Source organism: Rhinichthys klamathensis, unplaced genomic scaffold (genome assembly GCF_029890125.1).
Source record: "Rhinichthys klamathensis goyatoka isolate OS25496 unplaced genomic scaffold, OSU_Roscu_1.1 h1tg000095l_1, whole genome shotgun sequence".
NCBI lineage: Eukaryota > Metazoa > Chordata > Actinopteri > Cypriniformes > Leuciscidae > Rhinichthys > Rhinichthys klamathensis.
The window spans coordinates 1-121,467 of NW_026606634.1; the positions used below are offsets into that span (position 1 = coordinate 1).

Here is a 121,467-nt window from a genome sequence, read left to right on the forward strand (position 1 = left end):
TGGCTAGTGTCTGTTCTTGGAAGACCTGAACCTTGGCAATCCTCACTAGCTTGTTTCCTCACCTGCTTTTCCCAGCTGCCCCTCGTTTAATAAATGAGGTGGGCCAATATACCTGCTGCGGCCGGTCCTTTCACTTTCTCTCAGCGCATCTTCAGGCAAAGTTTAACACAGTCGAAAATCCCAGAGTCTGCCAAAATCGCGAAGGGACTCGAAAACCAAGCTGGAAACTCCCGATTCACCATAAGATGGTCTGCCAGCGCCCGTTCTTCCGGTCCTCAGGAGCTTCATATGGCGTCTGTGGTAGCAGATGTTAGCACGCTAGGCTATTATTCACCTGCAGAGCTGTGGAGTCTCCGTGCAAAAGTGGAAGCTTCGATGACGAAGTAGAAATAGACACATTGCAGAAAATGATTGCTTTGTATTATTGTGTGGAAACTGAATTCTTGTTCAATTTTAGGTTAGAAAAACGCCTGCCTGCGCCTAAAGGCTTTGGTTTTTATAGTTCTTGTGGTTTAGCACCCTGACTAAAGGCTAGTTTTGTGTTTGTCCATGACCTGGATCTCCATGCGCTCTGTTTCTCTGTGTTTTTCAAAAGAGTTTCGTGAGTAATGTATTATTCTGTAAAAATCAATGTGATCAATAATGGGATGCACACATGGGGAAGTGACCGGCTCACAAAGGGAAACACTGATGGGCAAAGGCCTCAATGACCATTTAGTGAATCATTTTTGAAACATTGCCTGGCTATTTAGACTCTGATGACCATAATCTTTTAGTTTTAGAATTTATATTAAACGTTTTCTGAAATCATAACTTTTTAAAACCGATTCATGCCATTTAATTATACTTTCTCTTTGTATTCATGGCCCAAAACACAATAAAATGTCACATTGACTATTGTTTTAAAAATAAATTGGCTATGTTTGGAATAGCATACCGTGAGACTAGGGGTGTGACGAGATCTCAGCATGACGGAGTTGAGTTTGTAGCAAAACCTTTTACAGTGCTTGAATTATATTGTTCTGTCTTTTACTGCATATGATAATTCATACTCCAAAAGTAGAACTGAATTGACACGATTCCTCGATTAAATTCAAGTGCTCGATTAAAAAAAAAAACACCGCAAATGCTGTGTAACACGAGTGTATTTATTAAATAGTATTCGTGCACCAAAAGTGATGTAGAGTGTGACACAAAAATAGGAAATCTTGGAGAATTTACTTCCAATATCATTTATTAATAAAACAAAATAATGGAACTGATTTGGCAACTCAACTGTAAGATTTGCCAGCATATGTCCCAACATTGCAAAGAACCAACAGGAAAATAAATGTGTGCCTGTACTATTAGCTTACGTGTAGTAAATGAATAATATAAAATAATAACTTCTAACCAACATCCTCATTTTATGTGCAATGAGCAATATAATCCTTCAGACAAAAAAAAAAAAAAAAACATTTTGCTGTATCAAGATCACAAACCGCTTTCATACAAAAATATAGAATTATGTACCAGCAGCTCTCACACAAAAATAATGCTTGTGGACGTACGCATATTCTGAATAATTAGTAACATACAAAGCTGCTCTTATACACAAATAAATAATAAAGAGTCTAAGACTTATGACTAGAAATTGTTGCTGTATACCACAATGAAAAACAGCTTATACAAAAAAAGTAACTGAATGACTGTGGAGGGCAGTGCAGTAAACCTACGTATAACGTACGTATAACAGATCTGCTTACAGCATATTGAGGTGAAAACTAAACCATACAGAAAGCAGCTCTCATACAAAAATACATAATAGGCCACATGGAAATTATGCCAATTCTTCCATACGTTAGCTTTTAACGAAGAGGGTGCCGTTCAGATTTGACGCTCAGCCATCATGCGTCTCTGTTATGCGCACGCCACAGACTGTCCAGCACTACACTTCCACGCTTCAGAGTCTGTCAAATATTACGTTATTAGAAAGAAAAAAAACCTTTAGAAAATCGATTTTGACATTTGTTAATCGATTCAGAATCTTCCATGTCCGCATCCGCGATGCATCTAAGAATAATATTTTCCCCTAACACAGGGGTCACAGGAGTTAGTCCAAAACGTGGGTTCGTGGAAAAAAGCCCATGTTAACAAGCTGCCAATTGGCGCGCTATGGGCGCGAGGGATCGTAGGTGTGAATTTGGATGACAATTGCCCACAGACCTTGGTAGAGAGTGGGCCTTTATTAATAACCCCCCTATTCACGGATCCTTACTTACTTGCCACGGAACCGTTGGTTTTCGGACAACTCTAGTGGGCGATAGAGAGCATATTGCCCCATGACCCCCCCCCCCCATCCCACTAACCCATTTTTGTCCAATAACCCACTGTATTGGGCAAATGCCCCCCCACCCCCCCCCCACCCACCCCCCCACCCCCCCCCCCCGTCCCACGGACCCATTTTTTGTCAATAACCCATTATATGGCGCAAACTTCCCGTTGACCCCCCCACCCACTCCACCCCCACTCCCCGGCCACGCCACCTCAACTCCCACGGCAGTCCCCGACCATTTTTTTGTCCAATAACCCACTGTATGGCGCAAACTTCCCGTTGACCCCCCCCCACCACCCACTCCCAGGCCACGCCCCGTCCCACGAACCCACTTTTTGTCCAATAACCCACTGTATGGCGCAAACTTCCGTTGACCCCCCCCACCCACTCCCAGGCCACGCCCCGTCCACGGACCCACTTTTTGTCCAATAACCCACTGTATTGGCGCAAACTTCCCGTTGACCCCCCCCACCCACTCCAGGCCACGCCCCCGTCCCACGGACCCACTTTTTGTCCAATAACCCACTAAATTTACCAAAAGTTCCAAACGGGGACGCAGGGTTCGTGGGACGTTGAGATTTGAGATTCTGGCCCTCCAGGGGCCCCTGACGCGGGGCCCGAAGCGCGGATCTCTAGGGCCTTTAGAAAAATTTGACATTGCTCTAGCGCCCCCTGCTTTTGGTATGTCGGTCAGGGAGGGCCAAGGGGTCAGCGTGCCGAATTTGGGGCCCGGGGACATTTCGAAAAAAATCCCACTCGCCCATTGAATGAATGTATTTTGCCACAGTGGTTTCTCGGACGACGCTTCGAAAGGGCCGACGGACTAGGGGGCGCCGTTTTCCGACTCGCCACGGCCCCCTGGTGCGGGCGGAGAAGTTTGGTGGCCCTGGGGCCTCGTTCAGTGGTCGAAAGGTCAAAAAAGTGTGAAAAACACGTTACAAGGGTCAAAAAGGTCAAACAACAACGGAACGCGCGACCGCACGGAGACGGAAGGTCGCGGGAGCCCGAAACTCGGCGAGTTCCGTCGTCTGGTGGCCCCGAGTCGGGCCCCCGAGTTTGAGGGCCCTAGCCGCTTGCCAAGCGTTTAAAGTCCGGACGAGTGTACGGCTGAAAACGGGCCTGTTTCTGAGTGTCTGCCATTGACCTCAATGGCAGACAGAGAGATGGATCAAAGCTGATAAAAAATACTTTCTCAGGCCCTAGGCCCGGGCCCTTTTGGTATGTCGCTCGGGGCGGGCCCAGGGTTCACCGTGCAGAGTTTGGGGCCCCTGGGACATTTCTATCAAAATCCCACTCGCCCATTGAATGAATGTATTCGCCACAACGGTTTCGCGGACGCCGCTTCGGAAGGGCCGACCGACTAGGGGGCGCCGTTTTCCGACTCGCCACGGCCCCCTGGTGCGGGCGGGAAAGCTTGGTGGCCCTAGGGCCTCGTTCAGGGGCCGAAAGGTCAGAAAAGGGACCGCGCATTAGGGTTAGCGTCAGAATTAGGGTTAGCTTCTGAAAATGTTTTGCCTTCGCTCAAGGGCCCGGTGCTTTTGGCACGTCGCTCGGGGCGGGCCCAGGGGTCAGCATGCCGAATTTGGGGCCCCGGGGACATTTAGAAAAATATCCCACTCGCCCATAAAATGAATGTATTTTCCACAATGGTTTCGCGGACGCCGCTTCGGAAGGGCCGACCGACTAGGGGGCGCCGTTTTCCGACTCGCCACGGCCCCCTGGTGCGGGCGGGAAAGCTTGGTGGCCCTGGGGCCTCGTTCAGGGGCCGAAAGGTCGAAAAAGGGGCGCTCGTCCGCGAACCCGTTGCGCCGTTAAATGGCCCGTGGGACGGCCCCCGCACGGAGACGCAGGGTCGTGGCGCATTGAGATTTGAGATTCTGACCCTCCAGGGGCCCCCGACTCACGGCCCCGAAGCTTGAAAATCTGGGACCTTCCTAAAAAAAGTTTGCCACTTATAACCAACTTTCGCTCAAAAGGCTCTGAGGGTGCATGAGTGAGAGACACACAAGGCCGAGATTAGTGTTAAAAGGGCGGGAAAGTGTTGCCTTCGGTCTAGAGCCTTGCGCCTTTGGCATGTCGCTCGGGGCGGGCCCAGGGGCCACCGTGCAGAGTTTGGGGCCCCTGGGACATTTCTATCAAAATCCCACTCCCCCATTGAATGAATGTATTTTGCACAGTGGTTTCGCGGACGCCGCTTCGGAAGGGCCGACCGACTAGGGGGCGCCGTTTTCCGACTCGCCACGTCCCCCCGGTGCGGGCGGGAAAGCTTGGTGGCCCTAGGGCCTCGTTCAGGGGCCGAAAGGTCGAAAAAGGGACGCTCGTCCGCGAACCCGTTGCGCCGTTTAAATGGCCCGTGGGACGGCCCCCGTACGGAGACGCAGGGTCGTGGTACCCCGATACTTCAGATTCCGACTCTCCAGGGGCCCCTGACGCGGGGCCCCGAAGCGTGGGGCCCTAGGGCCTTTAGAAAAAATCGCCCCTCCCCCGAAAAAAATTTAAAAACCTGAAAGGGCCTTTTCAGTCTGAGAGGGAAACAGCCCTGAGAGAGGATTTCTGCACAGAGGCTGAGAAAAATTTCACTCTGCTCTAGCGCCCCCTGCTTTGGGTACGTCGGTCGGGGAGGGCCAAGGGGTCAGCTTGCCGAATTTGGGGCCCCTGGGACGTTTCTGAAAAAATCCCACTCGCCCATTGAATGAATGTATTTTGCCACTGTGGTTTCGTGGACACCGCTTCGCAATGGCCGATCGACTAGGGGGCGACGTTTTCCGTCTTCCCACGGCCCCCTGGTGCGGGCGGAAAAGTTTGGTGGCCCTGGGCCCTCGTTCAGGGGTCGAAACGTCGAAAAAGTGTGAAAAAAGCACATTTTGAAAATGACAGGAGTCGAAAAGGTCAAACCAACGAAACGAGCTGCCACACGGACACGGAAGGTCGCAGGAGCCCGAAACTCGGCGAGCTCCGTCGTCTGGTGACCCCGAGCGGGCCCCCAGAGTTTGAGGGCCCTGGCCGCTTTCTAAGCGTTTCTTAGGCCCCGTTCGTTACGAGCCCATTCATTGTGGATGGTGACTGAAAAATGTGGATGGTGACTGGAGATTTTTTTAAATTTTTTTTGATTAAACCACCTCTACTGTACTAAGCACACTCCACTGAACACATCACACTAATTTTTAAGTTATTTCGGTGTTTGGTTTGCATGAAAACGAGTGTCTTCGAAACCATTTTTTGGCGGGAAAAATGGTTTCTTCGCGGACAAAGTGGTTTTTAAGCTAGGCTTTCGAAATATTTTAATGAAACGTGTTTGGCGAGACTCTGTGGGATGCCCCGGAAAAGTTTGGTGGCCCCGGGGCCTCGTTCAGGGGCCGAAATGCCGAAAAAGTGGCCAAAACCGACATGCCTGCAAATGGCCCGTGGGACGGCCCCTGTACGCAGACGGAGGGTCGTGGCACCCCGGGACTTTGGATTCCGACTCTCCAGGGGCCCCTGACGCGGGGCCCCGAATCCTGGAACTCGAGGGCCCCTGCAAAAAAACGCCCCTCCCCCGCCATCAAATCATTTAAAGGCCTGAAAGGCTCTTTCAGTGTGAGAGTGAAACAGCCTCGAGGGAGAGATTTTGCATAGAGGCTAAAATATATTTGCCTTTACTCTAGGGCCCGGTGCTTTCGGTACGTCGCTCGGGGCGGGCCCAGGGGTCACCGTGCCGAATTTGGGGCCCCTGGGACCTTTCCATTAAAATCCCACTTGCCCATTTAATGAATCACCACAACGGTTTCGCGGACGCCGCTTAGAAACGTCCGATCGACTAGGGGGCGCCATTTTCCTTCTCGCCACGGCCCCCTGGTGCGGCCCTAAAAGTTTGGTGGCCCTGGGGCCTCGTTCGGCGGTCGAAAGGGTGAAAAACACGTCACGGGGTCAAAAAGGTCAAACCGACGGAACGCGCTCCCGTGAGGAGACGGAAGGTCGCAGGGGCCCGAAACTCGGCGAGTTCCGTCGTCTCCCGTCCCTGAGTGGGGCCCCCGAGTTTGAGGGCCCTAGCCGCTTTCTAAGCGTTTCCCGATCCCCGTTTGTGATGAGGCCTTTGATTGTGCTTGGTGACTGATGTGAGCAGCGACGTTTTATTTTTTTGTGATGTCCCACTGGGTCCTACGGACACCAAAATTGTATCTCGTTTAGAGGGGGACGAGACCTTTACTTTGAGACCACCCACGGCCCCGTGGGCCCCCGGGGGCCAGAGATGGAGATGAAAATACACATTTATCTAAGCGAAAACGCAACGGATCCGGCCGTGGCTGGGCTCTTTGGAACCGTCTAGTTGAGCTGAAAAGATTGATAAAAACATTTTGAATTTTGGCCGTGTTTTCGCGGAGATATTAGCCGAAAACCGTCGGGCGCGATCTAAAATGGCGCCCGCTGATGACGTCACGATCTCGGGAACAAAATCGCTCATATCTCGGGAACGCGAAGACCCAGAGAGCTCAAATTCGGGTGAGGAGGTCCCACGGGGGCCCCGACCTGAACCAGGGCGGTGGCGAGCCGCGGGGACGCCCCCTAGTGGTTCGCCGTTCGCTGGGGCCCTCGACTTTGAACGGCTATAACTCGGGGACCCGGGCGAGTTGGACCTCGTGGGTGGGCTCATTCGAAAGGGCCCGTCCAGCACTACAATCTATTAGAGTTTGGGGAACATTGAGCAAGGGGTTCTCGAGATATAAGCCGACAAAGCTGCGACTTTGACCGGACGTAACTCCCAGGCCCCGAGGCCCTCGGGGACGGGGGTGGGCTCATTGGATAGGGCTCCTCGAGGCCTACAGACGACCCGAGTTTGAAATTTTTTCGCCGTGTGGTTTTTGAGATATTCGAGAAAAACAAACATTCCTATACGTTCAGTGGTTATCTGGCTGTCACCCATGTCTCCAACGGGACTTTCAGATGATTAAAAACTACTTTTTCAGGCCCAACCACCTCTACTGTACTAAGCACACTCCACTGAACACATCTCACTAATTTTCAAGTCATTTCAGTGTTTAGTTTGCATTAAAATGGGTGTCCTTGAAACCACGTTTTTGTACTGTGATAAATGCTACGTGGGACGGGACACATTTTCTGTGAAACACATATTAATGAAAGTTCCAAATCATGATAAAAACTATTTTACTGCACTCAGGGGCCTCCCCTGAGTCCGCAGCACCAAGTCCCATCCCATAATTCCACTGACCACGAACCCACAGTTTTTTATAATGTAATAAATGCTACGTGGTATGTCCATAGCTCTGGTCAGGAAGGGTCTAGAGCCTCCATTTTTGCACTCAGGTCTAAGTCTCATCACCCTCTAACAGAATCCAGAGTTTCAAGAAGATTGGAGAAACTCAAAATCTCGACCCGAAAAAACCGACAGGGGTACCACTGTCGCTTTTTTCGGGTCGAGATTTTGAGTTTCTCCAATCTTCTTGAAACTCTGGATTCTGTTAGAGGGTGATGGGACTTAGACCTGAGTGCAGAAATGGAGGCTCTAGACCCTTCCTGACCAGAGCTATGGACATCCCACGTAGCATTTTTTCAATAGTAAAAAACTGTGGGTTCGTGGTCAGTGGAATTATGGGATGGGACTTGGTGCTGCGGACTCAGGGGAGGCCCCTGAGTGCAGTAAAATAGTTTTTATCATGATTTGGAACTTTCATTAAAATGTGTTTTACAGAAAATGTTTGTCCTCGAAACCACGTTTGGGTACTGTGATAAATGCTACGTGGGATGGGAAACATTTTCTGTGAAACACATTTTAATGAAAGTTCCAAATCATGATAAAAACTATTTTACTGCACTCAGGGGCCTCCCCTGAGTCCGTAGCACCAAGTCCCATCCCATAATTCCACTGACCACGAACCCACAGTTTTTTATAATGTAATAAATGCTACGTAGGATGTCCATAGCTCTGGTCAGGAAGGGTCTAGAGCCTCCATTTTTGCACTCAGGTCTAAGTCCCATCACCCTCTAACAGAATCCAGAGTTTCGAGAAGATCGGAGAAACTCAAAATCTCGACCCGAAAAAACCGACAGGTACCACTGTCGGTTTTTTTGGGTCAAGATTTTGAGTTTCTCCAATCTTCCTGAAACTCTGGATTCTGTTAGAGGGTGATGGGACTTAGACCTGAGTGCAAAAATGGAGGCTCTAGACCCTTCCTGACCAGAGCTATGGACATCCCACGTAGCATTTTTTCAATAGTAATAAACTGTGGGTTCGTGGTCAGTGGAATTATGGGATGGGACTTGGTGCTATGGACTCAGGGGAGGCCCCTGAGTGCAGTAAAATAGTTTTTATCAAGAATGGAACTTTTCAAAAATTGCCTATCAGAGAAACTGTCAGATCCCACGTAGCATTTGTTCCATTGTAAAAACAGTGGTTTCGCGGTCAGTGGAATTATGGGATGGGACTTGGTGCTACGGACTCAGGGGAGGCCCCTGAGTGCAGTAAAATGGTTTTCATCATGACAGCAACTTTAATTCAAATGTCTATCAGAGAAACTCTCTGAATCCCCATTCAATCGATGGCACGTGGGATTCTGTCCGATTGCAGCTTGTTGAATGAAGGGCGGGGTTAGTATTTTACAAAAATAGTGGGTTATTGGACAAATAGTGGCTTCTTGGGATGATCCCACGTAGCATTTATTCCATTGTACCAAATATAGGCTTCGCGGACAGTTGCTCTACCCGGCTTAGTTCTTAGCACTTTTTGACCGGGCATAACTCAGGAACCAAGCCGACTTTGGGCTCCATACTCTGGGATCCTGGGGGGCCCATAGGTACCTTTACACACCCAGAGTTTGGAGCTCCAAGTCGGCTTGGTTCCCGAGATACACCCGGTCAAAACTGGAAAGGAAGTGGCCGTATCTCGGAACCAGAAGGACCTAGGAGCTGGGGACGGTGGGGTCTGAAGGGGACCCAAGGGCCCTCCCCACACCAAGAGTTTGGAGCCCAAACTCGGCTTGGTTCCCGAGATAAACCCGGTCAAAGCTGGAAAGGAAGTGGCCGTATCTCGGAACCAGAAGGACCTAGGAGCTGGGGACGGTGGGGTCTGAAGGGGACCCATGGGACCTCCCCACACCCGGAGTTTGGAGCTCAGACCCGGCTTGGTTCCCGAGATACACCCGGTCAAAGCTGGACAGGAAGTTGCCGTATCTCGGAACCAGAAGGACCTAGAAGCTGGGGACGGAGGGGTCTGAAGGGACCCAATGGGCCCTCCTCACACCCGGAGTTTTGAGCTCCACCTCGGCTCCACCCCCAAGATACACCCACTTATACATAAGGGTCTTTTGGACAAAACGGTCAATATCTCGGAAATAACGAGTCCCAGCGGATCGTCCTTTGGGGTGGTGAGGGGCCCCTAGGGGCCCTCTCAGACCCCAGAGTCCCGAGCCTCTGGGACCCTTCCTTCTGAAGTGCACCCTTTCCTGTTGGGCCCCGTATCTCGGACCGTGGGGGAGCTAGAAGCACGGGCTAGGGCGCGTTGGAAAGGGCCCCTGGGGACCTTACTCTGACCCGAGTTTGGTGCCTCTAGGTGGCTTGGTCGCCGAGTTATAGCCGTTCAAAGTTCGGGCCTATGGAGGGTGGGATTGTGTCCGATTGCAGCTTTTTGCATGAGGGCCGGGGTTAGTACTTTTCAAAAATAGTGGGTTATTGGACAAAAAGTGGCTTTGTGGACAGCGGGAAGTTTGCCCAATATAGTGGGTTATTGGACAAAAAGTGGGTCCGTGGGATTGGGGGTGGGGTGGGGGGTGGGTGGGGGGGTCAACGGGAAGTTTGCGCCATATAGTGGGTTATTGGACAAATAATGGGTTCGTGGGATGGGGGCGTGGCCCGGGAGTGGGGGGGGGGTGGTCCCGGGAGATTTGGTAAATATAGTTGGTTATTGGACAAATAATGGGTTCGTGGGATGGGGGCGTGGCCCGGGAGTGGGGTGGGGGTGGTCCCGGGAGATTTGGTAAATACAGTTGGTTATTGGACAAATAATGGGTTCGTGGGATGGGGGCGTGGCCCGGGAGTGGGGGGGGGGTGGTCCCGGGACGTTTGGTAAATACAATGGGTTATTGGACAAAAAATGGGTTCGTGGGATGGGGGCGTGGCCCGGGAGTGGGGGGGGGGTGGTCCCGGGACGTTTGGTAAATACAGTGGGTTATTGGACAAAAAATGGGTTCGTGGGATGGGGGCGTGGCCCGGGAGTGGGGGGGGGGGTGGTCCCGGGACGTTTGGTAAATACAGTGGGTTATTGGACAAAAAATGGGTTCGTGGGACGGGGGGGGGGGTGGGGGGGGTGGGGGGGGGTCTGGTCACTCTATTGGTCAATCGGACAAATAATGGGTTAGTGGGACGGGGCACGTATGGCGCCCCACCAAGGACGAAGGCAGAACTGCTTGGGGTGGCCTCGGGCTTCGGGGCACTTCCGTCGGGCCCCTGAGGGGGTCGGGTCACCCCGACACTGCCCGCGTGGGTCGGGCACCCGGGGAGGGTCGGCCTGCGGCGTCGGCCGACCCCCCAAAAATTTCGGGGGGTCAGCGCGCTCGTCCGCCAACCCCCGTCCTAATCGCCGCGCCCCGTTTACTGAATGGACGCTTTTTATTTTTCTGGACTATCTAGAGATATGAAACGCATGATGATACCTGGTGAAAAGTGTCTTAGCGGACCATTTATGATCAGATCACCGAAAACACATTTAAATACCAACTGGACACAGGGCTTCTCTCTTACACGCTTGATTTCCGGGATATTGTATATAATTTGCAGAACTTTTAGGGAATGTCTGGTGTGCTGTATCACAATGCAGTCAACTTGACTTATTTGTCAAATGTAATTAAATGAAACCAAAGCTGTATCAGGCATTACACTTAAAGGGGTCATATAATGGTACATGCACTTTTACAAGTTGATTGTACTGAAATGTGTGTTGGCAGTGCCTGTACACAACCATCATATAATGATAAAAATCCATCCAGTGTTTTTGTTTTAATCTCCTTATATGTTTTACCCTGCCTCAAATCGAGCCGTTCGACCGTGTGACGTCACAAGCTCGCACGCCCCTCCCACTATTTTTGAAACAGCAGCGTTTCAACACAGACCCGCCCTCGCTCGTGAGCCAGCTGTCAATCATAGTCTGCGCGGACCGGCGCGCTCATTGTTGATATGCTGGAGCACTGTCTATGAGCAGAATGGCGTCTAAGCGATTGTGGTGTTCTGTTCTTGGGTGTAAAAACGAACACAGTCATTTTAATGTTCCTAAATCCGAACCGCTGAAGACGCAGTGGCTGAGTTTGTTTTCGAAGGGAATATTCCCCACGAGCAACGTCAATGCTCTCATGTTTGCGCGAATCATTTCTCAGCAGACTGCTTTATAAACGAGGGTCAGTATAAAGCTGGATTTGCTAAGAAGCTGCTCATGAATAAAGGATCGGTACCAGATATTCGTGTTCCTGCTGAACCTCTAGAACAACTGAAGTGAGTGTAACGTTTTATTAACCTTTATATTAATATTTATATTAATCTTTGCAAATTGCCAGCTGCACGCTTCACAATGAATGCGTCTAAGGTTTACACTCAGGGTACATTACGGCATGTTTTCTATGTACGACATTCTCAATATAATTCATCATCCCACGTCTATAATGAACAACGCGTTATGGTTATTGTGTTCAAACGGTGTACACAGAACAGAGAGGCGGGGTGAGCAAAGCTCATTATCATTTAAAGGCATATGCACTTAAACGGCGTGCTGAAAACAGAGCTGTTTTTGACAATAAGTGTTTTCTTACAATACTAATGAGAATTTTTAATTAAAGTATATTACAAACTTTTAATTTAGACCCTAAAGAATCATATTAGCTTGTAGAAAAATTGCATTATATGACCCCTTTAACGACCGTTTTAACGGCAAAAAGTTAAATTGACACCAGCTCTAGCTCTCATGGACTCTCACAGTGAAACCTTTCAAAGTCATTGTTGTGGCTTTTTTCAGTTCATTATTTTCAGGATTCGAAGCTCTGAATATCTGGTTACTCGGACACTGAATGAACTGAACAACAGTTTCCCTCATTCTCTGACTTCAAAGACTATCAATGCAGTGTCACTTCAGTGCTGCTGTATCAGCTTCACACATGACCCTCGGCTTTCTGGGGCCACGTTTTACAATCCCATGCTTGCATTGTTCTCTGAGCAGGCACCAGTGTGGCAGTCAAAACACGGCCACCTTGGTGACTCTAAACACAGAAGACAGGAAGTGTGGTGACGGAATAGACGTCCGCTTTCTATTCATTACCTGTCGGAGATGAACGAGAGCTTTTTATGGCCCACTAGGAGAAAAATTAGAACGGTATTTACAAGCCGTTGCTCAGCGATACATCAATATATATGTCAGTGAAACAATAGAGCCTTGCCACAATTGAATCTCTTTGATCTTAAAAAGCTTCTAAATTTATAAATCTCAAAACAGAACCTCTAAAATACACAAGGAAAAAAATACATTTTATTTATCTCGGTTTTCCAGCTTTACGTTTATGAACTGTGTCTCTAGCTTGTTGTCGATTACCGCAGAAACTGATTTCATTTAGTTTGCGTAAAAGGGAGATGTATTTGCATTAAGTTTGCTTATAATGGAAACATGGCAGTGAAGCAGACAGCACTGCAAATTAGGGATGGGACGGTATGAAAATTTCATATCACGATTATAGTGACCAAAGTTATCACGATTATCAATATTATCACGGTTTTGTTAAAATGAGATGGAAATGTTCAAAAAGAACTGATGCTCACCCTGAAAACATTTGAAAATCAACAAACAAAAAATACAATTAGCAGGCTAGCAGCTATATGCACTTTTTTAAGCATAAACATTATATTAACATTAACATGGAGCCCTGAGAGTGAGAGGTATAAGTTTTCCTAGTGCAGGTTTTAATGAACCCGTCATTAAACCCTATCATTAATAATGATAATAACACTTATGGATGTGTGTATGACTGAATATTATTATTAATAAATAATAAATCACTTTCTCTCTCTCTCTCACACTCACACACACACACACACGCACACACACACACACACACACACTCACGCACGCACACACACTTTAAATGAACAAAATATGTTGGTTGGGTCAGGGTGACTAAACTACTGGAATACTTATAATGACTGTTGTAAATAGCAACGCACTACACAGCGCACATCCATGTCTCGGATCACCGTGGACGCAATCTCTGGTTTCATTCAAATGTGTAAGCCTATGTCTTGCGTCTCAGTTTTGATTGTATTGAAAATTAAATCAGAGTAATTTAGTATTAATACTACTACAATATTGTTGTAGTGATCACATTTACTTTACAATTTAATTTGAACACTGTAACTTGTATAATGGATTTATAAACCGGCAAGATTTAAAAACATTAAGTTAATCACAATTCAATATTTCATGTCCCTGAAATTATTTCTGTGGTAAAAAATAAAACTGTAATAAGTTTACTATGAATGAATACAATACATTATCCCTTAAATGTCACCCTTAATAGTTTGAATATGTTCGTTCGTCTTGGCTCAAATCCACTTGCTGTAAAACTTTTCTCTTCGCGGAAGCTTTGCAATAATTACAAGTGAGATAATGAAATAATTCATCTCCAATAATTTTTTTGTCTATTTATTTGCCCAAGTTAGTTGTGGTATTAAGGTAAAAATTAACTCAGTGGGTGGTTGTCACGTAACGTTAGATGACTTAGCAGATTTGACGTGTTTCCCCCTTTTGCAGCGACTTTCCTCTTGCAAGATTTGCAGACGGGGTGCCCATCCTCGATTAAATTGCCCTCGGGACTCTTGTAATAGCCAAAATACGACCATACCTCCGATTTTGTCCTCTTGGATGGCTGAAAAATCTCCCGTGCGCTGTCACTGCCTTCCTCCATGTCTTCTCGCGCAAAAAAACATTGCATCTGCGCGCCTGCTCGCGCCTGCGTCAGACTGATTCTGGCTGGACAGGACTTACCGCGAGTTTTCAAAATCACGATAATCAAACACGGTTTTTATGATAATAAAATTTTAAACGATAATACTAACCGGCAGGACATTTTATCGTGGTTTATCGTGAAACCGGTAATCGTCCCATCCCTACTGCAAATAAATATGCAACTATTGCACTGTTTTGTGTATATAGTATAGTATAGCATAGTATACAGTAAAACTTCAAATAATAGCCGAGTCCCAAATAGACGCCTGTCTCTTTTACACGCCTGGTGTGGCTGCAGGTTTGGGTAAATAAAGGCCGGTCTCAAATAGAGATTGTTTTTAGTTTCGGGTTGTATTTAATCTTCTAAAACCTGTGAGATCATCCGCTTTTTGGCGGCTGCCAAAGCAAATTTTTGTCCCGCCAAAGCCTTTTTTGATCGGTGAGTGATGTAGAATAGAATGACTTTATAAACAAAGCATTTAATTAATTAAGCTCCAAAAGCAACTTGTTTTGATATTGCTTGATCTGTGACGTTTCACGGGCAAATACATTTGCATATGACTGCCTCCAGAGCAAGACATCAGCGAATAGTTAAGCATCATCACGCCATAGGCCCCGCCCACTGGTGTTCAGTCGCTTACCGTTTGCCTACACTGGATGTGAGCGTCGGATCAAAAGCAAATAGAGCCCATTAGGGGCTTTCGCACCAGAGGAACCTTTTCATAGTTCCTAGAACTATTGACGGAAGTACCCAGATTTTGGTGTGTTCGCACCGCAGGAGCTGGGAATGATTTTAGGTGTGTTCGACATCGGCTGCGGCTGGATGTAAGCGATCGGCGAGAGTAGCCGCGTGCAGGCGGGGAGGAGCTGCAAACGGCGACGTGAAGTCGGACACTTTCTGGTTCCCGTAGTGACCGCTCACGTGGTGTTTGCATACTTTACCACAGCTGAAGTGAAACAAATGCAACATTTGCCAAATACACAGATATTTCAGACACATTTTCATTCAATACTTTACTGCTTCATACAGCATCTGTTTGAACAAGAATACAGTTCAAAATAAGCATATATCAATGAAGTGGAGTCAATGTTTTTTTAATCAGTTTTATTTGGATAAACATGACACAATATAACATCGTGACTACATGAAAAGACTGTTTACTGTTATAAAAAAACTGATTTATGAGCTTTAGTGGAACTAAAGGTGTGAGAATAAACACGAAGCGCACGTGATCGTTGTCATGCGGTGAACCCGGCGTATCGTGGAACACATGTGTCGTCATCAGAGCTTGTGCAGCCCGGTGCAGCCGCTCTTGAGAAGCTGAGTCCTCCGGCTACTCTCGAAACGCTCTCGCGGTACTTTGATGGCATACGTCACAGTCATGTGGCGTCGGCGCTGCATCAAGTCGGACAAAATTTCTAACCGGCATGCACTGCTTCAAGTCAGCCGCTGATCGGTCTGCGCAGAGCTGCATGAAGTCGAACACAACTTTTAGTTCTAGGAACGCCTTTAGGGGAACTAATTTAGCTCCTGCTTCAGAGTAGGGTCTAAACCAGCGCTATAGGAACTACCAGTGACGTAAGTACATAGGCGTCGATTTCGGTGGGGACTCAGTTTGTTTTTGAGCGTCAGTCGGCTTAGTTTTTTTCAGTGTGTTCCACCAACCTTTAGTCGGACGCCGTTTAGTCGATTGTGCCTTTCGAATCGCCCGTGGAGCTCATTGGTGAGAGACATCCCTGATTTGCCCCCCCCCCAACTGACGAAAACAAACAAACGACAGAGTACAGAAGGAAAACACTACAGACACTGGTCATTTCATTTTAAACCCTTTCAGTTTTTTTTTGTGTAGGGATGCAGGATATATCGGCCACCATATCGGTATCGGTCACTTCAGATGTGTACTGTTCGTCATGATGAATTGCTTGAAATAGGATTGAAATCACTTCGAAAAAGGAGAAAAATAGAATTTAGTGCCACATAGAGGCGACATAAAATTATAATGAGAACATAATTCGCCTTTGGCTAAGCCCCGCCCCCCTTAGCTACTGTTGCTACGTCCGACAAACAAACTTCATCTGGGCTCTGGTATCAACATGGCGTATACTGTGACAGCTCTTCCTGCTGAAATTTGATCAAACTTTTATAAAGCAGCAAATAAAGTGTCCGATAGAAGTAGGCAAAAGCGGCTGCAATATACGTTCGAAGGCTATATTCACGACATACAGGCGAAACGCAAGGAACAACAAGGCATCCAAATAGAGGCAAACGCATACCGGTCACAGTCAACAAATGACCCACCGCATATCCTACTAATGGAGACGGAGGCTGGGACTCACAATATCAAGGAGCAACACTGTTCATGCAAAGCTGGGTCTCTATTCACTTCTATAATCGTTATTACAAAGCAAACGGACTACGCGAGTATAACGGTGTATTTATTAGCAGCGTGTGCTAGACGACACTTGTCAGGATTTGACTTCGGGTTTGGGAAGGGAAAAAAACGCACACCCCCCTCCAACCTCTCTGGGAAACGCGTATCTGTGTTACAAATGCCCCAGGCACAACGTTTAACCATATTTTTGATAAAACTACGACAGTAATAGCCGGCCGAGACCAAAAATATGAGTTAAAGTCAATGGAGCGCTGTGAAAAAGTGTCGGACCTCTGTGGCAGCTCGTTTTTGGCTGCGCTGTGATTGGTCAATCTACATTCTAGGGTGTGGCTTAGCCAAAGGCGAATTGTGTGCTTTGGGACATGGCTTTTAATGGTGAGAGACTTTTGTTTTTGTAAATGTTCTGTTAAATGTATTAAAACATGTCAATTTAGAGATTTGTTAGTGGCTTCCAAATATAAAGAGTTATCGGTATCGGCCAAATTTTTCACATCCCTATTTTTTTGTTTACCTCTCTGGCCGCACTCACATGCTCTTCATCTTGATCATAAAAATGCGAGAATATGACCGTGACATGATTATGTAACACATTAACCGTTTTCCTGAGGTATATGGATCGAGTCTCTCTAACGTGGTTTAAGACACAGTATAGGGGAGGACGAGTGAACAGGAGCTGGGGCGAGTTTTCCGTTCGGTTCAATCCAGCAGTTTGATAACCTCTTCTCTAAAGGGCATGAAGGAGTGTGTGTGTGTGTGTGTGTTTGAGGTGAAGCTCCAGACATCCTCCTCTTCCTTGAGAGGTCCAAGAAAACCACAAACACACTTAGTCATTCTTTTTATCTCTTTCTCACATACACACACACACACACAGGCTGACGTGTTTTACTGTTTACATTTTCATGAATTCCTCTTCATTGCAATGGCAAGAACTACCATATTTCACTTCAAGCCAAATGAAACCCTGTAGATGTGTTTTGTGCAGATATAATCAAGGGACACGGGCTTTTGGCTGCAGCTGTTTACACTCTTTGCCAGGTGTGTGTCTTTTGCGTGTGTTTATGCGCATGTGCATGACAGGACAAGTTAATCCTAATCTCTAGAACACATTTGCGTCATCAGACTGTAGCTTGAGACTCGGGAGCAGGGCCTGAAGTTAACTTTTTTGGCCACCAGCCACTGTGGCAGGTGGATATCAAAATTCACCTGCCACAGAGACTTTTTACCAGCCTTTTTTTTTTTTTTTTTGCCTCATTTTCATAGGTGAAAAACGGGAATTTCACAATATTGTTCTTTAACTTGTACACATTTAAGTGCTGTCAAGTTATTAACGAAATCAATATAAGTAATAATAACTCTTAGAATATACATTTAAAAAAAATCTTTTTATTCATTGATTTTGACACACACACGCACAACAGATCTATAGACCTACCGCAGCTCGTATGTAACGTTAAACAAATCACCCGCGGCTGTGTTGATGGCTGATTTAGTCACGTAGACAGCTAGGTCCTGACAGCTTTTAGTTACAGCGTTCAGGAACCGTTAAGCAGAACTAAATTAATATTATTACTGGTAAAGTTACCGGGTACCGGACATTTTCTCACCGGTTCCCAACTCCCAACATGTACTACAGTTGCACATGCACACATCTGTGCAACTGTCATTGTTCTGGAGCCTACGTCAGCGTTACATTATCTCATCCCATCTCACCAACAGTTCAATACTGGCACATCCAAACGTAGTCAGAAAAGGGCCTCATCTTCTTTCTGATCGTATGAACGTTACGAAACAACAGTCGCTGTCATAAATCAGCCGCTCACGAACCTTGCCGTTGTCGCCAATTGACCACTTTGTATTAAAATGTCTTCTTTTACTTTTCTTTGACTCATCCTCATCTTTTTGTTGGTTGCTTGTTTCAGCTGGCCTTTTTACCCCAGTAATGTGCCGCCACATTATAGCTAAGGTCCAACGCAATGAAAATGAAAACGAAAACGTAAAAAAAACCCCTAATGAATCACTCAATTCTCATTGGCTACCCGCCAATGTGGCAGGTAGATTGACAGTGTTACCCGCCAATAGCAAAATTCACCCGCATTTGGCAGGTGGTCGGGTGTTAATTTCAGGCCCTGCTCGGGAGAGAGAGGAAATGAGAGATGAAGGAACTCATTTTGGAGGATTGAGTTTAGGAAAGAGGCAGAGATGGAGTTGAGGACAGTGACGTAGCTTAGAGGACATTAGAGATCGAGGAGCTGAAGAAATCAGTTTTAGGAGGGCAAGGTATATTTAAAAAGAGAGGAGATGGTTGGTGGAATCATTTTCGTGTGGGTGGAGGTGGGAAAAGTGGACCGTGGGAAGGAGATCTGACATCTGGAGAGACTCTATACCTTTAAAAAGGGGCCCACAGGGCGATGAGAACACACACACACACACACACACACACACACCCGTACCCATAAACACACATATGAAATGTGCTTCCTGTGACACTAGGGCTTGTAACTAGCTCTGAGATGATTTGTGGTTGAGGATGCACAAACCCATGTCTCTTTCAGGTCCTGGGGGTCAACAGGGGTCATACTCATCTGATGTTCTCCAGATGAGACTGAAACCTCATGTTAGTCAAGGCTGTAGGATAACGTAGGGTTGCACGATAATGGTCAAGCTGATAATCTCTTTTTTTTTCTTTTTTTTTTGCTCATCAGCCTTATTGCTCTTTCATGTACGCAAATCAAGAGAACGTCATCTCACCTGCAGGTTTTTTTTTTTAACCTCACCTAGTTTCCTGATTTATTATATTTTTTTAATCTGTATTATTTTTTCCCCAAAATCAGTTTTCTGTACATTTTTCTGCATTCTGTTTTTAATGGTTTACTTCAATTTGAATAATCAAAATCGAATTGAAATAAAAAAACAATTAAAATTGTAACATTAATAGGGCCCTATGATTAATTCTGTTTGAATTTTTTATAGATTCTGTGTTTTATGATTTAATACAATTTATTGTTAAAAAGGGTGGTGATCAAATGAACGCATAAAAATGTAATTAATCAAATGTAATTAATTACTTAACAATTTAATTAATCTTTTAAAATGTATTCAAATGAAATTTAAACAATTCCTTTTTTTTTTGGTAAACAGTGCTGCTCAGAGGTGCTCATGTTGGAGACGTAGGTTCGAATCCGGCCTGCGCTGTGTCTGTTTGAGCAGCGATAGTCTTCAGAATGAAGTACTGCTCTGTGAAGTCATTTTTGTGATGGAGCCAAGAATGAGTGTCCTTTAACTGTTGCGTTCGGGCGTCTGGCCTGTAGTCGCAGGATTGATCTGCTGCTAAATTGTGCTGACATGGTTCTGATGTTCCGTGTGTGTGTGTGTGTGTGTGTGTGAGACAGACAGGTTCAGGCAGATGGCTCACACACTGTAAGCGGATTCTGATTGTTGTCCTTGGCTTGGCAGCCAAGTTTGTGTGTATGTGTGAGTGTGTTTGTGGTCAGTTCATTAAACCTCACATAGCTGTGTGTGTGTGTGTGTGTGTGTGTGTGTGTGTGAGGTCGTACTACAGCTTGTATTCATCTGTTAATATGCTTAAAGGGGCATGTTATAATAAATCTAATTTTCCCTGATCTAATTTTCCTTGAAAGGAGCTTGATCTACTTCTGCTTTCAGCGCTCAAAACTTCCTCCTCAGTCCAAAAAAACTGCAAAAATGTCCTGTATCAGATAAACACATTAACACATGATCATCCACATTCAAATGCCACCTATGTTTACTATTACTAAAACTATTTAAATAAATAAATAATATATAAATAAAATATAAAAGTTGGATGAAACATGTCATCTTTAAAAACTTAACCGTATTTCAGAGAGTTTTGAAGTTGAAGTACTAAAAATAAAGCTAAATAGTTCACAAAACTAATAACTAAAAAAATGTAATTATGAAAGCACATCAAAAATATTAATAAACACTATAACTACTATATAAAGTATATAAATACTGAAGTAATGATGAATTTGGATGGATATCATTATTCCTAATGATAAGAGTAAAATGTGGCAGATATTTCTAAGTCACCTAACGCTGACTCAAAGTTAATTTAAAAAATACTAATAATTTAATAACACTGTAAAATGTAATCTTTAGCAAATCTCAAAATGAACATCTGTTTTTCAAACTCTATAGTGTGATGCTTCAATTACTTGTGGCATATAAAACAATTAATCTTTAGTTTTTGGTGTTTTATTTGACCAAATTTGTATAGAATTGTATTATCAGTTATTTATCTATTGTTGACAACAGATCAGTGCATACCTAGTTTGAGCTAAACATTTTAGTGCAGATGTTTTGTGAACCTGTCACAATAGCTGTTTCCATCCATCGATTTGTATGTGCATTTTGGGATATCGCGTAAAAAAAAAACATTGGATGGAAACACCAAGATAATCAAATTCTAAAAACCTGAAAAAACGTTAAAAAAAGTCATTTCTGATGTAGAAAACCCCCCAATTTTTTTTATTTTCATTACAGATATTTTGCGCCAATTTCCCAGGAAGTGTTTTTTTTTTTTTGTCTCTTCAACACATGGGATGGAAACACTGTTTTACTCACAATTTTTTTTATTCCAATTTTGCACATAAGTTACATTTTACAACTTTGGATGGATGGTATAAACAGAACGATGGCTTGCATTGGTGTGGACGCTAATATAGTTATCTTTATCTTTATTGTTATCTGTTCTTAGTGCTTTAAATCCACGACGGATATTATTTAAATGAACGAGCTGAAAGAAAACTGCATGGGAAATGAGCTTTCTATACATGTCTGTGCTTCTGAGGGTTGTATGCAAATTGTCCCAGTCCTCAGGCAAATAGGCCGATGGTTCAGAGAGATACTGCGTGAGAAAGTGAGGAGAGACAGCTCTGCCCCGGATGGGAGTTCGGCGAAAGCCTTTCCTGAGTCGATCTTTTCCTGTTCTTTCTGTAATCATTACATATAGACATATTCCAAATGTGGGAAACCAGTAGCATATATGAATATGATCCTGATCTGGGGTGTTTTGGATATTATGAACACTTTGTTTGTCCAGTTTGACCGGCATCAGATCTGGCCCTGGCGGCCGCTGAGGGAAATCCTGGATATGTCGCTTGGGCTTTTCACACCTACATGTTGAAGATTGTGAGGTGTGTGTGTGTGTGTGTGTGCAGTCTCCTATTCCCCTCACACAGGTGCTGAAAAGGAAATAAACCTATTATTGGTTTGATTGGTCCACTGGTGTTTTTTTGACACGGTTCGTCTGGACACAACTGGAGCTCAGTCAACGCCACAATCAAAACACTAAAGCATTTGTTATTAGGAGACTTGGAACTGCTGAATGATGAATTTGACTGAGTAAAAGGCTCCATACTACAAGCTTTGTACTGGTGTCATCACCCTTTGTGTCATGCTTTGGTTACCGTGTGTTTAGTGTGTGTGTGTGTGATGCACGTCTGCAGATGGTATATAGGGCTGGGATCTTTGTATAAGGTAAATATATCTTAATATATCCTAAAGCAAAGATATATCATACATATTAGTTGTTTGTTATATAATTAAATTATGTATCTATGCATTTTTATTTATATTAAACTTAAATTGTATGGGTGTCATTAATTACTCGCCCTTAAAGGAACACTCCGACTTTTTGGGACTTTAGCCTATTCACCTTATCCCCCAGAGTTAGATAAGTCCATACATACCTTTATCATCTCGGTGCGTGCTATAAGTCTGTTTGACGCACCCACCGCTAGCCTAGCTTAGCACAAAGACTGGATGTAAATGGTTGCAGCTAGCATACTAACCGCAGCACCTGAGACGCGCCGTGGTGAGGAGCAGAGAGCGCGTCTCAGGTGCTGCGGTTATCACTCCGCCCAAGTAGCAGTGCTTCGCCTTCAGAGAATATAGTTCCCAGTATTTATACGGTTAAAATATGTCTGTGTCTCATGTGACTTTGTTTTTTGTACACTCTGTGACTATACAAATCACAACATGTAAATAGGAAAATGTTTGCGTTATTTTGTCACTTAGTTGGATTAGTATGCTAGCTGCAACCATTTACATCCAGTCTTTGTGCTAAGCTAGGCTAGCGGTGGGTGCGTCAAACAGACTTATAGCACGCACGGAGATGAAAAAGGTATGTATGGACTTATCTAACTCTGGGGGATAAGGTGAATAAGCTAAAGTCCCAAAAAGTCGGAGTGTTCCTTTAACCTCAAACCCGTAAGACTTTCGTTCATCTTCAGAACACAAATAAAGATGTTTTTGATTTAATCTGAGAGTTTTTTGATCCTCCATTGACAGCTACGCAACTACCGATTTGACTCTTCAAAAATTTCATAAAGAGATCGTAAAACTAATCCATATGAATCGAGCGATTCAGTCCAAATTTTCTGAAGAGACACGATCGCTTTATGATCTGCTGCGTAACACGAGACTGAACATGCTTGAGCTTCTGTTTGCCACGACTGATGTGTGTTGATGAATGTTTATATGTGAATAAAAGCCTAAATTCAATCTGTTCATCATATAAAGCAATCGTGTCTCTTCAGAAAATTTGGACTAAATCGCTCAATTCATATGGATTAGTTTTGCGATCTCTTTATGAACTTTTTTATTCACATATAAACATTCATCAACACACATCAGTTGTGGGGCTAACAGAAGCTCAAGCATGTTCGCTTGACGTGTGAGAACCAATGAGGTTCAGTCTCGTGTTACGCAGCAGATCATTTTCTTCAGAAGTTTTGGACTAAACCACTCAATTCATATAGATTACTTTTACGATCTCTTTATGAACTTTACACTTTAAAGCGTCAAATTGAGATTTGCGTAGCAGTCAATGGAGTCACAGAAATCTCACACAGCTACAGTATATCACACACTGCATGAAAGGTAATAGCATGATGTGGCACTTTAATTAAAACAAATAAATAAAAGTACTGTGTCTGTGTGTAATTTTACGTTTTTTTTGTGTGTTGTCATGGCTTTTGCAATAAGTAAATGCTGAATGCTTTGTAAGCACCAAGAGTACTAGCCTTGGCACACTCATACGTGTCTTTTGTCGTCTTGAGAGACTGCTTTTAAAGAAGTGCTCCTGTGTGCGTCCAACCGGTGAGTGAGACGAATACAAAACGTCTCTGTCCGAGAGACTCAAAGCGATGGAGTGAACGAGCGCTTATTCAAATCTTTCACATTATGGTTTGCACGGGGGAGAACCTTGCATCAGCTGGCGTGAACGGGTTCAGCGAATCACGCGCGAGATCTGGCTGTTAAAGGGTCTGTCATGAGAGGAAATGGAGGTCCGTTTCCTGCACTGCCGCCCCTCCCTTATGACCCACTGATCTGTTTTTCCAGGCGCTGGATGGAGAGAGCGAGAGAGCGAGAGAGCGAGGAAGAGTTGACTTTGGATTTGGAGGGGGAGGGGGAGGTGATGATGTCAAAACAAACGCAGATCCTTGTGCTTTTCTACACACAAACTTCCGCTTTACTTGCTTCATAACTGTTATGAACTTAAGGCCTTTTTGTGCCGCATAAACTTGAAAGACCAAGAGTTTATTGCCAGTGGAATGGCTCTTGGCTCGCAGTAGAGCGGGGCCCAGATGAGATTCTCCATCCATAAATGCTGGCTCTAATTGGCGATACTCAACTGCCCATTTGTGTGGGTGGCTTTGAGTTACAGTAGGAGATATCGGACATAAAGTTGACTAATCAAGTCATGATTAAACGATGTTTGTCGTCAAGGAGATGATCTTTGACTGGGTAATATCTGACAGGAGAAGTGGCACCCTTTGTCCTCTCAATGAAGCGTCATGTGATTGGACGGCCAACCATGCATTTTTCTGTCTTTCAGATCCTGTTTTCATCACGCATGTGGCTGGTTGATCTACCCTTGCCCACTTCAATTTCCTGAAAACAAAGCCCAGGAATGTTGGTGGGCATCCAGATATGCACACAAAAAATGCTTTTGGCTCTGCAATGAAATGATCTGCCATAACGTGATATGGAAGCTTTCACCCTAAAATTTAAACTCTTGTCATCATTTACTCGTTTCAAACCTGAATGGCTAAAAAAAGGCAGTTCTTCCCTGACAACAAACTAATAAGAGAAAATCACTTTTGTAGCTTTAACACCGATTAATTGTATTTAATATATAGAGTGAAGAATCTGCAGTGTTATTTTACATTAAGATTATTCAATTTCTGTACGTGAATACAGTTAGACTTCCCTGAAAAACAAAGCACTGTTTATTTCATTTGTATCTTTGTTTTGTTGTATTTATCTATCTATGCTTGTAATTATTTTATTAACTGTCCTCAGTTGTAAGTCGCTTTGGATAAAAGCGTCTGCTAAATATGGAAGCTTGTTTCCGCCACTGAAGATTTTTTTTTTTTTTTAAATTGCGACTTTTTATCTCACAATTGCGAGATATGAAGTCAGAATTGTGAGAAATAAAGTCAGAATTGTGAGAAATAAAGTCAGAATTGTGAGAAATAAAGTCAGAATTGTGAGAAATAAAGTCAGAATTGTGAGAAATAAAGTCAGAATTGTGAGAAATAAAGTCAGAATTGTGAGAAATAAAGTCGCAATTGCGAGATATAAAGTCGCAATTCTGAGAAATAGTAAAGTCGCAATTGCGAGAAAAAAAGACAGAATTGCGAAGTCACAATTCTGACTTTATAACACATAATTGCGAGTTTATATCTCGAAATTCTGACATCTTTTCTCAGAATTGTGAGATATAAACTCGCAATTGCGAGTTATCAGGCCAATTCTAAGCGGGAAAAAAGACTAACTTTTTACCCCTCAGAATAGTTTATATCTCACAATTCTGATTTTACAAAATCACAATTTCGACTTTATATCAATAAATTCTGACTTTATATCACGCAATTCTGACTTTATATCTCGCAATTCTGACTTTATTTCTCCGATCTAAACTAGGGCTGGGCGGTATATCGAGTTTGTACAATATATCGATATTTTTTATCCCCACGATATGGAATGAGGCAATACCGTTTATATCGATACAGTAGTTTGATACGAGCACATCTGAAAAATAGCGGAGGACGCAGTGTGAGCTCCTGCAGTGAAAGTGTATGGTACAGTGGCGTAGGCAGAAATTGTATTTTGGGTGGGTCAGTGAAAATGTGAGTGGGCCTATAGTTTTTCATAGAAAAAAATGACTTCAGTAATAATTAACCTTAGAGAGTAGAAAAATGAATAGACAAACTGCAAAAACAGTTACACCTTTATATTCGGCAAATCATCATGTTCAACCAACAGAGCTTAATAAAGGCTGGACAAACCAGTGTAGACAATAACCTGTCTATTTTATTCAGGCTAGTCAGCAGTGCAAAGACAGTTCACCCGAAAATAAAGTAAGCTAAAATAATAATATCGCAGTTAGATCGGCGGGTAAACCCACGTCAGGCTGATCGGGAGAGAGGGAGCAAGAAGCAGCCGCCACCAGCACCTGACTAGCCTTCTCCTGGGGTAATGAGTCGGAAGAACTGGGCTGGGTGGACTCGGAAGATGAAGGCAGTGGCGTGTCTTCTTCCTCAACTCTTGCTTTTTTCAAATAGCACATTAAAGAAAGTTGTTTAGCCATTATTGTGGCGCCGACGCCGCTGAGAGTTTTCCTGTCGGAACCCCCAGCAACCATAGCAACCAATAACGTTCCGGAGAGAGGCTTTCTACAACTTGATTCGACAGTTCCATTTTATTCGGAAAACGAATTAAACACACACAGCAGTCAACAATAAATCAGGTATATATTAATATATTTTCTTAAATACGGTACATTTGAATAAAAATAAACTAAAAATGTATTTTTATCAAACTTGCCTGGGCGGGCCAGTGAGTAATGTGGGCGGGCCAGTGCCGCCCTGGCCCAATACTGGCTACGCCCCTGGTATGGTAGCCTACAATTTGTCCTAAACATGACACAAGCTTATATTAAGCGCTTTAAAATAACTGGTAAGATATAGTTAACAAGTTTAAAGTAGCTTGCCCTGTCAGATGCTCTGACAGAAACTGTTGCTGACTGACAGATAAATACTTGCGCTGTTTAATGCGTTTGAGACGTGGTGCTTTCCTCAGTGCTTAACTTACATTTCACAGGTATATTCTCCATCTGTAAATGTTAGAAAATCAAACAAATATGTCCATTTCACTGTCAGGAGAGGACGAGCTTCTGCAAGTGAATCTCCGCTAATATTCAAGCTTCCGTGAATGAGCGCCGCCGCGAGCACGCGCGCCAAACAGACGAGCACAATAGAAGAGTAGCCCAATAATTCTGACTAAAATATACATAGGCTATTGCTAAAATATTTGTTGTTGGAGACAATAAATGTGCCATATGTGGAATTTTAAACCTACAAGTATATTTTTATGAAAGTGAGCATTATAATGGGGTAATCAAATGCAGGCTAATATAATTAGTTTGTGCTTTTGTTTTTATTTTCATTTTTAGTTTAGCCTTAAGTCATTTTAAAAACAAAAGAATTATATTTGTTTTTAGTTTGTAATGTTACAATGTAATGTGATTTTAACCACCTTTTTGCACATAATATATTGGATACTGCATAGCCTACATTACATTCACTATATTTGTTTCCATATCCTTCAATATCACCATTGTTTGGAAATCATTGAGCAGGATGTGAAATATATATTTTTTTTAAATAAATACAGATTTTCTTTATCCAAATAGAAAAACGTAGAAAGTACCGAGATATATATCGTATATCGCCATTTAACCAAAAAATACCGAGATATGATTTTTTGGCCATATCGCCCAGCCCTAATCTAAACTCGAAATTGTGAGAAAAAAAGTCTGAATTGTGAGATAAAAAGTCGCAATTACCTTTTTTATTTTTCATTCTGTGGCGGAAACAAGCTTCCATAGCTAAATGACTAAATGTAAATGTATTATTTTATATGCATATTTACTCCATTACAAAATCACCCCAATCATTCTAGAATGACTCATTCTTTACAAATAGCGCTATTCAGTCATCTGGTGAAACCGTTTTCATATCGCGCAAGTTGAGTTTTTTCCAATATCGTGCAGCCCTACTGAACTGAGGGAAGATGCTGAAAATTCACAGGAATAAATTACATATTAAAATTGTAATGCTCAAATCCACGGAAGACGAAGATGATGAGTATATAGCACAGGGTTTATTTGAATAGCTCAAAATAGACAGCTAACATGCGAGACAGCGTGTAAACATGTAACACGAACAATACCGGACAACTGAAGAGGCACAGGGAGGGACTAAACACACATGGTGATTAACTAAAGAGAACCGCTGTGATGATTGGTGTTCGTTTCCATGGTGACTGACTGATGAGTGGCGGGACACTAGAACAAGGAACGCATCTAATGAATTTAAACAAAAGTCAAAGTCCAAGAACCTAAAACAAACTGAACGTGACTGTGACAAAAATATATTTTTTGCAATATTATTGTTCTCATCAAATTATCAAATTTATAAGTGTGTTTTTTGGTACATATGCACCCCTTCCTGATGTTATTTCAGGGTTTTCTGGCTTTGCATACCTATGACAGGAGTTGAACTTTGCATAGTTGCTGGTAGGCAATTTTATTGCACTAGACGTGTATACAGTTTTAAGTCTTGTAGCAATACTTTTTTAAATGGTGTTTTTAAAAAAAAATAATAATAAAATATTCGATATTTATTCCGGTTAGCTGTCTTACCACATTAACTACCATTGTATTTCCATTAATGTTCATGGACAGCATGTGACCGGTGCTGCTGTAATCTAGTATGCTACAGTGTAGTAGCTAAAGTATACTATATTAGCTCACAGCATTCCTTGAAGAAGCCACATTTTGCGAGAAAGCTACGTTTAACATGTTTTATTTTCTTTTTGAAAGTGTTTAAGCGTGACAATGATTCTGTGGTTATGGTGGCTTCACCACGGTCTTAGACAGCAATAACTGAAGGATGTGGCAAGAAGTTCCCTTTTCAGGCCAGGAAGTGCAGTCGGAGGAGACTGGTGACACACTTCCTTTTGTTTTGTACACATACACATACACAAACAAACAAACACACACACACACACACACACACACACACAGAGGCAGCAGGCGGGCAGATGTCTCCCGCTGTCATGTGTGAGGAGCATGCGTGGGTGACGTGACTGTCGGACAGGAATGATGGATCACTGCGGATATTAAAATGTGAGGCCCAACATATGATTTCTTGTTTATGTGTCTAATTTAGAGCCACTGAGATACTCGAACCATATTCTGAATTACACCTTGACACGTTGGGAAACAACGAAATAGAGGTTGTGTTTGAGTATATCGTGTTTTTATTTTTTTAGGATTTCATCTCTGACTCATCTAAAGATGCTGCTTATGATTTGAGTTAATCCTTTTGCATAATTAAAAATTGATAATGACACCAGTAGCACTAGCTAGTCCCAACCCTATTTAAATTCCAGCCCCATGGGAATTAAAGGACTTTGTTATGCGAAATATCAACATAATTATTTAGCAAAGTGTTAATAATCTCCCTGAGACGTTCAGCATTTTATCTCAGAGGAAATTATAAATCGCATGGCTCTTTAAGATAAACGGATCAAGCCGATAAGGATGTGCCTTCGACACACACTGATCTGAGGACTGTATTCGAGTGCTTCAGTGTTTGATGGCAGGTAAAGATACGGCGCGTTCGCTCACAGCTTTAAAGCGGATGTGTAATCCTCCAGCGTGGGGGTTATTTTTAGTGTGTGATCCTCTCAGGGGAGCGCCTCATGTGTTGTGTTTGTCCTCCTGATCAATGCGCTATAGATTATGCTTCTCTTCTGACTGAGGAAGGGGATAAAAGAGAGGCTGAGGCCCAGCTGAGGCCAGAGAGAGGAGGATGGGTAGATTTGGATAGATGTGTGTGTGTGTGAAGCAGAAAGGATTGAGTCTGCGTTCTGCGGAGTGTGTGTGACTGTGCATGTGTGCTCTTGTTAATTGATTATTCATGGTTCTCTCTCATTTCCTGCCACATTCGGTGGGTTTGAGCATCCCTCACAGCTGTAGATGCTAATGATCAATGTAGCTCACAGAATTAGGCTTCAAATGTGACTAACATACGCTGTCCGTGTCTGAACTGCTACTGACAGCGTGTTTGTGGTCTATTTTATGTTTTGCTGATCTTGTAGGGCCGCCTTTGCAAATTGTGGTGTATTTGTACTTTGCTATTAAAATGGTCCCCAGAAGTTTGCTATATATGACAATGTAGGGGTGGGCGGTATGACAAAAATTGCATTTCACTGTGTGACTAATTTTATTTCACGGTAACGATATATTTCACGATATAGTTATTTATATATGTAGTTATTCTCGAAAAATATACAAAAAGGTCTTTGTATAATAAATAAACCCAAATACTTTAGAAATGAAAAGTACTTCACCTTGTTTGATTTTTCTTTTATTTGGTAAATTATTTATTTGGTAAACTATTTTGATAGCTAAAATATATAATTTAGATGAACTACCCCCAAATGATTCATATTAAATACAACTCCTATCGGTTAAATAAAGTGTTGCTGAATAATTTTTCAATCTCATGTTATTGTTTTACTTCATCAATCAGTTTATAATATCTGAATATTTTATATTGAACTATTCTAATCATAATAAATTAGTTACTTCCTTTTAATTTTGTAGGATATTAGTAATACTAGTTACGTTTAAATGTGTTCCCCGCTACATTTTTGCCATGTCTGCTCAGGCTACACTGCGTTTAAGGGGCTTGTTTTGCTCTTTTTGTGATATCTGGCAACCTGGAGCTTTAATCGAGAGAAGTTCAAGTTCAGAAGTGACTAGAAGGAGCAATATGAACCGAGCAGCAGCTACTGTTTGTGTTGACTAAGTAGTTTAAGTTATACACACCTTGTAACTGCGTCATTATTTGACCATAGCCCAGTGAACAACTGACACACGCGCTCTCTCTCAAGCCCCGTTCACACTACACGCAACTTTGTCGCTGCAAGTCGCCAGGCGCTGGCGATGAGGTCGCTAGTGGGCGTTCCCACTACTGGTTGACTAGTATGACATCCAAAAGACAGCGAATCAGCTTTCTTGCCATCCATCACTGCAGGCCCAGGGGCTGAGAAGAAGGATCACGTGCGCTCCACTCCTATTGGTTGTCGCTCGCGAAAATCGCTCTTCATTTGCATAAAGTTAAAAATTTCTCAACTTTGTCGCGTCGCTAGACACGCCCCATCTAGTCGCCAACGGTCGCTGTCGCGCGTGTTGCCGGAAGTCGCTCGCTCACCATTGAAATGAATGGTATCGCGTCGCGTGTAGTGTGAACGGGGCTTCAGTGCTTGTGCACACGCGCGTCTTTTGCATCAGTAAAATGCGATCGGCTAATTTGAGTGTCAAGTTGTAATCACGGATCGAATCAAAGGAAGATTTTATCAGCTGGTTCAGTGGCCAATTGTTTGGAGTTAGAAATATATAACTCGCGCTAGATATTTAGTAATTTTTGCCTCAGATACAGGATTATACGTTCGCTTTAACAAGCAGGATGTTCATTACCACGGCAACCACTTGCGTGTCATGCTGAATGTGATTTACGTGTTTAAAAAGTAACTGAGACGGAAAAATGCAGATAACCATACATTATTTAAGGTTATTTCTATTCGTTACGATATTGATATATGACCTGCTATTGTCAAGCTTCCCGTTGCGAGCGTGCACTCCTGGGTCCTGCACTGCTCTAGTGACTGCTGCGCCTTTCCCCCCGAAAATATCACGTTAACAACAACCCTTTAGAAAGCGTAATTCCTTTGTGGAACCTCTTGATCTGCTTTCTCCATGTTTCTTTGACAATTCTCAGTGTTTCAGTCTCACGCACGCTGCACGCGAGTTAACCACGCCCACTTATTTGCATGTCGCGGTACACGGAATAAAAAAATCTGTTACGGTTGACATTTTCTACCGCGGTAACAATATACTGACCTGAACCACCGCACTGCTGCACAATCATTGAGGCCAAATGAAAAGATTCGGACCGAATGCAGTGATTTTATGGTCCTACACCTTCCACAGGCGGGATATATACATATAAATACATTTAGACCACCTAACTTAGTGATTGCTATCAGGATGTGAAGATACTTAGTTTCAACCAGTTTAACAAATAATGTTTCTGGAACAAATCACCTACCCTGCCTTTAATTGACAGCCAGTGACAGTTAAAGATAGTTTGGCATCTACCTCAGTTTTCTTCTCATATTTTTAATATTGAAAATAAGTTTTCTATTTATAATGCTGTATTATCAACCTGAGAGATATAGAGTTGGCTAGCCATCCAGACAGCTTTTTGGCTTTATAAACATTGAACCATTTCCGTTCTGTGTCGGAGTTGATTCTCAGTTTTGTCTAATATTTCTCGCATGACTTGATTTTTTTTCACTTAAAATTGTCTTTTCTTTTCATCAGGATCCGGCCGCAGATGGCAAAGGAAAAGATTGAGGGATGTCACATCTGCACCTTGGTTACTCCGGGCGAGCCCCAGGTGCTCTTGGGTAAAGACAAGGCCTTTACGTACGACTTTGTGTTTGACTTGGACGCTCAGCAGCACCAGATCTACAGCGCCTGCGTTCACAAGCTCATTGAAGGCTGCTTCGAGGGATACAACGCAACTGTCTTCGCTTATGGACAAGTAAGGTCTTACACACTTGATAAAACGATCTGTGTGACAGATGAGTTGTTTGCGATGCCAAAAATGGTTCAAAGATGAGCAAAAACATGCTCACACACTTTATCTGAATCGTATTAAACCTTGTTTGCACACCCATATCGTCAGCTCGTTCATTTCTCTGAATAGTAAGTATTAACACAGCCGTGACCCCGTGACCTTTCCTTCAGCGCTTTGGTGATGCGTCTTTGTGAGTTTCACTCGTCACACGCTCCTTCAGGTCTACAGCACCTATTGTGTGGCGATCGGGGTTAATCGCTCAAACTCTAACTAACTCTGTGTGTTAGAAGATGTACGATAGTAGATGCTAGTCTACTAAAACACAAGTGAACGCTTGATCACCTGACAGGAATAGTTCTGCTAATGGACACCCTGCAGCCGGAGACACACGCGTTAAAAGAACACAGTAGCTTTATTTACTGTTTAAACAGAGGAATACTATAGTGATAATGCCCTGCTTTTTTTTAATGATCTATTGTTATTTCAATTATCTGAAATTATTAAAGTCCCCTTGTGGTGGAAATCAAGCTTTTAATGTTGTTTATATGTCTATGTGGTGTTTTTAATATGCTTTAAGTCAACCCATGTGTAAATTCATAAGTCGACAGCATTGCTGAGTATTTTCTGCTTAAAAGACCCACTCCGATGAAAATAATGTTTTTCTAGGTGTTAACATGTTCTTGTGGCATTTTTCTGATGTTAGAGGACATATCTTGAGAAAAATAAGCTCAAAGTTGTATTTCTGAGTATTTCTACATTCAAATGGCTGTGAATCAGTAGCAGACGCTAAAATGCCGGCTAAAATAGACTGGAGTTGTGACGTAGTAACTCCACTGGGCGTCTCCACACGCGACGTCTTGGAGTGAAATAATGATCGGTGATAACTTTGATTAACTTCGGATAATAATAATTAACGTGTATATAATACTGTTGCCCCACAGGTATTGGGGTGTAAGCTAGCGGGAGAGACAGAGCTCTCAGCAACGGGCAGGGGGAGGGGCGTCTCTGTGCCAACGGCTCCGCCCACAACACAGAGGCGAATTGCTAATGAGCTACTGCCGCTCTGCTGAAGCGAAGTCCCAGAAAACGGCACAGGTTTTGTGATTTTGGCTAAAAATGGCATAATCATAATTTAAAGACCACTGGGAATGTTTAAAAATAGCTCAAAATATGATCGGAGTGGGACTTTAAAACTGCAGTGAACCAAAGACAGTCTCAAAAACACGGTTTCAAAATTTCTGACGTCACAAACTACCTTGTAACCAATCAGATCGTCAACCAGTGGATCTCTGAGCTGAGTGAGTGAGTGGAGGCGGGGCTCATTTGCATATTCATAGAACCGCGTATACTAAATGAGTTACATTCAAACTATTTTAAGGCATGAAGAATTTTCTTTAAAGGAAAAAACTTTTAAATATGTAGTTTTAGTGATCAAAGATGAGTTTTAAGGGATAAATTATTGACTACAGGGGGACATTATAATTTGATGAATATTAAACATGGTTGTTGTTGCTTCACGCTGTGCCTAATAACACCTCTTATAATGGTTTTCCTCAAAGTTTCAGCGGTTTGAAATTTGGGGCTGAAAATTCCTTAAAACTACATTTTTAGGTTCTCAGCCAAAATAGACATTTGGCTGAAAATCATGTCTGAAAATATGAACAGGAAAATTTAACGTACTTCATGTCAAAGTTCTTGATATAAAATCCAAGCGACGTGCATATGAAATTAAATATTTTTGTTGTTGTTATTAAATTACATTTAATCACAATTATCATTTAATTTGATTTAAATATGATTCATTTAAATAGATCATGTATGTACATCAAGACACAACTACAATTTTTTGTAAGTTTATTTAAAACTGTTTTATAAAATTGTGGAAGCATATTTGTTATTGTAAAGTTATGCCAATTTGAAGGAAGTAAGTGTGATCACTTCAGTTTTATAAATGGTAAATATTATGACATTTAATAAATGTATTTTTTTTATTAGTTAAAACTAGTATTTTTGCATTCAGGGTCAAAGAATTTAAGAATTTTTATTTTGCGCATGGCTTCTTGCTGTTATACATTATATAATACAATTTAATAACCGCAAATGAGACTCAAAATTGTTAAATGAAGTCCCAATATAGAAAGTGACAAAGGTTTGATGCTGAGAATCTTAAAATGTCTGAATATTGCCAAGTTACTTAATCACTAGTTGTGCATGTGTGTTTTGTGTACACGTGAATGTCTTGCTCTGTGATGCAGACTGGTTCAGGAAAGACCTACACCATGGGCACTGGCTTTGACGTGAACGTGACGGAGGAGGAGAAGGGCATCATCCCTCGGGCAGTGCAACAGCTCTTCCAGGGCATCCAAAAACGCAGACTAGAGGCACAGCGCGCTGACGTTCCCCCGCCAGATTTCAAAGTCAGCGCCCAGTTCCTGGAGGTGAGACTACAACCAGACTGGCAAAATTAATAGAACTGTGGGTTTTTAATACTGAAGTTTTGCTGCCATTTAGGTCTCCTTATGATGGTAATTATTATGATTGTGGTTGAATTGCACTGAAACCAAAATACTGTAGGATTTCTTACAATTTTCACCAGGGTCCGAAATTAACACCCGCCAAGCGCCAAATGCGGGTAGATTTTCCGTTTGGCGAGTAAATCTCAAAAGGCTATCACCGTGTGGGTGAATGTTCATACCAAAATAGTAATGTAATAAAATGTTTATTACAATTGCATTTTGTAACGTTATAAAATATCTGGCATGATGGCTACGGACATGACGGAGTTGTTGTGTTTGCGGGATGGGAATTGAAAGTGACAAGGCGCAACTGAAGAACGAGCAGAGAGAGAGAGAGAGCCCCGGTCGCGCGCACGCTCTTTCTCTTCGGAGGCAAGCGAAAGTATAAACAAGGCTTCACCGTCTCCTAAGCGCTGTCTTGCTCTCTCTCCCTGGCACATATTAATCAAAATAAATCGACACGATGGTAAAAGGTCGGAAGACCATAGTTTCATGTGGAGCATTCGGATATTTTTTTTTCCTGAATTACCGCTGAGTGTGAATTGTGCTAAAATACCTTATCTTCTCTGAAAAGCGTTCCGCACATTCAGCTGACATAAACCACACTTTAAATAAACGAAAAACCTATCCAGTGATGAAATGTTTTCTGTGTTGACACAAATCTTGAGGGATGTCTTAGCTGCCGGGATAATCACACAACGCGAACACATCCGATAATGACACGTTCAATTCGCGAACTGATGACTCCTTTGAACCGATTCATTTTAATGAATGGTTAAAACAACTGATATTTCCAGTCCTTCAGTTACTGATCGGATCAGTCAGAGTAAATGGAGTTAAAAAATAGGCAGAGTAAAACTAAATATTTTTTGAAATAATTATAATATGTTATCATTGCATACATTTTATTAAATATACAATTAATACATTTCATTTGTACAGAACTATTTTCATAGGCACCACCACAAAAATATTATTTTAATGTGTGTAAATTGTGTAATATGTGTGTAAATACCAGAAATATAATGACAAATGTTTAAATACAGCCTATATATAAATTAATGTATATGTGACACAAAAAGGCTGTTTATTATTTTGGCCGGTAAAAAATATGCTTGGCTGGTGGATTTTTAGATACCAGCCCCCGTGGCAGGTGAGCCAAAAAGTTAATTTCGGACCCTGATCTTCACTCAAAAACAATTCCACGTTTAATTCAATGTGTTCCTTGTTTAAAGGTGAAGTGTGTAGTTTCTGCAACCGAGTGGCACCTAGAGGAATTACAAAAATACAGCATATTTTCAAACAAACTGGCAGATGCCTCTTTTGTGCGGCGTCACATGCCTCCCCAACTCAAACCTCACAAACACATCTCTTACGTGTGCTTGTGAAGGCATGAAGACAGGTTAATATAGGCTACTTTCAATAAAAGGTCCAACATATTAGCAATACTTTTAGCTGTGTTGCTATGTGTAATGAGTAAGCAATCGAATAGGCTAATAACACTGTCTAGAGGGAACGCAAGCGTCTCACTTATCATAAACCCATCCAACATCATTGCATTTTTTGATATAATGCGCAACAGCTATTTGAGTCTAACTGGACACAAATAAACATTATAAACTGGTACATTTGACGTGTTCACATTTGACGTAATCTTTGAAGGTCTAAAAATGCAGTGAATTTTGGCTTGCACTTCTGTAACCGAAGCCTGTGCTCAGGGGCTCCAGTGTGTCATCAAGTAGGGGCGAGTTCAGGGGTTCCAGTGCGTCATCAAGTAGGGGCGTGTCCAGGAGCTCAGGCGCTCCAGTGCGTCATCAAGTAGAGCCGTGTCCAGGAGCTCAGGGGCTCCAGTGTGTCATCATAGGGGCGTGTCCAGGAGCTCAGGGACTCCAGTGTGTCATCAAGTAGGCGCGTGTCCAGGAGCTCAGGCGCTCCAGTGTGTCATCAAGTAGGGGCGTGTCCAGGAGTTCAGGGGTTCCAGTGTGTCATCAAGTAGGGGCGTGTCCAGGAGCTCAGGCGCTCCAGTGCGTCATCAAGTAGGGGCGTGTCCAGGAGCTCAGGGGCTCCAGTGTGTCATCATAGGGGCGTGTCCAGGAGCTCAGGGACTCCAGTGTGTCATCAAGTAGGGGCGTGTCCAGGAGCTCAGGCGCTCCAGTGTGTCATCAAGTAGGGGCGTGTCCAGGAGCTCAGGGGCTCCAGTGTGTCATCAAGTAGGGGCGTGTCTAGGAGCTCAGGCGCTCCAGTGTGTCATCAAGTAGGGGCGTGTCCAGGAGCTCAGGGGCTCCAGTGTGTCATCAAGTAGGGGCGTGTCCAGGAGCTCAGGGGCTCCAGTGCGTCATCAAGTAGGGGCGTGTCCAGGAGCTCAGGGGCTCCAGTGTGTCATCAAGTAAGGGTGTGTCCAGGAGCTCAGGGGCTCCAGTGCGTCATCAAGTAGGGGCGTGTCCAGGAGCTCAGGGGCTCCAGTGCGTTATCAAGTAGGGGCGTGTCCAGGAGCTCAGGCGCTCCAGTGTGTCATCAAGTAGGGGCGTGTCCAGGAGCTCAGGGGCTCCAGTGTGTCATCAAGTAGGGGCGTGTCCAGGAGCTCAGCCGCTCCAGTGTGTCATCAAGTAGGGGCGTGTCCATGAGCTCAGGGGCTCCAGTGTGTCATCAAGTAGGGGCGTGTCCAGGAGTTCAGGGGCTCCAGTGCATCATCAAGTAGGGGCGTGTCCAGGAGCTCAGGGGCTCCAGTGCGTCATCAAGTAGAGGCGTGTCCAGAAGCTCAGGCGCTCCAGTGCGTCATGAAGTAGAGGCATGTCCAGGAGCTCAGGGGTTCCAGTGCGTCATCAAGTAGGGGCGTGTCCAGGAGCTCAGGGGCTCCAGTGCGTCATCAAGTAGAGGCATGTCCAGGAGCTCAGGCGCTCCAGTGTGTCATCAAGTAGGGGCGTGTCCAGGAGCTCAGGGGCTCCAGTGCGTCATCAAGTAGGGGCGTGTCCAGGAGCTCAGTGGCTCCAGTGTGTCATCAAGTAGGGGCGTGTTCAGGAGCTCAGGCGCTCCAGTGCGTCATCAAGTAGGGGCGTGTCCAGGAGCTCAGGGGCTCCAGTGTGTCATCATAGGGGCGTGTCCAGGAGCTCAGGGACTCCAGTGTGTCATCAAGTAGGGGCTAGTCCAGGAGCTCAGGCGCTCCAGTGTGTCATCAAGTAGGGGCGTGTCCAGGAGCTCAGGGGCTCCAGTGTGTCATCAAGTAGGGGCGTGTCTAGGAGCTCAGGCGCTCCAGTGTGTCATCAAGTAGGGGCGTGTCCAGGAGCTCAGGCGCTCCAGTGTGTCATCAAGTAGGGGCGTGTCCAGGAGCTCAGGGGCTCCAGTGCGTCATCAAGTAGGGGCGTGTCCAGGAGCTCAGTGGCTCCAGTGTGTCATCAAGTAGGGGCGTGTTCAGGAGCTCAGGCGCTCCAGTGCGTCATCAAGTAGGGGCGTGTCCAGGAGCTCAGGGGCTCCAGTGCGTCGTCAAGTAGGGGCGTGTCCAGGAGCTCAGGCGCTCCAGTGTGTCATCAAGTAGGGGCGTGTCCAGTAGCTCAGGGGCTCCAGTGTGTCATCAAGTAGGGGCGTGTTCAGGAGCTCAGGGGCTCCAGTGTGTCATCAAGTAGGGGCGTGTCCAGGAGCTCAGGGGCTCCAGTGTGTCATCAAGTAGGGGCGTGTCCAGGAGCTCAGGGGCTCCAGTGCGTCATCAAGTAGGGGCGTGTCCAGGAGCTCAGGGGCTCCAGTGTGTCATCAAGTAGGGGCGTGTCCAGGAGCTCAGGCGCTCCAGTGCGTCATCAAGTAGGGGCGTGTCCAGGAGCTCAGGCGCTCCAGTGTGTCATCAAGTAGGGGCGTGTCCAGGAGCTCAGGGGCTCCAGTGTGTCATCAAGTAGGGGCGTGTCCAGGAGCTCAGGCGCTCCAGTGTGTCATCAAGTAGGGGCGTGTCCAGGAGCTCAGGCGCTCCAGTGTGTCATCAAGTAGGGGCGTGTCCAGGAGCTCAGGGGCTCCAGTGTGTCATCAAGTAGGGGCGTGTCCAGGAGCTCAGGGGCTCCAGTGTGTCATCAAGTAGGGGCGTGTCCAGGAGCTCAGGCGCTCCAGTGTGTCATCAAGTAGGGGCGTGTCCAGGAGCTCAGGCGCTCCAGTGTGTCATCAAGTAGGGGCGTGTCCAGGAGCTCAGGCGCTCCAGTGTGTCATCGAGCCCCGTTTTAGCCCCGCCCAAAAAACCCGGAACACAGAGATTGAAAAACTGTCTAACTCCACAATTCAGTACTTCACAGTTCACAGTCTTTGTAATACGTTTTAGCAATACATTTCTAACCTTTATAATGTGTTTAGAATTTTTTTTTAGAATTGCCTTTACAGGGACTTTAAAGTAGAATGACTGAAATAGTATTTTCTTGTCAATCATACTGCTGTAATCTTTTATCTATCGTCATTAATCATTTTGTACAGTGTGTGTTGGGTATGTTGGAAGATGGCTGGACTCAATTTATCTGGGCCTCATCATCTCGTAACGAATGTGATTGACATCTTGATGACATGGAGAAAACCCCCTCGCATGTCCATATTTATTTGATCTGGGTCATTAGCGTGACATCAGGCGAGAAGGAGGCGCACAGGCAGCAGTGTAGCTGTAAACCGATTACCCCTTCCTCGTGTAAAGTCTGGCTTAGGTAATGAGTTTAAACCTGTAACAGGGCGTTTTAACGACCCGGGCCGCTTGCTGTCTGGCACAGGCTGCTGTGTGTTCAGCACAAACGCGGCTCACCGATTCGTCTCGCGGCCCGCGGCTGTGAACGGACGCCGTCCCCTGGGGCGGCTTTAATAGGGCATTAAGATGCCCTTATTACATTAGTCTCGTCCTTTCCAGAACTCCTTTTTGCACTTTGTACGTTGTTTTTCTATGTTAGCAGTTTGATTTATTGTTTTGAACCCTCAATTGAATTTATCAAGTCCCTGTGTGTCACTTCTCCGAGTAAAGGATGCTATGGAAGGCCTTGTTCGCTTCTTTCTCTTCTTTCATTCTGTCTCCAGTCGCAGTCGTGCTGTTGTGTTATGTGAATTACGTTATCATTATTTATCATTTCCTTGTCCATCAGCTTGTGTGGTCTCTGGGCTTCCCGAGGTCAAACATGCAGGGGCTCTGGCCTTTTGACCTTTGCCCTCTGAAGGTCACAGTGTGTGTGTGTGTTTGTCCTGCAGCTTTATAACGAGGAAATCCTGGACCTGTTTGACAGCGCACGAGATCCCGAGGCTCGAAACAGAAAGTCCAACATTAAGATCCATGAGGATGGGAGCGGAATGATCTACACCTCAGGAGTGACCTCACGGCTGGTCAGCTCAGAGGAGGAGGTCAGATATCCGGGTTATCCACAGGAGTCGTTTGAAATCAGCATAAATGATTTTTTTTTTTAAAGAAATTAACTTTTTCGTTTTTTTTTTATGCCCTTGGTATTATTGTGTATGGTTCATCAGTGCACGGCATTCAAAAATGCTGTGTATAAATTAATAATTTACATTTTTTGCCTCTGTGTAAAACAGAGAAAAATAATTGTATCCGAATAATATATAATATTAAAACGACAGCTAGGTTTGCTACAAGCTAGTAGTAAGCAAGCTAGTTGTCCATCTTCCTTAACTGTAGTCAAGCTAACTACGATTAGAGTAGAAAGCACCATTTTTATATAATTCTGTTGAAAACACATTGATGAACTGAAGCATTTAATAAATATGTATTATTGTAATTAATATTTCTTTGTATATCACTGCAAAAAGCGATATACAAATATGCCCCCCCCCCCCAAAGAATCTTATTTAAACAATTGTTATTGTTAATAATACAACAAATAATATAATATTAAATATTATTATCATTTTTATTATTATTCTTATTATTAGTAGTATATATTTAATATATATAAAAAATAAACAACAAAAACATTTAATAAATGATGCCAATAGTAATATGATGTTAAATATTATTATTATCATCAATAGTAGTAGTAGTAGTATGCATTAAATGTTGTTAACAATTAATATAGAAGACGAGTACTACTACTGTAATAATAATAATATAGCAAATTTATATCATTAAATATTATTAGCATTATTAATAGTAATAATTATAGTTGTAGTGCATATATTAAATGTTGTTGTTAATAATAAATAACAATAACAATATTTAATATACAATATAATAATGCTAATACTAAAACTAATAGTAATAAAATGTTAAATATTATTATTATTATTATTATTATTAATAGTAGTTGTTGAAATATATTGAATATTTGATTTTTTTTTTATATATATAGATGACAACTAGAATTTCTGAAATAATACAAATAATCATATTTAAACATCAATGTTTGTTTTTGTGTAGTACAGTGTTTAAAACAAATTGGAAGTAGTGGTTTGTTGCTGGAAACGCTGCATTATTATGATAACTGCCGTGAAAGCTTCACGCTAAGATTTTTCCCTTTGAATATTTGCTTTCACTCAGAAACATGATGCTAGATCACAGAAGTTAAATGCTATGCAAATGTAGTTTTCCTGTTTGCATCGTGTGTATTTGTTTTAAACGCCTCTTATTGAGATGACCTGAGCGAGAGCATAAAAAGCTTCCGTGACTGGAATAACCGGTGCACCGCAGATGTGTGTGTCAGTGCCGGTCTGCTGTGTGTTCTCCTCAGCTCCTGCAGTGTCTGAAGCTGGGCGCTCTGTCCCGCACCACCGCCAGCACACAGATGAACGCCCAGAGCTCCCGCTCTCACGCCATCTTCACCATCCACCTCTGCCAGATGAGAGTGTGTCCTCAGCCACAGCAGGTACTGACACTGCAACACACGAGAGCCTGAAGCTTAAACCACTGGGTTACAAAGCCGTCAGCAAGTTTAAGCAGGTCGCGAGTTTTAAAGTATTACAAATCAGACTGCTGCGGTGCAAAGCAAAGTGATTATATAAAACCACTGGCATTAGGAACGTCGACACTGAACATGTCTGTGCAAACGGAAAATGCAGAAACCTTGAAGATCGCACATGTCATTTAAGAAGATGCTTGTGTTAGTTGCTTAAAGCTGTCATTGTTTCTGTCCTCTTCCCTCTCTCACTCCAGGTGAACGGAGAGATGAACGGTGTATCCGACAGCTCTATCTCTCAGCCCGAGTACGAGACGCTCACTGCCAAGTTTCACTTTGTGGACCTGGCGGGATCAGAGCGTCTCAAACGCACAGGAGCCACGGGAGAGCGAGCGAGAGAGGGCATCTCCATCAACTGTGGCCTGGTACGAACGAAAATCATCCAAAAATGAGATCCTGTCATCCGAGGGTGACCTTGTTGCTAAAAACAGGGATGTTGTTTTTTGTGAAATTCGAGTAGAGTTGTCTGCTGTTTTTCAGTCTTTCAAGGGCGGAATGCAAGATTTTTAGTAAGTGCTTAATTAAAATTCAGTCTGTTCTTGACAAAAAGCTATCATTTGGCTTCAGAAGACACTGTCTAAAGCTGCAGTAGGGAGTTTTGAGAAAACGTTGACTTAGCCTGAAAATTTGAACAAGCACAACTTACAGGTCCCAGCCCCTTGCTCTCTGCTGCGCTACAGCCCTCCCTCCACAGCTCGTCCTCCACAGCGGAGCCTGTCGTGAACGCGCAGGCTAGTAAACAGGGCCACCGATAACAGCGGATAAAAAGTTATATGGCACATTCACTAATAGGGACTAAACGTCAATAATATGCTTTACATTGACTATGGCCTGCCCATACTTTGACTACAAACTTGGTCCTCAAATCATTATGTATTTTGCAATAGCCTACATGTAACTTTATAACGTTGCACTCTTTCTATAAGTAAAAAATAGCTAGTAAGATGACGTTAATATAACGGTAACTAACGTTACAGTATGTAAGTAATTATTCTAGCGATATATAATGCTAGATAAGGTGTGCTAGTACATTATTTCAGCAACATGACAAGCCAGTGAATTAGCAGGTTTCAATTGTTGCTTAGCAGAGTGCGTGACATTTTATCTACATGTTATGCGGCTAGAGTTTTGACACCGAGTCAATGGGCTCTGTGTAATTCTTTCTTTTTCGCTTGTTTATCGTCATCAGTCTTTTTCCTTTTACCTCTTTGTTTTATGAGCAGGTGTCACTCGAGAATTGGCCGTTTAGGTTGTTTCTCCGTCATAAGCACAGCTGCAGCTCGCCGGCAATCTTGAGTTTGAACGACGGCTCGCGCTGTGCAAGAGAGGGGTGTGATCAGCGCGTACACGAGCGTGATTGACACTGCTAAGACATTCCTCCTGGCTCTGATTGGTTGTTTCTGACCAGGAGCGTGTATTTCTGGAAATGGCAAAAGGACCACTGGGAGGAGCCAGAGGAGCTCTTTTTTCACAGATTATCTGTCTCATATTCTACTGTCAGGACATAATGACAGTTTTAACAAATATGTAAAAAAATTTTTTTTACAAAAGTTACCTATAGCAGCTTTAAGCCTATTCACACTACATGATTTTAAAACGTTGGGCTGAACTGTGCGGTTCACACTACATGACTTGCTCTCTGTGAAATCAGGAGTGTTCAAGTTGTTGAGCTGTTCACACCACACGACACAACATGATTGATCTGCAACAGGAGGTAACGCACTACACGAGTTGACACACGGTACATCTCATGTCCAACATCATAAAGGCATTCATGCTCCTGCCACAGTTCGATTAAATTTTGCTCCAAATCCGGAGTCCATTGCTTTCTTGACGACATGTTGCTCATCTTTCTGTAATCTCGTCTTCTTCCGTGTTTCTTTGAAAATCGCGTATTTACCCGCGTATACCGGTGACCTCAACCCATGCCTTGCTCTGATTGGCTGTAGCTCATGACATCACGTGAGGTTGAGTCGTGCGACAGCTCTGGATATCTAGCATGCTAGATATTTTTCTGGGCTCGGCGAGGCGTCTGCGAGCGTCTTTGATGCGTTCTTGGCTCTTTCATACTAACAGATTGGCGAGCGTTCATCGCCCGCTAATCCCCCGCGATTTGCACGCGATAACACCCTGACCTGTCGGCGAGCTCAACGATTTGCAAATCGGCTTAAAATCATGTAGTGTGAACTAGGCTTTACCAGCGCAAACCCTCTTTTGACGTTAAAAACTACTGTGAGGATTTACTAAAGTCACGCAGTGAAAAATCAGCGCTGAAAGGCGTGGACAGGGTTATTGTTGCGGCTGATCTCATTGCATATGCATTTGTAGGAGTTTCCCTTTCAGACGCAATATTTATGGGAGGAGAATATTTAAATGAATCATGCAGTGTGGTTTACTCGTCAATTTTCTGGTATTTGTGCCATTATTTAACGCCCCCAAAAAGGATGTTTAAACCAGACACTAATTTGCGCTGCTCTGGGTAGATTGTGTCATTATGGAAATGATTCGGCTGTGATCTTTAATTTGTGCGTCGTCAGTCACAGATCACAGGCAGAACTTTACACTGCCGTCTGTGCTTTTGCGCTCTCACACTAATTTGCCCTGTTTAGTAAATCTGGCCCATGATCTTAAACTTTTCAAAATCCTTAAAATGACTTTTGTAGACAAACATATTTATATCTTTAGTAAACAATTAAATAAATAACAAATAAATGTATAAAATTATCAATTTCTTTGCAATTTCTAAAATGTCAATAATAATAATAATAATAATACATTTAAAATGTTAATAAAACGAATCTATTAAAAAATTAACTAATTAATTCACATTTTTTTTATATAATTAATCACTATTAATCGCACCTAATCTATTACATGTAATTATTTTTCTCAATTTTAGCTATTAATTATAGCCATTCAGCATTACTGTATAATTGATATTAATTTAATTTAAGGGATTATTAATTTAAGGGAACTTCACCTACAATCTTCACATAAACCCATTGTGATAAGTTACATTTAGCTGTGCCTTTAATATATCAGGGCTCAATGCTACACACTAAAAACTCCTGGGTCAAAAATAACCCATAATGGGTTATTTTTGACCCAACTCCTGGGTTAAAAAGGGACCAACTAATTTATGGGTTATTTCAACCCAGAAAATTGGGTTATTCTTTTTGACCCAACTTCTGGGTTAAATACCTGACCCAAAATTTTGGGTTAAAAAAACCCAACACTGTAGTTAATATAACCCAACTTCTGGGTCAAAAGAACAACCCCAATATCTGGGTTTAAATAACCCAGAAATTAGTTGGTCCCTTTTTAACCCAGGAGTTGGGTCAGAAATAACCTAACTTGGGTTACTATGCCAGTATGCCTTATTTCAGAAAATAAAACTTTGTTTTAAATTATATTACACACTTCAAGCACTTTTACATTTTTATTGCATTAAATTAAACTATATATATATATATATATAAAAAAACACACACACACTTGGACATCTTTATTTTCCTATTTATTTTAGGTCAGACTGTAATAACAATATTAGAAAGAAAAAATAGAAAAATAAACAACTCTCAAAACATTTGACAACATTCAATAACTTGATTGAACCTAAGGCTTAAAGGACAAGTTCAGTATTTTACACTTAAAGCCCTGTTGTCAGAGTTTCTGATGAAATAAAACGGTTAAGATTGAAAGTTGGACACATGCTGCTGGCCCGAGAATTTCCGGTTTCTGTGGTAGCACCCCCCCCCCCCACCTCCACAATGGCTGCATAGGTGCACTGGAACAATCCTTCCTAAAACACATTAAACTTTCGTTTACAAAGACGTTAAACTCACCGAGTGGTCCGGGGTGTTCACTGATATGCTCACACAAAAATCGCTGCAAAAGATGCTTTCCAACAGGTTTTATCGTAGTTAATCGTAGGACTGTTCCAGTGCACCTATGCAGCCATTGTGGAGGGGGGGGGGGGTGCTACCACAGAAACCAAAAATTCTCGGGCCAGCAGCATGTGTCCAAATTTCAATCTTAACCGTTCTATTTCATCAGAAAAGATCTGAAAACAGGGCTTTAAGTGTAAAATACCGAACTTGTCCTTTAAAGGACAATTCCGGCGAAAAAATTAACCTAGGGGTTAATAACACATGGTTACCGAGTCGACCGTTCTCTGGGATTTGTTTTCATGATAATCGAATGTAAAGAGTTTTATCTCTAAAAACTGATTAGCTTATAACGCTAGTATATGGGGCATCGAATACAAGTTAAAAGAAATCGTTAGTTAATACCACTAACAAGGCTCAAAATAGCCTCACACTAACATGGTAGCATAATGAGGGTCCCTACATGCAAACCGAAGCATTGAGAACTGTGTAAGTGTACAGACAGTTTAAAAAGAAGATACTTTATAAAGACAGTACATTACGCGTACAGGCAGGAGCCATCTTTGGAAAACAGTCTCGACCAGTCGAGCCACGAACGCCGTGCTACGTGAGCTGGTCTATAGGTTTAAGTCACAGTTCAGCTGTCTTAGCACGGCGTTCGTGGCTCGACTGGTCGAGACTGTTTTCCAAAGATGGCTCCTGCCTGTACGCGTAATGTACTGTCTTTATAAAGTATCTTCTTTTTAAACTGTCTGTACACTTACACAGTTCTCAATGCTTCGGTTTGCATGTAGGGACCCTCATTATGCTACCATGTTAGTGTGAGGCTATTTTGAGCCTTGTTAGTGGTATTAACTAACGATTTCTTTTAACTTGTATTCGATGCCCCATATACTAGCGTTATAAGCTAATCAGTTTTTAGAGATAATACTCTTTACATTCGATTATCATGAAAACAAATCCCAAAGAATGGTCGACTCGGTAACCATGGGTTAATTACCTCTAGGTTAATTTTTCTCCGTAATTCTCCTTTAAAGTCTTCAAACATTGGTTGTGTCTCTGGAGAGCTTCAGGGATTTAAGCCTGGGACAAACTTTGGGGACAAGATTTTTGATAGTGTCCTTATCTAAGAGAAGAAATGCCTCCTCATCTATGGAGATGTCTTCATCTGAAAGACAGAAAACAAGACAACATGAGTATTATTATTAATAAGTCGAGACAATTGTGAACCACTCACCAGACACTCTTTGATTATAAAGCTAAAAAAATAATCACTTTTAAGGGAATGTTGTGTTGTTGTTTTTTAACGTGGCCCAATTTCCTAGTTAACTAATGTGGTAATTTTGCAGCATTACCCATTCAGTGTGAATGACAGTCTATACTACTGTCCATCTTTTCTTTCATTAACAAGAGTAATGACATTAATGGTGAATATCTGGCCTATTCTTATGCATAACAGCTTAAAGACAAGGCACAAGTATTTTTTTTAAACTATAAGGGTTATATAGATATGCATACTCCACTGTCAAAGAAGTTGTGACTTTCACAGAATCTTGCACCGACACATTTAAGCCCAATTAAAGACATTTTTTTAGGTATAGAGAGATGATATAAGGGCAGTAAGAGTAAAATGCTCACCTCTAAAATTCTCTATCAGCTCAGACAGCCGCCCCTCAGTTAGCATATCAGCGACAAAGCTGTCCATTTAAAATGACCTGGAGAAAACATAGTAATATAGAGGTTAGCAACAATTCGAAGACTTGACCCGCTTCTTTAATCTGTTAGGCTGCAAACCCCACTTTTGAAAAATCCCCAGAAATGGCATACCCAAACTGAAACAGATACAGTTCATGAACCCTTTGTACTAAAAGCATAAAATATGCTTTTCTTTTGTCTGCATTATAATTACTAACGACTGGCTGTTTTAAATAACCTTCTGTGATCTGATTTGGCTTCAGATAAAAAAATCAGACAAACAATATATTATTTTATAGTATTCTGCACGATGATAAAGTCTATATCCATTAGCATTACATTATAAATATAATCTATTATTATGAAAATACCTGGCATGGCTCGAAGAACACAGGTCAATCAAATATCATTGCAATCATGTTTATTGTCTTCGCAACATCTTTATATGCATGTTACAGCGATCTCTGTTAGCTTTGTTTATGTCAGGGACGTCCTGGAATGTCACATGATTATGACTTCTTAGTGTGTAACATATATGGACTACATGTGCATAGGGCGCCCTCAGGCTGCTCTTATGGATTGAAAACACAGCATCAGAGTATCCAGTGCTCATAATTATTACATCGACACATTTGGGTATAAATTCAATAAATATTATTCCTGTCTATAGAACTCTGATGTAAACCTATGAGAATCTATCAATATTTCTCCAAATCTGCAAATTGTTTAGCTAAAAGCCCTGAGGCACGTTGTTTTGTCAAGCGCTGTCATGACGACAGCACAGGATTTTTTTTTTTTTCAATGAGAGCGGCTGACGATCATAATTCATATTAAAGTTATCGACTATATTTTTCATAACTTCTGACACAAATTAAGACATAACTGTCAATATAAGTTTATCAGAATACAATAGTGGTCAAATACTGAAACTTGAGTCATATGACGTATAGTTTGTCACGGTAATAACATTAAATCTTATAGTAACTTTGAACTATTTAACCAAAAAACGCTTCAGTGCGCGGCACACTTGCAAAGTTTAACAGGTTTTAACTCTCACTACTTCAGCCAGTAGAGCACTGTATAATATGATAAGCACGGCGCAGCTGGTAAAAATAACTCAACGATTGTGTTGTCGCTCTAGCCGCGACGTTGCCACTAAGTTAGCTGCACTGTAGCTACGTTACCGTATTATTGCCGTTATTATAACAATGAGATAAGTACAGCACATGTTATGAAAAATAGAATTTAAAGACCTTTTAAAGTGAATTCAGTAATTTTCTTCTAAACACATTAAATAGGTCATAATGTATTTCTCAACAATGTGTAAAAAGCATTTCACCCATTTTGTTCATTTCACCCTAATTTCATGAACCTAGCGTTATTTTTAATCATTTCAAACTGTCTGGGTGGTTAATAACACTTTCTTCTTTAGTCTGACAAACTCAAAACACATATTTATTTTGACTTTACAAGTTAGATGTTTTCGCGATAGTGTAGCTAACGTACATGACAACCACAATTACCACAGCTAACACTAGTCTCAACGTAGCAACTATAAGCCATGGTAACTTTTTCAGCAAATGGTGCTAAACTAGCAACGGGGACATGGACACAGAAAATATTACATTATACCAACACTGAAAATACTCGCTTACCTTGAATACACGACGAAGTTGCACCGAGGAAGCACAGGCCAAAACGGATCGAGCGCGAAGTGTCGGTTATTTCAAATGACTGTTGTGAGAAAATTCCAGAACAACTGCAGGGGGGAGGGGCCGAGGGGGGACCCAGAACATGGGTTACTCTTTGAAAAATAACCCAGAAACTCAAACAACCCAGGAATTGGGTCAAAATATTAGCCCTATAACCCAGAAAATGGGTACTCTCTGAAAAAATAACCCATAATTTTAACCCAACACAAATAACCCAGAAAATGGGTTGAAGAAATAACCCAGGAGTTTTTAGAGTGTGTAAGGGTTTTTCTACTGGTCAAGTCAGACCGGTTCAGATTTTTACTTGTCCTGCTAAAATGCACAAAAAAGTTATTGTTTTTATTGTTTTTGACCCATGTGACCTTGTAAACAGTGCTTTAAGATTTTCAGTTTGCCAAAGGATGACAGAAAAAAACAGATGCAGCTTTAATTGTTAAATATTTTTACCGTGTTAAACTGAAGAAAAAAATAATCGCAAAATTAATGTTCATTTTGACAGCCATAAAAATAATAATAACTAATAAACACATCAAACTATATTTCTAGTATATTTATATATAAAAAATACTAAAATAATCATGGAATTAAACAATGAATTATTATGAAATTAGTAAACAAGTAGATGTGTCCACAACTTTTTCTAGCAGTATATCTTTAGCTACATGAGAGCGAGTAGATTATGACTGAATTATTTTTAAGTGACTAATCTCTTTAACCTTTGACTAGAAAAATACTCGAGAAAGTTCTCCGATGAGCTCTAAGCAAACACCTCGACACCACAAAAACTGGCTTTGTCAGGGATTTTCAAAATACCAACACTTCATTATCATAATTGTGAAGGTCCTTTTAGCTGAGTCGTGTTTTTCCATGTTAAGTATGGTGTGATGTCCGTGTCGCATTAGCTGTGCCGCCGCCTCGATTCATCACTGCTGGGTTTGAGTAGTTGTCAGAGTAGATGAAGGGAACTAAAGGTAATTACACTGTGAGAGAGTTCTGAGGAAGAGCTAAAGCCTGGAGGAAAGCCAAGAAGTGCCATTGTTCTGAGGCGAATAGAGCTCTATTGTTTTTAGAGCCTAGATACTCATTTGTAAGAGAGCCCATTTAAAAGCTTTTAATCTTAGATAGCAGCATACGATGGAGCGTGACCGGGTCTCTCTCTCTCTCTGTGTGTGTGTGTGTGTGTGTGTTTGGCAGCTGGCCCTGGGTAATGTGATCAGTGCGTTGGGAGATCAGAGTAAGAAGTCAGGTCATGTGCCTTACAGAGACTCCAAACTCACACGCCTGCTGCAGGACTCGCTGGGAGGAAACAGGTAACGTCTGATACACATCTACACACACAGCCCAAAGTATACTTCATTTTACGTGCACAGCAGGGATGGAAATTAACTTTTTTGTCCACCGGCCACTGTGGCTGGTGGACTTCAAAATCTACCAGCCACTCAATGTTTTTACCAGCCACTTTCTTGTTTTTAACCGACAATGTGTAACTGCATGTGAAAATTAATACTACAAGAATACTTAAGCAGTTTATTTAATCTCAAGTCTCAATAAAATACTGACATTTTCTCTTTCTCTCACCCTCGGCCTCATCCACCTAATCTGTCATTTATTTTTGTTTTGATGATAAATTGAGCCAGCCTCCAAAAGTAAATAACCTGTTCTGTGATTTTTTTTCTCTCTCACACAACACTCTCCAGACACGGATTTATGAGCTATAGTATGTTGGTTGCCTTTACATTAGAATAATATTTAATATAATCTAGATATGAAATGGAATAAATAGCATTCAATACAAAATGAATATGTCTCATATATTGAAATCAAGTTTTATGTGATAAAATATTTGCTTTGTTGTGCATTAGAACCACACCAGGCATTTAGTACAAAATAATTTATTGAAGCATCCAGATACTTCACCACGTGACAGCAGCTAGGCTCCTGATTGGTTAACGCGGCGTGAATTGACGCCAAAGTTCAGATTTTTCAACTCGGGCGGCAGACGCGAATTCGCGTCAAACGCGTGAATGCACAAAAGCACTCAATAAAATCATGCGCGCGGAACGCGTCAGACGCTCGAACTTGCCGCGCGAATGAGGCGTATTCGCATCTACCACGGCGCGCTCTACACCTCATTCGCGCCGCAGGAATTTTTTATGCGCGTAACGCGTCTTTGCATTGACTTAACAATGAAATCACTCGCGCCAGACGCTCTATTCTCGTCTGGTGTGAACGCACCATGATGTTTTCTCTGCAGACCTCTACGCCTGCGATGTAACGCCACGGGTGCTTCTCAATATCCCTCCTCGTCTCCTCGCTCCTCCGTCCTCCATCCTATGACCCGGAAACCAATCGAGCTCAGCCATCTTGAAGGACATCTCAATTCTCTAATCGCACCGCGAGGAGGCGAGGATCGAGGAGTGAGGAGGCTTCCAGAGGAGCTATGAGCGAGGATACACAGGTGTACCCTTTGCGGAAGAGTTTTATCGACTAAACGTGACGCACGTATCAATTCTCCTCCCCCTTCACATCTGTCACAAACATTTGAATTTATAATTTACTTTTGTAGTTTACATAAACCACACAACTCACATATTTCAACAAGGTATCTTGCTTTATTATTATTTATTATGAATTTCTTAAATAAACAAACTTTAACAACATAAGGGCAGATCCTTTGAGCACTGCTGATGACGCAGTGAAGTGACGCTCGAGTGATCAAGTATTCCAATGTATAAAAAAAAGCTTTCATTCGATTCCTCCGTCCTCATTTTTTTTCCTTGCAGCCTTCCCTCGCGTCCTGCAGGGGGTGGAGCTGAGACGCGAGGAAAGGAAACGAGGATGCACAAATAAGAATTGAGAAGCACCCCACATTTTTGTTTGAAGGTGTGCCTCCTCTAAAAGTGTCCGCCGTCCGGGTGAAACAGTATGCTATTTTTATTTACCCGCCACGGTGGCCGGTAGGTGAAGCGAGTTTACCCGCCACAACACAAAATCACCCGCATTTGGCTGGTGGCGGGTGCTAATTTCCATCCCTGGTGCACAGTTGTACATATAACGTACACAGGTGGTCAATGCATGCGCATTACAATAACTTCCAGTCCCTGTGCAATCTCTCGCCAGCTCTAACCCATATACACAACCTTAACCTAAACGATTATAAAGATAAGTTCAACTTTTAAAAGCCAGTTTCATTGCGCTCACTGTTTTTGAATATCAGAACAGGCTCTAGAACTGAGCTCTGTGGAGACACGTACACGCTTGTGTTTTTGTATCATACTAGGTAACCATTGCTCTTAAATTAAGCTAATTATAATCACTGTAGATTAACCCTACCCATAATTCTTGACATTGTTTTAGATACAAAGACATAATTGAGTCTTTTTATGAAGTTATTCAGGTATTCAGCTTTGTTAGTTTTGTTGTCATGGGGACCTCCTATGATAATTATGATTATTACCACACCTTCTCACATGACAGTTTTTGTTATTGTTGTATGTGAAATAAGACGGTGTTCAGTCTCTTAATGTTTTAGTCCCCACTAACATGGCAACAGACTATTTTTATTATGTTAGGTTTATCCCTTTTATTTACATGAAATCATTTATTATTTTTAGGAAAATGACTTACTACAGAATTTATCTTGTTAGTGGGCATGATTAATTTCATTCATAGGAACGTTTTGTAAATATTTTCTATATTTAGTTTAGTTTAGTGATGTGTATATATATATACACTACCGTTCAAAAGTTTGGGGTCAGTGAGAATTTTATTTTTTGGAGGAAAGAAATCAATACTTTTATTTATCAAGGACAGTAAAGACATTTATAATGTTACAAAAGATTCTATTTCAAACAAATGCTGTTCTTTTGAACTTCCTATTCATCAAAGAATCCTAAAAAAAAAACAAAAAAACTGTACAACTGACAGACCAACAACTGTTTCAACATTGATAATAATAATAAATGTTTCTTGAGCATCAAATCCTCATATTATACTGATTTGTGAAGGATCATTTGACACTGAAGACACTGACACTGGTGATGCTGAAAATTCAGCTTTGATCACAGGAATAAATTACACTTTACTATATATTCACACAGAAAACAGCTGATTTACACTGGAATAATATTTAATACTATAACTGATTTTTGTTGTATTTTTAATCAAATAAGCGCAGCCATGGTTAGCAGAAGAGAATTCTTTTAAAAGTATTTAAAATCGTACCGACCCCAAACTTTTGAACGGTAGTGTATATATATATATATATATATATATATATATATATATATATATATATATATATATATATATAACATTATTTGTCAGCCCCAATTACTTCAGAATTTACATATAATTTAGAGGGCATGATTAATTTGGATCATTATATTTGATATACCGGTATTTGTTATATATAAAAAATTACTATGTATTTTAAATAATTAATCTCAGTAAATTAACATGAAATTGACAACTGTAATTACTACAGAATGTACATAAGTGTGGGGGCATGACTGATCATTTGTAAATTATTTTATTTTATAATAAAAAAAATATTGTGAAATGTATATTTAAGTAATTTAACATTTAAAATAACAGCCCTAATTATTCCCATTCACTATATTAGACTTTATCTTGAAAGCTTCAAGTTGTAGAAACAGTTGGTCTTACACTCTTTGTTTACGAGCTTCAGATGGTTTGTGCACTTGTAAACGTTGCTGTGCACAGTCCAGTCATTGTGTCTTGAAGGTTAATGCATGCTCACAGTGCACTGCATCAGTGTGTGTGTGTGTGAAGCGCAGTGTTGGGTCACTCAGCCCACACTGGATGCCACTGGCTGCCCATATATTCTTATGATGTGGGTTCAGAGGGGGAGTTGATTGAATTAAACATGAGAGACTGCAGACAGTGGCGCTCAGTCCCAGCCGCATCCATGAGAGCGTTTGTGTTTATCTGTCATCTGTTTGTGTGTGTTAATCTTTCTGTCTTGTGTGTGTGTGTGTGTGTTTGTCTGTGTAAGATCTCATGGACCCTTATGAATTCCTGTCTTCTTGCTTTCTCACTCTGCTGTGTATCTATCTATTTAGTCAGACTGTGATGATCGCCTGCGTGAGCCCCTCTGACCGGGACTTCATGGAGACGCTAAACACACTGAAGTACGCCAACCGGGCTCGCAACATCAAGAACAAAGTGATCGTGAACCAGGATAAAACCAGTCAGCAGATCAGCGCCTTACGAGCAGAGATCGCACGCCTTCAGATGGAGCTAGTGGAGTACAAAGCGGTGAGGAGGATTCTGGGAAGAGTTGGTCTCTAGCTGGCATCTTTTCACACACACACACACACACACACACACACACACACACACCCCCTCAAATGGATAATTCACCCCATAATGAAAATTCTGTCATTTACTCGCCCCCATAACATAAAATGTTCTTCTGTGGGAAAAATATGTTTTGTAGCGTGTTCTGTTAATTTCAAAACAACGAGAGTGAATTGGCACTGGTTCTGTAAAGCTCCTAAAATGACTAAATAAAGTACATAGAAGTAGTCCATACTACGTGTGCACTATATTCCAAATGTCCTGAAGCCATTTGAATGAGGAACAGACAGAAAAAAATACACAATTAGTTGAAAATCTGGCCTTATCTAGTCTCGTGATAATTTGTAAGTATTTTAGAGTTTATACTCACACCTCTTGAGGGTAAAGCCCCGTTCACACCGCCAGCGACTTAGTCGCTGTATGTCGCTAGTCTCTGTACTGTGGAGTCGTTTGTGGGCGTTCGTAGTCCTGTCGCTCTAATGTTATTGGTAGACTGCACGTCTGGCCATATCTATACAAAATAGTGATATATAGTGATATATAGCCTACAACGATATAATTTTAATTTGACTAGGAATTAGGCTCAAAAGAAACCGTATGCTGTTGGGAGAGTTTTTTTTATATTACCACAGCAGTGTTCAGTGGATTAAATAATTGACTAGATTAACGATTGATCAATCAACAAATTAAACTCACTCATACTGTCATAAATTACTAAAACGTCATTCAAATTTGACATACTACATTTTCTTGTCCCTAATATCAACATAATGCAGGGGAAACTGAAATGAACTGCAGCAGTGCTAAACTTGCATCATAAAATTTCAACACTCGAACTATAAATGTATGAATTAAACCCACTGAGACTGTCGACAGTTTCTTTTCCATGCATCATTTTAGTATATCCATGTATGTGGTTACAGGCAAATTATATAAAACAGTGAAATTGTCCCCGAACTCTTCTGTCTCGCCTGCACTCGAGACGGAGACGCGAGCTCCACTGAAAGTCTTATTTCCTATTGGTTGTCGCTCGTGAAAATCGCTTCTCATTTGCATAAAGTTGAAATTTGTCGCTTGACACGTCCACATTCTCTCGCCAACGGTCACTGTCGCTCGTGTCGCCAGAAGTCGCCAGCGCTCCATTGAAATGAATGGGATCATGTGGCTTTGCCGCTGCGTGTCGCTGGCGGTGTGAACGGGGCTTTAGGTTAAGGGTAACCTAAAAAAAATATGTCTATGAATTTGTATGCTTTGTAGGTAAAATGTCATCTTCAATTGGTTGTGAATTTGCATGAAGTCAAAAAATCCCTTTCATACATTTTTGTAAGACCTACTCACACGAAGGTTTGGTTTAGGGCTGGACCTTCATGGCGAGGGTTTACCTACAAATCGTACCAATTCATACGATTTTACTTGAAGATGTTTGTAGGTAAAATGCCACTATGTAGCTTTTTGTATGATCTACTCGCACCCCTAGGGGTGAGCGGTTTACCAACAAAACATACCAATACAATTCATACAAAATTGCACAACTCTCATTCTTGCTTCTGAGAGGATATCACATGGGCTTAGAATGATGACAGATTTGTCACTTTTGGGCAAATCTGAAAGACAGAAGTGCCAACTCGCTTGAGTTATTAGGATAGCAGACATATAACACATGCCAGGATGTTGTAGGCAAGAGGAACCAGTTTAGAGTGGCAGAATTCACTTTAAATGTCAAGATATCTTATTACTTGTTTATTTTACTAGAGAGGAAACATTTCGAGCTGACATTAAACTCTCATCAAGCAGTTAAACAGTTACTTCCTCTGATGCTAAATCAAATGGAGAACTTAGAGTAGATTGTGAGTCGGCTGATACTCTTTCATGTCTAGACTTGTTGTTACTTCTCTTTCTCTCACTGCTACCCAGTTGGAGCTGTTTATGTAATAAGTCCAGGAGATGAGGAAGCCTGAGCGCTGGGCTTGTGGGCCACGATAGCATGGTTCAGCTCTTGGGATCTCGCTGGAGTTAATGGGGCGTAGCAGTAGCTTAGCGCCTCGGCCTGACCTGGATGATAAACGGCCGCTGGAAGAAGTTAGCGATTAGCAGTGATGAGAGCGTTGAGAGCGTTCTGACAGAGAGGCCGAGTATGAAAGGATTGGGGGTCTGATGAAGTCAATGCCTAGCTTTCTGTTGGTCAGTCTTTTGCTCTTTCTGTTTGTTTTAGGGAAAGCGAGTGGCCTGTGACGATGGATCCGAGGGCTTTAGCGATCTGTTTCAGGAGAACTCGATGCTCCAGAAAGAGAACGATACTCTACGTATGCGGGTCAAAGCCATGCAGGAAACCATCGACCACCTCAACACTCGAGTCACTCAGCTGCTCACCAACGGGGTCAACCTGCTGCTCACCAAGACCGGTGAGAGACCCCTAGTGGCTGGAGAGGGCACCACCGTTGACATTTCTGTAGTTAGTGTAGTTATTTACTATGCAGTGTTTCCCCTACCATTGTTTTGGGGCTGACGAAATCCAGTCCTAAAAAAGGAATTTACTGCATAACGCGGAATTTCACGGAATTTGTAAAAAAAAAAAAAATATTGTAAATGTTTTAATAAATAGAAAGCAGTTCAGTACACTTGAAATCAAATCGCGATGTAGACTAGTGTGTGTGAATATTAAACCACAAAGACTATTTAAATACGAATCCTGCATGTTCTGTGTGAACGAATGGTGCAGCCGAGGCGCAGTTTCATTTAGGCCTACCACACACACACACACACACACACACACACACACACTGAAGCACATGTGACGCTTGCGCTGTTTTTTTTGCCTATATGAGGACACGAATGCATGAACTTCCTCTCCAGGCTCTAGATCCACTCTGTGATCATTTCACCGCTTCATTTGAGAAAAACTATCATCATGACATGAACACACTGAAACTCAAAAGGTCTTCACGGCAACCCGTCAAAATAAAAGTTCGGTTTAACTTGACAGAAATATATTACTGTTGTACAGTAGAATTTAGATATGTCCCAATGTAATAATACACTAACACTAATCCAAATAAATGAATTTAAGTAATAATCCATGTTTTAATTTTAACAGTAAAGCTCATTGTGCAGCACGTTATTTGACAAAGTTTATGATGATAAAATTTGTGTTTTATGTCCAGAAAAAACACAACACAGAATTAGTGTGATTTTTTTTTTCATATATATTTTTTTTAAATGTTGTATAAGTTTAATGATTGATAATACATGGTTTCAATTAAATAGACATGCTTTTTTTAATGCTAAAAAATGACATGCCCGCTACGCAACACTAGCAGGTTCATTTTCCCAAATCTAGTAGTAAGAAAAGGCAAAATAGCAGAGTGTATTAGTTACTCTGTATGTAACTGGTTTAGTTGGCCACTGAAGGCCTCTATTCAACATTTCATCATTTCTTGCAAATTTTATTATTTGCACTTCTCTGAGAAAATAGTTTTCTGTTGATACCTTTGAAAAGGTTTTTAACCAAGTTAATTCTAATTTAGTTTTAGAAACATGCATCTTTGGTATCACCTATTTTAAGGTGACGTAGTTACACTTTACTACATATACTACTACAGTAATAACAGTAAATTGTTCATAATTACAAGTAACTAACCTAACCATAACTCTATAGTAAATGCATGTAGTAAATTAATATTACTCAGTGCTTAGTTGAGCAAGTACATGTAACTACTACGTCACCTTAAAGGGATAGTTCGGCCAAAAATGATATTTAACCCATGCATTACTCACCCTCAAGCCGTTCGAGATGCATATGTCCATCTTGTTTCAGACGAACACATTTTCAGTTATTTTAGAAAATGTCTCAGACCCTTCAGTGGATATAATGTGAAGCAATGGGGTCCACCTCCTTCAAGTCTCAAAATGTGCATGCATCCTTCACAAAAGTAATCCATCCGGCTCCAGGGGGATAAACGAAGGCCTTCTGAGGGTAATCCGTTCGGTTTTGTCGTAAAAATATACATATTTAAAACTTTATAAATGAAAATATCTGACTTCCGGCAACGATCGACGTGCGTTCACGGGTGATGGAAGTCGGCGTACGAGGTAAATATTTTTAATAGGTAAAGTTTTAAATATGTATATTTTTACGACAAAACCGCACGGATTACCCTCAGAAGGCCTTCGTTTATCCCCCTGGAGCCGGATGGATTACTTTTGTGAAGGATGCATGCACATTTTGAGACTTGAAGGAGGTGGACCCCATTGCTTCACATTATATCCACTGAAGGGTCTAAGACATTTTCTAAAATAACTGAAAATGTGTTCGTCTGAAACAAGATTGACATGTGCATCTCGAACGGCTTGAGGGTGAGTAATGCATGGGTTAAATATCATTTTTGGCCGAACTATCCCTTTAACATAATTGTATATTATTTATATTTTAGTCACTCGTAGTTTTTTCCATGAAAACAGCCAAAGAAGCTGGCGTGGTGTAAAAAAACAAACATCATTATTTCTTGTCATTTCTTCTTTGCTAAATAAATCTATCACTCTTTGTGCAGGTGAAACAAATGAGGAGATTGGCAATCTAATCCAGAACTACATTCGAGAAATTGAAGAGCTGAGGTAACAATAGAAGTGACACTTTTGTATTTGGATGTCTTATCGTAGCAATAAAAAACAATGACTCTCTCTCTCTCTCTCTCTCTCTCTCTCTCTCTCTCTCTCTCTCTCTCTCTCTCTCTCTCTCTCTCTCTCTCTCTCTCTCTCTCTCTCTCTCTCTCTCTCTCTCTCTCAGGTCTAAGCTGCTGGAGAGTGAGGCCATGAACGAGTCTCTGAGGCGCAGTTTGTCTCGCCTCTCCGCGCGCTCCTCGTACCCGGCCTCTCCAGCACACCCTCTAGGCTCCTCCCCCTCGGTTTCCATGGATGCAGAGATGACAGATGTGATTCGTCAGGCCAAATTAGATGTGGAGAGGCTGAAGAAGAAAGAGAGAAATCAGAGGAGGAAGAGGTGAGGTCCAAGTGTCTGTATGTGTGTGTATGTTCTGCGTTTATTTAATTATTTATATAAGCGGTCGACCAATAGTGGATTTTACCGATAACTATAACTAGGTTGGCCCACACTGGTCGAATCAACCAATAGTTTTAAAAATGAATACTGAATGAAAACAAGCATAACACATAAAATATAGTGCTGAAAAAAACCGTACTGAACCATGAAAATGTACTTTACTTTTTAAATATACAAAATATTAATTATACCTTGATCATTTCTGTTAGCACTGTATACATACCGTTTCATCGGTCTGTTTTAAATCCATATCTGAATTGTCCCGCTCAGTGAAGCGCTTACGCGTCAAAACAAACTCCACGAAGCGTCAGTGATATAGTTTTAATGATTTATTATTTATTTGATTTCCTTATTTTATTCTATTATTTCTTTTTTTTTTGCATTAGCTGAGGTCTTATTACCTTGATTGTGTATTTGGAAGACTTTAATATGCTTGACCTCTTCCTGTTTTATGTTACTGAGCCAGTAAGAGGCTGTAAAATGTGCCAGAATTAGATTTATCTCTGTGTTTGAGTGTGTGTGCCAGTGTGTCCTGACCGACTCAAACTGAGGACAGCAAGCTGGCATAGATTCAAGCATCTCTCAGTAGATTGTCTGTTATAATGAATATGACTACAGGATCGTCCCGCTCTTCAGATGCGCTCTAATGTGGCCGTAACGGGAGAGAGGCCATGGGTAATTTGTGGACCCAACATTACAGAATTACTTCTAGAAGTCTCCAGGATAAATCTCTCCTGATAAATGGGTCCCTGTGGTGCGATTACATGACTATTAAATGACGTTTGCATCAGACTGACAGAATTATGGCCTTATTTTTGGTTTGAGATTGTGTGAATGAATGCTGTATTGATTTGATCTGTCAATTTGTCTATTGAAGCTTTAATGGTAGTTCACTTTTGTCTTTTTTTTTTTTAGTCCTGAGAAAGAAAAGGGTTTGAAGAAGAGAGCCAAACTTCATCCTCAAGAAAATGGAGAAAAGAGTGAGAATGGGCTGAGCAGAGAAAATGAAGAGAGACGAGAAAATGGAGATGGAGACTCTGATAATGAACCTGAAGAGGTGAGAGGAAGGAGATTTGTTCATCGTCTGCTGGTTATCAAGAAAGCTGTAATATTGTGAGGATGAAGTTGCATGGCAGTGTCTTATGAGAATGAATGTGTAATGTTATGAGAGAGGCGTTATCTTTGACAGAAGTGTTTTATCAGAATAAAGACAAAATTGAATGAAATTGTAATGGTAAAGCAGTCAAATGTCAAGACTAAAATTGATATTTCAGGGAAAATAAATTCATACAGCAGTATTTAATGAGAATTTAAATTAATGCTGTAATTTTGCAAGAATAAAGCCTTGCTATTTTGAGAATAATGATAATTTTAAAGAGTTTTCACTTACATAAGAAACATTAGTCTTGGAATAAAGTTGTAAAATGAGAAGAAAAAAACAATATTGCAGTAAATATTGTTTTATGAAAATAAAGTTTTGAGATATAAATATATATAAAAAATATTTTGAGAAAAAAGTGTTTTAATGGAATAAAGTTGTAAAATGTAAAAAAAAAAAATATATATATATATATTGCAGGGAAAATGTCATACACCTGAGAATAAAACAGTAATATTGTTGAATAATATAAAGTTGAAATAATTCAAGAAAAAGTAGTTATATTTTCTGAGAATAAATAATATTGCAGGAATAAAATCATAATAGTTTAAGGGAATATATATATATATATATATAATATATATATATTTTTTTAAAATAAAGGTAATAAAACAGTGTTTTATAAGAAAAAAATCATAAAATTACAAGAATAAAGTCGTAATATATCAAACACTGCTGTGTGACTTTTTCTCTTTAAATATTTAGTCTTAATATTACTAGACTGTAACATTGAGAGATGGACATGAAGTAATTACTGTATATGAAAGAAAAGTTTGTTTATATATGTAACGTGTGTGTGTGTGTGTGTGTGTATATATATATATAAAAACTTTACAAACAGAACTTTGCTCTGCTTTATTTCCACTGTGTGCAGGATGGCATGTATACACTTGTGGAGGATGATCGCGAGGAGAGCGGCTGTGATGAGGATGAGGAGGAAGAGGAGACCAGGGAGGAGGAAGAGTTTGACAGCGACGAAAGCCTGGTGGACTCTGACTCTGACTCGGAGGAGAAAGGTGCATTCTGGGATGCATTTGTTACAGACGTCCTATGAGCCCCTTTCATTCCCACTGACCCTCTAACCCGCGGCTGCTCCTCTCTCAGTGAACTTGCAGGCCGATCTCGCAGACCTGACGTGTGAGATCGAGATCAAGCAGAGGCTCATCGATGAGCTGGAGAACAGCCAGCGGCGGCTCCTCACGCTGAAGAGCCAGTACGAGGAGAAGCTGATTCTGCTGCAGAACAAGATCCGAGACACACAGCTGGAGCGAGACCGCGTGCTGCACAACCTCAGTGAGCGGCTGCCACATTCACATCCGCTTTCGGCATTTATTTGTAATGGATTTGTGTGATTTGGCAGTGTTTTATGAGAGTAAAGTCAAAATTAAATAAAAAAAGTTCCAAAATTACAATAAACTTGGTATTTCCGGACAAACAGCAATATTTAAAGCCCCTATTATGCTATTTTAAAGGTTCCTACTTTATTTTTTGGAGTCTCCTTCAATAGGTTTACATGCATCCAAAGTCATTTTCTCTAATATCCACTGCAGCTTCAGCTCTTTTCTCACTGTGGGTGCTTCTCAATTCTTATTTGTGCTTCCTCGCGTCTCAGCTCCACCCCCTGCAGGACGCGAGGTAAGGAAGCGAGGAAAGAAAATGAGGACGGAGGAATCGAATGAAAGTTTTTTTTATACTTTGGAATACTTGATCACTCGAGCTTCACTTCACATCAGCTGCGCTCAAAGGATCTGCCCTTATGTTGTTGAAGTTTGGTTATTTAAGAAATTAGTAATAAATAATAATAAAGCAAGATACCCTGTTGAAATATGTGAGATGTGTGGTTTATATAAACTGCAAAGGTCAAGTATAAATTAAAATGATTGTGACCGACGTGAAGGGGGAGGAGAATTGATACGTGCGTCACGTTTAGTCGATAAAACTCTTCCGCAAAGGGTACACCTGTGTATCCTCGCTCATAGCTCCTCTGGAAGCCTCCTCACTCCTCGATCCTCGCCTCCTCGCGGTGCGATTAGAGAATAGCTTGTTTTCATATGACGTCACGCCACTGCGTTGCCATGGCGCGAAATGCAAATGGAGGGCAGGAAGTGATTTGCTGTATTTAGAAAGCACTATAACAAACTCAAAATGCCTATGTTTTGCGTTGTTTATGGTTACTTAAATCGATCAAACCACGAGGAGTTTTTATCGTGTACCAAAAGTTGTTGTTCATAAAGGGGGGAAATGCAAGAAATTGACCGAAAAACTCCGGAAAAACGGCTTGCAAACCTACGTCTGCGGTCGGGAGGAGCCGAATGGGAAAATGCCCGTTTGTGCAGTGATCACTTCGTCAATGGTGAGTTAATACAACTTAAGTGGCTATGTTTGTGTAACGTGTAACATTTACGAACTTTGTAAAGTCAAAGTATGTCTGTAAGACGAGGTAGTTGCTGATATCTACCACCTCGATGGCAGGAAAATCTTTCAATTCAGTTGAAAATCGCTTCTCTTCATAACGTAAGGATCACGTCCAACATATGTTTGATTTTTTGTTTATATCTTTCTCTTGTAATAGCGTGTAAAGTAGTACAGTACGGACTTTCCTCCATCTCGTCCATTGCGCTCTTCACTCCCCTGCCCTCCATCTGAATTTCGCGCGTCATCATAATCACGTGACTGAAACCCAGCTATTGAGATGTCCTTCAAGATGGCTGAGCTCGATTGGTTTCCGGGTCATAGGATGGAGGACGGAGGAGCGAGGAGACGAGGAGGGATATTGAGAAGCACCCTGTGACTGAAATGGTTCATCAAGGTCTCTAAACCCCTCCTGCCCAGTCTGTTGTGATTGGTCTACTCTGCTCTGATTGGTCAGATGGCCCAGTCTGTTGTGATTGGCCTACTCTGCTCTGATTGGTCAGATGGCCAAGTCTGTTGTGATTGGCCTACTCTGCTCTGATTGGTCAGAAGGCCAAGTCTGTTGTGATTGGCCTACTCTGCTCTGATTGGTCAGATGGCCCAGTCTGTTGTGATTGGCCTACTCTGCTCTGATTGGTCAGATGACCCAGTCTGTTGTGATTGGTTTACTCTGCTCTGATTGGTCGGATGGCCCAGTCTGCTGTGATTGGCCTACTCTGCTCTGATTGGTCAGAAGGCCAAGTCTGTTGTGATTGGCCTACTCTGCTCTGATTGGTCAGATGGCCCAGTCTGTTGTGATTGGCCTACTCTGCTCTGATTGGTCAGATGACCCAGTCTGCTGTGATTGGCCTACTCTGCTCTGATTGGTCAGAAGGCCCAGTCTGTTGTGATTGGCCTACTCTGCTCTGATTGGTCAGATGGCCCAGTCTGTTGTGATTGGCCTACTCTGCTCTGATTGGTCAGATGGCCCAGTCTGTTGTGATTGGTCTACTCTGCTCTGATTGGTCAGATGGCCCAGTCTGTTGTGATTGGCCTACTCTGCTCTGATTGGTCATATGACCCAGTCTGTTGTGATTGGCCTACTCTGCTCTGATTGGTCAGAAGGCCAAGTCTGTTGTAATTGGCCTACTCTGCTCTGATTGGTCAGATGGCCCAGTCTGTTGTGATTGGCCTACTCTGCTCTGATTGGTCAGATGACCCAGTCTGTTGTGATTGGTCTACTCTGCTCTTAATTGGTCAGATGACCCAGTCTGTTGTGATTGGCCTACTCTGCTCTGATTGGTCATATGACCCAGTCTGTTGTGATTGGTCTACTCTGCTCTGATTGGTCAGAAGGCCAAGTCTGTTGTGATTGGCCTACTCTGCTCTGATTGGTCAGATGGCCCAGTCTGTTGTGATTGGCCTACTCTGCTCTGATTGGTCAGATGACCCAGTCTGTTGTGATTGGTCTACTCTGCTCTTAATTGGTCAGATGACCCAGTCTGTTGTGATTGGTCTACTCTGCTCTGATTGGTCAGATGACCCAGTCTGTTGTGATTGGTCTACTCTGCTCTGATTGGTCAGATGACCCAGTCTGTTGTGATTGGTCTACTCTGCTCTGATTGGTCAGATGGCCCAGTCTGTTGTGATTGGCCTACTCTGCTCTGATTGGTCAGATGGCCCAGTCTGTTGTGATTGGCCTACTCTGCTCTGATTGGTCAGATGGCCCAGTCTGTTGTGATTGGTCTACTCTGCTCTGATTGGTCAGATGGCCCAGTCTGTTGTGATTGGTCTACTCTGCTCTGATTGGTCAGATGAACCAGTCTGTTGTGATTGGTCTACTCTGATCTGATTGGTCAGATGACCCAGTCTGTTGTGATTGGTCTACTCTGCTCTGATTGGTCAGATGGCCCAGTCTGTTGTGATTGGTCTACTCTGATCTGATTGGTCAGATGACCCAGTCTGTTGTGATTGGTCTACTCTGCTCTGATTGGTCAGATGGCCCAGTCTGTTGTGATTGGTCTACTCTGCTCTGATTGGTCAGATGAACCAGTCTGTTGTGATTGGTCTACTCTGTCTGATTGGTCAGATGACCCAGTCTGTTGTGATTGGTCTACTCTGCTCTGATTGGTCAGATGACCCAGTCTGTTGTGATTGGTCTACTCTGCTCTGATTGGTCAGATGAACCAGTCTGTTGTGATTGGTCTACTCTGATCTGATTGGTCAGATGACCCAGTCTGTTGTGATTGGTCTACTCTGCTCTGATTGGTCAGATGGCCCAGTCTGTTGTGATTGGTCTACTCTGATCTGATTGGTCAGATGACCCAGTCTGTTGTGATTGGTCTACTCTGCTCTGATTGGTCAGATGGCCCAGTCTGTTGTGATTGGTCTACTCTGCTCTGATTGGTCAGATGAACCAGTCTGTTGTGATTGGTCTACTCTGCTCTGATTGGTCAGATGACCCAGTCTGTTGTGATTGGTCTACTCTGCTCTGATTGGTCAGATGGCCCAGTCTGTCAGAAATCAAATGCCATTATCATATTTGAATTTCAGCTCTGGATCTTCCTCAGCTCTTGATACTCAGTGATACGAACAGTGACGATAGTGTCGGTTTTACCGTTTCAATCTCATCAAAGTGGATTTGCTTTGTCAACAGAAAACAGCGTCTTCTCCACATGAACAACACGACCCAAACTCTTCCAGTCTCAGATACAACTACAGTGTTTGAGGGTCAAAGTAGACGTTGTTCACGGCAGCCGCTGAAGAACATAGACTGGCATTATGCAAATCTGTTACAAACCTACGCAGATTCAGCAGGAAGTGAGACTGGAACAACGACTTGTTTCAAGAAGTTTAGTGCCTCATTTCAAAGTCATAAGGAAATTACAACAGTTTACGCTTCACAAGGATTAACAGTAACATTTTATAATTGATACTTTTCTTTTCTGAAATGAGACATCCCTTGATGCAGACAAATGCAACCTCAATATTCCACGAATAATTTTCATAGAACACTGCTGTAAAATGTTAAGTTGTAATATTTGTTATACAAATAGGTGTTTTAAGGCACTTTAATAATCCCAGTAAACATTTCTTCCACAATTTTGATTGTAATTTTAGTGTCCATGGAGAACTACACTGAAGAGAAAGCCTGTAAGATCAAATCTGACTACGAGAAGCGTCTGAAGGAGATGAACCGAGATCTGCTGAAACTGCAGGCCGCTCACAAAGAACACGCTCGTTTGCTGAAGAACCAGAGCCGCTACGAGAGAGAGCTCAAGAAACTGCAGTCTGAAGTGACCGAGATGAAGAAAGCAAAGGTGAGAGCTGGAGAGCTTTATTTTTAGGAGCACACCGCCCCCTAGAGGCCATCGGGAGATTAACAATGACTTCATCAACTGTACAACTGTAATTGAAGACAGTGCCAGCTTTTTATTTTAAGACTGTAATTAAAAAAGCACCACTTTTCCCACGAGTGACGAATTTTTAATGAAAGTCGATCCCTTAAACACAGACCGTGTCCCAGTTTGCATACTTATGCTGTGTACTAAAAGTATTGGAAAGGTGGCTACACCTAGATACACGACCGCTCAAAAGTTTGGGGTCACTAGGAATTTTATTTCTGAAAGTGATAAGTATTTATATACTGTAGATGCATTAAATGAATGACAGTAAAGACATTTATAATGTTACAGAATATTTTTATTTCAAATAAATGTTGTTCTTTTGAACCTTCTATAAATCAGAATTCAGATTTTTTTTTATCATGGTTTGCACAAAAATATTAAGCAGGAAAAACTATTTTCAACATTGATAATAATAATGAGTGTTTCATATTAGAATGATTTCTGAAGGATCATGTGACACTGAAGACTGGAGTAATGATGCTGAAAATTAACAGGAATAAGTTACATTTTAAAATATATTCAAATAGAAAACAGTTATTTAATTATAATATTTCACATTATTATTTTTACTGTGTTTTTAATCAAGTAATGCAGCCTTGGTGAGCAGAAGAGACTTCTTTCATAAAACATTTAAAAAAAAATCTTAATGACAAACTTTTGAAGGATTTACATTTTTCTTTACTTTTTTTTTTTTAAATGTGCATTATACAAAAAAAGAAAACCGTATGAACCAGAAATAAGTGCAGCCAAAATTTGAGCACCTCTGTTCTCACATATATGACAGTTCTGTCAAAAGTTAAGAAATTTGTACATAATTGATTTAAAAATCCCTTCATATTGTTCATAAGCAATATTGTATAATGGAAATGTGATACGATTTGAAACCGCAAACTACTTTTTTTAAACTATACGACTGCTGTAGTGTTTCTCACAGTGCTTGTTTGTCATTCCACCTATAGGTGGCGCTAATGAAGCAGATGAAGGAGGAACAGCAAAGGAGGAGGGCGATCGATGCCAAGAGGAACCGAGAAATCGCACAACTGAAGAAAGAGCAGCGACGGCAAGAGGTTTGACTGGTTAAAGATTGAACACGTGTTCTAGCGGTTGTTTATCATGGTGATTCAAGCATCTCTGCTCTGCTCTGCGTGCTCCCTCAGTATCAGATCCGCTCTTTAGAGTCCCAGAAGCGTCAGCAGGAGATGGTGTTGCGGAGGAAGACTCAGGAGGTGACGGCTCTGAGACGGCTGGCTAAGCCCATGTCCGAGCGTGTGGCCGGTCGAGTGTCCCGCAGAATCACCAGTGTGGACTCAGGAGCAGAGCTGAACACCAGCACCACTCCGACATCCTCCGAACCCGATTCCACACGCTCCGTTTCCAGCATCATACGCCACTGGAACACCAAAGTGAACGGATATCTGGGAGAGAGCGAGAGAAACGGGACTGGAGGAACCCTGGCCAGGTCAGTGAGTCACACTGCTCAGCAAGACTGCATTTATTTGATTAAAAATACAGTAAAAACAATAATGTTGTGAAACATTATTACAATTTAAAATAGCTGTTTTCTATGTGATTTATTCCAGTGATGCAAAGTACTTTTTACTCCAGTCTTCAGTGTCACATGATCCTTCAGAAATCAGTCTAATATGCGGATTTGCTGCTCAAGAAACATTTATGATTATTATCAATGTTGAATACAGTCATACTGCTTCAAATAAGCAACATTTATTTGAAATCGAAATCTTTTGTAACAATATTAATGTCTTTACTGTCAAATTTGATACTTTACATATTTATTTATAAATAAATACAACATTTGAAATACTTTTTTATAATAATAATAATATGATATTATAATAATAATATGTCAACCAATTATGTCAATTCAAACCATAGTGATTTTATGGATCAAATCCTGTCTTACATTTATTAAAATATTTATTACAAAATGTCCAATGTTTTTCAGTCAGAAATGCAACACATTATGGAAGTTAAATGCATTTTAATTTTTTAATTTAAGAGAATAATATAATAAATCATTTATTAAATGGTTAATCTTAGATCTATAAGGTATGGAAGCTTGTTTCCCCCACGGAATAAAACAATTTAAAAGATAATTGCGACTATTTATATCACAATTCTGACTTCATTTCTCAGAATTGTGAGATAAAAAGTCGCAGTTACCTTTTTTATTTTTTATTCAGTGATGGAAAGAAGCGTCCATAATTAGGTGTACATGTGTTTTCATTCCCATTTAAACTGTAGTCTATTTGATTTCAGTAGCAGAAAAAAGTTCCAGCGAAAGGGTACAAGCGCAAGTTTCTCAAAGACAGCCCGTCAGAAGTGGCAGTCTCTGGAGAGGAGGATCATGGATATCGTGATGCAGAGAATGACCATCACTAATGTGGAAGCTGATATGGATCGCCTCATCAAGGTGATTGTTACATTTATTTTTCTTCTCAACGTGTATTAGTGATCTTCCTTTTTACTGTGTGGGGTTGTTGTGTAGATTTGAATTGATCAAGCGGTGTGTAATGTGTCCTCAGAAACGCGAGGAGCTGTCCATGCAGCAGGAGGCGCTGTTACGCAAGAGAGAGAAGTTACTGAGCGAGGGCTTCAGAGAGGACGAGGAGGAGAGAGCGCTTCAGGAGATGAACGAGGAGATCGAGGTTCTCAATGCCAACATCGACTACATCAGCGACAGTCTGTCAGACTGCCAGGCCACCATCGTTCAGATCGAGGAGAGCAAGGTAACCGGCGACTCACATGTGACTGCTTGCTTAGGGTGCGATTTGTGAAAAAAACAGAGGGGGGATGTTTTGAAACATTTTTATTCATAAAAATAAACCATGAGAACACTAACTTCATCACTGCATTTGCAGGAATTGTTTTCTTATTAACTCATGAAGTAGCCTAGCCGGGTTAAAACCAGAGCATTCTCAGTTGTAACTGAGTTATGGTCTGGCAAAGCGTCATAGACAAATCATTTCCAGAGGGGCGTCACCAACGGGGCGTCACCAACGTGGATAGACCTAAACCCAATCAGAGCGATGAAGGAGATGACGTATGCAGAGCGGCGGAGACACATCTCCGAGTGTTGTTCTTTGCTCGGTTTTTAACTAAAAGGAAACGTTCAAATGGCTTAAAACAGACGCGATAGCTGATTGGAACGAGTGATGTTCGACGGCGGCATCCATCTCTGTAATGTAGGCTACAAAATCTGCTTCAAAATCCCAGCGCTGTCGTCATCGTGTAAAGCCCGCCCCAACGCTTCTGATTGGTGCCGCGATTTCGGCGGATTGGAAATGGGCTTGAATGAGCTCTTTGCCAGACTAACTTTCAGAGCAAATCTAAATTTGCCGGAAGTTGTCTGGGTTTTCCCAGGCTGGAAGTAGCCTAACGCAATATTTTTACTCTAATAGCTTATCTTTCCCCACACATATGAACTGTGATCATGCATGACGAAAAAACATGCTATTAATAAATGAAGGAAATATATCAGCCTCTGCTGAACACGGGTTGATTGCAAAGTTAAACCATCACAGTAGAATTATCTGTGGTAGTCAATTCGCCTCATTCGCGCGTCTACCGCGCTAAACGCCTCAATCGCGCGCCGCAGAAATCTAGACGCTCGTAAACGCGTCTTTACATTGACTTAAAGGTGACCTATAATTCAAAATTGAATTTACCTTGGTATAGTCAAATAACAAGAGTTCAGTGCATGGACATGACATAGAGTGAATCTCAAACTGGACTGTTTTCGCGTTCTCATTTAATTCACGTTTATGAAAAACACCCCTGAAAAACGGTCGGTTCTCCACACAATACCGACTGTGACGCAATAGTCGGGATCATTAATATGTACGCCTCCAAATATTTGCATAATGCCAGCCCTCAATGCCAGGCGGAACAGCGCAGCCGAAACATGGCAGTTGCTCAGTGTGGATGTACACATGAACACAAAAGTATTTTTTAGTTCCCTTTATCTGAGCCTTTGAAGAAACAATGGGTTAATTTTATTTTCTCTGGAAATTTCCAAACATTTCACCGAGTGTTTCCTCAACTTGGGCCAATACAGAGCTGGCCTCGGATCGAGCTACCAAGCAACACTTTCTGATGTGTAATTGTTCAAGTTCAGACAGGTCATCTTTCTCTCAAAATCGTTCAATACTGTTTATGCATCAGTAAGTCAAGCCAGTGACTAAAATATCAGCTTCACATCGTTTCTTTTAGTAGGATGAAAATAATCGTATTTAAATTGTGAACAAATTATATACAGAAAGCGATCAAAGAACAATCTTTCCACACAGCGCGAGTTTATCTGGACACTTGCCAAACTCGTTATGAAATCAATGACGCACGTTACTGCACAACGAAGCTCTTACTGTATTTACATCATCGTGTTTGCATTGGGGAAAGCAGAGAGAGTGCAGAAACTGCTTTGCAATGATAAGATCTTCATTCTCGCGATCAACACACTGTCATCTGCTCAATGCTCATCACGGCAACATTGTATGTGATGGGAATAGATCTAAATACTTTAAAAACATCTCACGATTCGTTAATCTCGATAGCTGTTATAGTAAAAACGTATAATAGCAGTAGTAAAAGTATTCGGGAGAGAGTTTCACATGTAATGCGTTGCTATTTCATATGCAACCATGTCAGCCAATCACAGCAGTGGCCGCGGTTACACTGAATCCCACAGCAGCCAATCACAGCAGTGGCCGCGGTTACACTGAATCCCACAGCAGCCAATCACAGCAGTGGCCGGGGTTACACTGAATCCCACAGCAGCCAATCACAGCAGTGGCCGCGGTTACACTGAATCCCACAGCAGCCAATCACAGCAGTGGCCGCGGTTACACTGAATCCCACAGCAGCCAATCACAGCAGTGGCCGCGGTTACACTGAATCCCACAGCAGCCAATCACAGCAGTGGCCGCGGTTACACTGAATCCCACAGCAGCCAATCACAGCAGTGGCCGCGGTTACACTGAATCCCACAGCAGCCAATCACAGCAGTGGCCGCGGTTACACTGAATCCCACAGAGACACGCCCCTTCAAACAGAGTGTTCAAATCAGAGGCTAAAAGCAGGCTAGGAAAAATGCCATTTATTTCTAAATTATGAATATTTTTTATCTAAAAAACATACTAACATTATAAGGGTAACCCAGGAAACATTATAAAATAATAAAAAAAAACATTCTAGGGCACCTTTAACATTGAAATCACTCGCGCCAGACATTCAAGAGCGAATAATCAAAAAACCTTTGCTTTAGCCTCAGTTGAGTGTAACACCGTATGTGTAACTTCGGCCATTCTCAGTGGTGTGACTGGGACACTAACTCTCTTGTCATCATAGAAACAGATAATCAGATTGCGACGTTTATTCCCGCTTCAGTAATATGCCCGTCCTTTCGACACACAGCTCCACTGCCCAGCGGACCTGCAACCGTCTCGCAAGTGTTGATAGGCTATTACTCGTGAGGTGTAACCAATCAGATAGCGCCGTGGACGGGACATTGAGTTGAATGGTGATTACCAGCCAAAGTAGCACATTTTAAAATAAAATTGACTTTAATCAAACCACGGACCCGTGATGGGTTTTATGATCCGTCTCGCCACGAGTGTAGTAGCACTGATCACTTTGAGGGGGGGATAAAAATAATTAAGCAGAGGCAGGGATACGTTGACCAGAAAGGGGGAAATCCCACGCATCCTGGTCGTAACATCCATATGGTGGCGTGTATGTCATTGAATCTGCACATTTTGCACTTATTTACATGAGGGTGTTTTGTAATGGGTAAACTCCTTGCTTTAGGATGAGCTGGACTCAGTGGACACGTCGGTGGTCATCAGTTCCTGCTCGCTGGCTGAAGCTCGCTCTCTCCTGGACTACTTCCTCAAAGCCTCCATTGACAAGGTAAAGCCAAGCAGACAAATCCTCTTTGTTGTTATAATTCATGGTCATCCTGACTAAGTAATACAAGATTAAGGTAATGCACCGATTCGAATAATTCAATGTTTCATAAGAAGAAATACATAATAAAATTGTATTTGATATAATAATTGAAATCATAAAGAGAGTGGATAGATGCACTACTGTTCAGAAGTATTTTTTTCTTTTGAACTCTCAAATCATTAAAGAATCTTGAATTTTTTTTTTTATCATGGTTACCATAAAAATACAACTGTTTTAAACATGCTTCTCAAGAAACATTTCTGATTATTATCAAATCAGCATATTAAAAGGATTTCTGAAGGATCATGTGACACTGAAGACTGGAGTAAATGATGCTGAAAATTCAGCTTTGATCACAGGAATAAATTACATTTAATAATATATTGCGATAGAAAAGGGTTATTTCAAATTTATTATAATATTTCACAATATTGCTGTAAATGCAGCTTTGGTGAGACTTTGTTCAAAAACATGACACATTTTTACAGACCCCTGGCTTTTGAACGGTAGTGTATGATTGTGTGTTTGTGTGTATAGGGTTTGCAAGTTGCTCAGAAAGAGGCTCAAATTCGTCTGCTGGAGGGTCAGCTGCGGCAGACTGATGTGATTGGCTCTTCCCAAAACCACATGATCCTGGATGCTCTAAGGGAAAAGGCGGAGTGTATCCCTGAGCTACATGCTCTGATCCACAATGTCCAGCAAGGTGAATCATTTTTTTGCTGTTCTTTTTTTTGGTAAAATGTGTAAAATATTTTTAATTTTAATTTTTCTACCATGAAATAAACAAGAAATATTCCTTTTTGTATGTGCAGCTGATAAACTGACATGCTTTACTAATGTAGAAAGAAACGGATAATAAAAATAAAAAACGATTATAGTTTCAAATACATTCCACATGTTTGTAATTATGGTGTTAATTAGTGATTTTGGTTTGATATATTCCTCAGAGAATGGCTATGCAAGCACAGATGAAGAGGTGTCTGAGTTTAGTCAGGCGTCAGAGAGCGGGTATGACTACATTCCACATCATCATACACTTTCTCATGAAATAATCTATCAGGGTTTCAATTTGAACATCACTGCTCGTCTTTCTGCTACAGTTTCTCCCAAATGAAGTTGTCTGCAAGTCAAGATGACTTTAAGATGAAGGTACAACTCAAACTTAGTGTCTTAGCACTGATCAAATACTATTGTGATTAGATTAATCACATCTAACATAAAAGTTTTGTTAACATAATATATGTGTGTGTATATATATATATATATATATATATATATATATAAACGTATTTGTGTATGTATATATACACAGACACGCGCACATACTCACTCACATATAATAGATATAATAATATATATACACACATTTATTATGTAAACAAAAACTTTTATTTTAGATGTGATTAATCGATTTGACCGCACTAAAACATATCACTGTATTAAATGGCTCAGCAGCACTTAGTGTCTGTTCTGTGTGTAATAACCAGCGGGTGGCAGTGTAGTATTCTGTTGAAATATTCACTGCGTATCCTCTTACAGGTTGAGCCTCGGCTCTCTGTGCAAATGAAGGCGGTGTCAGCTGAGTATCTCGGCCCTCTTCTGGACCTCAGCTCCAAGAGCATCACCAAGTCCCTGGCCTCTCTATCAGAGATCCATGAGAACGGCCTGGTCCTCAGAGAGGCCTACTCCAGAGAGCTGGTGTCTCGAACCATCAGCCTGCCCGTCAGAGGACACACTTTGTGAGTGGAACTCAAATAAATTAGAAGGTGTAATCATCAGCCTTTTGTAATCTGTCTCCTCACTATTATTCAGTTTTTTAGAACATAACACAGTTTGTATGTTTGTGTTTCAGCCCAAGGCAGTCCAGAGGGTCCGACACGTCTCCCTTAACAAGGAGGCAGTCGTATGACCGAGGCCAGCCATATAGGTGCGCTCATGTTCATCTGCGGGAATCTGACAAATAATGCCTTCAGAATGCAATGGGGTTTCAAAAGATTTCATTTTACTTTCTAAAGACTGGATAGAAATCACAAAATTAATACACAATTTATTCTATAGACAGCCATCAATATTATTGCTAAAGTGAAAAAAGGATCATGGAGGATCATGGAAAACAATGGATGTGCATTTTGAAATGTTCTAACTAATCTAGGGCTGTCATTATTGTTAATTGAGCAATCAGTCAGGTCTATTTTTATTAATCACAAAAAAATAACCAAGTGAATAATAGCCTTTAAAATGACTTAAAATACATGTATAATAACAGTGAGGCAATAATTGTTTCAAATAAACTATAAAAAGCAATTTATCATATAGTTGTATTGATCATCACGTTTTAATATCGCCATGAGATCTCTTCACACCCCTAGTTTGTGTTTTTGTTGTATCTTTGTGTGAGGCTTTTCTGTTGGTTTAGAAAAAAAAAACGGGGAAAAAAAAGAATACAGTAACACTTTTTAAAATTAAAATAAAGTAATAAAAACATACATTGAAAAATGTTTACTTTCTGGTTCATAAATCGAAGAGTAAGGATATTCTTTCAGATAGTGTTTTAATCATTTTCTTTGACTGTTAGTATGATGGCAGTATTAAAGACAATTATTTAATTTTGCAAACCATTTTATGATGTGTATTAACTATATATTTAAGTATAAATTGGCTTTTATAATTGACATTGTAGGAAAATGCCCTTGGCAGACAGGCAGACAGACAGACAGACGGATAGATAGACTGATAGACAGACGGATAGATAGACAGACGGATAGATAGACAGACGGATAGATAGACAGATAGATAGATAGATAGATAGATAGACAGACAGACAGACAGACGTACGGACGGACGGACGGACGGATAGACAGACGGATAGATAGACAGAGGGATAGATAGACAGACGGATAGATAGAGATATATGGATAGATAGACGGACAGTCAGACAGACAGACAGATAGATAGACAGACAGACGGACGGACGGACGGACGGATAGACAGACGGATAGATAGACAGAGGGATAGATAGACAGACGGATAGATAGAGATATATGGATAGATAGACGGACAGACAGACAGACAGATATATAGACAGATAGATAGACAGACAGACGGACGGACGGATAGATAGACAGACGGATAGATAGACAGACGGATAGATAGACAGACGGATAGATAGACAGACGGATAGATAGACAGACGGATAGATAGACAGATAGATAGATAGATAGATAGACAGACAGACAGACAGACAGACGGACGGACGGACGGATAGACAGACGGATAGATAGACAGAGGGATAGATAGACAGACGGATAGATAGAGATATATGGATAGATAGACGGACAGACAGACAGACAGACAGATAGATAGATAGACAGACAGACGGACGGACGGACAGACAGACGGATAGATAGACAGACGGATAGATAGACAGACGGATAGATAGACAGACGGATAGATAGACAGACGGATAGATAGACAGACGGATAGATAGAGATATATGGATAGATGGACGGACAGACAGACAGACAGACAGATAGATAGACAGACAGATTGATAGATAGATGGACGGAGAGACAGATAGACAGATGGATAGATAGATAGATATATGGATAGATAGACAGATAGATAGACAGACAGACAGACAGACAGACAGACAGACAGACAGACAGACAGATGAATAGATAGATAGATAGATAGATAGATAGATAGATAGATAGATAGATAGATAGACAGACAGACAGACAGACAGATGAATAGATAGATAGATAGATAGATAGATAGATAGATAGATAGACAGACAGACAGACAGACAGACAGACAGATGAATAGATAGATAGATAGATAGATAGATAGATAGATAGATAGATAGATAGATAGATAGATAGATAGACAGACAGATATATGGATAGATAGATAAATAGACAGACAGACACTATACATTTTAATGGTACTATACAAATAAATGTGTCATCGACATATACTGCAGGAATAGTATGTTATGTTTTGGTAGTATACTATTCTGAACATAACCTGAAGATTAACCAAATGACCATACTTAAAGGTGAAGTGTGTGCCGGGGTAGCAATTGATATGTTCAGAAATATTAACTTTCAGTGTTCTGTATGCTATACTCTTTCCTCTTATCAGACGTGTGTGTGTGTGTGTTTTTTATGCCAGAAGTCCAGATGTAGGCTACACCCCTCCGTCTTCCCCTCCGCTTCGAACACGTAACGACCGCAATGTGTTTTCCCGTCTGACGAGCAACCAGAGTCAGGGTTCAGCGCTCGACAAGTGAGTTTCACACAAACACACACAGATCTTATTACATAAGAAAATTCATCAGAGGATGATTTCCCTTTATAGAGTCCAGTTACCTGAGCATGGGATCTTGCATCCGCCCACATGTTCTCTAGTGTTATTTAACTCTTTCCCTTCTCCACCCAACTAGTTTTTACTTCTTCAGCTACAACTATATGACTTTGCTTTCTGCCAGGTTACCTCCAGTGCTTTATTACGGTATTTTACTCCACTAGTTTGGTAGCTCAGCGTTAACCCTGCGCGTGCCGCCGGCAGTATCGATCTCTAATTGCAGTTGAATGGTTAGTATAACTCAAAGCCGACAGCAGAAGTAGCGTCAGTTCTTCGGCTCCTGTGAATTCTCATTATAACACCACAAGTGGGCACATTAGGGTAGGATAACCAATTATTCCACCCTCTGAAGATGGGTTTTGTTTGCACTTTCCCTCCATAATTGAATCAGCAGTGTCTGATATTGCCATAGAGATCTAAATTGGTCATTTGATGTGCCTGTCAGGGATTTATCTCATTATTTTTCCAACCCCTTGAATATTGCGCTCTAGTATGTGTGTGTGGAGTAGGACAGACTGTAGATTTCTCTTAATGTAATTTCTACCAGGCCGTATCGTTCCGCAGTGTGTTTACAACGCTTGGGTTGCCTTCCTGTTGGTAGTTATTCAAGCACCTTTAGCACAGTAATTTTGTGTTCCGTGTGAAATCACCATAATTAGAGCCGTATGCTTAAGCTAGCATCACTATTACTGTAGCTCATACTTAGAATTAGGGATTTGAGCAAACCCCTGATGGTATTAAACTTAAGTGTAACCTGTCGTCCCGCACCGTTTGTGTGTGAGCGTGATGCCTCAGATCCTGCAGGCTTATTGAGGAGAAGCACAATATTACTTGTATTAGCTTTAGGCTTGAAATGGGCGAAAAATCCTAGAATGCGTGATGACCCAAAAAAAATACAGAAGAAAAAGGCATCCTGTTGTTGTTATTATGCAGCAATGTTTTAATGTTTCAGTAATGTGAACTACTAGTCAAATGTTTAGACATACCTACTTGGTTCTCAATGTGTTTGACTCGAGAGCCATGCACTGTCCAACACAAACAATAAATAAATAAATAACAGCAACTGTAAATATCTTTACACACAGAACAGAAGTTTTAAGACTTTCAAGGGGCCCACAGGGTGACTTAAAACGATTTATTATTACTAAAAGTTTTTTTAACATTAATATTAATTTGGTGATTTACATGCATTGTAAATAAAAACAATAGTTGAGGGTAAAAAGAAATAAGAATTCAATCTTGATATGTTGTCATTTAACTTGTTTGTTTTTTTAGCATTTTAATTAAGTGTTACTAATTATATTAATATTAATACTGATATTAATATCATTATTAATAGAGTGGTTCTCAACCAGGGGGCCTCAGCAAACTTCCAATGGGGTCACGGAATGACTTAAAATGATTATTTATTTGTATTATTTAAGTCATTCTGTGACCCCCGTGGAAGTTTGCTGAGGCCCCCTGGTTGAAAACCATTTTTTAGATCATGAAAAAATATTAATTCAGGTGTGTTTAAACTTTTGACTGTTTTTGACTGATGAAATCCCTTTTTAATACTGATATGAAAGTAACAACGATAAAAAAAATTCTGTAGTAAGTACTTTGACCGTTTTGAATTGTCTCCAAAAAAAATAAAAAAATGAAATTGAGCAAAATTGAGTAATATTGAGAAATCCGTGAAGTGTTGAAGTATTAAATATTATTATTGACAAATCTATTTTTGACAGAAAAATACCATGGATGGTGAATCCAAAAATGCATAGAGGTCATATTGAACCCTTTTATGAAGACTTGGGGTTGTGATACAAAAAAAATATATAAGTGATTTTTTTCTGAACTTATGGCCAACAAATATGTAACTGGCATTGCTGAGACTCTCAAGATTTGGGAGGAATAAGTGGAATATTAACTCTTTCCCTGCCATTGACGGAAATTTCCAGCTTTCCATGTTTTCACTGTTATACGGTAGGGGGCGCTACTACACATCTTCTGAAAGAGTAAATAATCTCCTGATCAAAACGCATGCAAAGAAAATGCAGAAACATGCGATATCATATGTAATCATATGCATATGCAAAACAACGCGATCATCAATATTAAACAGCATATAAATCGAAACTACCTACGGTAATGTATGAGCTACAGTGAAGCTTCGAGGGTGTTGATGGACTAGATCTGTGTTTTGATCATCGTTCTGAATCTGATCCTGATGTAGTCTTTGATAGAAACACGATTCTCTCAGCTTTTTGCTCAAAATGTTGCTTTTGTTTGCCTGTTCTTTCTTTTGATATATTGCATGTTCAGATATTCACACAACAAAAAAACATGGGGGCCATGAAAAATTGTGAAAATGCTCAAAAATGTTGAAAGAGTTAAATGGTTTTATTAAAAGATATAAACATTATTACATCTTGGATTAATTTCACCCCCTTCTAGGGTTAAAGTTGTATTGATGTAATTATACAGTATTTAGGGGCCAGAATACCAGAGACTTTGGTGTGGGCTTTTTTTTCCAACTTGGACCAATAAGTAACCCACCCATAACTACTAACAACCACTCTAGCACTCAGTGCAGTTGTAGTTGTGTTTTTGAAGATGTGACAGTTCTGTCTACGCTGGTCATCATGTGGAAATTAATTTTGACGATTTTCATGTGGCGCTAATGAACTTCTATGCCCACACCTTTTTATTTAGAACTTTAAATTAGATCCTATTCTCATGTCTGTTGACATGGTTTTACATTAATAACCTCACCTGTTAATGTGCACGTCAGTCTCGGTATATAAGCTAGTGTGATCTTTATTCTTCTTCTCCACCTGATCACTGATTGGTCCCCAGTGGGCGGGTCTGACTTGATTAGATTGGAATCCTGACAGCCTCTCAGTCTTTGCTTGGGTTAGCACAGAATAACAAAACCGGACAGCAGATGCAAGACATTCATGCAGGCCCAATATTAATAAAGCTTCATCAACATTCAAATCAGTGTTGGTGTCAGTGAATCAAAGCGTCCTGCCAGTTGGTCACACACTCATTTATATGTTTCTCAATTAAAGTGTGTGTGCATGTGTTAAGTTTCTGGACTTCTAGTTTGACTGAATCTTTATTTTAAAGTAGCAAATTAATTCTTGACACTTCAGCCAATCAGATGCTTATCCGAGCGACTGCCAGTGGTTCATATGTTTAATCTTTTACTCTTAAAGGAGAACTCCGGCGCAAAATGAACCTTTGGTCTAATTACACATTGTTACCTAGTCAACCGTTATCTGAGATTTGTTTTCATGATTATCGAATGTAAATAGTTTTATCTCTAAAAACAGTTTAGCCTATAAAGCTAGTATAACGCTAGTATATTGGGCATTGATCAATGACAAATAAAAATCAGTTGTTAACACCACTAACAAGGCTCAAAATAGCCCCACACGAACACGGTAGCATAATGAGGGTCCCTACCTTCAAACCGAAGCATTGAGAACTTTGTCAGTGTCCAGACAGTTTAATAAGAAGATATTTTATACATAGTCAACTTCGCGTATACAGGCAGGAGCCATCTTTGAAAAACAGTCTCTACCAGTCGATCTACGAACGCCGACCCAAGTGCGCTGGTGAGATGTGAATGAGCTATAAGTTGTGATAAGGTGAGCGCGAACAGCAGGCTTGGATCGGCGTTCGTAGATCGACTGGTTGAGACTGTATTTCAAAGATGGCTTCTGCCTGTATACGCGAAGTTGACTGTATGTATAAAATATCTTCTTATTAAACTTTCTGGACACTGACAAAGTTCTCAATGCTTCGGTTTGAAGGTAGGGACCCTCATTATGCTACCGTGTTAGTGTGGGGCTATTTTGAGCCTTGTTAGTGGTATTAACAAGCGATTTTTATTTGTCATTGATCTATGCCCAATATACTAGCGTTATACTAGCGTTATAGGCTAAACTGTTTTTAGAGATAAAACTATTTACATTCGATAATCATGAAAACAAATCTCAGATAATGGTTGACTAGGTAACAATGTGTAATTAGACCAAAGGTTCATTTTGCGCCGGAGTTCTCCTTTAAGACTCAGCACTGACTTCATTAAACATCGTCGCACGTTTATATGCAGTTGGAAGATGATTAGCGGGGCTGACCCTGATCACCGGGGCCATGATCTCGTCACATGAATTAGTTCCTGTTCAGAATGAGAAAGCTCCTAAACCCTTGCGGCCATTCTTTTTTTTCCCTGCAGTTGTACCTGATCTTGCTCTGATAAAGTCGAGTCGAGAAAACCCTGTAAGATTTAGTAACATAAAGTTTGATATAGAATTAATGAAATGTTCTGCACTGACATGATTAATGAGTTAGTTACTTGTTAGTCTCATTGTAAATCATCTAATATTTAAGTCTTATGCCCATACTGTTATGTATTTTAACAGTTATCCCAGTGCAGTGTCTTGCCCCAAAGGCTTCCATAATAAATGCATTGCTGTAAAAGCTAAATGTCCGTAGTAATAAACACAGATACTGTCAATAGAGCTTAATACTGTGTCCTAACCTGGTTTTAGACTTTCACCATTTCCAAAACACCAATTTAACCCCTCATTATATCCATTTTAATCACTAAATAATTTAAAAACTCTTCCTGTTGATGAAAGAAAACTATTTGTTTACATATCATTCATATTTTATTATCCTAACATCCGCAATCATCCACGTTCACATAATAGCACTTAGAATAATGTGTGAGTGATGATTGCAGCATGCGGCTTTTGAATCTCATGTACTTGTATATTGTCTCTGTGAATAGTGGGAGTCATTTAGCCTAGAGCACTATAGTGCAATTTCAATAGGAGATGCTGCATGAATGAAACGTGTATTGATAATACGTCTCACTAAAACGCTGGCTTCTTTTATTAGAGTCATGTTATATTTCTTTGGTAGTCGCAATAAAAACAGTTCAGAGCAAACAGCCGAGTGAACTGAGAGATGAAGTATCCCATTACGACAACACGAGCTGTGGGAATACATCACTGTGAGACTTGTAAACGTGGATCAGAGCTAAGGATTGGAGTGGGCTCTTGCTGTCAACATTGAGTCTTATTCCAGAAACCCCACCCAATGAACTCTGCATAACCCTCCTGCTAATCCCTCCCCCTTTGCTCTAGCCCCACCCCCTTCTCCTGCCTGCTCCTCCCCCCTCCCTCTCTGTCTTCTACTGACTCTTCCCACCTTCCCCTAACCCAACTGCTGTTCTGCCCTATAGGTCGGATGACAGCGACTCCTCTCTCTCGGAGGTGTTCAGGTAGAGATCTCTGTCTGTCATTCTGTTCCCTGTTGTCTGGTTGTCCCACCCCCACCAGGTGTGGTCACGGCATGAGCATGCATGTACCCTTTCCATTTGCGTCCTGTGCTGTGAACCTTGTAAGAATTGAATGAACCTTATGGATGGACTTGATTGAATAGCTTTAACGATCTTGAAGGTTCAAAGGAAGGAAAAAACGATTTTAAAATCGTGTACTAAATGCACTTGCTTAAATGTCAGCTTATGACTCAAAATCATTGGATTGATTGTTTCCTGGCGAAGGCCCTGTTACAAACCCTACTTGAATCTCGCAACAGCTCTGGACTGGGATCAAAAGGTGGCATCCCACTAGCCAACTCAACTGCTTTTATTTTTCTCTGATTTCCCTGAAAAATGGTCGAAATAACCAGATCTGACAAGGCCTTGAGAGTCTGCCTCACCAACCCGTCAATTCTTTCATGCAGTCCAGAAGTTGTTTGAGTCGGCAGGGCCATTAACTCCGGGTTAACACCCACTGGCTGAGAGATGCCCTGTTTCGTGATTCTTCAACAACTATGTAAATAAAGCTTACTAATAAAAAAGAAATTGTCTGGAAAATTGGCTAGAGAGATGCCGGCCAAACTGGTTAACATGTCCAGCAAGTTTTACATCTTTTGGTCCTTTGAACCACCACTGATCTAATTTCTTTTTTTGGCAAGAACTTTGTTTGTTCTGGTCTCTGTTGTAAAGGCTGCAAAAAAAAAATTGGTTCGCACAAACCCCACAGGTTCAATTTAGCATGTTACTCAATATTCTTTTCTTATCCAATCTAGCGACACTGTGATTTCTCTGCACCCCATTATCCTGACAGCACAATCGCATTTTTCTTGTTTCCTTCGAGTTGTTCTCGTTATCCCATTAGAAGTTAATGACACCATGATGGAACATGGAGTGCTTGGAACAACTCGGCCCCAAATTTCCTCTGAGAGACAAATCTGTTTAAGGAGAGAATCACAGACAGCTGGCTTAACTTGTTCACCAAGTGAGTCTGTGGTGATAAACTATTCCAAAATGAAACAAAACAGCATGATGATGATAAATTTCACGCTATGATGTCTTATTATTTCAGCTAAATTGTCATATCTAGGGCCAGTGTGTAACTGGGCACTTTGGATTAGTGTTTTTAGTCTGTGTGTGTGTTTTTTAAGATCAACACCCTCTTTGATCGGCATGAAGCTGAATGAGTCAGTAGGGAAGGCTTTTATTCTTTGAACTGCAGCAGTCTGGGAATGTTCAGATAAGGTTCATTCATACCACCCCCTCGTTTATCCATGAAAAGCACAGAACCTCCATATCCTGACCTCCTCATGCTCGTCTTCTCTACTGAGGAGACTTGGAGAAGAGGCAACAGGATCCCCCCAACCTTCCCCCTTTCCCCTTCACACCATGTTTTTCTCAGAGCATCTGATTTCTTTGCTTTCAACCCAGCGGAAGGGTCCAAAACCATGAGCTCACTCCTCATTGGCTATGTGCTGCATGATGGTTTAGTTTTTAGAACATAATTTCTTAAAATGTGCTGTTGTCATTTGTTGTAATGTTTTGGTTTTTGCAAGGAGTGTTTCCTTTTTCATGCGTTTTTAGTATTGCAGGGCTTGCATGTTGAGTTTCTTGCTGTGTGTGCATAGACTGATTTTTGGTTTTGGCTGTAATTGTTAAAGCACAGCATGGCACTACACCTGTATTGAGTTTGTTTGATTGACACTCAGTAAGAAATAAAATGTCCTTATTCACTCTAATTCAACTCTAATCCCTCACTTATCGACTCAAATGAGCAAAAAATTAAGCTGCATGGTGTGGATAAATTGTTTGGTGCTCATTACTCGAGCTTGCTAAGACAATCAGCACCGTTACCAACTCTCAACTGTGAACTGTTTTGCCTGGTGGGCAATAAAAGACAACAAAAAATCTCTGAAGGAAGGAGCCTGAGCCTTACCAAGAGACGATGAGGTGTCTTAATTTGACATTTGACCTGGTTAGCAAACACATAGCAACACCCTGGAAACCACCTTGAACACCCTTAAATCAAGGCGATGATGATTTTGCATGGGCAAACACCACTTATATTTTCTTCAGATGGAAAAAAATCTAGTTCCACATACAATTGAAAAATGTTAATGCTATGTAAATACGGCTTCAGGTAAATGCTGTATCACACAGACATAAGTTACTAATGTTTTAAACCCCTCACACAACATTAGTCTGGAACCCGATCACCGTCAGTTCCTGTTTGCCGGACATCCCTGGAGTTTTTTCCACTTTAGAGAGCACAAATGTGCCAACAGCAGCCTCTCGCGTTTCATCTGTCCTCGGAGAGCCGGGATGTCCCAGTTTCCTCTTTAATCAGCCATCCTCTTGTCACCTCTGTGCGACTGCGCCTGCACAGAGGCTTTGGCGGCTCCACCATCATTAGGACTTCACAGGCGCTGAGCCGGACCGAGGCTGATCTCAGCCCACAGGAGACCAATTTCCCTTCATCCCAAACTCCAGCTTCATTTCCGTCTCGCTCGGTCGGCAGGAAAGAGCGTTCTGAGTCTGGGCTGGTTGGGAACGCTGTCAGCCTGAAGGGGAAGAGCCTCATTATTTTTTTAGGGAAGGGGAGGCTTGTTTAGCCATGCCAGGTTGTATGTGGGCTAATTGGCAGCCACAACTGGAGTTGCAATATTTTCTCGGCAGCAAAAACTGACACCAAAAAGAAAGGTGATTTTTTTGAAAAGTAATTCCTACTTTTTGATTTTGTTTTTCTTCTGACAGATTACTTCCACCTGTTTACTCTGAGAAATGACTTGTCAACTTTCCAGGTGGGGTCAGTACTGAGCTGAAAACACCCCCACTGTTATGACTGACATAATGCATCCTCCGCTCTGTACAAGGGGGAACATGGGAAAATAAGACCGAAATAAGACAAGAGATGAGAGATCAACCCCGAAGTCCTTTTTTCTTGTCTTGGTCCCTCAAGTATAAGTCCTTGAGACTTTACGTTTTATTTTTGTTTCCTGAAGTTCTGGAGCAGTTTAATAGATGAATCCTCTCCTCCGACAAAACAACATGTGTGTTTAGCACATATCTCTTGCAATAGAAACCCTCATTTAGCCAGTGGCAGTGGTCCATCATAAATCTCACCAGAAATTCGGCTTGCCAGCTGTCAGTAAACGTTACATCCATTTGCAGTTGGCTCTGTGGTGCTGTTACGATGGATGTGGAGATTGCGGTTTTCAATTGCACACCAGCTTGCCTGCGCTATTGTTGGGGGAAAACAGAAAAAGCTAGTGGATTCAGTCCAAGGCGAAACATTGTCCACTCCTCGATGTGATGTGAACGACTATGACAGGTGTTGTGTGATGGTTCTGCCAAGTCCGTCAGCCATTAGACAGACCACAAAATGGTGACATCATAACACGAGTCCCAACATGGTTGAGAGCAACTCTTCCTGCCTCTCCTTTATCTGGCTGCAGTCTCAATGATTGACAGGTTGTATGAACTGATGGGCAGTTTGACGGTGTTCTGCTGGTGAGAAAGAGATCTGAAGTGTCTTTTGGGAGCTGCTGGGAAACTCTGGGGTTCATAATTGGGACCATCTCACTCGCATACAGGCTGTCAAGAGGAAGAAGTGCTGCCTGTCTCCAGCAAAGAGTCTTTTAAACAATTTATGTGGATATAAATAAGTTTAAAAAGCCCTGTGTTGCTCTGCATCCTCAGACATGGTGGGATCCTTTTCATCCCTGCCTGAGTGCAAGAGTTTCAGGAGATCATTTGCAAATTCTGTGCTGCATCAGCACACGTGTTCAAGCACCACACACAAGTTATATTTACTTCCTGTTCTTGTGGATATCGACTGGATAATGGACTTGGCCAATAGGGGAAGCACCAAAAGCCTCAGGATATGCAATTAAGGAAATGAACACCAGGGAAATGACCCATTGGCCAGCAAAGACCGTGGTACATAGTCCATGCTTGAAATGAGGGCCCGCTAAAATGCAGGATACAGATTTGCAATTTGGGACTGCAGTGGTGGGGGCAGTGGGCTCCAAAGACTTGTGCCCAGGTGCCTTTTGGGACCCTGACATTGATGAATTGATGAAACACACGTCAAACAATGTGTTCCGACTCTCCAAAATGTCAGAGATATCCGAGTTATAGTTAATAATATGCTACTTTTGGAATGCTACTACTATGGAAAAGTTGGATGAGCTACTACTACCTACCTGCTTAACATCGGCGTCAGTCCCAAACTTTGGGGTCTAGAGATAAACATTATACCTTCCCTTGCAACACAACAGAGCCGATCATGTTTCTGCAAAGCATATGGACATTGAAGATGTCTTAGAATAGATCCACTTTCTGTGCCACCCTGCAAAGTCAGCAGTGACCAAACGAGACGCTTTGAAATGCGGATTTAGGCTTCTGAACCAAAGTCCACAACTCACCGAGGACTTGGCTGCAGTTTGCATCAGTCAAGCAGGCTTCCCTTTCAAGTGTGCATTCGGCTTTGCAGTCGGTGTGACATCGACATCACGTGTTGTCGGCTCCCCTGCTGCTTGGCAGTGGTACACTATTATAGGACATAATTAACACCTGCTCGATATATATGGAGTCTGTTCTGTTGTTTTCACTGATGTCCGTCATATCCTGGGTGACCCGTGGAGCCCGAATAGGAAGACTGAGTGGCGGACTGGACGAGAGTGCTGTAAAACACAGCTGGAGTCTGATAAATCAAATGAAATATCAGCACGTTGACAATGAACTCCACGGAGAGCAACCGAAGGTTGAAGGTCTGAAGTGTGCAGGGTTCATCCACCGGATCTCACAAAACAATCAAGTCTGCCTAGGACCCCAAAGCAGGCTGAAAGAACATTTAATGAGTACTTTATTCACCGCCTGATAAAAAATTCTACAAAATCGCTTTGATGCATGTTGTTTAATACTTTCATATTTTTTAAGATTTTGTTACATATAGTGGTAAATCTTTGCATTTTTCAGCTTAACAGCTTAATGTACTTGTTTAGCATACTGTTAACATAGCATACTAGCTTAGCCCATACCCTAAGTCTCTTACCGTAAATATAAACATAGCAATCTTTACAGCTTTAAATCATCCATTACCATTTGGGGTCCTAGGCGGACCCAGGTAGTGATACTATAGTGGCTCCACAAACCTCACAGTAATTAGGTTAATGGATCGGGATTTATCATATCAGGAGACCTTCCTATTTCTATCTTTTCTTTCTCTTTCTGTTCTCCCTATCTCACTCTTCTTTCTCACATCCACACACAAAAAAGGCTTTTGTTCATCCATGTGGAACAGATGGCACACGTTGTATTTGAACACAAACAAGCTTTGTTGCATCCTCCTTTCCACCCACTCGCTTTGAGACTAACCTCACAGTCTTCCTCACTTCACTACAGTGAAATGCTGCGTGTCTTTGTGCAGGGGTGTGATCACTCCCACAGGTGGGCTGAAGGGGGGCCGGACGGCTCCTCTACAGTGCGTGGCAATGGCCGAGGGACACACCAAACCTGTGCTCTGCCTGGATGCCACTGACGAGCTGCTTTTCACCGGCTCCAAAGGTACAGTGTGCACCATTAAGGTTCATTCTCAGTTATTTCTCTCTGAACCCTAGACATGAAAACATAAACACCCATTAGCATAAACACTTGAGCCAATTCGAAATACATTTTCTCTTTGCTTCGAGGTCAAAGTTTCAGCATGCTTTGAGCTATTCAACATCCCATTGCTTTAAAGAAGGCTAACCGTGGGTAGCTTGATCTTTTGAATCTATAGATATTACTCACAATGCTGCAATTATTCATTTATAAGCTGCCAGTGTTGCATCTTGAAACTGTAATCATAATTGCAATATTTTGCACACCGAGGACTATTTTCACCTTTCAAGATTTTTGCTACATTTGTACAATAAAATTACAATTAATTTAAATTAATTTAAATTTTATACAATTTTAAGCATGTAATATTCCTCTAATGGGGGTTATTTTCTGTAAAACAGGTCACGTTGCGTCCGGTTCAGGTCTTTTGTATGAGCCTTTAAAGGAGTGAGCAAAGTTGAGCAAACATATTCACGTTGCTAAGATCAGAACCTAGCTAGGTTAGCTGATTACCTCAAAAGTCCATAAGTATCGTCGTCAGTTTGTATTAAAAGTTAACACTTTTTCTCTGACAAGTGGATGCAATGAGACCTGATTTCCAGTGTTCATGTGACGTTCAGCATAAAGCCTATGTTTAACCCTCTGCTAGTGGTGCCTAGTGCCTAAAGCACAAAATATACTTCAGTTTTTATGCATATGCTAGATAAATTTTGTCAATGTAAATGTCGTCCTCAGCATAGAAAGCATGTACTGTACAAACGCAGCCCGATTTTTCTAACCTGGCATATTCTGTATGCTCACCTTGCGCATGTGACTTGACTAGTTTGCACCAAGTAATTGGTCCACATGCAAATCTGCCCCGGGCCATTGTTTCGCAGTCGAAAAATAAAATGAGTTGGCACAACAACAAACTACTTAAGGACGCAGCAAGAGACTCCCACATTGATGAGCGCTTGCGTGAGGGGGTTAAGGGACACCCGCAACTACAAACTACAAAGACATGTTTATCACTCACACGGGATCTTCTGGAGAGAAATAGCACTTTCTAGTGTGCATGTGCCAACCGGCTGTGCTTACGCATGACATTAAATGTATTATACAGAGTGTTCGCATCAATTTGGAAGTACACTTTGGACTTCTGGTTGCAGACGCCTGCCATAGAGCATCGTAAACGAGATGAATGGTAAAAAAAAAAAAAAAAAAACTTTTTAAAAACATTTTTACCTTGTGTTTAGATCGAACCTGCAAAATGTGGAACCTGGTGACCGGACAGGAAATCGTGACCCTCAGAGGACATCCGAACAACGTAGTGTCTGTCAAATACTGCAGCAACTCCAGCCTGGTCTTCACCGTTTCCACATCGTATATCAAAGTATGGGACATTCGTGATTCTGTCAAGTGTGTCCGAACATTCACGTGAGTATCTTTTCAGTGTCTGAAATTGGCAATTAGCTGTAGCATCTGAATGCACCTAGCTTAAAGTTTTGAACGAAAGCGTAAACTTTGTCCGTCCATCATCAGGTCATCGGGTCAGGTGGTCTCAGGTGATGCCTGTGCTGGTACAACCACCCGCACCATCACTACAGCCCAGGGCGAGTATCAGATCAACCAGATCGCCCTCAATCCCACCGGATCGGTGCTCTATGCCTCTGCGGGCAACACTGTCCGCACATGGGACCTCAACAGGTGCGTAGTTTATTCCTAAGCCAAGTACAGGCAGAAGTAGTGTTAGCATTAATTGATGAATTCAAAAACCCACTAGGCAAGTGTGCTGTACAGAGGTCATCACCATGTGCACATTCTGTTCTCAAAACAAGTCAGTGTTTTATAATAAATGTTGTGGTACAGTAAGCTGATTTAAGATTCTGTGTGCAGAATGCAGGCCACTGGGAAGCTGACAGGACACATTGGGTCAGTCATGTGTCTTACAGTGGGTTATTCTGGAGGAGGCAAGGATCAGGTGATCACTGGATCCAAAGACCATTACGTGAAGGTCCGTTGAACCATTTTAGTTGATTTCCCTTTTATTTATGTCTGTGTTTTTCATATAGACTTCTTCTACAGCCGTGGCCAAATGTATCGGCAGTGACATCAGTTTTGTGTTTCGCAAAGTTTGCTGCTTCAGTATTTGAAGATTATTTTGTCATATGTTTCTATGGTATACTAAACAAGACTTTTTTTGGCAAAAACATTCAATATATGCCAAGAGTCAATGTTTACAGTGTTGACCCTTCTTCATAACCTCTGCAATTCGCTCTGGCATGCTGGATATCAGCTTCTGGGCCAAATCCTGACTGATGGCGATCCCTTCTCGCCTTATTAGTTTAGTTTCGTTTATTTGTTTAGCACGTTTAGTACAAGTACAGAACAATGCAAGGAGGGAACGAAGCCACTCTAGGCTTGTACAGAGTTCCACTCCTGCTATTAGTGCTCGGAGTTGATCACTATTACTGGGCTTCTACTTGTCCACTCTCTACTTTTTAGGACTGACAACAGGCTCTCTTAAGGGATTAAGATTCCTGATCTGGATCCAAAAATTTCAATGTAATGATCTCTGAGCCACTTCATTATCACTCTTGCTTTGGGACATGGTGCTCCATCATGCTGGAAAATATACGCATCACCACCAAAAGTGTCTCTTGCAGGACATTTTGATACCATTCTTTATTCCTGGCCGTGTTTTTGGGCAGAACTGTGAGAGAGCCCACTCTCTTGGTTGCGTTCACCTCTTCTTCTCCGGACAATCAATTTTCCAGATGTCCCAAACAGTCGGGAGGGTGCTTCATCAGACAAAATAACTTTGCACCAGTCTTCCCCTGTCCAGTCCTTGTACTTCCTGCAGAATTTCAGTCTGTTCTTGATGTTTTTCTTGGAAAGAGTTGGCTTCTCTGCTGCCCTTCTTGACACCAGGCCGTTGTCCAAAAGTCTTTGCCTGCCTGTGTGTGCAGAGGCGCTCATCACACCTCTGCCAATACTGAGAAAGCTCTGCACTGGCGATGACATGATTCTGTATCTGACAGAATAAGGTCTGTGGATAACATAACTTCGCAATACTTGAACAACTCACACACTCACACCCCAACTGCCTTATCTAGTTACTTATTAGAAACATACGTAAAAACAAAACAAAAAAACAAAACAGCTTCAAAATTCGCAATTTCCATATGGGTGTGTGTAATTGACGTTGTGGAGCAAAACGTTAAAGTATCGTCAAGTTCTGTTTACCACAGGCCTTATTTCACTCATAAATTGAAAAACCCATAAGGAAATCGAAAAACATTGACAGCCAATCAGAATCTATCCTGCTTCAAAGAGCTCAAGCATTTAAAGCAGCAGATGATAGACTATAGCTCTCACTTATAATGAACAGAATGATATCGTTCGTTGGTGTGGACGCTAATATAGTTATCGTTATAATAATTATCTTATAGTAGTCATTCTTGGTGTGAACGGACCTTATTAAGAAAGTTGAGTTCTGGAACTTTCAGTATGTTTTTTTTTTTTTTTTTTTCACTGTCAAAAAGATGAAAGAATTTTATTTCTAAATTCATGACTCCTTTAATGCAGATATTTGACATTGCGGAGGGAGCCCAGGGCAACATCGGACCGGCTCATAACTTCGAGCCCCCTCATTACGATGGGATTGAGTGTCTCGCTGTGCACGGTGACATACTGTTCAGTGGTTCCCGTGACAACGGCATTAAGAAATGGGATCTGGGACAGCAGGAACTGATTCAGGTAAAAATCAAAAGATTACTATTACATGTATGCGCATTTTGGTCTTTTATTAATGCATGATAACGTAATGTCATGTCACATGAACCCCTCCCATAATATACACCCTGTATATAATATATTAACTATTTATGGTTAAATATATTAATTCCGGTGCTATGTACAATCATCACACTGTAGCTCACAGTCAAAGCAAAGAGCCATGTGTGGAGAATGTTTTTCCTTCTTTTCCCATACCAAAAGAAACTAAGATGAAATGTAGATTTAGTCTTTCAAAAAATGTCAGTAAGATTTTTTAAAGTTAAATATTAATTTAAGAAAAAAATAGCAAAGAACTGTGTGACTATTAAGCTGTAAGTGTTTTTAAAGAGATTAAATTGTATTAAAGTTAAGACATGATTGACAGTGACAAAATTACAATATCCAGAACCCGAAAAATAATATATACACAGACAAATGATGTTTCATAAGGTAATAATCCAGCGTTTACCTATTGTTCCTGTGTCAATAGATGTAGAATAGCTTCATTCATCACTGGAGGTTGACGTCATGGCGCTCTGACGGCTGAGGAAGCTCTTAGTAATAAGTTTGATTTGAATGGTTTCTCCAGCTGATTATATTAGACAAAAACACATTCCAACGTTTCCCATCATCCAGAGCTAAAAGGTCAAAAATAATGGAAGATTATTATAAGACGACATGAAAATGGGTTCGACATATCGAATCTCCTACCCGTCAAGGATATTTGAATTATGTATTACACAGGTAAATTTCATTGTCATGTTGATAATTTCATCGCATTTTGATGCTGAAATTGGAAATGGAGAATAAATATCACCTGGAGAAACAATGTGCCATGATGACTGAAGCTCTTTAAATGTATTTAGCTGTAAACATTTCCAGTTTATTGTCAGTTTTTGGGCATTTAGATGAAAAATTCCTTTATATAAAGCAATATCTTTGTGTCAATCTTTCATTTCTTCTCATTATGCAAATGTATGCAGCAGGATTTCCGTTGTCCGGTAATTAAAAATTAAATGTCCGACCAAATTAAATCTCTCCGGTCAAATTGTCCGATAAAAATTGCGTAATAATCCCGCCCCCCTAACACAATATTAATTTGAGAATAAGCCTAAAATGTATAAAGCAAAAATACACCGACCTTTGGCTGTGTTTTAAAGGAACAGGCTCTACCGTTTGAAAGTTATTAAACAACATCGCATGCTGCATTTCAAATAAAGCGCACGCCTAAAACGGCTATAATATAGACCTAAACAATGAACGATTGAGTGAGACGTTTCAGATATGGCCAGGCCCAGGCAGGCTAGCCTTAAAAGCTGTTTTCAGAGGCCAGGCGCGACGGACGATGGTGAATCAGGAACATCTCATTATATAGATATCAGTGGTTCTAATCCGCGCACTCGTAGCCTATAGTGTTTTTTTTTCTCTCATCAAAACTGAATAGCCTATGTTCATCAGTGGTTAACTTACAGCCTATATCAAGCAGGGACACGTTTGTGTGCATTTTATTTTGTGATTTCACCGGAATGAATAGAGTGTGTCCGCAACGGCGATAGATTGAAACGCGTGTCCGAGTGAAGATTGCGCAACTCGCGCACCGCGTCGTCCATGACACTGATAGCAGCGGACACGATCGCTCATTTAAAAAATAAATAACAACGTTTAAGTTTTATAAGCTCACATGCTCGCCTTTCTCTGTTCTGTGTAACTCTCCTGTTCGAACTCGTTCATCAAAATGAACAAATCTTTTTCCGAGTCAATTCGTTCATTTCGGTCGTTAAATGAATCAAATGACTCGAAAAAAGATTTGTTCATTTTGATGAACGAGTTCCAACAGGAGAGTCACACAGAACAGAGAAAGGCGAGCATGTGAGCTTATAAAACTTAAACGTTGTTATTTATTTTTTAAATGAGCGATCGTTTCGCATGATAAGACCCTTATTCATCGTCTGGTGTCGTTTAAAGACATTTTAAGCTGCATCTGAAACTGTTATTATCTGTATTTTGGACCTTGGACCGTATGGTTCCCATTTAAGTCCATTATATGGAGAAAAATCCTGGAATGTTTTCATCAAAAACCATAATTTCTTTTCGACTGAGGAAAGAAAGACATAGGCATCTTGGATGACATGGGGGTGAGTAAATTATCAGCAAAAGTTTTTTCAAAAGTGAACTACTCCTTTAACTGGAGATGTTTTATTTATTTGTATTAGGTACATCCGTGCCTCAATGTTTCAAAAAGTGAATGTGTGTGAAACCATAGTAAAAAACAATTGGTGTTGATTGACGTTCATGTTTTTTTCCGTCTATTTGAAAGTTAGGCTAATAATAACATGTTGCATTCTATACGGCCTGATTATGTCATTTTTTTAAGTTACATAGCCTGCCTCCAGTTTTCCTCAACTTGACTAATTAAGAGGCGATATTTGGCTGGCATATCATCAAAATGTCCGTTAAACGAAACCTCTGCCGGTTACTTTGACCTGCACCATTTTTCTAGCTCATAGAAGAGAGCTTTTCTAGCGGAAACTCGAGGTATGCAGCGCTCCCTAACTCTTATATTAAATACACACGCACATCTGGGCTAAATCAGTCGACAGCTGTTATTGCACATCCATATCTTTTTATTATTATTATTTTTATTGACTGACAGAATTCCCCTCAATAGGAAGAAGTTTAAATCCCCAGTGCAGTTTACGATGTGTAAGCAGTGAGTTTATCTAAACACACACATTACTTGCTCGCCTGTCCTCTCTGATTGAACCACTGGGTAAATTTGCCGAGATGAAGTGCTTTGGTTGCTCTCTTTTATGAGAACTTCCGTCCGTTTCCCCACAGGCCTGTTGGCGGGATCAGCGGGAGCTTGGTGGTTAAAAAAGGATTCATAATTCTCCTAGCTCTTTTATAGCATCTGTATAATCCTTCTTTAGTATCTGAATTTCATTTGATATTTCTGTCTATTTCTATTACTCTGAGGCTTGTTTAAATTTGAACTCATTTTATTATTAGTGGTGCTTGCTGTCACTTTTCCTTTAGCTGAGGTTAACCCCTAAACTGAAGAGTTAAAGAGGCCGTTTTCAAAGTCTTGATTTTGTTTTTGGGTTCATCTCTTCCGCTTAACTAGTTATAATAAACCTCAATGAACATCAGAAGGTATGTTGAAAGATAAAGTACAACTTACTGAAATCCGTACATCACATGTAATCGCTCAATCTGTGTTTCAACTGCAGAAAGGCGTCAAATAAACGGCTGGTAAACAATGTCATATAACGTCACATTTACCTCTGAAAAGCCATTCATCAGCGCTTATGAATCATTAATCAGCTAGAAAAATTAACTTGGAGAGGAGCATTTTGCTGAATATATGCACTATATTGCATATTCATTGTAATTTGACCTGTTCTTCAATTAATGTGTTTGAATAAATCCATTTTATGACAGCCACCATTTAAATGTTTATATTTTAAAAAATAAGTAGAAACATAATTATGTCATTAAAAATGTATTATAACGTTATTATAAAAACTTCCTTATGTGTAATTTAAATGTACGTAGCCTACAAATCAATTCACTAACCTTTAATATTATACTGATGTACCAACTGGGGTTCCCTGTATAGCTTACAGAATTAGTTGAGAGATATTCTTTCTTTGAGGAAATATTCTCCATTGTTGCGGCTCCTCTCTTCCCAGTCTGTCAGTAACGCTCTGTTTAGTTCCCGTCTCTAGAAGCCCCTCCTTCTGAAAAACACACTGTGCTCTGATTGGTCAGCTGGAACAGTGTGCTGTGATTGGTCAAGCGCTTCGAGTGTGTTTGGGAAATGCCCCGCCCCTTTCCATAACCTCCAGTTTAACACACTACTAACTAACTCAACCAGACCTCATCCTTTTTTTTGCGTATGAATTATTTAAATGAGGAATATTGTGACGTGTTCGTTCCCTGAAGAAAACTCAAGACTACAATGGAGGCGTTTCAGGAGAAACACTGACACTGATATAAAGAAGAGCTCCCGCTGGAGGGACTTTGTGCTTTTATAGAGGAGAGGTGGTCTAAAAATCCAATGTTTCTTATTTCTCCACAGCAAATCCCAAATGCGCACAAGGATTGGGTGTGTGCTCTGGCGTTTGTTCCCGGGCGGCCCATGCTCCTCAGCGCCTGCAGGGCGGGAATGCTCAAGGTGTGGAACGTGGACAACTTCACGCCCATCGGAGAGATCAAGGGCCATGACAGCCCCATCAATGCCATCTGCACTAATTCCAAACAGATCTTTACTGCCTCCAGGTACGTAGATCATGCAGGGAGAAGCTACATCAGTAGTGATGCGCAACTCATGCACAATGTTGTGTGTTTGGTTCTTTCAGTCTTTTAGAGGACTGGTCTGCAAAATAAGCACTAATTTTCACACTTGAACACTAAGGGCCCTATCTTGCACCCGGCACAAATGACTTTGTACACCGACGCATGTATCATTCCTATTTTGCACCCGCGCAAAGCGGGCTTTTCCCTCCACAGACGCACGTCGCTAAACTAGGGAATGAACTTGCGCTTCCTGGGCGGGTCGCGCGAAAAGGAGACGTGTTCCGGCGCAAACAATCCCTAGTGCTATTTTGCAGTTCCAGAAAACAATTCCGCCACTGACCAGAAAAAACCTAGTCTAAAGTCAGTGGCACGTCGCGGGTTGTTCATAATGCTATTTTAAGCGTGCATGCTTGGCCATAATGTAGCGGGTGCACAACGCGCATACACTTTGATTCTCTCATAAACACAGATTCAGCAGTTATTATTTTTGCAAATCATACATTATAACAAGGAAAAATATGAACACATGAGGGAAATCATTGTGGTGTCCATGAAGATGTAAAAAAATGTAGGCCTAAATCTAGCTTACACATTTACCCAAAATTTTCAGGCTAATTGTAGTAATGACGGATCAGACCTGTTTGCCCAATAGTGGCAAGACACATGTGTATATAAGGACATCTGACAAATTAGTTTGTCCGTCAAGAACCAAAAAAAAAAAAAAAAAAAAATCCCTTGCGCGCGCCTGGCAAATCCGCCATTATAATAACAATCCGCCATGCAACATGCGCACCTGCTCTTAAAGGGTGTGTTGGATGACGCTCTGATTGGTTAATTTCCCGTTACACCCAAACCACACCTATGAATAATGAAGCTACTTCAGACCAACCCCTTTTTAAACTTGCGTCGGGCGCAAGAGTCATTTATCCCGCCGGTAAAATAGCAACAGTGCCCAAGACCTGCCCACAAAGTTACTTGCGCTTCAGATCGCTCAAATAGGGCCCTAAGTTTCAAGTTGCGATGAAACTCAGTCATTTATTCAACCAGTTTTGTTGATAAAGCTGATTCGTTCAGGAGCAAAGCAAGTGGTTGGCTTTATGAGTTGAGCATGAATGTTTAAGGAACGAACCACTGCTGTGTGTTACAGTTCTGCTGTGGCTTTGCTTGGAACTGCACTATATGGACAAATGTATTGGGACACGCCTCTTAATTATTGAATTCATTAGTTTCAATCAGACCCATTGCCACGGCTGTATAAAGTCAAGCATCTAGCCATGCAGTCTGCATTTACAAACATTCGTGAAAGACTGGGTCTGAAGAGCTCAGTGAATTCAAGATATTGAATGCGAGATATTCCACGGTCAACTACTGTAAGTGGTATTATTGGAAAGTGGAAGCGTTTAGGAAAAGCAGGAGCTCATGATGCGTCTGAAATCGCATGCTGTATAGTAGGTACTACATTTGGTTTGAAACGTACTTCGTGACCATTAAAAAATGTTCTATATAGTATATGAATGCAATTTGGTCGTACTACATCCGCCATGTTGTCATTGTCATGTGACCTACGACATCAGTTGCGTTGCATTACCTCAGTCACAAATCATCTCCTGTGGCCTCATGGGATAGTAAAGTGTCCATCGAATGCACACTTCAGACTCACTGGAAGTGGTAGGTTCACCTACTGTTTTATGACTGTTTCCGACACATACTCGACTACTGTATATAATATAGAAGTAGGCATGTTCAGACACAGCATTAGTCTGTATTTTATATTTCGATATTAGAAATATAAGACAAAAACTCATTCAGAGTCAGTTTTGGACCCATATATTAAATTTAGGGTGATTTGTTACTGCTTTCAACTAGACTACATCATGCAATGAAAGCATGCTCTTTAAAGATTAAAGCACTTAAATGTCACGTAATGTGTGGAAGTACATTAATCTAAAAGACGAATTGTTTGTTCGAAAGACCCTGTTCTTAGGTTGAACTTCCCAAATTAGCAGAAACTTCTCAGGTGCTTTGGGAGAACAGGTTTTAAATATGGTAATTTTGAAATGATAATATAAGCAGTTATTTGCGGCGCTGTAATGGTTCTAAATGGGTCATCAGCTCGACGAGTCCATTATGTGTTGCTCGTCTGTTTCTGTGACACTGTTCAGTCTCTTACTCTCCTGTGACGTCTTTTTTCCAGACAGTAGACTACTTAGAAATGTTCACTCAGACTAATATGTTGTTAAGACCTACTTTTGTGCATTTCAGGGTGCTTGTTTGTAGAGCAGATGGTGCAGGCAGGGGATTGTGGGATTGTTTGACTGTTCTTCATTAACGGCTGTCCTGTTCCTTCATCTCTCTCTCTCTCTCTCTCTCTCTCTCTCTCTCTCTCTCTCTCTCTCTCTCTCTCTCTCTCTTTCTCTCTTTCTCTCTCTCTCTCTCTCTCTCTCTCTCTCTCTCTCTCTCTCTCTCTCTCTCTCTCTCTCTCTCTCTCTCTCTCTCTCTCTCTCTCTCTCTCTCTCTCTCTCTCTCATGCCTTCATAACTGCAGTGACTGTCGTGTGAAGTTGTGGAGTTATGTCCCCGGGCTCACGCCCTGTCTGCCCCGTCGGGTCCTGGCCATCAAGGGCCGGGCCACCAGCCTCCCATGAGCCTCCACTAACCACCTCCTGCCCGCTTCCCTCTGGTACTGTCCTTTCTCTAGCTCATCTTATGTGTCTCTGCTTCAGTGCTTTTCTCCCCTTTTCCCTTTTCCCTCTGACAAGTCCTTAGCTGAAACTCTTACAACATAGCATACTTACCACATGAAAGTGTTGGTTTCAGCCTCAGACGGTGTGCCGTTGATTATCAGATGCGTATTGCACATAAAAGTGTCAAGAATCTTCTAGAACTTCAAGTAAAATCTTAAAAGTTTATAAGCCAATGGCTAATGATAGACATTATTTAGTGTCACAGAGTGAAGAATTAGTTGCATATGTGAGTGATTTACTCGCATTGTAGAGGGTTGTTATATACAGAAAGTGTGCAAACATTTCAACAGAATTTTATTTTTTAAATTAGTATAAATGTGAAGACTAGTAAAGTTTTTAAGTCAGGATGAAACGGTAGTTGCGTAAGTCTTTTCTTCCCTATTGTGATTTATATCCGAGTGAACAAGTACAAATGTAGGGTGGGGCTTTTGCCCGTGAGGAACTGATTGGATGGTTGTGGTTTGCTATTGGCTGATCTCATGTGAGTGACAGGTTATAGCCCCGCCCTCGTCATCAGAGAAGAGATGCCGCAAGAGGGACGGGAAGTTATTCTGATTCAAGATTATGAGGCACATGAATTAAAAATATATATTGATGTGCACGGATAAATCGTTTATAATAAATACTGCAATATTTCATGAAAAAAATTGAGAATTGTCCATTTTGATGTCACGTTGACTTTAAATTCCCCCCCTTAGACCAAGAGAGATACATAAGTGAGGATTTAGGGAGTGTATTCCACTGGAATAATTCATGAGATGTTGTTCATTAAGTCAGCGTGAGCAGTTGTGGCTGTCGTCTTCACATTGCTAGAGCAGAACAAAAAGAAAAACAAGAAACTACAACACAGTGCTTTGTAAAAACGAAGGAGCTGTTGCTACAGAAGGTCTTGTGATATAAATATCACATTGAAGCTTTACAATATTTACCCTTTACCCAGTCCTTCAAAGTGACAGATAATAACACTCTCTCTGCTGATCTTCCATTCAAATGCACATTTTCACATCATTTTGTAAACATTTGAACAATGATGTAAACGAGCACTCGCCTATCAGTGAATTATTTTCCAATCATGGTAACACTTTACAACAAGATTCGTTAGTTAATGTATTAACTAACATGAACTGACAATGAGCAATACATTTGTTACAGTATTTATTAATCTTTGGTAATGTTAGTTAATAACAATCCAGCTGTTCATTGATCGTTCATGTTATTTTACTTTCTTTTATTTTTATATTTTTTTAAACATTTTAATTATGTATTAGTAAATGTTGAAATTAACATTAACTAATTAAATAAATGCTGTAGAAGTATTGTTCATTGTTGGTTCATGTTAACTAATGAAACCTGATTGTAAAGTGTTACCCAAATCATTTTGTTTATGATGTGACGAATCTGTTTAAAATGAGTAATTGGTTAAAAAATATATATATTATGAATAAAAATAAATATAATTTTCAGTGCTTTTTTTCACAATTTATAATAATCTAATATTTATTGTAATATAGCAGCATAAAAGACACAATTTTGTGTAAACATCTATATGAAAATCAGTAAATATTTTCTTTTTTGGAATGAATTCATTAAATAGACTGATTCTCTAACTGATCTGAGTTCTCAGTGCTTTGCTATATTGGAGAGAGAGGGGAGATTTACTCCAGGTTGAGTGGGTTGACCGCCATCTTTAACACTGCTGGTCAAACAGACTCGTTCTGGCAAACGCGTGACAGTTCCTGAAGGTTAAAGACGAGTTGAGCGACTGCGCTCGAGGGGACGCGAGCTGCACGGTGTCTGAGAACAAACTACACGGCTCAGCTGCGTCATTTTGTTGTTGTCAGTTGTATATCATCCATCTCTGTGTGCATCTTCTCTGTTTCCAGCCCTCTCTCATACTTTGCACCAGTTTTGTTTCACAGGCCGACTTCTCAGATGTTTGATTCCACAGAACTTTCCCTCGCCTCTTTCACTTTGGCCCAGTAAAGAAGAATTGTACTAATTAAACTCCATGTGTTGTTTTTTCCCCATTTCAGTGTTCTCATCTTTCAAAAAGCAATAAAAACGTATTGCACCTTCAATTGTGTTGAACACGGGTGGCGTAAATCCTTTTAATTGGTTCAAGTTAAGGTCTAGGTACCACAAGATACATCGTACTCTCGCCCCGCTCTACCAGGATCCACTGCAGGATTGTTGTTTTTAGCTGGTCATGTGTTAGCACAAAGCCAAAGTGCTGTTAGCAAGACATGTTAGAAATGTAGGCTAAAACATTCTTGTGGAACTTTTTTCATTTAATCCAATTTTTGCATGAACCACATGAAATTGCATATGATTTGACGTTTTTGTACAAGCTAATATGATTCATTAGGGTCTAAATTAAAAGTTTGTAATATACTTTAATTAAAAATTCTCATTATCGGTAGTATTGTAAGAAAACACTTATTTTACCTGGTCAAAAACAGCTCTGTTTTCAGCACGCCGTTTCAGTGCATATGACTTTAAATGATAATGAGCTTTGCTGACTCCGCCCCTCTGTTCTGTGTGTACAGCGTTTGTAACACAATAACACAATAATAACCATAACGCGTTGTTCATTATAAATGGGGGATTATGAATTATATTGAGAACGTCGTACATAGAAAAAATGCCGTAATGTACCCTGAGTGTAAACCTTAGACGCATTCATTGTGAAGCGTGCAAGCGATTTGCAAAGATTAATATAAATGTTTCTAAAACGTTACACTCACTTCCGTTCTTCTGGAGGTTCAGCAGGAACACGAATAGCTGGTATCGATCCTTTATTCATGAGCAGCTTCTTAGCAAATCCAGCTTTATACTGACCCTCGTTTATAAAGCAGTCTGGTGTGTGAAATGATTCGCGCAAACATGAGAGCATTGACGTTGCTCGTGGGGAATATTCCCTTCGAAAACAAACTCAGCCACTGTGTCTTCAGCGGTTCGGATTTAGGAACATTAAAATGACTGTGTTCGTTATTACACCCAAGAACAGAACACCACAATCGCTTAGACACCATTCTGCTCATAGACAGTGCTCCGGCACATCAACAATGACCGCGCCGGTCCACGCAGACTATGATTGACAGCTGGCTCACGAGCGAGGGCGGGTCTGTGTTGAAACACTCCTGTCAATCAACAATCGTGGGAGGGGCTTCCGAGCGTGTGACGTCACACGGTCGAACGGCTCGATTTGAGGCAGGGGAAAACATATAAGGAGATTAAAAAAAAAACACTGGATGGATTTTTATCATTATATGATGGTTGTGTACAGGCACTGCCAACACACATTTCAGTACAATCAACTTGTAAAAGTGCATGTACCGTTATATGACCCCTTTAAACAGGAAAAACAATATTCTACTGGGTTAAAGGAGAACTCTGGTGCAAAATGAACCTTTTGGTCTAATAAAACATTGGTACCTAGTCAACCGTTCAGACAGTCCTAAAGACAGTCCACTTCGTGTATACAGACAGAAGCCATCTTTGGAAAACAGTCTCGACTAATCAAAGCACGAACGACGTGCTAAGTGAGCTGAACTGTATGAATAGCGTTCGTGGTTTGATTAGTCGAGACTGTTTTCCAAAGATGGCTTCTGTCTGTATACTCGAAGTGGACTGTCTTTATAAAATATCTTCTTATTAAACGGTCTGTACACTTACAAAGTTCTCAATGCTTCGTTTTGCATGTAGGGACCCTCATTATGTTACTGTGTTCGTGTGGGGCTATTTTGAGCCTTGTTAGTGGTATAAACTAGCGATTTCTTTTTACTTATTAAATGCCCCCATTACTAGCGTTATACGCTAAACAGTTTTTAGAGATAAAACTCTTTACATTCGATTATCATGAAAACAAATCTCAGAGAACGGTTGACTAGGTACCAATGTTTTATTAGACCAAAGGTTCATTTTGCGCCGGAGTTCTCCTTTAAGTAATGATTTATTTAATTTAAGCTATATTTCCCTAAAAATGTGGTATTATCTTTTATATATATATATATATATATATATATATATATATATATTATGTGTGTGTATGTTGTCAATCGATTAAAAAAATTAACTAATTAATTTTTCTGAAATTAATCTGGATTAATTCTGATTAATAAAACCGAACATTAAAGTTTTTAATATATTTTTATTTGATTGTAATAATTTCACATTTAATCTCCAAATTACAAAGACAGTAGTTATATTTTAAATATTTGTTCAATAGCATCTTTTTATGAAAGAAGGCCAGTATCACCATTACCAATACTGCTACTGATGAATCAATACCGTTACTGATGAATCAATACTGCTACTGATGAATCAAAACTGTTACTGATGAATCAATACCGTTACTGATGAATCAATACCGCTACTGATGAATCAATACCGCTACTGATGAATCAATACCGCTACTGATGAATCAATACCGCTACTGATGAATCATTACCGCTACTGATGAATCAATACCGCTACTGATTAATCAATACCGCTACTGATGAATCATTACCGCTACTGATGAATCAATACCGCTACTGATGAATCATTACCGCTACTGATGAATCAATACCGCTACTGATGAATCAATACTGCTACTGATGAATCAATACAGCTACTGATGAATCAATACTGCTACTGATGAATCAATACCGCTACTGATGAATCAATACCGCTACTGATGAATCAATACAGCTACTGATGAATCAATACCGCTACTGATGAATCAATACCGCTACTGATGAATCAATACCGCTACTGATGAATCAATACCGCTACTGATGAATCAATACAGCTACTGATGAATCAATACAGCTACTGATGAATCAATACCGCTACTGATGAATCAATACAGCTACTGATGAATCAATACAGCTACTGATGAATCAATACCGCTACTGATGAATCAATACCGCTACTGATGAATCAATACCGTTACTGATGAATCAATACAGTTACTGATGAATCAATACCGCCACTGATGAATCATTACCGCCACTGATGAATCATTACCGCTACTGTTGAATCAATACCGCTACTGATGAATCAATACCACTACTGATGTCTCTATGAAATAGATTTTTGTCCTCAATTTTAACCATTAATTTGAGGCATTCAGCATTACAGAATAATTTAAAGCTATACATTTCTATTAGGCTTTTAATTAAAACTTTTAATTTAAGTGAACTTAAAACAATCTTCACATAAAACCATTATAATACATGTCACATTTACCTGCCCTTCATCATATTAGCCCATATCAGGTCATAATTTTTGTCAATTGGCCCAGTCAGACCGGTTCAGATGTTTACTTGCCCTGTCAAAATTCACAAAAAGTTAGTTTTCTTTGTTTTTGAGTTTTGACGCATGTAACCTAGGTAGGTCTAACAGGTATGAAATACCTCATACCTCATCCACGTCACCAAAGAGCGCTTGGGTTGAACTCGTTTACAACAAAGAATGGCCGCCGCTGGAGAATTGAGATGTGTAGATTCAGCCATCGCGTCTGTTATAGAAGATGCACAGCGCATTCATTTAAAAAAAAAAGAGGAACAGAGAACCGCGATCAAGGCATTTGCCGATCCAATCGAGTGCAGAGGCATTTTCTTTCCTGGTTCGGTTGAAACACGGCCCATAATCACAGCCCAATGGAGCAGATTCAGACTCACATGCTGACTAGAATCTAAGTATGATGACGTCAGGCTATATATATATAATATTAAATATCTCAAGTGAATTAATCCCTGGTTTTTTTTCAAGAAAAATAATGACATCTTTATAAATATGCACTTATTTGAACTTGATCCCAACGTAATGACTGGTTCATTTGCATCCCGCTGCGACTCAGAACTCTGAGACGCGGTGTGTTAGTTAAGATGCGAGCGTGTGGTTCTGTGGGCTGCTTCACACAGCAGGGTTTTGATTTTTATTGGGATAAAGCAGTTCATGCGCCTAATTGGTGAGAGGAGCGGGGACTCGTGTGGCGGTTCCCTTTGTGAACTCTGGGTTTTGATGTGTGTGCCATCTCTTCAGTGTGAGGAGTGTCTGAAGATTATTGGCCTTGTGCATCTCCTCCACCTCTCATTTTATGTCTGTTTGTTTGTTTGTTTGTTTCTTCCATCCCACAGTGACATGAGAGTGAAGATTTGGAATCCGAAGATGGGGAAGAAAAGGTGAAGATCCTCCTCTTGGAAAGATTGTTATCGATGGTGCCTTTTTGGGCTAATTGGACGCCACAACTTAAGGTGTCCCGAAACCGACCTTGGGAAGAAGTCCAGGGGTCAGCCGTCTCGATCCAGAAGGCCATGTGACACAGCCGTCTGCTTTAGAGGACACACAACTCGTCTGAGGAACTGCCGGTTGCTTTCTTCTGGATGTTTTAAGGTGCCATTTTGGCGATGCCGAAACTGTATAATCTGTACAATGAAGTGTCCTCCTGCACTTCCTGTCCAAACGAAAACAAGTTCTTGAGATGACTTCATCTGTAGCTGCTGATTTTACTCCGGAATATTGATCACGTCAAGGAAACTGAGTGATCCAAGCTGGGTCATTTTTTTTTTTTTTTATTCTTAGAGAGCCATATGACTTTAGCCTTGACCTATTTCCAGAAACTAAATCACTTCTTTTCAGTATCCAGAAGATTTTGTGTTTACTAAAGATGAGCAGGTGCGGAGTTGCCGTCAATCCCAGTGTCCCACGTTCCCTTAAAACATTGTGCAATAGTATTGACCGCCACGTTTTCCGATGCCTTCCTCTTCAGGGGGTTTCTCTGAACATTTCAAATAACTAATGGCTTCCTTAAACATTGTACAGCCCTCTTCCGATAGGCTTCCTTTGCTTTTCACCTCGTTCGCTCCATCCTGCTGTGAATTTTATGTTTTCTACCTCAGGTTTAAAGTTCGATTCTGTGTGTGAAGCCTTCACTGATTCTGGTTTCTTGCACTTCTTTATTGTCTTCTAGATGTGTGAACAGAGGTCTCAGAAGTGTAAAGCAGGACTCAGAGTCTGCTGAGTGGACATTTTGAGGTGAATAAGCCCATCTCATCGGGGGACTGTAGAGTTTGGTGACACTTGCAGACAGTTCTAGGCAGAATTAGATGTTAGACCGAAGGCAATGATCCCCTGAGGACCGTAGAGAAGGATTCAGCAGGCTTTGTTTCATGTTGCTGGACACAGTCCTGGTACGACAAACCGAATTTCAGACGATCTAACAATGGATTGTTGGATATTATAAATTTGGTAATTTTGTTAGCCCTATATATTTTTCTATATTATGCTTGCCTATAACACTTTAAAACAGAAGTGTTACGAGAATTTGCACTACGCCTTTTGATATTTTCTTTCAGGTGCTCAGCCTGCCTGGTCCATGTTATGCTTTTTTAAGGGATGGTTCACTCAGAAATACAAACTTTTGAATTTCTTTCTTCAGTGGAACTTAAAACGAGAAATGTTATACATTGTTCTAATGCCTCTTTTCCATACAATGGCGCCCCATGGGGCGCAGCTCCAAAAACCGAGAAAAAAAATGTGGTGTTTTGAAGCCAAACAGTCCATTTTTGACTTAAAATTCAATTAGTTACTCAATAAATCTCTTTCTCCTCTGATTCTTGTCCATGTATATTCAAATATGCCTCGCATACATGTATGAAGACTACAGTGCACAAGTCAAGTGGACTGCTTTTATCAATTCTTTCCGTTCATTGTCGTTACACTGAAAAGAACAGCTGGAACAATCTGCTAAACTTCTCCTTTTGCGTTCCATTGAAGAAAGAGAGTCATTCAGGTTTGGACTGACAATAGGTTTAGTAAAGTATATTATATAAGAATAAGATGTAAAATCATTCTAAGAAGATCAGCCATCGATGTTTCTCACTCCCGTACAAGCATCCATGATAAAACCAGCCGTGTTAAAGTAGGTCAAACCAGGCAGTGTGTTTTCCAGTCCTTCTCTCGGAGTTTCACACCCTGTTAAATGAAATGGGAAGCAGCCTCCTCTGCATCGTGCCTGATGGGGGTTTGTGGGCGTCTGCGAGCTTGTCTTGGTTGAACACATGCAACTTTGTTTATTTTTACTCCATCAATCTTGCCGTGCCACACGCCACTCCCTTCTCTGGCTTTCCCAGATTTACAGTCTTTTTTTTAATGAAACACATCTATCACAGAGATTTTTGGGCGGCCCTTGGCAATTCCCCACCTGAACGCAGTCGTGTACACGAGCAGCTGTAAGGAGAAGCTCTTCTTTCCCGTCGACAGGGATGTGCTTTATCTGATGAACGACCCACTGCATGGAGAATCGCACATCAAGCGCTGCGGGATTCCCAAGCTACGACAAGAGATTTGATCAAATTTGCAAGTTACCCTTTTTGATCTGTATATTTTCAGTTTTCCAAATACACCGTGATGTGGCATAGCGGCTGTCAGTCATTTAAAGCTACTACAATGTGTTTCTAAGGGTGAATCTTTAGACTGGAGTCATTTGCATAATGTAAAACTCATTTACATACATACATATTCATGAGGACGAATGCAGTTGAGACTTCCTAAGCTTTTAGGTTAATAGATTTCTGCCAATGGTTCGCAGGTTTTAGATTGGACAGTAGTGTGTACTGCAGCGTCGGTACGCTAGCATGTCATCCTCATTAAGATTATATACGAGTTTGCCATTCTAGAACGTGGAACTATTAACAATATAAGCTGTTTTTGACCAAATGATCCATTTTTGTCCTTTGAAACTGAGTGATGCGCTCATAAAAAGAACAGTTTTTGGACCTTTTCTGTGAAGTCTTTCATAACAATGCCAAATTTATTAAATAATGATCAGAGAATCTACTTCAAAGAACTTTTGTTTTCAAAACTGTGAAAAATGCTGCTTTATACCATCTTGCATCTTTCTTTTTTTTAAAACGCGTCTGTGTTTTGTTCTTAAAGTGAGATCAAAACGGGCGTCAAACGTGTTGCCAAAGTTTGTTTTAAATAATGTAGTTTAAATAATCTCTTGCACCCCCCCCCCCCATCCCAATTAATCACTTTGCAAAATTGTACATTTATTCTGGTTATGGTTCAAGCGAAACACACAACAGGCCTCATTCTGGAAACATGAGCTTAACGAACGTTTGCAAAAGTGCATTTTAATTCAGTGCAACAATTTACACATAATTTGACGTACAATTTCCACAATTCATTCTGTTGTTTTCAACGATTGAGGTTTAGAAATCGTGTTTGTACTATTCTAATAATGCATCCTATCGCAGGGTCAACCCTTTTGTAATAAGTGCCCCTCATTAGTGAGATAACAAGAGACTGTGTGTCTTTAACTCATTTCATTTTAGAAATGAAAGAGCATTGTTTTGGATACCATTTTGAAGCATTTTTTGGTACAACTGTAATATTCTTCTTGGGAAAGGAACTTGTCAAAATGTGCTCTGTATTGCTAGGACTTAAAGACTGTGAAATTGGTTTGCGAATACAGTTCCATAACACGTCGTCCACACGGATGATCTCTCTCTCTCTCTCTCTCTCTCTCTCTCTCTCTCTCTCTCTCTCTCTCTCTCTCTCTCTCTCTCTCTCTCTCTCTCTCTCTCTCTCTCTCTCTCTCTCTCTCTCAAATACTCAACGCTTTTCCAGCCATGCCAGTCATTGGGCTGCAATTCCACATTCCTGGCTTAAAGACATTCTTAACATTTTCGATGTATCTGAAGTTTTTGGGGTTTATCTTTACGCGTTCAGCTTCACCGCAGTAGTTTACGGGGGTACGTTTAGTGATGTAGCTTTACAGTTGCTTATATTTGATATTCTAGGCCAGTGATGCATGGCATGGACCTGCTTTATAAGCTTCTACATCTGTATAGAATCTGAAAGGAAAGCTTTTCTGTACAGGGGAGATTGTGTCTATTGATCAGCGTAGCGTTAACCTGAGGCTTTGCCCCCCTGTGATGCCAAAGGTGTCGTCCCGGCTGCCTTACGGGCCACTCTGCAATACGCCTGACGCCTTACCTCACTTTCAGCGTGTGGAACATCATGCCATTGCAAAACGCTGCTTTTAAATGCCTTTAAATTAAATAAATTTTTTGAAGAAATCTGTTTGAATGGGTGCTTTCTAGTTACCTGGCAACCCAGGTACGCAGTTAATACGCAGATTAGAAAAGACATTTAAGTAATAGAGAAAAAGGCTGAAATTAAAGGCTGGACAGAACGCTTTATTGATCAGGTGAAGTGTGGCGGGGCGGACGCTCACGGGTGCCTTTTATCGCACGGACTCCTCCCAACGAATGTAAATGTTTGTACAGACTTTCTTTCTGTTTGTTACATGTGCATGCGACCAAACTGGGTGTAAAATATCTGACTGTAAATACTGTACAGGTTTTATTTAATGACGGTTCAAGCATTCCTCCAGGGAAATAAATGAAAAAAATGAAAAAAAAAAAATTGTGCATTTTCTTTTTTACTCGTGGCTGGAGTGTTCTTGTGCTGTTTTCTTGCTGTTTATCTCTCGGATAGAATTACGGTCGAGTTCCTGCCCGTTTCCTGTCTATGATGAGCCTGCAGATATGATCTGTCCATATACAATCACTGGCTTGCTGTCATCATCACACACGTCTACAGGGTGAATCTCATGAAAACATCAGGTCACATTTCACACCATAATCAAGAGTGGAATTTTTTTTTGAAAAGTATTTTACTTCATTAAAAATATATGCAATTCATTTGTGTATATATATATAGGTATAATATTTTATATAATTTTTATCAATTGTCAGCCATTAAAAATTATTGTATTATTCTAATTCATAACAGCATATGAATTATATGAATATTTATGTGGAAACCACATAAACGCATTGAAAAAGTTGGGGTTGGTAAGGTTATCTTTTATGTTTTTGAAAGAAGGCTGCATTTAATAGTTTAAAAGTGACATTGTGAAATGTGTTTTCTATTTGAATATTATTATAAAATGTCATTTATTCCTGTGATCAAAGCTGAATTTTCAGCATCATTACTCCAGTCTTCAGTGTCACATGATCCTTCAGAAATCACTCTAATATGATGATTTGCTGCTCAAGAAACATTTCAGTGACACTTTACTTAACACCTTTATATATAAAGCATAATAAAAGTAACTTTAATGCATTAATTATGCATTGTAATTCACCTTATAATGCATTGCATGTTCTCATGAGAGTATAAAGCATTAAAACACATCAAACAACCAATTTCAAATGTAACACGGGTCTGAAAATATAATGCATTTTAACATTGGTTTTAATTATTTATAAAGAGATGTAATGCATTATACATTACAAGGTCAAGGTAGCATTTATTGTCTCCCTTAGGAGAAATTTGTTTTAGATTAGGGAACTGCTGCCGCATCAACACGTAACACATGTAACATACAACATTAACAAACGTTTCAAATCCTAAACACCCTGCATCATAAAAACAGTACATCTCATAACACCACCCTCAGTTCCTGCCTGTTATACCAGCTATTGCAGTTATTTAGCTTCCTGCTGCAATTGCTCATTAATTAATTTAACAGACAGTGGTACAAATGAATATTGGTATCGGTTATGCTTGTATCTCCGACCAGAGTTCATCAGCGCATACTCCGGATACAACGCATGTGAAGAGTCTAATAAAATCTTGTTGGCCTTCTGTATAGTGCAAAGCTCAAAAATACATTATAATTCATTATACATAAAGGCTTTAAGTAAAGTCTTACCAACATGTCTTATTATTATGTTGAAAACAGTTCCGCAGGTTAGTAAACCGTGATGAACCTTTTAATGACTATAAAGGTCATTTCTTTGAAACGGAAATCTTTTGTAACATTCTCTCCCCCAGTTTCACAGACCAGGGTTAAGATAGTCCCAGTCTAAAATGGATGTTCGAGCTGTTTTAACTGAAAGCAACTTGCACTGGACTTAAAATATATCAGTGCCATTGTTTTGTCTCAGTCAAGATTCACACCAGTGATGTTTTTTTCCTTAGGCACATTAATAAAAGCTACTTAAATGTCCTAATTGAACTAAGGCCTAATCCTGGTTTAATCTGTATTTTGGCTAAATGTCTTAACTGCCATTTTTGGTCAATATTGCATCCTTGCAGTATCCAGTTCTCCATTTCATCAAACCTTTGAATAGAAGTGAATATCTTTAGTTACTAAAATAACAAATAATGTTGACATGTTGATGACGTGATGTTTTCGTGATGTTCATGTCGCAGATGATACAAATAATGTCTGCTGTTCATAACATGGACAATGTTTGAGGGGAAAAACCTTAGTTATTCATCACAAAAACCGTGATATTTTCCTGGCTAATGGTGACAAAAGACTCGGATGTGACATTTCTAGTAGGGATTGATCGAGGTTTCTGCTTCCCAGCGGATGTCTCTGAAAATGTCGAAGTTTGAACTTGCAAAAGCATTTTGCGGTGACAAAAACGTATTTGTTACAACTTTATATTGACTGTTGTTTGAACACTGACTCAGCCGATCTGTGTCGGCCCCTGATGTTGTTACAGAACGCAAAGGGAGATGAAGCTTTCCGGAAAACCAACGCAATTTAAACGCCAGTCATACATCTTCATTTCACGTGTAAATCATCATCATTAACTGGCGAGGCTGTGCTTGTCTGCCTTTCCTCGGGAGGACGAAGGGATGATGATGGACGAGTGGCATCAACATTTGATTGAGGCGATACGGCTCCTAAATGGTAGGAGCTCTTTCAGACCGTTCACAAACATCCTCCATCACACCCTCCGGCCCTCAAAGGAATCTTCATAGTTCACCTCAGGTCCTTCCAAACCCACGTGACAGTATTTCAGTGATGTATTTGGGTAGTTCATAAGTTAGTTTTACCTTGATTTAAAATGGCATATAATTGATAGGAATTATAATAGTTTAGCACAGCACTTCGGGTTACTGGTGTTCACTCGCTCTTTAGCTTCAGCTCACGCAGCTCAATCCCCAATATTATTGACCGTCATTTTTTCTTCTAGACTTTTCTTCAAAAATCATTCTTGGTGCAAGGTTTAAATCTTGCCGTGTTATTGTTTCCTTTCGAGGGAACTCGCGCTGCGTCGAAAGACGACACTTTGGGGAACGCCTTCAGCGTGAAGCGTCTGGAAGCCTGTATGGAACTAATATAAAGAGACACCGGATCATAACAGCGTCAGCTTCTGGTCTTCAGCAAGCATTCTATGTTGCCTTGTGCATCTTATTTGGTGTTGTTTGTCTCGTATATCACTATCTATATATACACTCACCGGCCACTTTATTAGGTACCCCATGCTAGTAACGGGTTGGACCCCCTTTTGCCTTCAGAACTGCCTCAATTCTTCGTGGCATAGATTCAACAAGGTGCTGGAAGCATTCCTCAGGGAGTTTGGTCCATATTGACATGATGGCATCACACAGTTGCCGCAGATTTGTCGGCTGCACATCCATGATGCGAATCTCCCGTTCCACCACATCCCAAAGATGCTCTATTGGGTTGAGATCTGGTGACTGTGGAGGCCATTTTAGTACAGTCAACTCATTGTCATGTTCAAGAAACCAATTTGAAATGATTAGAGCTTTGTGACATGGTGGAAGTAGCCATCAGAGGATGGGTACATGGTGGCCATAAAGGGATGGACATGGTCAGAAACAATGCTCAGGTAGGCCGTGGCATTTAAACGATGCCCAATTGGCACTAAGGGGCCTAAAGTCCATCCATCCATCTTCTTCCGCTTATCCGGGGCCGGGTCGCGGGGGCAGCAGTCTAAGCAGAGATGCCCAGACTTCCCTCTCCCTGGACACTTCCTCCAGCTCTTCCGGGGGGACACCGAGGCGTTCCCAGGCCAGCCGGGAGACATAGTCTCTCCAGCGTGTCCTAGGTCTTCCCCGGGGTCTCCTCCCAGTGGGACGTGCCCGGAACACCTCCCCGGGAAGGCGTCCAGGAGGCATCCGAAACAGATGCCCGAGCCACCTCAGCTGACCCCTCTCGATGTGGAGGAGCAGCGGCTCTACTCTGAGCTCCTCCGGAGTGACCGAGCTTCTCACCCTATCTCTAAGGGATCGCCCAGCCACCCTGCGGAGAAAGCTCATTTCGGCCGCCTGTATCCGGGATCTTGTCCTTTCGGTCATGACCCAAAGCTCATGACCATAGGTGAGAGTAGGAACGTAGATTGACCGGTAAATCGAGAGCTTTGCCTTACGGCTCAGCTCTTTCTTCACCACAACAGACCGGTACATCGACCGCATTACTGCAGAAGCTGCACCGATCCGTCTGTCAATCTCCCGTTCCATCCTTCCCTCACTCGTGAACAAAACCCCAAGATACTTAAACTCCTCCACTTGAGGAAGGATCTCTCCACCAACCTGAAGTGAGCAAGCCGCCCTTTTCCGACTGAGGACCATGGCCTCGGATTTGGAGGCGCTGATTCTCATCCCAGCCGCTTCACACTCGGCTGCAAACCGTCCCAGTGCACGCTGAAGGTCCTGGTGTGAGGGGGCCAACACGACAACATCATCCGCAAAGAGCAGAGACGAAATCGCGTGGTCCCCCAACCTGACACCCTCCGGCCCCTGGCTGCGCCTAGAAATTCTGTCCATAAAAATTATGAACAGAACCGGCGACAAAGGGCAGCCCTGCCGGAGTCCAACATGCACCGGGAAGAAGTCTGACTTACTACCGGCAATGCGAACCAAGCTCCTGCTTCGGTCATACAGGGACCGGACAGCCCTTAGCAAAGGACCCGGGACCCCATACTCCCGGAGCACCCTCCACAGGCCGCCTCGGGGGACACAGTCGAATGCCTTCTCCAAATCCACAAAGCACATGTGGACTGGTTGGGCAAACTCCCATGAACCCTCCAGCACCCTGTAGAGGGTATAGAGCTGGTCCAGTGTTCCACGGCCTGGACGAAAACCGCACTGTTCCTCCTGAATCCGAGGTTCCACTATCGGCCGTATTCTCCTCTCCAGTACCCTGGCATAGACTTTCCCAGGGAGGCTGAGAAGTGTGATCCCCCTGTAGTTGGAACACACCCTCCGGTCCCCCTTCTTAAAAAGAGGGACCACCACCCCGGTCTGCCATCCCAGAGGCACTGTCCCCGACCGCCACGCGATGCTGCAGAGGCGTGTCAGCCAAGACAGCCCCACAACATCCAGAGACTTGAGGTACTCAGGGCGGATCTCATCCACCCCCGGTGCCTTGCCACCGAGGAGTTTCTTGACTACCTCGGTGACCTCAGCTAGGGTGATGGACGAGTCCACCTCTGAGCCCCCAGCCTCTGCTTCCTCAATAGAAGACGTGACGGTGGGATTGAGGAGATCCTCGAAGTATTCCTTCCACCGTCCGACGACATCCCCAGTTGAGGTCAACAGCTGCCCACCTCCACTGTAAACAGCGTTGGTAGGGCACTGTTTCCCTCTCCTGAGGCGCCGGACAGTTTGCCAGAATCTCTTCGAGGCCAGCCGATAGTCCTTCTCCATGGCCTCACCGAACTCCTCCCAGGCCCGAGTTTTTGCCTCCACAACCACCCGGGCTGCAGTCCGCTTGGCCTGCCGGTACCTGTCAGCTGCCTCAGGAGTCCCACAAGCCAACCAGGCCCGATAGGACTCCTTCTTCAGCTTGACGGCATCCTTTACTTCCGGTGTCCACCACCGGGTTCGGGGATTGCCGCCTCGACAGGCACCGGAGACCTTACGGCCAAAGCTCCGAGCCGCCGCTTCGACAATGGAGGCGGAGAACATGGTCCACTCAGACTCAATATCTCCAGCCTCCCTCGGGATCCGGTCGTGGCTCTGCCGGAGGTGGGAGTTGAAGATCTCTCTGACAGGAGATTCGGCCAAACGTTCCCAGCAAACCCTTACAGTACGCTTGGGTCTGCCGTGTCTGTCCAGCTTCCTCCCCCGCCATCGGATCCAACTCACCACCAGGTGGTGATCAGTTGACAGCTCCGCCCCTCTCTTCACCCGAGTGTCCAAGACATACGGCCGCAGGTCAGATGAAACGACCACAAAGTCGATCATCGACCTACGACCTAGGGTGTCCTGGTGCCACGTGCACTGATGGACACCCTTATGCTTGAACATGGTGTTCGTTATGGACAAACTGTAACTAGCACAGAAGTCCAATAACTGAACACCGCTCGGGTTCAGGTCGGGGGGGCTGTTCCTCCCAATCACGCCCCTCCAGGTGTCACTGTCGCTGCCCACGTGAGCGTTGAAGTCCCCCAGTAGAACGACGGAGTCCCCCGTCGGAGCACTTTCCAGCACTCCTCCCAGAGACCCCAAGAAGGCCGGGTACTCTGCACTGCCGTTCGGCCCGTAGGCACACACGACAGTGAGAGACCTATCCCCGACCCGTAGGCGCAGGGAAACGACCCTCTCGTTCACCGGGGTAAACTCCAGCACATGGCGGCTGAGCTGGGGGGCTATAAGCAAACCCACACCAGCCCGTCGCCTCTCACCATGGGCAACTCCAGAGTGGTGAAGAGTCCATCCTCTCTCAAGGAGTGTGGTTCCAGAGCCCAAGCCATGCGTAGAGGTGATCCCGACTATCTCTAGTCGGAACCTAGTCGGGGCCTAAAGTGTGCCAGGAAAACATCCCCCACACCATTACACCACCACCACCAGCCTGCACAGTGGTAACAAGGCATGATGGTTCCATGTTCTCATTCTGTTTACGCCAAATTCTGACTCTAACATCTGAATGTCTCAACAGAAATCGAGACTCATCAGACCAGGCAACATTTTTCCAGTCTTCAACTGTTCAATTTTGGTGAGCTCTTGCAAATTGTAGCCTCTTTTTCCTATTTGTAGTGGAGATGAGTGGTACCCGGTGGAGTCTTCTGCTGTTGTAGCCCATCCGCCTCAAGGTTGTGCGTGTTGTGGCTTCACAAATGCTTTGCTGCATACCTCGGTTGTAACGAGTGGTTATTTCAGTCACTGTTGCCCTTCTATCAGCTCGAACCAGTCTGGCCATTCTCCTCTGACCTCTGGCATCAACAAGGCATTTCCGCCCACAGAACTGCCGCTCACTGGATGTTTTTTCTTTTTCGGACCATTCTCTGTAAACCCTAGAGATGGTTGTGCGTGAAAATCCCAGTAGATTAGCAGTTTCTGAAATACTCAGACCAGCCCTTCTGGCACCAACAATCATGCCACGTTCAAAGTCACTCAAATCAACTTTCTTCCCCATACTGATGCTCGGTTTGAACTGCAGGAGATTGTCTTGACCATGTCTACATGCCTAAATGCACTGAGTTGCCGCCATGTGATTGGCTGCTTAGAAATTAAGTGTTAACGAGCAGTTGGACAGGTGTACCTAATAAAGTGGCCGATGAGTGTATATATATATATATATATATATATAGTAACTTTATAGTGTGCGTCCCCTTGCCTGTGCTATATGAGCGAGGGTGACACCTGCTGCGTCATGCCGTACTACATCGGCTTAGGTGGGCAAGGGATAAATGGCGGCGGGTCGGGCTGGTGCATGCCTGCATATGATGGGGATTATGCAGGCATACCAGGCCAACCTCCTTAAAGAGGTGGACGACAGTGGGGAGGTTGTGCTCGACGATGTTAAAGAGCTCCGTCGAGCGACATACTTGTCTTTCCGTGCTACCAAAGAGATGGCCCGTGCCATCGGCATCTCCATGGGAGCATTGGTAGCCACGGAGAGACACCTGTGGCTGAATCTTTCGGGCATTGGGGAAAAGGACAGGGCTTTCCTCCTCGATGACCCGCTTTTACCTTCTGGCCTCTTTGGCGACGCAGTCAACAGTGTCGTGGGAACTTGCGCTGCGTCGAAAGACGACACTTTGGGGAACGCCTTCAGCGTGACGCGTCTGAAGCCTGTATGGAACTAGTGACGTCGCATGTGACTGCATAGCGGAAGCTATAAAGAGACGCTGGATCATAAAAGCGTTAGCTTCTGGTCTTCATCATCATGCGTTCTATGTTGCCTTGTGCATCTTATTTGGTGTTGTTTGTCTCGTATATCACTATCTATCTATATATATATATAAGTATGGCGAGCAAAAAAGTCTACAGGCAGTGTGCGTCCCCTTGCCCGTGCTATATGAGCGAGGGTGACACTTGCTGCGTCATCCCTAAAGTCTCCGGCGCTGCCCTCCAAACCCTGCCGTACTACATCGGCTTAGGTGGGCAAGGGATATATGGCGGCGGGTCGGGCTGGTGCATGCCTGCATATGATGGGCATTATACAGGCATACCAGGCCAACCTACTTAAAGAGGCAACCTACATGCGATGTTAAAGAGCTCCGTCGAGCGATAGACTTGTCTTTCCGTGCTACCAAGGAGATGGCCCGTGCCATCGGCATCTCCATGGCAGCATTGGTAGCCACAGAGAGACACCTGTGGCTGAATCTGTCGGGCATTGGGGAAAAGGACAGGGCCTTCTTCCTCGATGACCTGCTTTCACCTTCTGGCCTCTTCGGCGACGCAGTCAACAGTGTCGTCGAAAGGTTTCAGGAGCCGAAGCGACAGTCAGCTGCATTTAAACAGCTAATCCCCTGCCGTCGTTCCAGATCTCGTGGGGCTGCTGCCAGGGAGCAGTCCCACTTGCCAGCCGCCAGCTCCTCGCACCTGCAGCAGCAGAGGGAGAGAGTTGCCTCTCGAGCCCCCAACCACAAAAGGCGAAGTACAGTCTCAGCCGAAGTCCTCCAAACCTAAGGCAGATCTGAGGAGTGTCATTCAGGCGAGGAAGGCTTCGGCATAAAGGCCCTCGCAACAACATCTCGCTCCTCCGTGGAGCCCTCAGGAAATCGATGTATGCTTCCCGCCGCCTTGTGCGCTTCGGGACGCATCGGTTTCCAGCGAACACAAATCGCAGTGTCCTCCCGAAAAGGCAGAGTGAGAGCCATTCTCCACCCTAGACCTGGCTACGTGCCCAAAGTGCCATCGAGTGTGGCACAGTCTGTCATCTTACAGGCATTTCATCATCCACCGCATGTGTCGGCTGATCAACAGAAGCTACATTTGTTATGCCCTGTCCGAGCCTTGGAGGAAGCCTACATAGGTCCTCGGGCTGGAGAAAGTCGGACCAGTTGCTCGTGTGTTTTGGGTCACCTACTAAGAAGTGTTCCCCGGCCACTAAACATACTTTTAGCAGGTGAATTGTAAAGGCTATTTCCTCAGTGTACGATAGCTCTCCTGATAAGAGCCCATTAGACTAGAGGACTATCATCTAAGGACACGCACATCACGCGCTGCGCGTAGGGCACCAAGTGCTTGGGGGGGCACCAAAAAATCTGGGTCGTGAAAAATCATCACAATAGGCTACTAGTATAAATAACAAATAAAATATGTCTAAAGCATGTTAATATACAAAAGTAATATAGGCCTAGACCAAATTAGTCGAGAAAAAGGTGAATCTCCTTTTTCGTCTCCCTCTGGTGCCCCCCCTTCCCCACCTCCCAGTGGTCTGTTCGATTATGCCTCAATCAATGTCAAATTTGGCAGACACCGACCTCAGACATGGCCTCGGAAAGGCACCAAGAGTCGGGGGCGAAAAAAGGAAAAAGAATAGACAGCGGGATGATACTCGCGCGTCGCTTTGCAGGTAAGACAATGTTTTAAATAAAAATGTTAGTTTTGTAGCGCGGGCGCCCTTGCGTCGTGTATGCATGTTCAGGCGGGCGTCGCTAGTAGTGCAAATGAAATGATCCGGGGCTTTTTTAGCCCTGCATGTTGAATCTTTTATTTTAACGGGGGTCCAGGGCTTTCTCCCCCGGAAAATTTTGAAACTTGGGCTGTTTAAGATGCAGTTAGTTTGTTTGAGAAGAAAAGTAAGACCGCTTAGATAGGTTTTTTCGTTGTTGTTTTATGCGGATAATGCGTTCATTTTCAAGAGGTTCATAGGCCAAGGCCCAAGGGCGACATCTGTTGGTGAAACTGCAATTAGAAAAAAAAAAAACCCCACAATCTCAGTGTTTGTATATTTTCATATTCACAGAGTTGTCAAATTATTAGGGCTGGGAAAAGATTAATCGCATCCAAAATAAAAGTTTGTGTCTACATGATATATGTGTGTGTACTGTGTATAATTATTTTGTATATATAAATACACACACATATGCACGTATATATTTAAGAAATATTTGCATGTATATACTGTATATATAATTTATATTATATATAAATTTAAATATTTTATATATAAATAACAAATATTTCTTAAATACATACATGCAAATGTGTATTTATATATATACAAAATAATTATACACAGTACACACACATATATCATTCATGTAGACACAAACTTTTATTTTGGATGCGATTAATCGCGATTAATCTTTTCCCAGCCCTACAAATTATGTACAGAATTATTATATTGTGCTTCATCAGCAGACTAAGAAATTCTGAATGGTTGTTATTCCTTGGGTGGGGGGGTGAGTGGGTGGGGGTGGGGGGCACCAAGCATTTGTGCTTAGGGCACCCAAATGGCTAGCGCCGGCCCTGGTGGTTTGCTATTGGTCGATCATATGTGAGTGACAGGTTGCCCCGCCCTCGTCATCAGAGAAGAGAAGAGATGCTGCAAGAGGGAGGGGAAGTTGTTCTGATTTATAATAAACACTGCATTATTCCATAAAAAAAAAGTTAACACCTTAACAATAACACCTTAAATCTGTCCATTTGCCAGTGTTTTGTCATATTGGAGCTTAACAGTTGAAGTCCCCATTCACTTTCATTAAGTCAAAAAGAGTACATGGTCATCTTCTGGTCCATGAATGAAAGTTTGGATGACACATGGGTAAATAAATACTGAAAACTACTCAATTAAGCCTTTACTGCGCTTAAATGGCACGACTATATTATTCGACCATTAGACATGCCAGGAATTGCTTAATGTGCTCCGGAGGAGACAGCATGCAGTCAGACGTTAGCACAAGCCTTTCATTCATCTCCGTGTGTCTTGCTGAGGCACATCTGCCATTTTTTGGCAGTCCCACCCCTTGGCTGTGGTGCTGAGGCGGTCTCCTGTGTCCTGCCGAGTCTGCTGAGGGGTGATAATGAGAGATTGTGTCGGAGACGCTGGGAGAGATGCACTGTGATCGCTGAGTGCGGAGAGGCCAGGGCTCATTGAGCTCACTGCAGGGGGACCGTGTGTGTGTGTGTGTGCGCACTGATGACCTGCTTTTACACAGTTTGTAAGAGACTTCTCTACTGAAAACAAAGCCGGGGGCTGCGAGTAAAAAAACTCAAGTGTAAAAGTGTGACTGTGTTCGAGAGAGACAAACAGAGAAAGAGGACAGTGGTGTACAGGAGAGGTTTGGATAAAAACATCTACGATCATAGACCACAGTATCACACGTACATCTCCAAGATGTCTTTAAAAGAACGCTTCAGCTGGAAAACATCTGTTGTATCTCATAAAGCAGTTTTACATACATTCTAAATCAAAAACATCATGATGCTTTTTAAAGTTTTCCTTTTCCTTTAGTGTGTACTACATCTGATTGTGCAAAGTTACAAAGCTCTTAGGCCCAGTTTCACAGAGACAGGGTTTAGATTAAGCCAGGATTATGCCTTAGTTTAATAAGGCATAATCCTGTTGTATACAAATCTGATAAAGCAGTTTTACATACATTCTAAATCAAGAACATCATGATGCTTTTAAAAAAAAAAAAATTCAAAGGCATGTTTATAAAAGCTACTGGTTCATTCAGTTAATTCACAATTCATTACTGATGTGCATCTTGAGAGAAAACAATGACACTGAAATATTTTAAGATATATCAGTGCAAGTTGCTCTCAGTTAAAACAGCTCAAACATGCATTTTAGTCTGAGACTAGCTTAACCCTTGTCTGTGAAACCGGGGGAGAGTTTCCCACAAAACGATAACCGAGAACACTGATCCAGACCTGTCTAAAACGCCTTGATTGACGTCCAGATATTACTTCAACAAACGTCCACATCACACTATGAGATATTAGCATAATACCCATCCAAAGGCATACGCAAAGAAAGAAGACGAGTCTTCAACTCTAGTATTGTCATGTGGGGAATATGCTGTGTGCTTTTGTTTGGCCATCTGAAAAACGCATGAAATTAGGAACCAGTGGTTAAGATTTTAACTGAAAAGTTAGCTTGTGTACAGCACATTTTAAGGAGAAAAGCTTCATGAACCTGGGCTGGGGGAGTACAACGCCGGCTATACACACCTAAAAAAAAAAGTTTTTACACATATGAGGCCAAGAGATGAGGCCAAAACCCCAAAAACTAGCTTGTGCTTAGAGTGCTTGTGCAAACTGTTCAGGGGCGACTTTTTGATACCATAGAAAGTGTGTTGCATAACACCCCCTTTAACCCTATGATGGCTGTTTGACCCCCATGTCACACCTCTCTGCAAAAACAAAATCTAATTCACTATTCCTTAGCTTGTACTATCCTGCACGATGGCTGAAACTTTGTGTTACCTTCACATCTCGTGTTTATTGCCTTTCTAGAGGAACTTCCTACATTCCTCGATTGTAAGTTGCTTTGGATAAAAGCATCTGCTAAATGAATAAATGTAAATCTAATTATTTAATGTTTTCTATTATTTCCCATAATTCCATATTGTTGTACTATTATAAAATCTTCACTGATTTTACATTCCATCAGAGTGTGAAGGTTGAATTAGCAGAGCAATAGCACAGCTGGACATCAAATATTGCAGTTCACACAACATAATGGGAGATACAGAGTTTAAAAGATGACAAATGGCTGATGTGCGTCTCACTGGCTCATCTGTGACCAGGACAGCAAGTCTTTGTGGTTTATCGAGAGCTGTCATCCAGCGTAATATCGGCATACCATCACACAGGACAGGCCACATCCAACAGGACGAGTAACTGTCGACGCAAGAGGAAGCTGTCTGAAAGGATTGTCCTGGTACTAACTCGGATTATATCCAATGTGTACATACAA

General features: G+C 41.7%; 1 protein-coding gene across 3 annotated transcripts; it reads left to right on the forward strand.

Moving 5' to 3' along the window:
• The first annotated feature begins 32,187 nt into the window (after nucleotides 1–32,187).
• Nucleotides 32,188–105,633, forward strand: kif21b (kinesin family member 21B). 3 transcript variants are annotated; one of them, XM_056252425.1, is made up of 33 exons: nucleotides 32,188–32,406; nucleotides 34,698–34,880; nucleotides 40,152–40,301; nucleotides 41,642–41,776; nucleotides 42,064–42,231; nucleotides 50,355–50,470; nucleotides 54,245–54,440; nucleotides 56,695–56,884; nucleotides 59,030–59,093; nucleotides 59,266–59,478; nucleotides 60,454–60,595; nucleotides 61,572–61,713; nucleotides 61,802–61,990; nucleotides 66,209–66,408; nucleotides 67,455–67,562; nucleotides 67,653–67,954; nucleotides 68,773–68,926; nucleotides 69,039–69,242; nucleotides 72,319–72,420; nucleotides 72,997–73,162; nucleotides 73,407–73,467; nucleotides 73,560–73,608; nucleotides 73,999–74,198; nucleotides 74,312–74,386; nucleotides 76,633–76,746; nucleotides 82,064–82,102; nucleotides 87,570–87,706; nucleotides 88,978–89,158; nucleotides 89,264–89,428; nucleotides 89,618–89,735; nucleotides 91,310–91,480; nucleotides 95,580–95,779; nucleotides 104,666–105,633. In XM_056252425.1, the coding sequence occupies exons 1-33, from the start codon at nucleotides 32,197–32,199 to the stop codon at nucleotides 104,712–104,714; spliced, it is 4,893 nt and encodes a 1,630-aa protein (XP_056108400.1). In that variant the 5' UTR covers nucleotides 32,188–32,196; the 3' UTR covers nucleotides 104,715–105,633. The 3 variants fall into 3 exon arrangements, with proteins under 3 accessions (XP_056108400.1, XP_056108398.1, XP_056108399.1); XM_056252423.1 differs by lacking the exon at nucleotides 82,064–82,102 and adding an exon at nucleotides 98,342–98,476; XM_056252424.1 differs by lacking the exon at nucleotides 82,064–82,102 and adding an exon at nucleotides 98,342–98,476 and having other exon boundaries at nucleotides 68,776–68,926.
• Nucleotides 105,634–121,467: the final 15,834 nt, after the last annotated feature.

What these genes read in the sequence shown, in the direction of transcription:
- kif21b (XM_056252423.1), top strand. Translation starts at nt 32,197, where the DNA reads ATGGCAAAGGAAAAGATTGAGGGATGTCACATCTGCACCTTGGTTACT. An exon ending in AGTCAGGCGTCAGAGAGCGG is followed by an intron (nt 73,468 to 73,559) that starts GTATGACTACAT and finishes TTTCTGCTACAG; the next exon opens with TTTCTCCCAAATGAAGTTGT. An exon ending in CCCGTCAGAGGACACACTTT is followed by an intron (nt 74,199 to 74,311) that starts GTGAGTGGAACT and finishes TTTGTGTTTCAG; the next exon opens with CCCAAGGCAGTCCAGAGGGT.